Source organism: Eptatretus burgeri, chromosome 2 (assembly GCF_056783735.1).
Source record: "Eptatretus burgeri isolate ZD-2024b chromosome 2, Ebu_testis_v1, whole genome shotgun sequence".
Lineage (NCBI taxonomy): Eukaryota > Metazoa > Chordata > Myxini > Myxiniformes > Myxinidae > Eptatretus > Eptatretus burgeri.
The window spans coordinates 38222562-38366740 of NC_140962.1; the positions used below are offsets into that span (position 1 = coordinate 38222562).

The 144179-nt window shown below is 45.8% G+C and overlaps 2 protein-coding genes across 4 annotated transcripts; both read right to left on the reverse strand.

Annotated features, from left to right (window-relative positions):
* Window positions 1–20575: 20575 nt before the first annotated feature.
* LOC147031838 (olfactomedin-4-like) lies at window positions 20576–74548 on the reverse strand. 3 transcript variants are annotated; one of them, XM_085868214.1, is made up of 5 exons: window positions 74320–74548; window positions 29968–30126; window positions 27892–28098; window positions 27649–27802; window positions 20576–21580 (listed from the first exon to the last, which is right to left on the reverse strand). In XM_085868214.1, exons 3-5 carry the CDS (start codon window positions 28078–28080, stop codon window positions 20787–20789), a joined length of 1137 nt encoding a protein of 378 aa, XP_085724340.1. In that variant the 5' UTR covers window positions 28081–28098; window positions 29968–30126; window positions 74320–74548; the 3' UTR covers window positions 20576–20786. The 3 variants fall into 3 exon arrangements, with proteins under 3 accessions (XP_085724340.1, XP_085724329.1, XP_085724350.1); XM_085868203.1 differs by lacking the exon at window positions 74320–74548 and adding an exon at window positions 30298–30420; XM_085868224.1 differs by lacking the exons at window positions 29968–30126; window positions 74320–74548 and adding an exon at window positions 28493–28746.
* A 25844-nt stretch (window positions 74549–100392) lies between these two features.
* Window positions 100393–113389, reverse strand: LOC147031839 (olfactomedin-4-like). The gene is made up of 5 exons (XM_085868238.1): window positions 113290–113389; window positions 112976–113125; window positions 110132–110338; window positions 109855–110014; window positions 100393–103639 (listed from the first exon to the last, which is right to left on the reverse strand). Exons 1-5 carry the CDS (start codon window positions 113353–113355, stop codon window positions 102846–102848), a joined length of 1377 nt encoding a protein of 458 aa, XP_085724364.1. The 5' UTR covers window positions 113356–113389; the 3' UTR covers window positions 100393–102845.
* Between the last annotated feature and the right edge of the window lie 30790 nt (window positions 113390–144179).

The window sequence follows — 144179 nt, forward strand, 5'->3', positions numbered from 1 at the left end:
CAGCATTATCTTGTAAAACAAGTAATCTATAATCATGTACATTTTTGTCCTCATTGATAATCAATTAGTTCGGCGAAATGCGACCCGGAAACGATAAAAATGTTATCGGACAAAAAATTAACGGACATTATGGGACTAAAAAAAAAAATAAAAAAAAAATTTATCGAGTTATCGGAAGTTAACTGGTCCGATAACGATAAATGGAAGTTAACTTCCGATAAAAAAGTAAGCTTCGATAATTATCTGTTATCGGATTATCGCTTTTGTGCCCAACACTGGTGGCAAACACCTATACTCCGATCTCTTGTGGTAGCGCACGGTCGACGTACGGGCGACGCAGACTGCCACGGAGGCCGTACGTAGGACGCACGGAGGGCATAGGGGAACCGTGCGTCGACCCTGCGTTGCCCGCAGGTAGTCACACAGACCGCAAGGCCACCGTACGTTGAACACAGGGACACGTTAGGACTACCCTACGGTGACCGTGGAAATAGTGCGGCGCCGTAATTTTTTGGGGGTTGGCAAAATTCATTTTTCATTGATAAGAGCCTATGGCAGCCGCACGATTAACGCAAGCCCACCGTACGCCCTTCGTACGGTCGACGTGGAACACATCTACGTGATGGCTACGGCTTGTCGAATTGCTACGGCCAACCTCGAAATGAAAAAAGTTATAACTTCGCGCTATAATTCCACGGAGACCCCTACGGCCTGTAAAAGATAGCCATACGGCGTAGGGCCACCCTGAGGCCACCTCGGAAACTCTGCGGCCGCCGCGCGTTTCTGTCAATTCATACCTGCCATCCCTACCGATTTAGCGGGTAGACTACCGATTTTCGAGGCTATCTACCGGCTACCAATTTTACATGCTTAATCTACTGGTTTTTAAAATTCAGGGAAAATTTTTTTTTTTTATCCGAGTTACAGAATACGACACTGTACAGTACCTTGCAGTTTACGTTTTTTCCATCGTCTATGCGCGCGTCTACACCGTTACACGCGTCTGCTATCGTTAAGTCTGATTATCCGCCCTTAGTTTAGTGATAGCAGACGCGCGTAACCGCATGGTGTCGCTAGCGTTGCACGGTCGAGTGGACAACAACAAAGCCATTTATTTTGGAAGCTGTTACTTGTTCCACATAATAAATTTTACAAGTAGGCCAGATTTTGCTGTGGTAAATAGTTGATTTTATTGAGGCTATAAAGTGGTCTAAAATGCAGGAGAGTGCACCATTTTTTCAAAAGTTTTCCAGGGGGGCATGCCCCTGCGTCGCACAAAAATCTACCGATGTTCATTCCAAAAAGGTTGGCAGGTATGTCAATTCAGGGGAGGGGGTACGGCCGCCGTATCTTAGCCGTAGAGCAAATGTGACTGATGCTGAACGATCCTGAAGAGAGCCCTTGGCATAAAACATGAAAACAGAAAACTGCACTGCTTGATCCATGAATCGTGACCCCCTTACCAAAATGAAGGTGGACACTTTGAGCCCACCCTTGGAGGAATCCATTCTACATTCTCAAACCCACATACATCCGTAGATACCAATCAATGACACACACACGCGGATACTTCTAGACATGGGAGGGATTCGCTCCACCTTCTGAAACCTGCATATACAAAAAAAACTTCAGCTTGATCCGTGGATCGTGACTCCTTACCATAATGAAGGTGGATACTTTGAGCCTGCCCTGTGTGGACTTCATTCCACATTCTGCAACCCCATATGTAGACACACACACACACACACACACACACACACACACACACACACACACACACACACACACACACACACACACACACACACACACACACACACACACACACACACACACACACACACACACACACACACACACACACACACACACACAGAGATCTGGCATGTCTCGGTTTCACCTCCTGAAACGCACCCACATGTGTTGATAGCAGGCAACAGCAGCAACTTGCACGTAAACACACTTCTGTTATGGTATGTGGCATATCCGACGGATTGCGGGGTGAAAGGCCAGACACCACACAAGTCGAAGCTCCACGTTTATTACCCAGGGAGGCGCACACTGCGCATGCATGTGGCAGTAGCTTCATAGAAAATGACAACATTTCCCCCTAAATAATATTTTGCACAACATATTTCCCCCCAATAACACTTATACATCAGTTCTCGGTACAATCACAAAATCAATCACAAATTCAACCGCTCCGGTGCCTTGCATGTGCGAGCAGAGTGTCGCAAGATGGGTGACAGTTCTTGAGGAACACTGACAGCAGCAGCCTCAAGAGGAGATGGAGAGGAAGGAGGAGGAGCATGCAACACCACACCACTATTGGGCTCAGACTCAGTGGGCTCAGGCACTTGGCTCACAATCGGAACAGACACCAGGGAATCACCCTCAAAGGGCTGAATATAGTTTGGAGGATTGGGGTCACAATGCCTCAGGCAGAGCTGGTCAATATGTTTACGTACTGTATGTCCATTGGACAGGTCCACAACAAATAAGAGTTGCCAATTCGATTTATAACATGACCAGTGAGCCATTTAGAGCCATGGCCGGGATTCAGCACAAAAACAGGATCGAACACATTGATGGCACGTGGAGCCGAGGTCCTGTCGTGGTACCACTTCTGTTTAAACTGGTGGTCCGCAACCCTGGACGAATCATTCGGATGAATCAGGTCTAATCGTGTCTTTAGCATTCGACCAAACATCATTTCTGCGGGTGTGCATCCAGTGATTGCGTGCGGACATGTTCTATATGTAAATAACAAACGTGATAACTTGGTTTGCAGAGAAGAACCGTCATTTGCCTTTTTGAGATCATTCTTGATCACCTGGACAGCTCTTTCAGCCTGACCATTCGAAGCAGGTTTGAAGGGAGCGCTGCGATAGTGCTTGACACTATTTTGTTTCAAGAAATCCTGAAACACAGCGCTGGTGAAACATGAGCCATTATCACCAACTACATAATCTGGCAAACATGGCACGTAAACTTTCAACCGTGATTTCGCCAGTACAGGAAGATAAGGCTAAAAATTCAATCCACTTCGAATGAGCATCGATAACAACCAAAAACATCTTCCCTAAGAATGGACCAGCGTAATCGATGTGAATTCGAGACCATGGTGGTTTGGAAGGGCAGGACCACATGTGAAGCGGTGCCTCAGGTGAGTTCAGGGCAGTGGCCTGATACACGGAGCAATGGCCAACGTAGCTCTCTAGGTTTTCATCTACACCCGGCCACCAAACATGGCTCCTGGCAATTGACTTCATGGTTACAATCCCTGGATGTGATTCACGTAGCTCATTACACACTTAGGCGGTACAATGACCCTGCTGCCCCACAGCAGGCAACCAGAATGTAAAGACAACTCATTTTTACGAGCAAGGTACGGCCTCAATTTGTCGTGGAATTAATTGGGTACAGTTGACCAGATGCCACTGATAACACATTGTTTGACCATAGAAAGGGTCGGGTCCACATTTGTCCATTGTTCAATTTGTTTGGAAGTGATTGGAGCATCATGACAGTCAAACACACTCATTGCCATAAAAAAAAAATTATACCGGTACAGGTACATTACCCACGTTAACTGGTAGTGGTAATCTACTCAAAGCATCAGCACAGAAATTCTCACTGCCAGGACGATACCTTATCGAATAGACAAAGGCTGCTAACTTCTCAGCCCAAAGCTGAATGTGTACAGAGGCCTGTGGGTTAATTCCCTTTGTCTCATTGAACAGGGATTGCAATGGGGTTGTGGTCGGTTACAAGTTCAAATTGTCGACAGAAGAGATACTGATGCATCTTTGTTACACCAAAAATACATGTGAGAGCTTCTTTTTCAACAATGGAGAAGTTACGCTCCGCTGCTGACAACATGCATGATACATCGGCTGCATGCCGTAGTATACCGTCATTACGTTGCTGCAACACACAGCCAATGCCATAAGACGAGGCATCACAGCAGAGAACCAATGGTTTAGCAGTATCGTAGTTCACCAACACTCGAGATGAACACAGCAACCGCCGAACTCCACTGCGTACACCATCGCCATTCAAACCTTTAGGACGGAGTTTGTGGAGAGGCTCAAGGACGGTGCTCAGATTGGGAAGAAAGTTACAGTAATAGTTCGACATACCCAGGAAAGCTTTGAGCTCGGTCGTGTTCGCAGGAGTCGGAGCATCCTTGATAGCTTCCGTCTTGGACGTGCTGGGCCTGATGCCATCAGCACTGACAATACGACCGAGAAATTCCACTTCAGGTATCATAAATCAACATTTGTCACGTTTCACCTTAACACCGGCTTCAACAAGACGTTTGGGAACCGCCTCAAGGTTACACAAATGTTCAGCATCATTGCAGCCGGTGATAAAAACATCATCTTGAAACGCTACAACATTTGGAATTGCTTTCAGCAGATTCTCCATATTGCGTTGAAATATAGCAGCGGCTGATTTGGTTCCGAAAGGACAGCGGTTATAAACACACAACCCCTTATGAGGGTTACAACATGTATATCATCATCATCATGTGTTCCTCATCAAGCAACATCTGAGTAGAAGCAGATTCCAAATCCAGGCGGCTAAACTTCTTTCCACCAGAAAGCGAAGCGAACAAATCATCTGCCTTGGGCAGAGGATAATGGTCCTGTTTGGAATACCTGTTGATTGTTGTTTTCTAATCACCACAAATCCGAACACTACCACCTGACTTTATACAGGAACAATTGGACATACCCAATCACTGAACTCAACTGGACTGATAACACCTTCCATCTGCAGGCGGTCGAGCTCTGCCTCGATCTTTGGATGCATCATGCGAGGTACACACCTCGCTTTACAAAAAATTGGCTTAGCACTCTCATCCACATAGATTTTGGCTTTAACACCTTTAAAGGTGCCGACACCACCTTCAAACAATGAGGGGTATTTATCAAGAATGGCATTGTGATTAACATCACAAGCCATCAATTTGATCACAGGCCAATCGAGTTTGATTGAATTCAAACCAATTCCACCCAAACAATGTTGGCTCATTTCCCTGAATGATCCACAAGGTCAGTTTCCGTGACAAATCATTGTAGGTGACCCTCACCTCCGCACTACCAATCACAGGTATCAGTTCATTGGTGTAAGTTCGCAACTTGTTGTTCACCGGTCTGAGTACCGGTCTCGCTGTCTCCCGGCGAAACAGCCTATTGGAAGTTTCGGAACTCATGATCGACTGACTGGCCCCGGTGTCCATCTCCATCTCCCCAGCAATGTCATTCACCCTGACATCCACCACTATGGGTTTGCTTTTATCCGACATACTGAGCAAATCATGCTCCTTTGAAGCAGGAGGTGTTGCTTCACCACCGGTCACTGGCGTGGCCAAACCGATCACGTGGTGATTTGTAGAGTCTTGGGATGTCTGGCGACAAATCTTGCATAGATGGCCAAGCTTCCCACAGTTATAACAGTAGTGTTTGAAACGACACAGGTGGGGTAAGTGCCTCCCCCCACAACACCAACACGGTTTACCTGTTGGAGAACCAAACAATCCACTGCTCTGCTTTGGCACAGACGAGGTGATGTGTTGAGCAGATCGATGTGTATGTATGTATATGTATGTGTATACACACACACACACACACACACACACACACACACACACACACACACACACACACACACACACACACACACACACACACACACACACACACACACACACACACACACACACACACACTTGGTGTTGGCGCAGTGGTTAGGGCAGCGGCTTGGGATCCAAAAGGTCCTGAGTTCAAACCCCGTTCGGCCACTGAATTAATACACCAGGGGGTTGACTCAGCCTGTCATCCTTCCGAGGTCGGCGAAATGAGTACCAGTGTACTGGGCCGGTGCATACCCCGGTTAAAATAGGTGTACCATATCCCTGTGTCGTAAGAAGCGACCAGGGTTGCGTCAGGAAGGGCATCCGGCGTAAAACATGTGCCAAATCACTATGCGGATCATACGGATGATCCGCTGTGGCGACCCCGAACGGGAGCAGCCGAAGGAAGAAGAAGAAGATATATATATATATATATATATATATATATATATATATATATATATATATATATATATATATCGATGTCGAAGTGAGGGGTGGATTATATTCGGAGATCGCACAAATGGTTTAAAAAAAGCGATTTCCTGTAAAAACACAATTGCGCATTTTCAAAGGATGAGACACTTCCCAAGGCACCAACCGCACGGCACCGCAGGGCCCAACACAGGAGGAAACATACGTCTGTTACATCGAGAGTCAATTGAGAGCACGGATACTTTTACCAAAATGAACAACCAAGCAGCTTGGAGAGCGTTCGCCAAGTCGCTGCAGCACTCAAATGAGACGTTGTTGAGAAACGGCGAGTTTGGCACACGATTAGCATACACCGCCCGGACACCGCGAAATGTCAAACCACGAACGCTGACGTCTCCGGGTGTTTATCAGCATTGCAATGTACCCAGCGATTTGTAGCTATGATGAACAGGCATTCGATAATATCAGTGAAGAAAGTACAAACAACTTTATGGTTAAAAAAAAATCGTCGCGGCCTGTTCAAACTCACGGCGTGGTTGAGTAGGCCAAAAAAACATGGCGGCTCCGAGACCCCAGCGAGGTTACCAAGGAAACGCCTTAAGACCCCGAGAGCGAGGTGCCCGAGGATCGCCTGATAAAGGATATAATTAAATAAGGCCGTTAATTTAATTATCTTCAAAAGGGATGATTTAATTAAACCAAACACCGACTTTCAACTGTTGCACTTCCTTGGAATTTTCTTAGGATGTTTCAGGCTGCAAGGTTTAATAGTGTTGGAGTTATAGAGGACACACACACACTCGTCACTGACACACTGACACACACGCGCGCACGAACACAGACACAGACACAGACACAGACACAGACACAGACACAGACACAGACACAGATACACACAGACACAGATACACACAGACACAGACACACACACAGATACACACAGACACAGATACACACAGACACAGACACACACACAGATACACACAGACACAGATACACACAGACACAGATACACACAGACACAGACACACACACAGATACACACAGACACAGATACACACAGACACAGATACACACAGATACACACAGACACATATACACACAGACACAGATACACACAGACACACACAGACACAGACACAGACACACACAGACACAGACACACAGAAAAAGATACACACAGACACAGACACAGATAAACACATACACAGACACACACACAGACACAGATACACAGACACAGATACACACAGACACACACAGATACACAGAGACACGGATACACACAGACACACAGACACAGATGCACACGGTCCCACACACAGATACACACGGACACACGCACACACAGACACACACACACACAGATACACACAGATACAGACACACAGATACACACAGACACACACACACAGACAGACACACACAGCTACACACACACACAGACACACACAGAAACACAGACACACACAGATACACACACACACAGATACACACAGACACAGATACACACAGACACAGATACACACAGACACAGGCACACACACATACACACAGACACACAGATACACACAGGCACACACACACACAGACACACACACAGACACACACACACACAGATACACACACACAGACACACACAGACACAGATACACACAGGCACAGATACACACAGACACAGATACACACAGACACAGACACATACAGATACACACAGACACACACAGACACAGACACACACACACAGACACAGACACACAGAAAAAGATACACACAGACACAGACACAGATAAACACATACACAGACACACACACAGACACAGATACACAGACACAGATACACAGACACACACAGACACAGATACACACAGACACAGATACACACAGACACACAGACACAGATACACACAGACACAGACACAGACACAGATACACACAGACACACACACACACAGACACACACACACAGACACACACAGATACACACAGACACACAGATACACAGATACACACACACACAGACACACACACACAGATACACACACAGACAGACACACACAGACACACACAGACACACAGATACACAGATACACACAGACACAGATACACACAGACACAGATACACACAGACACAGACACACACACATACACACAGACACACAGATACACACAGACACACACACACAGACACACACACACACACAGACACACACACACACAGATACACACACACACAGACACACACAGACACAGATACACACAGACACAGATACACACAGACACACACAGATACACACAGACACACACAGACACAGACACACACACACAGACACAGACACACAGAAAAAGATACACACAGACACAGACACAGATAAACACATACACAGACACACACAGACACAGATACACAGACACACACAGACACAGATACACACAGACACATACACACAGACACACAGACACAAATACACACAGACACAGACACAGATACACACAGACACACACACACACAGACACACACACACAGACACACACACACAGACACACACACATACACACAGACACACACACAGACACAGACACACATAAAAAGATACACACAGACACAGACACAGATAAACGCGTACACAGACACACACACAGACACACACAGATACACACATAGATATACACACACAGATACACACACAGGCACACACACACACAGAGACACACACACAGACACACACACAGATACACATAGATATACACACAGATACACACACAGGCACACACACACACAGAAACACACACCACACACGCACACACACACACACAGACACACACACAGGCACACGCAGACACAGAGACAGACACACATAGACACACACAGACACACACACAGACACACACACAGACACACACACATACACACACAGACACACACAGACACACATAGACACACACACAGACACAGACACACAGAAACACACACACAGACACAGACACACAGAAACACACACACACACAGACACACACACAGACACACGCAGACACAGAGACAGACACAGAGACACATAGACACACACAGACACACACACAGACACACACAGACACAGACACACAGAAACACACACAGACACACACACAGTCACACACAGAGAGACACACACAGACACACACACAGACACACACACAGACACACACTGACATACACACACACAGACACACACAGACACACATAGACACACACACAGACACAGACACACAGAAACACACACACACACAGACACACACACACAGACACAGAGACACACACAGACACACTTAGACACACACAGACACACACAAACACACACACACAGACACAGACACACAGAAACACACACAGAGACACACACACACAGACACACACACAGACACACATAGACTCACACAGACACACACAGAGACACACACACACAGACACACAGACACACAGAAACACACACACAGACACACACACAGACACACACACAGACACACACACAGACACTCACACAGACACTCACACATACACACACACAGACACACACAGCAGACACACACACACAGACACAGACACACAGAAACACACACACACACACAGACACACACACAGACACAAAGACAGAGACAGACACACATAGACACACACAGACACACACAGACACACACACACAGACACAGACACACAGAAACACACACACAGACACACACACACAGACACACACACAGACACACACACACAGACACACACACAGACACACACACACAGACACAGACACACAGAAACACACACACACCCCTTTTATTAGAATCGATATCCAAAGCTCTGAGGTGGGGAATGTCAAGAAACCTCTTGGGCAATAAATATCCTGAAACTTCACAGACCCCATTTTGACAAGGATACCTGTGTAGGAAGATTAAAGAATGGAATGTGATGATGTGGTGCACGATTCAGGTGATCGCTTCGAGCAACTTTTCATGACTATGATAAACGAGATTTGCATCAATCATGTCACAGAGGAATTATTGTACCAATACAGAGGGTAAATATCCATGTCACAATGGAAATTTATATTCCAGTAGGTTGAATAATGGATTCTCAGAAACTACTTTGTTGGTCTATTTAACCAAAGCCACTATATTTATTTCTACCCTGTTTAATGATTAATGAGGGTAAAGCAGAATATTCATGGTTGAATACAATTTTTAAAAAGGGATTTGTTTCTGATAAAAAAAATTTAAGTTCCTCAAGGAAAGTCAGTTATTCCAACTCCAGGGTCTCACGACCATCCATGATCTTTTTGGGGCAAATCACATTTCGCAGTTGGCTTCCAAAGCCAGTCACCGACTGTACATCATGAACCATACACAGTCCGTCCTTGGCACACCTTAACTCCTATCCAGGTAAAAGGCCTTCATCCACAGCTTGATGGAGTTTTGCTCTCCCATCTGGATTTGCCTCCCTTCCTCCGACGTTGTGAAGCTTCATGTCGTGGAAACCAATCACTGTTCCTCCACTCATTTCATCATATGATCCCCCCACCCCCCGTGTCACTCCGGATTTGCACTCCGGCCACCGTAAAACCCTTCATTCCGCAAATCACAAAAACGTTAAAAAAATCTGAAAACCCACTCCGTGGGAGTACCTCCTGTGCAGCTTCCCTTTGCAGGGCAGCTCACCGGATGACGGGATTGGGGCAAAGCCTTCGGGACTCCCAATCTTTGATGATAGGAGGGAAACCACGGGGTAACATCCCTGGGTCAGATTGCGGGAGAGTGTGTCGGAGTGGTGCTGAGGTGTCGTCCACCAGACGGCGGTCTCCTTGGGTTAACCTGAGGCAGTCCCTTCGGGTGGGTGCCTGGAATGTCCTATCCCGAAGAGAGGATGATCACCTGTCTCTGTTATCATCTGAGCCCAAGCGTTGGGATATCGGGATTGCAGCTCTCTCTGAGGTTCGGAGACCGGATTGCGGCGAGATAATGGTGGGTGGTTACACCTACTATTGGTCTGGTCGCTCTGATGGTTACCATACCCAAGGAGTTGCTGTAGCTGTGTCCAATAAGCTGACCCCAATGATAATTGAGGTAACACCGTTCAACGAGCGTATTATGAGATTAAGGATTCGTCACTCCTTAGGTGTCATTTCCCTGGTCTGTTTATGCTCCGACTGAGGCGAGTGATCTCACTGTGAAGGACGCATTCTACGCCACGCTCGAGTCTGTGGTTGATCAGTGCCCCAGACGAGATACACTTCTAGTCTTGGGGGATTTCAATGCATCGACTGGAACTGATAGGGATGGTTATGAGGTGTGTGTTGGTCCCCATGGGTCAGGAACTATGAACCAGAATAGCAGTAAGTTCCTTGACTTTGCAAGAAGTCATGGACTTAGGGTGGCCGGTTCATGGTTTCAGCGCCCACAAGCTCATCGCTGGACTTGGTATTCCAACGCTGGCGGTGTGGCAAAGGAGATTGACCATGTCCTCGTTGATGGTCGCTGGAGGATGATCCAGAACTGCAGGGTCTACCGGAGTGCTCAGTTCCTCAATACTGACCACCAACTTGTTGTAGCAACTCTGAAGTTGCACCTGAAATCCGGGAAAATGGAACCATCCCAGCCTTGGCTGGATGTTGGCAAGCTCAAGGATGAGAGGGTCACTGACGAGTTTGCGAACAGGCTGAGTGGAGATTTGGGGGGGTCTGGGTGCTTTGGGAGGTCCTGAAGAGTTGTGGACTGCTTTCAAGACCACCGTCCTTGATGTTGCCGATGCATGTCTTGGAACTCACCGTAGGGCAAAGAAGAACTTTGTCTCTCAACGGACACTGGATACCATTGAACAGAGTCGCAGGGCCAGGCTGAATGGCAGAGCTGAGCTGTTCAGGGAGCTGAGGCATAAAACTGTACGTGCGCTAAGGGTGGACAAGGAGGCCGATGTGCGATGAATCTGTGAGGGGGTAGAGCATCACCTGTGGTCAGGTGATTCTCGTCCTGCTTACAGGGGAATTCGCGCATTGCGTTCATCCAAGCCCATTCCTCGGTGTACTGCAGTTAGAGCAGAGGGTGGTTGGCTCTTGACAGAGGAGTCCGAAGTGAAGGTCCGCTGTTGGTTACTTTGAGCGGTTTTTCCAGGCTGATCCACCAGCTGTCGAGTTGGACGTCAAGGGTGTTACAATCCCTGTTGCTGACCCTCCAATCACCAGTGGTCCACCTTCGCTTGTGCAAACACAGGCTGCGGTGCACCGGTTGAAATGGGGTAAACCTCCAGGGATCTGTGGCTTCCATACTGAACTTCTCAAGGCTGGTGGAAATGCTGCACTTGTGTCGTTGCATGCAGTTCTGTGCTCTGCCTGGAACACAGGCATCATCCCAACTGACTGGAAGAAGGGCTTTGTTGTCCCTCTCTGGAAAGGGAAGGGTGATCGCCAAGACTGCAACAACGACGGAGGGTGATGCTGCTCTGTGCCGGGCAAGGTCTTTGCTCGGATAATTCTTGATAGGGTTCACCACCATCTGCTTGAGCACCAGCGTCCAGAGCAGTCAGGCTTTACACCAGAGAGGTCAATGATTGACTGTATCCTTGCTCTTCGAGTCCTCACCAACACAGACGCGAGTTTTGGCAGGGGCTGCTTGCAGCCTATGTTGATCTCTGTAAAGCGTTTGATTCAGTGAATCGGGATACCCTCTGGAGGATTCTTGGTCTTCGTGGGGTGCCACCAAAACTGATCGATCTGATGTCTGAACTCTACTTTGGTACTGAGAGTGCTGTGAGATGTGGTGGTACCATCTCTGACTTATTTCCAGTTGTTACTGGAGTTCGTCAGGGATGTGTACTGGCCCCCACACTTTTTAGCACTTGTATAGACTGGATTCTAGGGAGGATGTCGGAGAGATCAATCTGCGGTGCATCGTTTGGGAATGTCAAGATCTCTGACGTTGATTTCGCAGATGATGCAGTCATCTTTGCGGAGACTTTGGAAATCCTTTTGAGGGCCCTCGAGGTGCTGAATGAGGAGTCGGAGCCGCTGGGATTATGGGTTTCCTGTGTGAAAACTAAGATCCAGGCTTTCAATGATATCTTGGATGCTGCTGTTCTGTCTGTGCCTGTTTGAGGTGAGGATGTTGAGGTCGTGAAGAGATTCACTGACCTTGGCAGTGATATTCATGTCTCTGCTGCCTGTAAGCCAGAGGTCAATAGACACCCTGGATCAGGCCTGGGGAGTCATGGATTCACTGGATAATGGGGTGTGGCGCTGCCGGTACCTGTGCGGGAGGACGAAAGTCCAAGTCTTCAGGTCCTTGGTGCTTCCAGTCCTGCTCTATGGATGTGAGACTTGGACTCTGACCAAGGATCCAAGATGGAGACTTAATTCCTTTGGTACCAGCTCTCTTTGGAGAATCCTTGGCTATAGCTGGTCGGACTTTGTGTCCAACGAGCGGTTGCTGAGAGAGACTCAAATGAGATTTGTTACCTGCATAGTCCGTGAGCGTCAGCTGCGGCTATATGGACATGTGGCTCATTTTCCTGACGCTGATCCTGCTCACCAGATTCTCTCAGCGAGGGAGTCTCGTGAGTGGAGGAGGTCAATGGGCAGACCACGTGCCTCGTGGTTGCAGCAGGTTGATCGGCATCTCAAGGAGATGGGGATGGGCCAGGCATCTGCCTGGGGGATGGCCAGACAGAGGCCCCTGGAGTACCGGCGGAAAGTGGACGCAGCGACGGACCGCTCTGGCGCATTCCACCATACCTGACCTGACCTGTGTAACCAACTTCCCCATTCACTTCAATCTTATTCTGCCCATCAAATCCTCAAGACATATGTTCATCACCATCTCAGATCATTCCCCATCCAGAACTGTGAACTCCTCTTCCCCATGAAAAAAATAGAAGCTCACCTCCTTCCAACTATCTGTTTTTTCGTCCTATTCACCAAACTATTCCAGGCTCAGAAGTGAGAAAGCCAGCTATATTTCAAAACGGATCAGGTATGGGATAGCCCAGTTTATGTCTCAGACGCTCTCATGTGGGAAAGCTGTGTTTAACCCTCAAGGGCTGAGTTGTGTGATTGCCCAGATTACTTTTCAGGGGCACAGTGTCATCCTCAACTGACCTTATATATAATTCCTTCATTGGAAGCAGATAATCTTGCCACTCTCACCTTTCACGTCTCACTCCCAAAATGCCCATTCTTACTTCCCCAAACAGACATTTTATTTCCAATTTTGCCTTTTCTTTCAAAGTCAAACCTCCTGCTCTGTGGAATATTGAAATAATTTGGAACACTGAAACCATCCCACTTCATGAAACCAAGCCATTGTCACAGCTTTCCTTGTGCACCCCTGATGACAGTGTCCCTAAGCTGTCACCTTCTCCAGAATTCCCTTGAGCTGCCGAACTGTCTCCTGATGTGTTGTCTCCATACATGGATTTCGCTGCTTCACCCGGTTAGGAAAGACATCTTGCAAAATGATTGTGGTTCAAATGCATTGTTGTCCACAAACCAGAGGCTGGAGATCTCATGTGATGTAATTATTGCAGTGAGAAATTTCTCATTTTTTTTTTTTTGCACTTTCATCGATTCAGCACCAAGTATTAATACAAAATCTGAATAACGTTCAACCAAGCCCCATTATTACAGAAATATAAAAATTGGTTGACCAATTTAAGAATTTAAAAAAATACAAACCGATGAACAAATTACATTTTGAAAGATGTACGGATGGATCCGGATGCGAAAAAGTAAAAAGAAAGATCACACACCCATCCCTCCGCAGTGCCATGTGAGATATACCTCCACATTTTTTTAATTTTAAAACTTCCCAACTGTCTTGTCATTTGAACGCAATGCAACCCTGAACACATCAGCTGGTGTGTTATCAATCCCATCACAGACTTCTTACAAATTAAAAAAATATTTGTTTGAAATGTAAGAAATATGTTACGGTGGTTTTTCTCACAAGGTGATGCTGCTTAGGTAGACATTGTAACATAAAAATGGTGTCCTGAACTTCGTTGTTTTGAAAAACAAGTCTCCACCTTTTTTAATCCACCGTTTTTAGCAAACCTGGACTTTAGTCAGGTTAGCTTATGCGATTCAGCAGTGTCTGTAGGTTAGTCAGTGACTGAAGGAGTGAGTCAGTCAGTCAATACATCAGTCATTATCACTTGAACCAAACATATTGTTGCGGTTCTAGAAACTGTATGCATACAAACATACAATTGTCCTGAAGTTAGTTATGCCATTAAGTATACTAGTGCAGGCCCGTACGTGTGTGGCCGTACATGCAAAAAAAAAACTAAAAAAAAAACTTTCAAACCGCGTGCCAGAAACAACCACACAGGCCGTTCCTTCGCTCTCGCGTGCCCGTACGTGTAAACGACGACTGTATTGAGGCATTGTTTCAATTCGATCGGACCAACCGTATCATCAATGGCCAGAACTTGGGAAACCTGGGAAACAGCTGAAACGGATGAAGAAGAACGATATCAAACCTTGAATCAAATCAAATCAATTGAATCATATCAAATGATGTCAAATCAAACGATATCAAACCCCCTCTCTCATATGATCTCATATCAAACTCTCTCTCTCTCTCTCTCTCTCTCTCTCTCTCTCTCTCTCTCTCTCTCTCTCTCTCTCTCTCTCTCTCTCTCTCTCTCTCTCTCTCTCTCTCTCTCTCTCTCTCTCTCTCTCTCTCTCTCTCTCTCTCTCTCTCTCTCTCTCTCTCTCTCTCTCTCTCTCTCTCTCTCTCTCTCTCTCTCTCTCTCTCTCTCTCTCTCTCTCTCTCTCTCTCTCTCTCTCTCTCTCTCTCTCTCTCTCGCCCCTCTGTAAATTGTGACGTCATATCAAACGAAGAAGAAGAAGAATTGTGACGCCCCTCTCTCTCGCCCCCCCTTCATCCTCCTCTCTCACCCCTCTCTCTCTCTCGCACCTCCTCTCTCCCCCTCTCTTGAATTGTGACGCCCCCCTCTCTCTTTCCCCCTCTCAAACACACAGACATTAATATCAAACCTTGAAAAGGCACATCCACGGGTCCCCAGCAATATTCCTGGCAAGTTTCAGTCAGATCGGACCGTCAATCGTGCAAAAAAAATCAATAAATAAAAAATAAACAAACATTATTTGTGACGTCATTCGTGACGTCATAGCACCGTGTCTTGTCATTGGTCGACAGATAAATGGCCGTAACTTGGGAACCGGTCGTCTGATTAATATCAAACCTTGAAAAGGCACATCCGCGTGGCCCCGGCAATATTCCTGGCAAGTTTAAATCCGATCGGACCGGCGGTCGTCGAGAAATTATGGTCGCATACAGACACACACATACAGACAGACAGACAGACAGACACACACACACACAGATTGCTGGAATTTAGATAGATGTGCAGATAGATCCCTTCCTTGTGTGTAGTGGGAAAGCAAAAGGCGTGCGCTGCAATGGTTTTTAGTTAGGTTCATAAATCTTTATATCCCCTCCATTACGATCCACGGTACCATAGCACTTGCAGCCTTCGATTAGCTGACAACAACGTTTCACTGTCCACCTGTTGTCTCCGGAGGCTCGTTTCTCGAGGCAGAATCTTCACGTCCACATTTCCTTTTCGGCTTCCCAAAACGTTCCAATTCAAACTTGGCTGTACCACCGTCCACCTTCCTCAACCACGCGTGGAGTGGGCGGGCTTTCCCGGCCTGGCCGAAATCCTACCCAGAAAGGGCGGACCCCATGAAGGACCTGTCCAATCAGGACGGACGACGACGTCGGCTTTGCCAAGGACATTCCCCGACCTTGGGGATCTATAAATTATGACACCATCCTCAGAGTTGAGTGCCTGGAGTTTGGAGAGTTCGTTGGGTTTATTGGCTTGTTGCAAAGAAAGAAGGAAGGCCGTGATCACGGAGTGCCTGCCCACGTCTCGCCTCGGCGGCCCGTCTGTTGTGCTGGTCCGAGTACACCCGGCCTTGACTGGGTCTCTCGTTGGGTCCTGTCTGCTGCCACGTTCTACCTTGGACTCCGCGCTCTCCACCCGGGCTCCTTCGCAGACATGGTCTCCACACGTGAGGCTGTGGACCGAGCTGCACGACTTCTGTCGGGTGCCGCACCATGGAGCCTCCCTTCCCTCGGAACGTTCAGGTACCGAAAGAACTGCGACCTCAGCTCCCTCCCTCCATGGCTGAAAAAGTCCTTTGCCATTCAACTGGGTTTATTTTGTCCGAGTTTGTGTCTGAGTGTGTGGCGCCTGTCTCATTAGTAGCATTGTATAAGTTGTTTGATCATTGTGAATCTTGCCTGTATTATTATCGCGACAAGTCTGCTCTGTGTCCTCTTTTGTAAGTTGCTGTAAAATTGTCGCACTACGCTTCTTTCTTTCCCCTGCATAACACACCCAATAAACCTGTTCCTCTACCACATGTATTTCCTCGCCTGAGGGTAAATAAATCATTGTAGAAATGATCCCAGTTTGTTTTCTCTTTTCCTTCATTGGTTCAGCATGGTTCGGATCTGAGTCTAGATGGGTCTTTATTCCCGAAAATCTGTTCATTCGAGCCGGTACGTCCTTGGCAGTTCCGCTCAGCTGCATCCGATCCGCAGTTAGTAGTTGGGACTCTACCGTAGTTGCTAGAGGGATCCGGTTCGGGCACGGCGTACCGAGGGCATGGTTCCCCGGTAGTCGAAATTGCGTGGTTAATTAGGTATCTTGACTCTCGAGACAAGCGGACCCTACGCCACGCGGTTGAGATATTGGCGTCCACGATCATTTAAGCGACCCGCAACCTTACAGAATTATCCGAGAGGGACGGCCTACAATTCCGGGAGTCTGGTGGGAGACGACATAACTTCCCCCACCTAGTGGTCGTTCTCGCCACCGGTCCCCCGGCCCGCAACAATATCATTTTGATTAAACTTGGCCACAAGCTGTGGCCAAACGAAGGGTTATTGACCGCATCAAAATCTGCGCTCATTCAGGGGGTCTACTGATTTTTTCTTTAACCCCCCTGAAAATAGGTATTTGCTCTCTTCTCCAAAACTACACACATGATTTCGATGAAACTTGACCACAATCATCACTGGCAATGTCCCAAAATGCATCAACCACTTGAAAATTTGACTCGTTAAGGGTGGCGAGGGGGGGGGGGGGTTTAGCACCCCAAAATAGGCATTTCCTGTCTTTTCAGATACTACACACACAATTTTGTTGAAATTTGACCAATAACTTCATCTCACTTGAGCTACCAAAGTGTGACACCGCATCAAAATCTGCACTAATGAAGGGGGTCGATGAGGTATTGTTTTTTAACACCCCGCTAAAATCGGTGTTTGCTTTCTTCTCCGAAACAACACATACAATTTCGATGAAACTTGACCACAACCTTCATCACGCATGATGTACCAAAGTGTATCGACCACATCAAAATCTGCACTCATTAAACAGAAGTGGTACCATGACAGGATCTCAGTTCCATGCGTAAGCCTGGTGTTGACTTAATGGTTAAGGTGGCTGGCTTTCGATATTAGGGTCTTGAGTTTGAGCCCCTGTCGTGCCGTTAAATAACATCTCGGGGGTTGACAGCTTGTCATCCTTCTGAGGTCGGCAAAATGAGTACTAGCTTTCTGGTAAAGGGGGTACTGCATCAGCAGCATGGCCGCACTCCAAGCAATGATGCAACAAGCAAGCAGCTTCAGGCTGCAAACAAAATAAAAACAAGTTCCATGTGTCATCCATATGTTCGATCCTGTTTTCGTGATGAATCCTGGCCGTGGACCTAAATGGCTCGCCGGTCATGTTATCGATCAAACTGGCAACTCTGTATTTGTTGTGGAACTGTCAAGTGGGCACACAGTATGCAAACAGATTGACCAACTCCGCCGAAGGCATTGTGAACCCAATCCTCCAACCCATGTTCAGCCCGTTGAAGGTGAACCCTTGCTATCTATTGCAGTTGTGAGCCAGGTACCATAACCCAATGTATCTGAACCAGTTGTGTTTGAAATTGAACTTTGAACCCAATAGTCGTGCATTGGAACCTGCATACTCTCAATGGTGAAGAATTACTTTAAAAATTCTTGGATCTGAATCCAGATATTCAGCCAAATCAAATCAATATCTTTTTGTCACACATCCAACCTTTCCACCAAGATTCGTCAGAATTTCTCAGTCACTTTTGGAGATATCGTGTTGTATATAGTTTTTGGCCTTATCACTCAATGCTGAAGAATCGCACCAAAATCTTATCACACCAAAATCTAAACAATTAGTCCTTGTCACAACACAACCTGTCCATCAAATTTCATCCAAATCTGTCCATAACCTTTTGTGATATCCTTCTCATTGACAAACAGATAGGAATGAAAATGTCATCTTCGTTCTACTTCGGTGGCGAAGACAAAAATATATTTACATCACTGGGCAAGCTACAAAATAAATTTGTATCACACCGTTAACCCATTCACTGCAATCACCTTTCATGTCCTTTCCTCATTTGTTCTTTGTTGAACAAAGAGTTCAAATTATTGTGACATCTTTATACCACATCCACATTTGGAATCCAATGGTTTGTTCCACCATAACACTGCCCATTAATTTGCAAATCGTTATCTTTGGCTCCAAATCTCATGCTTACCTGGTGTCAGCACACACCAATGAGCTGGATCGTCCAAGTAGTTTTGATGAGTGCAACGCTGTCTCCTCTCCTGGTCACACCTTCATGTCATTCATGACATGACTTCACCTTCATGTTGTTGTCATTCATGTTCCTTCAAGAAGCACAAACTCACTGTTTTTCACACATTCTCTCTCTCCTACCGTTACCTTTTCTTTCTCGTTGAAATGGAACTCATTCTCATGACAGATGTACCAAGTGGAGACCCACAAGCAACCATGTCATTCATGGTGTGGTTTCAACCTATGTCTGTGGTTATATCTGGGCAAGCCATGTGGGCAGTCACAACTCCCAGCACGTCACAACTGGTGCTCAGAGTAGGGAAGGTGCCCCCTCAGTGTGCTCCTGGCCCACAAAGTGAAATTTTATTGGTTTTATTCCCTTGTGTTTCTTGGTTATTCTATTTCAGCTAACATGGAAATTGGCAGCAATGTAACTAAATCGCTGTACACTCCCCAAATGTTGTGATCTTCTAGCACGATGACTGTGTGACCGAATAGTGCAAAAGAAGTGAACTTATCTTTGAGCTGTCTTGCCTGGTTGAGATTATTGGACAGACTATAAAGTGCTGATAATAGACTATGGAGAACAGGTAAAAAGCATCCCGTTGGGATGGGGAAATTACTGAATCATTGCCCTGCTAAGTGGGGAAAGAAAAGCGACATCACAAAGATCACATCACCTGCTCCCTTCGTGCCTTGGGAAGTGACGTCACTTTCCCCAAGGACAGTGATTGTGTTTTTCAGAAATAAAGCCCAATGTTATCTCATATTAGTAAGTGATTTGTGTTTCAGCTTCTCCACCAGCTTTAGATTATATAAAAAGTACAAATATAACCATTTATATGGGATTTTATTGAATGCAAAAGAAGACAAAAAGCATAACTGGAAGATCGAATCAAAATCATCAAATCAAATCAAAATAACATTTATCATCAAAATATTGAACCCAAAAATTTGCGACAATGATTGCAATTGTTCTCGAGCATAATCAAAAGTGGAAAGTTCAATCAATGGAGATATTTCCAAAACGAAATTGACTGAGTATCACATTTGAAAAAACACATCGTAATTGACCAAGTAGCCATTATTGTACATGTAAAGCTTGTGGTCTGCTGGGTTGTAATCCAGACTTTTCATTCCCTGAAATTTCTTTTCCAACACAATGTTCATGTTCATTGAATTGTTGGTGCGAGTGTCGTAAGCAAAAAATATTTCTTCATTGTGTGTCGTGGTTTGACGTGTCAGGTAGAGAACCCCACACACCATGAACCCCTGGGAAGCAATCGCTTTGTATAAAGGGACATTCCAAGTGTTCATCACGGCCAGTGTTTGGTTATTCAGCGAACTAAGAACAATACGCCCCTTGGCCTGATCACTGGAGTAAATGACCCAAAGACCGTTTTCATCCACAGCCAAATCGATGTCAGAATACGGATTTCCCATGTAAGAGAATTTGTTGTTGTATATAGCATTAGGAAGTTGTGCACTAGCTACATAGGAGTATCGTGTAAGATCATAGCTGTATAATGTCCGTGTACCATGCCGTTGAAAGTAAAGTCTGTTATTAAAAACAACAGCATTTAAAGAAGCATAATAACTTGGAAGTGTTCTTTGAACTAATGGGTCGCCATTTATGCGTAGTGTCTCATAACTGGAGTAGAGACGGAGATAACGAAAGTAATATGTGCTGTATATTCCTACCCAATAGAGATTCTCACTGTCTGTTACTGGATTTGAATCTTTACCCCAAACACCTGATGGATATGAACCCCCACCCCAGTTTCGCACCACCATGTAGGGATTGCTGACATTTTTTAGGCCACCATGATTGCAGGAACCTGCAGGAAATAAGGATGGGTAAATAATATTCCTGAAGTCTCTTGTTCAAACAATTTTTCGAATAAAAAAACATCTTTCAGTGAATCAAATTGTGAGAAGAATAAATGTGGTTGGTAAAGAATGATTGTGTGATTGAATGGTGGGAGATTGCAAGTTGAGAAGGGGAATTTCAGTCTCTTCATATGTCACTCATTCGTTTTTCATTCTCAATCGTCCAATTTGAAAACAGATTCAGGTTTTAAACTACATAGAATACTTTCAAGCAAAGGTGGAATTGTATTTCAATTGATTGCACCTGGAATGCTTATGCCATTCATAACACGCAGCACCAGTTATGTGTATCAAAAGTTGCAACGGTGAGCTCGCATTGATATACTAATAATAAGAAAAGATCCATCAGAGATTGCAGACCCTTACCAGGACTTCTTTTGAGTGATGTATTTTTATAGGTTATAGGGTAAATCCAATATGGCTGCAAACCATGTGACCTATGATATCATATGTTTCAACCTTTTGTTCCTCATGGACAGGTGGTCATACATGTAAAGTTTTGCCTCGATTTGTTCAGCCACTTCAGAGAAGATTTTTTAAGGTTTGGAAATAAAAATATGGCTGCTGAATCACATGACCAATGATGTTATTAATTTTTTCTTTCTGTGGACCATTTTATCCCCAGATGACCCTCAAGTTTTCATACTGATCGCATGTGGCGTTCTACATTTGCAATTATGACATCATAATGAAGGCACCTATGAAATCATAAAAAAATCACGCTCATTCCCCATGAGGAGTACTTGCTTTGTGCCAAGTTTCAATTTTTTCCATGGTGCGGTTTCAAAGATGGAGGTCAAAAGTTTTTCTGTTTTTCCAAAATGGCTGCCACATCAGGTGACATATGATGTCATAATTATCATTAAAACATTCTACAAGAGTAGTTGCACCAAGAGTGAAAATTTCTTCTCAATCAAACAAGCAGTTGTGGAGAAAAACACGAAAGTTCTGTGCAGACAAACAAACAAACAGACAAACAACCAAATGAAAAATCACTCAGAGAGTGACAACTTAGCAAAACAGCACAAAGTAGAATGGCACTCAGTGGAGCACATACCTCTGCCAGGTGGAAGAGTTTACGATTTGTATCCCACTGATGGGCTGGATGTGAACCGAAATCCAATCAGTTTGTTCTTGTCACCTATTCAACTCATCCACCTTGTTTTGTCATAATTCGTCCACAACTTTTTGAGATATAGTGATATATTTAGTTTTTGGTCCTATCTATCAATTTTAGAAATCAGGCTTGTGTTGATCTTTTGACCTTGAAATTAATTGGTAGTTGAATTCAATCACCTGACATGAAAATGCTCTTCAAATTTCAAGTTAATTTGATGAAAATTGAGGATTTTAGAAATTTGGCCAATGTTGACCTTTTGGTCTATGTTGACCTTTTTGTCTATGGTGACCACAAAAAACAGGTGGTTGAATTCGGTGACCTATTTGGTAAATCCTGTTCAAATTTCAAGTCAGTCGGATGAAAATTGATGATTTTAGAAATTCGGCCCATGTTGATGTTTTGGTCTAAGTTGACTTCAAAAAGAATAGGTGGTCGAGTTCAGCGATCTCATTTGCAAATGGTCTTCAAATTTCAAGTCAATCGGATGAAAATTGAGGATTTTAGAAAATTTGGCCCAAATTGGCCTTTCGGCCGATGTTGATCTCAAAGTTAATAGGTGGTTTAATTCAGTCACCTGATACGCAAATGGTCTTCACATTTCAAGTTAATTGGATTAAAATTAAGGATTTTCGAAATTTGGCCAATGTTGACCTTTTGGTCTATGTTGACCTTTTGGCCTATGTCTACCTTAAAATTAATAGGTGGTTGAATTCGGTGACCTGATATGCAAATTCTCTTCAAATTTCAAGTCAATCGGATGAAAATTGAGGATTTTAGAAATTTGGCCTATGCTGATGTTTTGGTCCAAGTTGACCTCAAAATTAATGTGGTTTAGTTCATCGATCTCATACGCAAATGATCTTCAAATTTCAAGTCAATCGGATGAAAATTGAGGATTTTAGAGAATGTAGCCCGATTTGGCCTTTTGGCCGATGTTGATCTCAAAGTTAATATGTGCTTGAATTCAGCGACCTGATATGCAAATTGTCTTCAAATTTCAAGTCAATCGGATGAAAATTGACAATTTTAAAATTTGGCCTATTTTCATTTGATCTTATGGCCGATGTTGACCTTTTGACCAAAGAGAACCTCAAAAGTGATAGGTGGTTGAATCACTGACCTGATATGCAAGTCCTGTTCACATTTCAAGTCAATCGGATGAAATTCTAAAATCCTCAATTTTCATCCGATTGACTTGCAATTTTATAGAGCATTTGCATAACAGGTCCCTGAATTCAACCACCTATTAATGTTGAGGTCAGCATGGGACTAAAGGTCAACAAAGACAAAAAGGTCAACACAGGCCTAATTTGTAAAGTTGATGGATTGGGCCAAAAACTAAATATATCACTATATCTCAAAAAGTTGTGGACGAGTTATGACAAAACAAGGTGGATGAGTTGAATAGGTGACAAGAACAAGCGGATTGGATTTTGGTTCGGATCCAGCCTATCATTGGGATAAAAATGTGAACTGTTCCACCTGGCAGAGGTATGTGCGCTACCAAGTGCCATTCTACTTTGTGCTGTTTTGTCAAGTTGTCACTCTATGAGTGATTTTCAATTGATACTTGCAAAATCCAAGATTTTTCAAGTATATTAATCAGTCAATTTTGTTATTGGGTAGTCGATCTATCTACCCATATTGTCAGGTTTTCCGTCGTTATGTCTGTCTGTCTGTCCAGGCCAGTACTCCGTTAATCGTAGGCCGATTTTGATGAAACTGGCGGAAGGTTCATACCATGACCTAGTTGTGCGCGTTTGAGAACCATTGCTATGGACCCCTCGGTTGCCGAGCAACGGGCCTTTGAAATAAAAATTTAAAAAAATATCGAAATTCAAAAATCAAACTATGATCGTTTGTGGGCAACACATTCAGCCTCCTTGACAAAAAAATTCAGCCCGCTCCCATGAAAACTGTCGGAGAAGATAGACTTTGAATGAACCCTGGTCGAAAAAAAATTAAAAAACGAAGTTCGTTATTTCTCAGAGACTACGAGTCAGATATACATGAAACTGGTATGGTAGGTTCGTGGAATGTCCTAGTTATGTGTGAGAAAGAACCGTTGCTATGGACGCTTTTGTTGGCTAATAACGGCTGAAAAACGACTAAATTCGACTTGATCGACCACCCATGTCCGCCTACCGGCTTGTTCTGTTTGTCTGTCTGTCGCCTACCGGTCACAATTTTAACCGATCTTGATGAAACCGCCACATCGCAGAATTTGTCGTAAGGAAGAAGCCGATTGTTTTGAGGTCAAAAGGTCAAACGGTCAGCATCGGCCAGAGGTCAACAACTGAGGTGAGATTTCTAAAATCCTCGATTTATAAAAGAAGAGGATTTATATTTCAGGTCACTGAATTCAACCAGCCAATTATTTTTGAATTCAATATGGACCAAAAGGTCAGCATAGGGCCAAGGACAACTACGAAGGTGGTATTTCTAAAATTCGCAATTTTCATCCAATTGACTTGAAATGTGAAGATGATTTATATTTCAGATCACTGAATTCAACTAGCCAATTATTTTTGAGGTCAATATCGGCAAAGAGTCAACATAGGCCAAAGATCAACAACTTCGGTGATATTTCTAAAATCCTCAATTTTCATCCGATGGACTTGAAATTTGAAGAGGATTTATATTTCCGCTCATTGAATTCAACCAGCCAATTACTTTTGAGGTCAACATCGACCAAAAGGTCAACATAGGCCCGAGGTCAACAAATTCGGTGATATTTCTGAAATCCTCAATTTTCATCTCATTGACTTGAAATTTGAAGAGGATTTGTATATCAGGTCATTGAATTCAACGACCAAATACTTTTGAGATCAACAAAGGCCAAAAGGACAACATAGGCTGAATTTCTAAAATTGTCAATTTTCATCCGATTCACTTGAAATTTAAAGAGGAGTTGCATGTTTGGTCATTTAATTCAACCACCAATTATTTTTGGTCAAATTTGTTTTATGAATTTTGCAAATATCGTGCTCTGCATGACGACGTCTTCTTGTTTGTCTGTCTGTCTGTCTCTGTCTGTCTGTTTGCACAGAACTTTTGTGTTTTTTCTCTGCAACCGCTTGTCGGATTGGAACTAAATTTTCACCATTGGTGCGACGACTCATGTAGAATGTTTTCATGATAATTATGGTCATAGGTCACATGGTGTGGCAGCCATATTGGAAATAAGGAAAAACTTTGGACCTCTATCTCTGAAAACACACCAAGGAAAAAATTGAAACTTGGCACCGAGCAAGTACTTCTCATGTGGAATGAGTGCGATTTTTTTTATGACATCATAGGTGCCCTCGTTATGACATCATAATTGCATGTGTAGAACGACATTTCCAATCGGAATGAAAATTTTGAGGGTCATCTTGGGATAAAATGGTCCACTGAAAAAAAAAAACTTAATGACGTCATTGGTCACGTAATTCGGCGTCATCGGCCCATTGTCGATTCTCATTGTTGATTCTCATTGTTGATTCCCATTGTTCATTCCAATTGTTGATTCCCATTGTGGATTCATCGTCACTACCGCTTGCTTCTTTCAAGAGAGTCGGCAATCTTACTCATTCAAATGGTGAAAGATGTGTTTGTACACATTATAAATTATAATTGAGTTCCTCATATTGAGGAATATTAAGTTTAAATTCCCTATAATTACCTCAACCACCGAAAGTGGATGGAGGGTGTGTTTTTCACCCGTCTGTTTGTTTGTCTGCAGTAAACAGGATATCTCAAAAAGTTATGGATGGATTCGGACAAAATTTGGTTGAGAGGTTGGGGGTGTGACAGGAGGAGATGATTAGATTTTGGTGAAGATCCAGATGCTTCATCCTTTAAGTGCTTATTCACAATTGAGTGATCAGGCTAAAAACATATTAAAAACACGATACCTCAAAAAGATGTGGATGATTTAGGACAAAACTAGGTGGATGATTTCGGACAAAACTAGGTGGATGAGTTGGTTAGGTGACAAGAGCAAGCCGATTTGAGTTTGATTCAGGTCCGGATTAAGATCCGGCCTATCATTGGGATACAAAACATAAACTGTTCAGCCTGGAGGATGTTTGCACTCTTCCGAGTGCCCTTCTGGGGTGTCTGCTCTGAGTCTGGGAAGCCGGTGGTTCAAACTCCGGCCAAGTCATAAAAAAAAAACATTCGAAAAATGGTACGTGCTGCTTTCTTCATTGACGCTCAACATTTAAAAGCACAGACCATGGGCAAACAATGCTAACAAGGCAATGGCAAACCACTCACGATAATCCTTGCCATGAAACTGTTTCGACAGCACCAACTCTCTGTAAAGAGTGTGGTTCATTAAAAAAAAAATTCTGCAAATCCTTTGTCCACATCATACCAAATGGGAGTGTGAGAAAGCCCCCCACACTTCATCCACTATTTAGTATATAATGATTCGGTTTATCGAATGTTTGGTTCAAAGACAGAAGAGTGCAAAATGTTGTTCTACTTCCATAGTTTTCATTTCTACAAAACTGATGTAAGGGACAATATTTGCTGAGAATGAAACATGTGTGTTGTTATTTCCTTTTTCAGAAGCATCTTGTGACACCTACTTTTGCATTGGGAATTAGTTCCCAAAATGTGGTGTTCCTCATGATTTTTTGGGGGTACCGACCTCCATCTCATGTGTTGCCCCAACCAACACCAAATTCGTTTTTATCTTTTGTTGAATTTGAAACTCTACGACGGAAGTTGTCGTGGAAGTGCAAACTATGGTCATGCTGATTTTGGTCGCAGAAGTTTGAAAATATTTTTGATTTTCCACCATTTAGTTTCATGAAACTTGAGCTTTAGAATACCAAGTGTGTTTGCATATTTAGAGCTGGTTCTTTGTGTCAGTAAGACCTGTTAGTTCCCTGACGTTTTACGTACCTGGAAGTAGATGAAATGTATCAGAACCATTGAATCGATTCTCATGGCAATCCTTCAGTTTTTTCTTCAGAGCCTCCACCTCCCGTCGCATCAAGAGTACGTTGTTTTTGTCATGTTTTTCCAGTGAGTCAACAACGGTGCTGATATTGGTGAGCTGTGAAGTATGACAGATTAGAATGACTCCAAAGATATTTTTGGGTCTGCCATTAACTTATATTTTTCAATATATGAACACAGCCATACCTCTGCAGAAATGGAGTAGACAAAGGTGGTGTTGATGTCAAGTCTGAGCACTTCTACAAGCCTCTCCAGATCCCGGATCTCAGTGCGCAGCAACTGAAACTCCAGCTCTGTGTAGGAGAGCTTTCCACTCTCAACATAATCCACACGTAAAGTCAGATGTTGTAGTTTCGATGTGTAAGTCAACAGCATCTCCTCATAGTGAGAGATCTGTCGATGGAGAAATGTAGTGAAAGATTTCATTTGAAAAAAAAAACACCAAGTTTAAATCCTCGTTCAGTGAAGGATTTAAACCTGTTCTTACAACTGAATGTTACATTTGATTAGTTTGTGGAATTGTTACGACAGAAGAAGAATAAATTTCTCAATCTACATTTGCACTTGTAGCAGTTTTTATGCAAAACTTTCTGAAACCTCAATAAAGAAAAAAATATTTATAAGAGGGTTAATTGAGTAGAACCGCTCATGCAGGAGGTTTTTCAGTGTAAAATTGACCAGGGATGCAAGATACAAAGTTGGCATCAACTGCAGTTGTCACTCGAAATGTTATTACTTGACGAAACTGGTGACGTCCAGTGACCCACACGGTCCGTCGGTGACTGACCCGCGCCTCACTTGTTGGTGACCGACCCGTGCCTCACTCGCCGTCGGAGCTGCTCACACCCACATGCGCACCACACGCTCGCTTTCTTCTCCTCTTTTGCACGCTTACACCTGCTCTTGCTCGCTTCTCTTCTCCCTCCCTGGCTTTCTTTCGCCCCGCTTTCATCCTCAGAACGGACCTCCAATTCGTTTCATATCTGTGGGCCGTCTCGGCGGGCGCAGTCCGCCCCAAGCTCAACCCCGCCCCACTTGCGCACGGTTACCATGACGACCCAGCTCTTTTTGGTGGAACGACAGCTCTTTTTGGTGCTTCATCATCATCGTCTTGTTCTTTTAGAGTTTGAGATATTTTTTTATTTTTGTCTCAATTGACACGTTTCGGTCAAATCGACATAATGGTATCAGTTCTACCGATAAATACCACAGCTGTCCCAGCAACTTTTTCACCGTTGCCTTAGATATATCAACGTTCACTTCGGAATATTTAACCATTTGCTTAAACAATGTCAGGTCTGAATTCAGTATATATTCTGAAACGACAGAATAGTTATCATTAGTTCACGAAAGGCAATTTCGCTAAATGCCTGAATGACCGGATACCAGACCTGAAATTGACGGCAGTCAGTCACTGATTGACGGACACAGTGATTCAATGGAGTAATGAGCAGACAATACAACAGATCTAAACAATAAATATCTCATACGTACAACAAGCCGTGTCCATACAAGAACAAAAGACAATTTCATGTTGAAAATGGGAAATTTTCCCATTTTTGAGCCACGTTTCGGGACATATGTAACACTTTTTTGGGATCAAAAACATTTTTTTCATGTTATTCACGTTCGAACCAACCAGTAATAAGCAAAAATTTCATGAAAAACATTTCTGACATCAAAATACAAAAAAAAACAAAAAAAAGGAACATTTTTTACAATTTTTGACAGCTGGTAGCAACCCCAAGACAATTTTTTTGGGGTTCATTTTTTTAAATATATTTTTTCTCACAAATATCAACCTAAATTCGGGTTAGCCCCTTGAAATTTCCGAAAAAAATAAAAGGACAGACCTACCCTTCACCCCCTCCCCCCCTTTTCCCCAACCCAAACTCAAGCCCACCTCTTTCCAAATTTTCAGTTTTTCCTGCCTGAGAGTTTGCTTGTGTATCCATCTTGTCCACCCTGAGCATCCTCCCCTACCCCTCATTCTTCCACACATCCAATATTTCTCCAAGTGTCACTCAATTTTGTCCCTCAACCCTCCTGTTGGGTTTTCCAACCCCTGTCCCCCTCACCCTATTACTGATGTTCTTTTGTTCTGTTGCATCCTGATCTGTTGTGTTCCAGCTCTTCCATGAGCCTTGACATTGTCTTAAAAAAAACAAGTTTGTAGCATGACATGTAGGACTTTGGGTCCCTCAAAGGAAGCTCGGTCCCATGCATGTCTGTTGTTTTGGAACACCAGCTCCTCTCACCTACCTTGACAACCTGCCGCTGCACAGTTTGCGAGAGGTCTTGGGTGACGATCTGCAGTTGCTCCACCTTGTCTGCTGGGAACGTGGTATCAGGGAGGTAAACGCTGCACACACATGCACCTCCAGCATCATAAGAACCATTCACAGAGGGGTAAAACGGGGCCTGCAAGACAGTACACAAGAAAGTCATCACTCAGTAAAAAGGGCTAAGAATCCAGAAATAATTGCTTAATTAGAATGAGAAGACAAGTGCACTTTTAGCAAGTGTCATAAAAATGTTTGTGCGTGAAGCCAAAAAGGTCTAACTTATGGATCATGAAAGGAAATTTCTTACCACCTGTGACCATGAACAATGGATCAAGAAACTCAGAAAGGCCCCGTAAACCCAAACAGAATGCATGTTTATCTTCGAGTGCTTGTTTTGCTGTGAAATTTCCTCTTTTATACAACATAGAGCCATGACATGCCTATGAATGATGCAAACAATGCATTGTTCTCAACAAAAGTTCAAAAAAAGAGTCAGTTTACCACTGTGAGAAACAATGTGAGAGATGTTTCAGGTGTTACCCTTCATTGGAGAAAAAGGGATTTCCTTACCACCTTCTTTCATCTGCTGAATGGTAATGCCTAAAACTCCAGCCTCACCTTTGTTTCTCACGGTGGTAAAATTGCACTTCATCAACTCTAGTTTTGGAAATCCATTGTTTCCCTTACATTTAACTAAATTTAAATATGATTACCATGAGGGTATTTTGTTCATATGAACCCAAAAGTGTCCATTTTGTTCTGAAGTTCTGAAATGAATGCCTTCTGTTCACAAATTTGTTAAATCACCGATTCGTAGTTTTCACAAGTGGATTGAAGTGAACACCAGTTGTCGTACATACACAGTGAAATACAGAAATTGTCCCAACACAAAAAAGTAAACAACAAACAAAATTTGGTGACAGAAGTTGTTCGGTTTTTATTTGTATGGGAAACCATAGTTAAATGGAGCAGATCTGATGTACAGCACTTTCATAAAGTATTCAGTCCCCTTGACTTTCACATTTTGTTGTGTTCGCCTGAATTTAAAATGGATTAAATTTAATTTTTTTGTCACTGATCAACACAAAATACCCCATAATGACAAAGTGAAAACATGATTTAGAAATTTTTACAAATTAATTAACAACACCCACTCCTCTGGCAAGGGTAAAAATGAAAAGCTGAAATGTCTTGCATCAATAAGTATTCAACCCCTTTGCTATGACACTCCAAATTGATCTCAGGTACATCCAATTTCCTTTGGTCATCCTTGAGATGTCTCTACAACTTAAGTGGAGTCCACCTGTGGCCAATTCAATTGATGGACATGATTTAGAAACACACACCTTTCTGTATAAGGTCCCACAGTTGACAGTGCAGTTCAGAGGAGAAACTCTACCATGAAGTCCAAGGAACTGTCCGTAAAACTCTGAGATAGAATTGTGAGGAGGCAAAGATCTGGGGAGGGGTTTCAAACAATTTCTAGAGTGTTTAAAGTTCCCAAGAGTACAGTGAGCTCCATCATTAGCAAATGGTATGAACTAGAGCTGGCCATCCAACCAAGCTGAGCAACCAAGCAAGAAGGACATTGGTCAGGGAGGTGACCAAGAACCAAATGACCATTCTGACAGAACTACAGAGTTCCTTGGCAAAGATGTGAGAATCTTCCGGAAGGACAACAGTCTCTGCAGCACTTCACCAATATCGACTTATGGGAGAGTGGCCAGACGGAAGCCACTCCTGAGAAAAAGGCGCATGACAGCATGCCTAGAGTTTGCATAAAGGCACGTGAAAGACTTTAAGAGCATGAAGCAAAATATTCTGTGGTCTGATGAGACGAAAATTGAACTCTTTGGCCTGCATGCAAAGTGCTACGTCGGGCAGAAACCAAGCACAGCTCATCATCCATCTAACATCATCCATACCCTGAAGCATGGTGGTGGCAGCATCATGCTATGGGGATTCTTTTTAGTGTCAGGGACTGGGAGACTTGCAAGAAAAGAGGGAGCAATGAATGGAGCCAAATACAGGCAAATCCTTAAGGATAACCTGCTTCAGAGTGCAAAAGACCTTAGAATATGGCGAAAATTTATGTTCCAACAGGATAATGACCCCAAGCATACTGCCAAAGCAACACTGGAATTGCTTCAGAACAAGAACCTCAAAGTCCTTGAGTGGCCCAGCCATAGCCTAGACTTGAACCCCATTGTGAATCTGTGGAGGAAAGACTTGAAAATTGCTGTTCACCAACGCTCCCTATCCAACTTGACATAACTTGAGTAAATCTGCAAGGAGTAATGGGAGAAAATCCCCAAATCCAGATGAACAAAGCTGATACAGACATACCCAAGAAGACTCGAAGGTGTAATCGCTATCAAAGGGGCTTCCACAAAGTATTGACTCAGGGGGTTGAATACTTTTTAATGCAAGACACTTCAGCTTTTCATTTTCAATTAATTTGTAATCATTTCTAAAAACATTTTTTCACTTTGTCATTATGGGGTATTTTGTGTAGATTGGTGATGAAAAATTTAAATTTAATCCATTTTAAATTCAGGCTGTAACACAACAAGATGTGACAAAAGTCAAGGGGTGTGAATACTTACTGAAGAGACTGTACATGCTACCATGAGTCTACTTCCGCAAAAAAATTAGTCTGGTGTCGTATTGCAGAGGAAATTTCCAAATTATAATTGTATAGAAATATGCACATATCATGGAGGATTATACAAGACTGTATGCATGTATCATCGAGATATACACATACATCGTATTATATATTGTAGAGGAATATATAATACTGTATACATGTATCATCGAGGAATATACTAACACTGTATTATATATTGTAGAGGAATATACAAAATGATTATGCTTATCTCTTTGCTGATGATTCCACCCTCTGCAGTGAAATCCCTCATCCTTCAGACAGGTAGGCTGCAGCCTCTTCCCTATCTGCAGACTTTGATAAAATCAGGAGCTGGTCCAATACTTAGAATATGTCTTTCAACCATGACAAATCTTTCACTCTGTCCCTCCAATAGGACCATCTGGCAAACCCTCCCATCTACTTCCTAAACAAACCACTTGAAGAGTCACTCAAATTTTTGGGCCTCAATATCAGCCATGATCTTTCTTGGGCAGAGCCATCGTTCCAAGATGACCTCCAAATGCAGCCATCAACGTTGACATCATACGCATAAATTATGCCAACACATTACCTCCAAACTAGATGGCATCTGTGTGGCACTCATGTATTTCAAGATTGAGATTTATGGTCACAATAAAATGAAAGCAGAGTGGCCAATCCAGATTTCACCCTTATTTTGGGTTCGTCAGGAAGAGGTACAAACTGACAAATTATTTATTTGTGAATTATGCTATGTCGGTTAAATAAAAATCGAACCCCCAACTTAATGAGGCAGCAAGGCACAGGTCAAGTCCCATAACAGTAAATGCTGCACAATCTGTTTGTAACAAGTGTCGTCTGAATCACGAATGTATTCTCTCTGCCCTGCTCATCACCACTTAGGAAGTGAGCTTGCAGTCAGAAGGGATAAATTAAACAAATGGAGCGACGAGCGACTCTGGCCCTAAAGGTGACCTGACGCTGGCATCATGCGCATAAATTGTGCCAGACATACACTTATGACACAAGCAATTATGAAAAAGATAATAACCTATTCTCTACAATAAAAATTAAAATAAATGCTATTGGGAAATTTAAAGATGACCTTGTTGGAGAAATTTTGAGTGAATTTGTCGGCGTAAAAACAGTCTTATGGTTAAGAACAAAAAAAAGAGTGCATACCTGTCTGTCCACGCAAGTCCAACATCATCTATCGCCATCACGGTTTTGGTTTGAACAAGAAAGATGTGCATAGCATGGTATTTCCAAAATCCAAATAAACTATGTTTCTACATTTTGATTGGTGAACCAATTCAGCGACCCAACATGAGAATTATGTTCATACTAGCAGAGTACGCAGCCTCCAGGTGGCTGGAGATAGCGCATTACTTGCTGATAAAAGTATATTCTGTGTATTGCTGGAAGAACAGTTTGCTCTCCAAATTGTCTGGCAATAGACTCCAAGGCCAACTACACTCTTGGATTACTGACTTCCTCCACTCCTGTCGCCAACATGTGGCATTAAACAGAATCCTTTCTTCTCCTCTCCCTGTCAAGGCAGTGTTATAGGTCCCATCCTATTCTTAATCTTCATCAATGATCTCTGACTCTCTGGAAATCCACTTTATCTCTTTAGTGATGACTCCACCCTCTGCCGGGATATCCCCCACCCTTTTGAAAGACAGGCAGCAGCCTCTTCCCCATCTTCAGACCTCGACAAAAATCACAAAATGGTCAAACACTTGGAATACATCTTTCAACCCTGAGAAATCCCACACACTCACTCCCTCTCTCCAAAAGCACCGCACCATAAACCCTCCCACCTACTTCCTAAACAACTGTCTCAAAGAAGTTCAGTCATTCAAACTCATGGGTCTCACTCTCTGTCATTATCTCTCTTTTAGGCAGGCCACATTTCAAAGTTGACTTTGAAAGCCAGACGCAGACGGGGCATCCTCCTTCGTGGAAACTTCTTCCTTGGCACACCTGAACTCCTATGCACTTACAAAGCTTTCATTGGCAACTTGATGCAATATTGCTCTCCCATCTGGGCTGGCACCCCTGCCTCACACCTTGCTCAGCTTGACACCATGGAAACCAAGGCCTTCAAGATCTTGGAATCTCTCTTGATGAAGTCAGGTCTATGGGTCTATCACTTCATCATCGCCGACAGGTCGGTGGTCTCCGTCTTCTTGCACCTCCTATCTGGTCTTGCACCCTCTGCTCTTTCTGTGCTTTGTCCTCCCGCAGGTTTCTGCAGGGCACACATGGTCCACCTTCAACATCCTTCTGGTGAAACTACCGAAATCCAAGATCACTGCTCACCTCCACTCATTTGTTCCTCTGTTTTCCCCCCACCTGTGTAATCAACTTTCACATGCTCTTCAATCTCATTCTTCTCTCCAGGTCTTTAAGACAGTTCTTCACCACCATCTCAAATCATCCCCAATCCAAAACCATGATCTTTTCTACACCTGTTAAACCACCCCTGACCCCCCAAAAAAATTTCTCGTTTGTGTTTTTTGTTTTTTATTTGCAAAAATCGAAGATTTTTCATGTACTGTATATTAGTTGGTCGCATGCGTTATTCTGTCTATCTGTCTGTTTGTATGTCAATCACCTACAGGTCACATTTGTAAAAACAATCTTCACAAAACTCCATGAAATGGTAGTGTTTGTCATAAGCAAGAAGTCTATTCTTTCTTAGGTCAAAAGGTCAACAACTTTGTCAAATTTCTAAAATCCTCAATTTTCATCCGATCGACTTAAAATTTGAACAGGATTTGCATATGAAGTCATTGAATTCAACCACAAGTTATTTTTAAGGTAAAATTTGATTTCGGGTTTTCGCAAGTGTCATGCTTTGCTCGATATCTTTCTTGTTTGTTTGTCGATGAGCAGGATATCTCAAAACATTGTGGACATATTCAGACGAAACTTGGTGTACAGGTTGGATGTGTGGCAAGGACGAATTGATTACATTTTGGTGAAGATCCAAATCTGATCTGGATACGAGAATTTTTTTTATTTTTCTCAGTGATTTTTCACCATTGTATTGAGAGATGGGGCCAAAAACGATGTATTGTATCGCATAATAATTCAAAAATTTGTGGACGAGTTATGACAAAACTAAGTGGATGAGTTGGATAGATGTCAAAAAAGCCATGTTTGTGTGGATGGATCGAACGTTATGCTGGGGTTGGCTTAATGGTTAAGGTGGTGGGCTTTAGATCTGAGGATCGAGTTCAAATCCAGCTCTCCCGTTGAATGAATACCAGGTGGGGTTGATTCTGCCTGTCATCCTTCTGAGGTCGGCAAAATGAGTACCAGCTTGCTGGGATGATTGAGCAATTTGAGTGTCCTGTGTCGGAGTGGTGACCCATCCAGGATTGTGCCTAATAGCCAAGGAGACTGCTTCGGCATCACCAACGCTCTGCACAGAGTATGGTCCCGATGGATGGATGGATGGATCGAATGTTCGAAAGACCTAAACATGGTTATCTACCTATGTAAAACACAAGTGTGCATTTGTGTGGTTGTCTACACCCATTCATAAGGAAGATTTAAGAAGGTTCTTAAAGGCAAATATTTTAACATGACTGTATGTTCACTACAGTCTATTTTTCAGGATAAAAAAAACTTGAAAAACATTTCAGGATTTAAAAAAACTCGGATAAAAGAACTCGAAAAACTAGCCAACAAGACATCCGAAAGCAGACGGCAGAGATAGGGACATGTTTTTTCTTAGATATGTAGTAAAAGAACATTTTTAATTGTTGTAGAGGGGCCAGAAAAATCTAACTATATTATTTAATTATGGTTGGGGGGGTGGGGGGGGGAGGGCAGAAATCATTGAAAACATTATTTAATTATTTGATTTTGGCCGAGGGGTTTAAAACCCGCATTTGCATGCTGTTGTGATAGGAGAGCAGCAAGTCCTACACTTCTGCTTCTTTGCGGAAGGAGTCAGTGATGTTGAGAACTTTCTAAAGCATCCAGGAGAGATAAGTGTGAAGCGGGGTATGGACAAGGCCTTGTAGGCTGTTACAACTTCAGATGTCGAAATGTACGACTTAGCACAAAGGAGAGCGCCGAGCTTATAGCTGCCTTTGGAAACAAGCTTTGATATATGAACTATCCAGAAGAGGTCATATATAATGGTGAGGCCGAGGAATTGAATAAACTGAACTTGCAGTGATCAATTGTGGAAATAAATATGGGGGTATGTTTGACAATTCCTATTGCACTCAAGATGGCACCAGTCCATGAGACTATCTCAGATGAGAAGTCACATGGGGTTGGTCATCTATTACCATAAGTTTCTGATCTTGTCATCCCCTACATCACCTCTTGCATAAGGATCTGAAGTGGCATTGGGGACCACAACCACAGGCCTTGAACGAATCTAATAAAACTTTGCAATATGCACAGATCTTTGTGAATTTGGGCCCCAAGCTGCCTCTCATCTCGAACTACGATGCCTTACTTATCATGGGTTGGGGACACTTGCTCGTAGCATGCCCATTGGCTGTGAACAAGCTCAAATGAGCTAACATCCTCGTCCTCTTAATGATGACATCATAAAAACGAATATGACATCATTGCGATGTATTAGGTTTGCGATACATTATCTGTGCTAATGCCCGGCTTGATTCCCGCAAACAAAATTCAAACAGCTTGCCTAGTTTCGGAGATAATGGTATGGGGGTTTGACATTAGCGGCGATATTATGACGTCAACTTTTTTTTCTAGGAAGAATTTCCAAAATCGGAGATGGTTACTGCCTGCGCGTGGGCTTTCTGCATATACATGGCAAGTTTCACGAAGATCCGATGAAAACTCTGCGTTGTGAAACCAAAAATGTCAAAAAATAGGAATCACGTCATAAAAATTGATATGACGTCATAGTGATGTGTCATATGTGCGGTAATTCATCTCTGCTAATGCCCTGTTCGATTCCCGCAAACAGAATTCAAAAAGCTTGCCGAGTTTGAGATAATTTTTTAGGCGATTTCATTAGCGTCAGTGGCGTCAATCACTCACTGTTCGTAACCAGTTTGGGTTTTCGCACCCTACTCTCGACAGCCAAATGTTGCAGTTTCGGCGCCACCCGAACCACCGCCGTCTCCGGGGTTATAACGCCGGCTGGTTCGGCACAGGCCTCGGGTCACGCGTCTCGAATCGCGATACCAATGTACACCTGGACCTTACCAGTTGGGGGAATAGACCCCGGTTACAGACTGGTTTTGTCAGATACCGAGCGAATTCTGCCAGTCTGTAACCATTTTGGTTTTTATATCCAAATCGAGCGGATCATTCCTCGGTGCGGCACGAATTAATTCAAAGCAGCAACTTCATACGAATCAGCCATATTTATTGGGGACACATCGGGGAAACACGACACAAGCAAAGCATTCACGACAATGTTATAATTAATCTTTTACCCGTTCTTAACTATATAGGGAGCTACGGATTACAGGTTTCGAAGGGAACTCGAGCGAGATAAACCTTAAACAACATGCAGACAAGACATGGACAGCATGCAGACAAGACACAGAGTACTTGGTGATGTTTCATAGACGAGAGGAAAGTGTCAAAAGCACGAATGTGGCTCGTGACAAGGCAATGTCCACGGATTCGAGCACGCAGCATGGCAAGATGGCGGCGTCGTACCCTTTCTTCTCAAGGCACCGCTTGTGCACGCCCTCCTCAGCGCGTTCTGACCCCGCGTAATGTCGATGGCACAAGACCGTCAGGTCGATGGTGGGTTTCAGCTGGTTTCTCAAAAGGTCCAGTATACACGTCCAGGCCTGGCAGGTTCACCAGACAAGGCCAAATCGAGGTGTTGGGCTCCGCAGGCTGGGTCCGTGCCCGAAGAGGCACCGCCGGCAAAAATCACTCCTCCACAAAGTCGATCGCCCGACTCAACGCTCTCAGTTTCACTTACTGCCAAAATCGCAGACTCAATGTACAGACAGTTTCTCTTACTGCCAAAAATGGCAGACTCGGCGCACTCAGGTTGTTTCGTCCCTGGCAGATCCACCACTGCCTTTCCTTCACTCGCTCGCCTCGAAGCCCACTGGCTAGTCCCTTCAGTTTCACTTCCTTCTCTAGGCCACTCCCCCTCTCAGCGCTGGGCGGGGACTATTGTCCTCAGAGAGGAAGGAAGAAGAAGAACCTCTCGGTCCACCACCAATGTACGAATAATGAACAGCCTCTTACACCTCCCGACACACATGTAGCGTCCATTTACCGAACAACCTGGCTAAACATGCATTTAATGGGGGATCTGGGCGAATTCTATATTTAATAACACACTCGGGGCCATTTCCGCAACAATATTTACATATATATGTATATATATATATATATATATATATATATATATATATATATATATATATATATATATATATATATATATATATATATATATATATATATATATATATATATATATATATATATATGAAGACCACAAGGGGAAAACCAGAGATGTCACTTTTTATAAATTTCAGGGTTATTGCACCTGCCAATAGTTGGCAACATAAGGTTTCCTCTCACAATATTACTTTAACAAATAACCAGGGGTGTCACATAATTTATATGGTATAAAGTTTAGCCGTGCAATGAAAAAACAAGTGTTGTCAAAGCTGAACAAGTAGAAACCCAGAGTTGTCAGTACTTTACTCCTGGTTATCTCCCTTTCATTCATGTTAACTGTTCCACCATAATATTCAGAGTTGAGAAACTAAAAAATTAAAGGTTGTAAAACTTTCACAGCATAAACTCTGAGCACTGCAATAGCCTATTTGGTTATATCATGGGCTCCGTAATTGATGCATATCGTGGTTCAAGCCTGGTCTAACCTTTATTGTGACTTTTATGGGACCCACGCCGTGGCTTAATGGTTAGCGCGTCTGAGTACCCATCCTCATTCGATGTACCCACCGCCCAATCAACCTACTTAGGTATATGAGGGAGTCACATGAGGTGACCGGCTATCGCGGGGGTGGTTTATCCTTGGTTTCCTCCCGGTTTTCCATCATATTAAGTAGTACGGAGTAAGAAATGGAGAATCCGTCATCATACAAGCGAAATACCCTTGAGTATGGCGTTGAACACCAATCAAACAAAAAAACAATGATCGTTTAATGTTGAAAAAAATAATCTGTGATCACCAGTCATGTAATGTATACTAAACTAATAACCAACAAGCATGAATTTGCTACACATCCTGGGTTAAAATTGCATGGCAATTATTAAACAAGGGAATAACCAGTGATGTCAGTTTGCAACATTGATTTGTTCTTTGCTCTTAAATTAAATAACACAGAAGCTTGGCAAATGCTACATGCTTAATTTGATCGGCCAATGATCACTTTTCCTTTTACTGGAAAATAAATCTATATGACAGTTATTAAACAGTCCACCAAAGTCTTGAAACTTTGTTTTTCAGTTTCTTCAAAATTGACTTATCCTGACATCTCTGGTTTTCCCCTTGTGGTCTTCATATATATATATATATATATATATATATATATATATATATATATATATATATATATATATATATATATATATATATATATATATATATATATATATATATATATATATATCCATACACATATATATTGTTGCGGTGTGGAAATTCGCAATACACCATGAAAGTTCCTTAGATTAGCTATGCCGGTGAGTGTTCAGATAGGTCCCCACCGTTGTTTAAAGGGATTTTCTTCATGTTCACCGGGCTGCGACTCTGAGATAGCCGTTTTTCTTTTTCTATTGTTATTTTGAACAAACCTCCACGCAAACAACAAGCCACGTTGAAAACCGTCGAACGCAAAAGGAAACCAGAGGAGTTCCGATGGGCGCGAGCATTTTTCCCACCTGTTTCTCCGAGGAGTGTGACGGAGGCGGGGTGGGGCGGCTCGCCCCCGATTGGTGGACGCATGGGGTGACGCGGTCGGGGTGAGGGAACGCCCCTTTTCGGGAACCTTCTTGAAAGAAGGTGGAGCCGAAAACGGGGAGGAGCGAACGGCGGAGCCCCGCGCTATACAAGGTGGACCGCACGCGGGGCACGCGGGGCACGCGGGGCACGCGGGGCTCTCTCTCTCTCTCTCTCTCTCTCTCTCTCTCTCTCTCTCTCTCTCTCTCTCTCTCTCTCTCTCTCTCTCTCTCTCTCTCTCTCTCTCTCTCTCTCTCTCTCTCTCTCTCGTGTTGGATTGTACTCACTCTCTTGGTGGACGTCATCCTCTCGCTTCATCTTCGAGCTCTCTGTTGGTGGTCGGGGTCGAGCTCCCTCTCTTAGTGGTCGAGGTCGGGCTCTCTCGTCTTGGCATTGGGCGACCTGTCGGTGAAGGCGCGGGCCGGTGGCGAGTCCGGGCGACGCCTCGGAGACGCAGACGGGAGGCGCAGCCCTGCCGGCTGTGTGGTGCGAATCTGTGCGTCTGGCGAGGGACGCCGGAGAGAACTCACCGAGCACGTCATCGCAAAGGCCCGAGAGCAGGCGCGGCTACACTAGCTGCCGTGGGAACAAGGCATTGCGACCTGCCCACCGTCACACCTCGAGGGGGCAGGTAACCAGCACGGTCTCGCGGGCCTTTTCGGTCACCAACGGCCCACGACCATAAAGGTTTACAAACCCCGTCTACCTCCCTGCCTATGGGGAGGGTTTTCCTGTTGTTTTTGTATGCATGCTGTGGCGCCGTGTCCTGTTAAGTAACGACTGTGTAAGTGACTGCGCTTGTAGATAATAATTGTAGTTGGTTGTATTGCTTTTTATTTGCCTTGCTTGTATATTGCATGACTGCCCTTGTTGCTTGTGCAATGTGTGCTTTATAATAAATGTCCTTGTGTGCAATGTATCCCGTTCGTTGCGTCCTTCCCCTCTTTTGAAAGTGCCATCTTGAATCGTGGAATGATTGATAGTGGGTTTTAAACACCCGATAAATAATCTGAACCGTCGAGGTCGGCGATAACACCGCTCGGTTATCCCTGTAGCACGGAACGAACCGCTTAAGCGGTTCGTGTCCTAAGCCGACCTGTGGCGCGGTGCAACCCCTCGGTAGGTTACCCGCGCGAGTATTTAGGTATATCGACATTCGGCGATTCACCCTATTTTGCGCGGGTAGAATGCGGACTGGGTTGTGGTGAGGATAAACCCCCACCCATGACTGGCTCCTGGCGGTAGTTCCAGGAGGGTCACGACTGAATTGTCCGTCCGGTGGGCGACGCGGCTGCCATTAGAGGTACGTGGTCCAGAATTCGTAACAATATATATATATTGTTGCGGTATTCGCGCCCGCCGGCGTGCGACGGCCACGTAACTCGAATCGCGGCACGTCGCCCACCGGACGGACAATCCAGTCGTGACCCTCTCGGACTAACGCCGGGAACCAGTCACGGGTGGACCTTTCGGTCTCACCGCGATCGAGCCAATCAGCCCCCGCGTGGGATAGGGTTGCTCGCCAAATTCGACCTACCTAAGTACCCACGCGGAGGGTAGACCGGGCGATCGCACCTCGCCGCAGGTCGACTTCGGACACGGGCCACTTAAGCGACCCGTTCCGTACTATCAGAATAACCGAGCGGTGTTATCGTCGACCTCGACGGTTCGATTAATTATCGGGCGTACTCAGCCCACTACCAACCCTTTACGTGAAGCAAGATGAGGATTCAATGGGAGAAATGACGAAGCGAAGCGGGAAACAGTTCAACACAAAGCACATTTATTCGCGGCACACGGGAAGCACACACATTCAATTCCACCAAAAGCACACAGAAAAGACACAATGCAATTTACACAAAAAGCAAATATAAAAGCGAAAACACAATGCAGAGCTAATACCGACTACCGAGCACACGGCAACACTTATACAATTCTACTTCACAGACGGCGCCGACAACACATACCCAAAACCAAGGAAAAGAAATACCCTCAAGGATGAGGCGGGCCTGAGGCCGAGACCGGGTCGCGCCTACCCGTCTGGTGATGAGACGCGGAGCGGCGATGGCGCCCCAACTCCGCGGACCTCGCGGACAGTGTCTGGCAGGGGGTGGGAAAGGGGCCCCCTTGGTCGCACTATCTCAGCGCGGGGGGAAACAGGAGGGGGTTGCTGATGCTCGGGGTATAGAGGATCTTTATTATCCCTGGTGTGCGTCTCCACCTCGGCCAGGTCGCGCTGTCGGCCTCCCTCGGGTGCAGCTCCCTGCACGACGCGAGCACCCCCTCGTCTGGTGTCGCCGCCTTTCCACAGCTCGTCCCCTCCGTTCCGACTCCAACGCACACGACGAGCAGCTCCACCGCCCGCGAAGTCTTGACCCTCTGCTTCCGACTCTCCTACTCTCCGCCTCTGGACTCTCCGACTCTCCTCTCTCTCCCCTCTGGACTCTTCTGACTCTCGACTCTCCGACTCTCTTGCCTCACGAACACGGTCCTTTTATCCCCCCGTAGCTTCGCCTTTGACCCCCTCCCTTTGACCTTTCACCTCGCTCCCCATTGGCCCGAGAAAAAGTGGGCGTGAAGGCTTTTTGATCCACAAATTTGCATATATCGATCGTCCTGGAGGCGGGGCCAAATCGCCCCTCGCTCACCGATTGGACGGCAAAAAGTGGGCGTGTGTCGTTTTTGATCCGTTTTTGAAGCACAAAATCCGTGATTTTGTACACGCTGTTCGACGCGCGCCCTGCACGAGTCCAACACCGGTACCCACAGCGGGGCAAGAACGGTGGCGATGCTACGGTTGCGAGGTGTGACGTGAAGGTCGTGGCGGTTGTGGTGAAGCGGTGGTTGTGGTTGTAATCATGGCGGTTGGTCCAAAATAAAGATAGTAAAAGAAAAACGGCTATCCTGAAGAGTCGCAGCTCGCATAAATGACATGTATTCCCACTAGACAACAGGTTTGGGCCTAACTACACATGCACTTACCGAGATACCTCACCTAAGGGACCTGAATGGTGGTTTGCGAATTTGGTAACCACAACACTATATATATATATATATATATATATATATATATATATATATATATATATATATATATATATATATATATATATATGTACATACATACGTATAAAGTCTACGAGGCATGTGATGGCCCCCTTGGTCTCCTCCACTCACGAGGCTCTCTCACTGAGAGAATCTGGTGAGTAGGATCAGCATCAGGAAAATGAGCCACATGTCCATACAACCGCAGCTGACACTCACGGACCATGCAGGTAACAGATCTCATTTGAGTCTTTCTCAGCAACCACTCGTTGGACACAAAGTCTGACCAGTGATAGCCAAGAATTCTCAAAAGAGACCTGGTACAAAAGTAATTAAGTCTCTGTTTCAGATCCCTGGTCAGAGTCAAAGTCTCACATCCATAGAGCAAGACTGGAAGCACCAAGGACCTGAAGACTCAGACTTTCATCCTCCTTCACAGGTACCGACAGTGCCACATCCCATGATCCAGTGAATCCATGACTCCCCAGGCCCAACCCAGACGTCTATTGACTTCTGACTCACATCCAGCAGAGACATGAATATCACTGCCAAGGTAGGTGAATCTCTCCATGACCTCAACATCCTCATCACAAACAGACACAGACAAGACAGCGGCATCCAAAATGTCATTGAAAGCTTGGATCTTAGTTTTTATCCAGGAAACCTATAATCCCAGCGGCTCCGACTCCTCATTCAGCACCTCGAGGGCCCCCAAAAGGATCTCCAGTCTCCGCAAAGATGACTGCATCATCTGCGAAATCAAGGACAGAGATCTTGACATTCCCAAATGATGCAACTCAGCTTGATCTCTCCAGAATCCAGTCCATACAAGTGCTGAAAAGTGTGGGGACCTGTACACACCCCTGACAAACTCCAGTTACAACTGGAAATAAGTCAGAGACAGTATCACCACATCTCACACCACTCTCAGTACCAGAGTATAGTTCAGACAACAGATTGATCAGTTTTGGTGGCACCCCATGAATCCTGGACTTCCCCATTCCTGGACCCAATCTATCCCTGGCAAGTTAAAATCCCCCACAATGCTCTTCTCTGACCACATGCCCTTCTGAATTCTTAGAATGTTGAGATTAAATAATTAAACTCATGTTACCAAGATGTACAGGTTCTCAAGGGTCTCACATGGTCTATCTCAAAAGGGTGGAATGATGTTGTACATTTATCAAGTCCTGTTCTGTGTGGACAAACCAAAAAGTAGACAAAAGCGATTCCCTCTCCTCTGGCGAGGATAAAAAGTATTCCTCACAAAAAAGATGATGCAATCATGGAAGATATTTGATTTTTATTTTATATGTATTTTTTTAACTGTTTCAAACAGAATCAAGGTCAACTCGAAATAAAAAAATAAAGCAAATAATCTGGTTAAATGCACATAAAACTCAGGCCACTCAAAAATACAAAAAAACAATTAATCACCTGCACAAAATGTAATATCCCACAACAACCCTTGCACACAACATGAGCGACTCCAGAAAGGCATCAAGGGGCTTCTCAACAGAATGTTTTGCTTCTTTAAATGTTGAGAAATGAACAAAACCCTTAAAATACATTACTTGTATGGATTGTCATGGTGATAAATTTTTTGTGTGTATAAACCAGATGGTTGAGGAAAAGCCTTCAAACACAAGGAACACTTGTACGACTTCTCCACCAAGTGAATTAGTTTGTATGTATTTAAGGATTGATGAACGACTAAAAATCTGTGAACACACAGAACAATTTTTACGGCTTCTCCATTGGTTGTTATCTCCATTTGCGGGTTGCAGGACGTGGGAGGAAGTTTTCCCAGAACTCAAAATCTCCACCTCCTTTTTCAGTAAAGGATTGTGATTCATGAACCGAACTATGAAACTTCGTTCTCATAGTGTCGTTCCAATGACTCATTTCAAAATCTTCACTGAACTTCGGACAGCCTCTACTTGTAGCTCGTTTGGAGTGATATTCCGCAGAATGATTTTTAAATGCTCAGTAATGGTTTTCCTTATCATTCTGTGGCTCCAACAATCACTGGTATAATTTCACCTTTCTTCAATTTCCAAGTCCTCTTGACCTCATTTTTCAGATCCTAGTATTTTGTAATTTTCCTGATTTCTGCAACATTTATTCCAACATCACGGGAACTGAAACCTCGATCAACAATGCTGAATTTTTCTTCTTGTGTTTGAGCACTCTGAACGTAATGCTTTGTTTGCAATGTCCACAATTGATGGTATTGTTACGGATTTGGAAGCCTCTTGCACACAAACAGCCAGAGTCCCTGCAGTTCAGTTATTTTGATAAGTATGTGTTTATAGTTAGGGTCCTGTCCTTCTGTCTAATGGGTTAATTTCATGTGTGCGCTGCGGGTTTCTTTTTTCATCAGGTTTTTTTACATCTTTAAATCTTCCTCTCCAACAAATCAATCCTCCACCTCTTTGCACCATTGCCCACGTGCGTTCGACCACGGACGTGAGCGGAGGTTTCCTCACCTCAGAGCTCTGGCTCTGCCCAGGAAAGGAGGGGGTTTCCCCCTGTCCAATCAAGGCAAAGATCACCTCAGCACTAACCCCGCCCCAGCGAGATGGAATGTTCCCCCCTGACCAATCCAGAGGCAAGTTCCCTGAGAGTGGTTCCCTCCACCCACGTGGGGGGGGGGGGATAAGAAGAGAGCGAGCGGCGAGGAAACGTTGGTCTGGTCTTGTCTTGTCGGTCTTTTTGGGTGTGTGAGCCTCTTGGAGTTGGTCTGGTCTTGTCGGTCCTTTGAGTGTGTGAGCCTCTTGGAGTCGGGCTGGAGTCGGACTTTTCCGGGGTTCCTTTGTCGTGTCGGTGCTCGTGGTAGTCGATCGTCGTTCGAGGCTGGCCGGGTCGTTCGTGGATCCTGGCTGCACTCATTTGGATTCTGGACCGTGGGTTTGAGTCCCACCGTGGTGGGTTGTGTTGGAGCGCTCGAGTTAGGGATCCCCGTTCCCCTCCACGGACCCCAAGCCCCACAAGTGCGGGCCAAAGAAACCGCACGAGACGGACAGGTACCGGGTGAGACTCTGACTCCCCAGCTGACCTGTCCTCCTGACCTATTGGAGAGTCCAATAAAGACCCGACGGGTTCCATTTCTTTTTGGGTGTGTGTGTGGTGCCAGTCTGTTAAGTAGAATTGTTAAGTGCTTTTCGCTCACTGTACATTGCCTATTATATTCGTGGTTAAGTCTGCTCTGTGTCTCCCTCCCTTATGAATAAACCCTCTTGTTAAATGTTCTAGTTCGTTGCCTGTCATTTCTACCACTGACCCAGCACGGTGTGGGCTTGAGAAATAGTGAGGCCCTCTGTGCCGTAAGTGTTCATTTGGTCCGGCACGGCTCTGGTAACTCCCACTCGGTTACACTGGACCAGAGTCGGTACATGCGACTATGTTCGGACAGAGTCGGCTGAGGGTGTGGCTTCACCGGTCGCTAGATGGCGTGAGTACTTAAGTAAATTGGAATAGACAAGTGGACCCTACCTCACGCCGTCGAAATATTGGCGACCACGGTCCTTTAAGTTACCCATCGACTCCAGAGTTATCCGGGGTGACGACCTCTCAATTCTGGTGTTCGGTAGGAGACGGCCCGACTGCTCCGTCGAGCGGTCGTCCTCACCACTGAACCCGGCACCACAACAGTATCATCTTGTCATGTGTGAGCACTATATGTTCATCTTCAATGATCGGATTTGGTTTGTGTTTCCATAATTGTTCTGGAACTGGAATGATGAAATGTTTACAGATGTGCCAGTGGATTACTCATGTGGATGAAATGCTGGTGGGATGAGAGTATTTTTTGCATCTCGAAAGAAGTTGACTTGTACTTGTATCGAGTGTTGATCTCCAATTTTGGCCAGTTTATAATTGCACAGCGATATTGGAATAGCGGCACCGGAAGTTGATTTATCACTTTGGTTTTGTTCTTTGGGAAGAGGGATGACTTGAGAATTTATATATTTCTGTGTCGGTACTCTTTGCTCCTTATGGAGGCATTTTTTTTTTGCGTTGTACCTGGTGGCCTTATTCGATTCCGAGCTACTTGTAGTCGGATGAATCGTTACTTACAGGATATTACTTCATACTTGAAAAATGATTCTTATTTTTATTTTTCTCCCCCGTATGAATTAGTTTGTGTGCAAATAGACCCGATGGCCGAAGAAAAACGTTAGAACACAAAGAACACTTGTACGGCTTCTCCCCCATGTGAATTAGTTTGTGTCTGTTTAAGGTTGATGAATGACCAAAAACGTTAGAACACACAGAACATTTGTATGGTTTCTCCCCCATGTGAATTAGTTTGTGTATGTTTAAGGTTGATGAATGACGAAAAACCTTAGAACACAGAACATTTGTATGGTTTCTGTAGTGTCGTGGCAGAGGTGCGAGCAGGCAGCCACGAGCCGGAGGATAGCACAACTCCGCTTTATTGCCTCGAGCGAGAGGGTGGGCGTACGATGCCCGTAACTCCCGCTTTATTATGTACTCGATGCACCGTACAGGCACATGACCTACAGGACACTGCTCATGACAGCACATGCTGCTACGGGTGCTACAAGTCCCTAGTGGGCGAGCCGTGACATATGAAGCCACAACCACGTGACCACCACCAACCGTGACTCGGGCTCCGCCCATACAATACACGCTCCGCCCATACATGACACTCCTCCCTCCTAAAAGCACGATTATAAAATGACAATCATAATGACAAGCATAATTGGCAAAGCATGCTACGACACAAAAAGCAAAGAGTAACAAAACGACATCAATCATGTAAAATCCCACCAGTACCACGTCATTCGATCCAACCCCTGGGTGATGGTCGGCCGTGAATCAAACCCAGACGAGACGGCCCAAAAGAAAAAACGTGCTTCATCCGCACGACCTGTCACAATAATGCCGTTGTTTTAACCTGGCACATAACACACCCGTCTATCCCCATCACATCATATACTGCGCCGGTGCAAGTGAGTTGCACTCCAAATGCAGTGGACTGTAGAAGCGCCCCTGGGCGGCCCATGGTTACACGCCTCCCGGCGAGGCCGAGGTGACACCCCCAAGCGAACCTCCCCCGGCACCATCAAATGCCCCCGGTCGACAAGTTGGCACACCTCCCCCAGACAGGACCGAATCAGGTAAACACCCTGAGTCTGCAAGCCCCGCAGGCGCCAGCGCGGCTGACCTTGGCGATATCAGGGGTGGGGGTGACGCTGAACAGCGAACCGGCTCCGGCTCCCCGCCACCGACTCGAACCAGGCAATTAGCCGGCTCTATTACCAGCCGTCCTACACCAAAACTGCGCATCAGCCCCGGGCGCAACAACGCCCCTGCCACCGACCCCTTTGGTCACAGTAACTCCAGCCGAGACCTCAACGCACGTCCATACAGACGAACAGCGTTGACTGGATACATATCAGGGTCATACAACAGCAAAAACATCGTCTGCGCAGAGGCAAACTTCTCTTTACGTACAGCGCGTTCCCACAGTATAATGTTAACACGAGGTTGCAGCGAACTGCGGACTGTCATCGAAGATCGGGATTGGGAAGACCTCTTTATTCACAACGATAGTCCGCAAGTTCTTCACATCAAAGAAAGCATTGATCCCAATCAAACACATTTTGCTCACACGAGGACTGTCGGCATTTGCGTTTATAACACCAAGCTGAATCACTTGTGCCGCGAGAATCAAACACACAACAATTAACAATTTATGAACCACGCTGCGCGCAAGCCTCTTGGTTGTCACGACGTTGAGGCGACTTGCGTGCAGGTCCCCATCTGAACATCGAAGAGGACACCGTCGATGGTCGCGTTCCGCGAACTTCTTGAATGCGGCCGGTTCGCTCCAATCCCCCGTTGAAATCGCCTGAACGACACCGGTGTGCACTGTATCATGAGCGCAGCGCAGCGCAAGCGCGAGAGCCCATCGCAGCTGGCATGCTCCCCGTTGCTCCGGAACCATATATCGTAGTTGCAGGAAGCAATGAACAGAAACCCATGTTGTATCGCCGCGGCTCCTGCCGCCGGGACCTCGCCCTTGGGTCTCGAGGGAGGCCTAGGCCCAAACGGAGGTACGGGGCCCGAGGGAGACACAGGTGCACCTGGAGGTACGAACTCCGAAACAGGAACCTCCTCCCCGCGACACTCTAATCGGCTCGGCACGGGACGTCCAAGGCCACTGGCTGGTGCCGTCCAGTCCTGGCCCAAAAGGGTGAGCCCCTCCCCTTGCACCACGAACAGCGAGAGCGCAACCCGCTGACCTTGATGGGCGACCAAGATGTGTGCCCTGCCAACCGCTGGTAGCGCTTCACCAGTGTACGTGTGCAATGCGAGGGAAGACCTGAAAAGGCGTAGACCGGGGAGTGCACGAGCGGTGCGCTCGCTTATGATCGACACCGCCGCTCCGGTACCAACTTGAAACACAATAGGCGTTCCATCCACAAAACCTCGCATATGCTGCAGGTCTCGCCCCGGGACGTAAACGCGTACGTCATGCACAACACCTCGCACCGGTCGAAGGTCTCGCCCCGTGTCGCTGGGGTTGCCTCGTATCGGCTGCAGATGTCCCTGAGTGGTCAGATCGCCGTCCGACTGGCCGCGCTGCAACGTTTGGCCACGACCCGCACCGAAGACTGTGCGTGCGGCCATGGGCGCTTGGTACACCGCGCGGACCTCCGGATCACCTGTCATGCTCTGGCCATCGAGAGCCGGGACATCCTTCAGAGTCTGTGCAACGGCCGACGCCGCTTCTGAGTTGAATGTAATGTCCTCGTCCTTTAGCCGTGGCATTGCAACGATTGGTATTGCAGAAACCATTCCCGAGGCTTGCAAACCAGAAATAAAACGATCTCCGAGCCTGGCTGCCGTTCACTCGACGTGAATTCGCAGGCGACGGCGAGATGTCTCACCCGTGCGGCGAAACTCGCGATGCGCTTCCCTGGGCTCCTCGCCAGGTGATCGAATTCGTTCCGTGCAAGCTGCGCTGATTTTCCCGGTGCTCCGTGCGCCCTACAATCCAATTGCTCCGGCAATGACTCAAAGTCAATACCGAGGAAAACAGGCACTCTGCACGCGTCGATCCGAAACAACCTCGTCGCCAAACTGCAGTGTCGTGGCAAAGGTGCGAGCAGGCAGACACGAGCCGGAGGATAGCACAACTCCACTTTATTTCCTCGAGCGAGAGGGTGGGCGTATGATGCCCGTGACTCCCGCTTTATTACGTACTCGATGCACCGTACAGGCATATGACCGACAGGACACTGCTAATGACAGCACATGCTGCTACTGATCAGTGCTGGATTAACCATTAGGCAGACAAGGCACGTGCCTTAGGGCCCGCCAAAAATTATTTTCACATTAAATATTTGTCATTTTTTGTATTAAATATTTTGTTCTTGAATCAGTTCATCTTTTGTTTGGGGTCCATTTCCATGAGCCAGAGTTCTAATTTAAAATTTTCAGGCTATTCTCTAAAATTTCAATATGTGCCTTAGGGCCAGCCGAGGCTTAATCCGGCACTGCTACTGATGCTACTGGTCCTAAAAGTCCCTAGTGTGCGAGCAGTAACATATGAAACCACAACCACGTGACCACCACCAACCGTGACTCGGGCTCCGCCCATACAATACATGCTCCGCCCATACAATACACGCTCCGCCCATACACGACAGTTTCTCCCCCATGCGAATTAGTTTGTGTATGTTTAAGGTTGATGACTGACGAAAAACCTGATAACACACAGAACACTTGAACGGTTTCTCCTCTGTGTGAATTAATTTGTGTGTATTTAGAGTTGATGAATGACGAAAAACCTGAGAACACAGAACAGTTGTATGGTTTCTCCCCTATGTGAATTAGTTTGTGTCTATTTAAGGCTGATAAACGACGAAAAACCTGAGAACACACAAAACACTTGAACGGTTTCTCCCCCGTGTGAATTACTTTGTCTTCATTTAAACCCGATAGCTGACGAAAAACCTGAGAACACACAGAACATTTGAACGGCTTCTCCCCCGTGTGAATTAGTTTATTTAAGTTTGATGAATGACGAAAAACCTTAGAACACACAGAACACTTGTATGGTTTCTCCCCCGTGTGAATTCGTTTGTGTGTATTTAAACCCGATAGCTAACGAAAAACCTGAGAACACACAGAACACTTATACAGCTTCTCCCATTGGTTATTATCTCCATTTGCGGGTGTCACTAAGTGCACCAAGGTCCTTCCCTGACTTGAAGTGTCCAACTCCATTACATTTTCACTTAATTCTGACCAACACGCAAAATCATTCCAACGCTTGTATGTGGTCTTCCCCTTGTTATTTTCTTTCGGTCTCAATGTTGATTGTGCAAAATGCTTGGGACACAATGAGTGTGCATTTGACTTCTTGCCAGTTTGTCCTTTATGATGATGAACTAAAGCTGAAGAAGAACAAAGAAAAACAGCAGAGATCAGACAAATTGTGCATTAAAAATAAAGTACGAAAAATGAATTCATTAAACGAGTGAGAAATCAAATCCCTCCCCCCCGCCCCACCTTAACACCCCATGACAATAATTCATCACTTTGTGAATAACTTTTGAAAAAAACATCATTAAGTTTGTGGAGGGGGGTGGGGGGGGGGTTAGATATCACCAGGGTCGGTACGAATGTATGGAGTGGCGTGGTGAGTTTGCGAGTAGTTCGCCATGTCGATGTACAAGTAGGGAAACGTTAGCTTAGGAATTGTCCTGTTTGAATGTGCACCATACAGGGGGTGACACATGATCATAGTTAGTCAGGGATTATGGATAAGGAAATTGTGCTTATAACCTCAATGTCAACCTCTACGGGGGGCGGGGGGGGGGGGTGCCGGGAAACTCGGCAGTGCTTGGAAGGCCTCGAGAGCGAGGGGAGGAAAGGGTCATGGCCTCCCAATGGGGGCGGAGCATTGCCCAAGGAGAGGGAGAGCCTGATCGTAGAGTTAGAGGTCTGAGGAATTACGTGGCTGTGAGTTTTTGGTGTGTGCCTGACTGAGGATAAAGCGTGAACGAGGTCCTCCTGCCTGCCTGCCTGCGCCTCTCTTCGACCTGTACCCATTTAGTCTGCGCACGTGCTTCATCTCCTCATTGTCCTGCTCGTTTGCTGCCAACAGAGCTAAGTCACCTAGTTTTTCTTCCCTCTTCCCTTCAGTGACAATCTGTGTGTGTAGCACCATAGGGTTTATTCACATTGTACCTAATTACCTGCTGTCGTCTCCTCACAATCCAGTCATCCCTGTTTTTTTATTTTATTGTTTGTGGTTCTGGAAATAAACCCGTTGGTTTTAAAAGTTGGAAAGTTTTTGCATCTCTCCTCGTGACCCACATGTGTGTTGTCCACCATAATATGGAGCGTCTGGTCAGGTCAGGTCAGATCTGTGACCTGCTACAGGTACCATGTAAACCTGTTCCATGGTCGGGTTGTCGGCGACTAAACCGTCTCCCCCACCAGGTTTTCTGGTGAGGAGGGTGTTTGGATATGGACACCCAGCAGGATTAAAAACAAAACCTGTCAAAGGGCGGAGGAGCTCCTTGTGAGCCAACGGCCATCCATATCTAGTGCCCAACTGTGTCTGCGGACGTCCTCCTGCAGTTGGGTTACTTTTTTATTAGGAGGTTGGTGGCAGGATTTGCACTCCGGCCACCGTAAAACCCTTCATTCCGCAAAAAAAAATCTGAAAACCCACCAAGTGGAAGTACCTCCTGTGCAGCTTCCCTTCACATGGCAGCTCACCGGATGACAGGATTGGGGCAAAGCCTTCGGACCCCCAAACTTTGATGATAGGAGGGAAACCACGGGGTGACATCCCTGGGTCAGATTGCAGGAGAGTGTGTCGGAGTGGTGCTGAGGTGTCGTCCACCAGACAGCGGTTTCCTTGGGTTAACCTGAGGCGGTCCCTTCGGGTGGGTGCCTGGAATGTCCTATCCCTAAGAGAGGATGATCACCTGTCTCTGTTATCATCTGAGCTCAAGCGTTTGGACATCGGGATTGCAGCTCTCTCTGAGGTTCGGAGACCGGATTGCGGCGAGATAATGGTGGGTGATTCCACCTACTATTGGTCTGGTCGCTCTGATGGTTACCATACCCAAGGAGTTGCTGTAGCTGTGTCCAATAAGCTGACCCCAATGATAATTGAGATAACACCGGCCAACGAGCGTATTATGAGATTAAGGATTCGTCACTCCTTAGGTATCATTTCCCTGGTCTCTGTTTATGCTCCGACTGAGGCGAGTGATCTCACTGTGAAGGATGCATTCTACGCCACGCTCGAGTCTGTGGTTGATCAGTGCCCCTGACGAGATACACTTCTAGTCTTGGGGGATTTCAATGCATCGACTGGAACTGATAGGGATGGTTATGAGATGTGTGTTGGTCCCCATGGGTCAGGAACTATGAACCAGAATAGCACTGAGTTCCTTGACTTTGCAAGAAGTAATGGACTTAGGGTGGCTGGTTCATGGTTTCAGCACCCACAAGCTCATCGCTGGACTTGGTATTCCAACGCTGGCGGTGCGGCAAAGGAGATTGACCATGTCCTCATTGACGGTCGCTGGAGGATGATCCAGAACTGCAGGGTCTACCGGAGTACTCAGTTCCTCAATACTGAACACAGGCTTGTTGTAGCAACTCTAAAGCTGCACCTTAAATCCTGGAGAATGGTACCATCCCAGCCTAGGCTGGATGTTGGCAAGCTCAGGGATGAGAGAGTAGCTGAGGAGTTTGCGTTTAGGCTGAGTGGACACTGGGGGGGTCTGGGTGCTTTGGGGGGGGGGTCTGGGTGCTTTGGGGGGGGGTCCTGAAGAGTGAAGAGTGCCTTCAAGACCACCATCCTTGATGTTGCTGGTGGATGTCTTGGAACTCACCGCAGGGCAAAGAAGAATTTTGTCTCTCAAGGGACACTGGATACCATTAACCAGAGTCGCAGGGCCAGGCTGAATGGCAGAGCTGAGCTGAGTCGTAAAACTGTACGTGCACTGAGGGTGGACAAGGAGGCCTATGTGCGAGGAATCTGTGAGGGGGTAGAGCATCACCTGTGGACAGGTGATTCTCGTCCCGCTTACAGGGGAATTCGTGCATTGCGTTCATCCAAGCCCATCCCTCGGAGCACTGCAGTTAGAGCAGAGAGTGGAAGCTCTTGACAGAGGAGTCTGAAGTGAAGGCCCGCTGGGCCGGTTACTTTGAGCGGTTGTACCAGGCTGATCCCCCAGCTATCGAGTTGGACGTCAAGGGTGTTACAATCCCTGTTGCTGACCCTCAAATCAACTGTGGTGCACCTTCACTTGTGGAAACACGGGCTGCGGTGAACCGGTTGAAACGGGGCAAAGCTCCAGGGATCTGTGGCATCCATGCTGAACTTCTCCTGGCTGGTGGAAATGCCGCACTCGTGTCGTTGCATGCAGTTTTGTGCTCTGCCTGGAACACAGGCATCATCCCAACTGATTGGAAGAGGGGCCTTGTTGTCCCTCTCTGGAAAGGGAAGGGTGATCGCCAAGACTGCAACAACTACCGAGGGGTGACGCTGCTCTCAGTGCCGGGCAAGGTCTTTGCTCGGATAATTCTTGATAGGGTTCGCCACCATCTGCTTGAGCACCAGCGTCCAGAGCAGTCAGGCTTTACACCAAAGAGGTCAACGATTGACCGTATCCTTACTCTTCGTGTCCTCACCGAATGCAGACGAGAGTTTCGGCAGGGGCTGCTTGCAGCCTATGTTGATCTCTGTAAAGCTTTCGATTCAGTGAATCGGGATGTCCTCTGGAGGATTCTTGGTCTTCGTGGGGTGTCACCAAAACTGATCGATCTGATGTCTGAACTCTACTCTGGTACTGAGAGTGCTGTGAAGTGTGGTGGTACCATCTCTGACTTATTTCCAGTTGTTACTGAAGTTCGTCAGGGGTGTGTACTGGCCCCCACACTTTTCAGCACTTATATGGACTGGATTTTAGATAGGATGTCGGAGAGATCAAGCTGCGTTGCATAGTTTGGGAATGTCAAGATCTCGGACCTTGATTTTGCAGATGATGCAGTCATCTTTGCAGAGACTTTAGACATCCTTTTGGGGGCCCTCAAGGTGCTGAATGAGGAGTCGGAGCTGCTGGGATTACGGGTTTCTTGGGTCAAAACTAAGATCCAGGCTTTCGGTGACATCTTGGATGCTGCTGTCCTGTCTGTGTCTGTTTGTGGTGAGGATGTTGAGGTCGTGGAGAGATTCACCTACCTTGGTAGTGATATTCATGTCTCTGCTGGATGTGAGTCAGAGGTCAATAGACGTCTGGGTTGGGCCTGGGGAGTCATGGATTCACTGGATCATGGGGTGTGGCGCTGCCGGTACCTGTGCGGGAGGACGAAAGTCCGAGTCTTCAGGTCCTTGGTACATCCAGTCTTGATCTATGGATGCGAGACTTGGACTCTGACCAAGGATCTGAGACGGAGACTTAATTCCTTTGGTACCAGGTCTCCGGAGAATCCTTGGCTAATCGGATTTTTTGTGGTCGGATTTTTTGTGCAACGAGCGGTTGCTGAGAGAGACTCGGATGAGATTTGTTACTTGCATAGTCCGTGAGCGTTAGTTGCGGCTGTATGGACATGTGGCTTGTTTTCCTGACGCTGATCTTGCTCACCAGATTCTCTCAGCGGGGGAGTCTCGTGAGTGGAGGAGGCCAGTGGGCCGACCACGTGCCTCGTGGTTGCAGCAGGTTGACCATCATCTCAAGGAGATGGGGATGGGCCTGGCATCTGCCTGGGGGATGGCCAGACGGAGGCCACTGGAGTACCGGTGGAAAGTGGACGCAGCGACGTGCTGTTCTGGCACATGCTCCCATACCTGACCTGACCTGATTTATCCCCGTTATGAATACTTGATACATTTTCATTAAAACCCCGTATTTATTTAAGTTGCTCGTGTTGTCCATTTGTCGTGGGTTCGAGGGTAAAACCCATGTGTCTCAGTCCTTGCCGCCCTATAATCTCCAAGGATCACGTGTTCGCCTCCAAGGGAGAAAAACATTTGGTTATCCGTCCAGATCGGTTAAACCTCCTCGACACGCCAAGTGAATTTTTTACGTCATAGGTGCCTTTGTTATGATGTCATAAATGCATATGTAGAACACCACATCCGATCAGTATGAACATTTTTGAGGGTCATCTCGGGATAAAATGCTCCACAGAAAAAACAAAATTGATGATGTCATAGGTCACACGATTTGGCAGCCAAAATAGGTCATAGGTCACAAAAAAAAATAATAAAAAGAAAAAACCCAAAAGTCTTCTCCCAAATGGCTGAACAGATCGAGGCAAAACCTAAAAACGTATGACCACCTATCCATAAGAAACAAAATGTTAATACATTAGTCATAGGTCACATGATTTGGCAGCCATACTGCATTTACCCAAAAACCACAACAAAAAAAAAATCTTCTCCAAAACAGCTGGACAGATCAAAGGGAAACTTCATACAAATTCTCCTCAAGCGATGGGTATACAAGTTTAAGGAATAATTGATAGGTCACATGTTTTGGCAGCCATAATAGATTGAAGAAAATGATAAATGTTTTCTCTGGCACCACTTAATCAATTAAAGTGAAACTTCACAATTATGATCTCGTAGTGATGGGGAAGTCATGTTTTAAATTTCAACTTGACCGGCCACATGGTCTCGCAAGCAGGATTATTTATTTTTTTGATCTGGGGGTTTTTTTTGTACAAGGCTCACTTGGCTGTACCTGGACAGGTTTGTGGGTAGAGGAGTAGCAGCTGAAAACCGAATCCCATCCATGTTCGTCCTGATAACTTCATCTTTACTTTTTACTTGTTCGGATTCCTTCTGGTGACTCCAATGCAGGACTGTACCTATTTGGTCTTCCATTTGAATGGAATTTATTTTAATCTATTCAAATGCAAGTTCAATTGCATAATGATTAATAATAAAAAACGTCTTGGGTCAGAGTCAGGTGTCCGATCAAAGTCGGACGTCTTTCTACCTGGTCATCACTGCCAGCAATTATAAAGTGGCAGTTCTCGTAATGTTTCACAAATTACATAACACACGAGTACACAAATACCACACAAAACAAGTCCTGGCAAGGGTCTGCGATCTCAGATTGCTCATTTTCTTGTTTATATCATTTTTGTCCCACCACTCAATGGTGAAGAATCACTGAAAAATATTATAGGATTCTGATCTTCACCAGAATCATAATATAATGGGCGTAAGCCTGGAACTTCTAACACACTTTTCTCCGAACATATTCTCTTCATACTTCCGAAATCTTCACGTTATGTGTTCCATGTATTTGCGCAGGTGATAGCGGATTCAAAAAATTTGAATATACATCGAATTTTCAGAGGGAATCGATGACGTCACAATCAGCAGCGTTCGCCGGCAAACCAATGGCTGGATCCCAGACGACATGCTTTACTTAACCAAGTCCATGAGTTCAGGACGTCTGTTCAACTCAGCATTTGCGACTTTTATTCTGCCATGTTATTCATCGTTTCTATATTACCTCCATCAACAGATTAACATGTCAAATCGTTTGTGTTACTCATCCGGCACTATGTGTCAAGGCCAACAATCGAAAGCGACCAATCTCAAACGCTACCATGGGCACCCACACACGCCACCAATCTGAACTGAGCTGTTGAATGCGGCGCAAAACATCCAAAGAAACTTCCGTAACCGAGTATTGTGATCCGTCCTTTCCCCCGTACCCGTCGTAGAAGTGTATCTGCTAGTTAAATCAATTCCTCACACACCCAATGTGTCCACCAAGTTTCGTCTGAATCTGTCCACAACTTTTTAAGATATCGTGTTATAAATCGTGTTTGGCCAATCTCTTAATGTTGAAGAATCACTTAAAAAAAAAAAATCTATTTGCCGGATTCGGATCTTCACCAAAATCTAAATAGTTAGTTCTTGTCACACACCCAACCTCCTGACCAAATTTCATCCGAATCCGTCCACAACTTTTTGAGATATCCTGTACACAAACAAACAAACAAACAAACAAACAAACAAAGACAAAGCGGTGAAAACATAACCATCTTCCATCTTTGGTGGCATTAGTAACTCGGAGAGATATAGCTGGAAACTAGGAGATGAAGGAAGAGGAAAGGGGGGGGGGGGTTCTATGTACAATTTATGTACAAGCACTTATGCAGTTTTACTTAATGGACTGGCACCACACACACACGCACGCACGCATGCACGCACGCACGCGCGCGCGTCAGGTCTTTATTGGAGGCCTCCAGCTCGAGGTCAGAGCCTATTCTTCGACCTTTCCGCCTCGAGCGGTCTTCGACGATCCGGTGTGTCAGCACTCGAACCCGCCACACAATGCCGCCCCAAGCCCAGGCAGGCGATCCTCACGGGACAGGTTTGCAGGCACACAGGCCACAAGAGAAGACGCTCTGTTGGCGGGACCCCAGGAAGGCAACGACTGGCTTCAGAAGACCACCAGACGTCCGAAGACCGAAGACCAGAAGACAATTCCTCCGAAGACCAGAAGACAACCACTCAACTCTCCCTCATGTTTGGCCCACGCACACTTCTCTTATCCCATGCTCGCACTCCCTCATTGGGAAGAGAGGGAACGCTCTATATCCATATTTGCAGTCAAGCCAGAACGAAACGCTTGTGCCCATATTTGGGGCGAAGCCAGAGCGCAACGCTTGTGCCCATATTTGGGGCGAAGCCAGAGCGCAACGCTTGTGCCCATATTTGGGGCGAAGCCAGAGCGCAACGCTTGTGCCCATATTTGGGGCGAAGCCAGAGCGCAACGCTTGTGCCCATATTTGGGGCGAAGCCAGAGCGCAACGCTTGTGTCCATATTTGGGGCGAAGCCAGAGCGCAACGCTTGTGCCCATATTTGGGGCGAAGCCAGAGCGCAACGCTTGTGCCCGTATTTGGGGCGAAGCCAGCACACCAACGTCCAGAGATACCCCGCCGAGCACACTGGACTCCGCCCAGGTACGTGCTGACACGCACGCGTGCAAAGGTGCTGGTGGATGATGGTGGACAGACGCGAGGGCAGGTGTTGTTGTTGTTAATTTAAATCCTATATCAAAATAACTCACAGCGCACGTACAATTAATCACCCATTAAACATAGGAAGGGCCCCTAACTAGAAACACATACTTACTGATATGGCCGATCTGTAGGACCTGGCTGTTGTGTGCAGTAAGCTTCCAACTTCGCAACAATATCACCAACAAATCGAATAAATGCGTTTACAATGTTTAAATACCGTACGTGATTTTAAAATCTTTGATACACTCGGCATCTCGACTAAACATGGAAAGGAACAGTGGAACGTATGACGTCAAGACGACGAGGAGGTCAGTTCAGCAGGTTTCAACTTTTAAACCTCAGTATCCAAGCTCATCAGCTCCGGACAGGCAATCATATTTGTACTTACCCTCGTGGCTGGTTTTAAAATCAATTGGTTGTTCATTTGAATCGGGAGTGCATTAGAAACTATTTGCCGAGAAATCCTCCATCTATCAATCAATCCCTCCATCCTTCGTCACTCCATCTTTCAATCCCTCCATCCTTCGTCACTCCATCTTTCAATCCCTCCATCCTTCGTCACTCCATCTTTCATCAATCCATCTTTGAATCCCTCCATCCTTCGTCAATCCATCTTTGAATCCCTCCATCCTTCGTCAATCCATCTTTCAATCCCTCCATCCTTCATCAATCCATCTTTCAATCCCTCGTCTATCAATCCATCTTCCAATCCCTCCATCCTTCGTCTATCAATCCATCTTTCAGGCCTTCTTTAACTGCAGCTACCCATCCATCGCCGGTCCCTCCCTCTTTCACCTCCAAAATATATCTCAATGCAAAATCTAAAATCTCAAACCCCTCTCTTGGTCCTTGCACCTTCCAACCCCCACTTCACATCATCCCCTTCAACCCTCCCCCACATCCAAAAATATTCCTCCCTGACCCCCTCCCCCCGCAATCACCATCACCACATCTGGGGTGGCCCGGGCGTTCCCCCCACAGGGTTTTTGAAGACACATTGGGAAACGTGGGGTATCCCAGCATCCCAGGGGCTGCTCCATGCTTCCTGAAGTAGTGGGGGAGGGGCGACTCTGCGGGCACGTGGGTGAGGGAAATACCGCACTCATCTCCTCCCCGTGTAATCTCACAGCGACCTCGTGCTCCTCCCTGGGTTCCCCACCCGCCATTTTATTTTGTTGATCCGCCATCGTGTTCATTTCCTCGGAGGATTAAAATTAACAAAAACCTTTTTAAATAAAACAACCAACCGAAGCGCGCTGTGCACACAAATGATTAATTGTCCTTTGACGAGTGAAGTTCGAATCCGGCTCCTGAACACCGAGGGATGTTTGTACTGTACGTGACCCTGACCACCGAGGGATGTTTGTACTGTACGTGACCCTGAACACCGAGGGATGTTTGTACTGTACGTGACCCTGACCACCGAGGGATGTTTGTACTGTACGTGACCCTGAACACCGAGGGATGTTTGTACTGTACGTGACCCTGAACACCGAGGGATGTTTGTACTGTACGTGACCCTGAACACCGAGGGATGTTTGTACTGTACGTGACCCTGAACACCGAGGGATGTTTGTACTGTACGTGACCCTGAACACCGAGGGATGTTTGTACTGTACGTGACCCTGAACACCGAGGGATGTTTGTACTGTCCGTGACCCTGAACACCGAGGGATGTTTGTACTGTACGTGACCCTGAACACCGAGGGATGTTTGTACTGTCCGTGACCCTGAACACCGAGGGATGTTTGTACTGGACGTGACCCTGAACACCGAGGGATGTTTGTACTGTCCGTGACCCTGAACACCGAGGGATGTTTGTACTGTCCGTGACCCTGAACACCGAGGGATGTTTGTACTGGACGTGACCCTGAACACCGAGGGATGTTTGTACTGGACGTGACCCTGAACACCGAGGGATGTTTGTACTGTCCGTGACCCTGAACACCGAGGGATGTTTGTACTGTCCGTGACCCTGAACACCGAGGGATGTTTGTACTGTACGTGACCCTGAACACCGAGGGATGTTTGTACTGTACGTGACCCTGAACACCGAGGGATGTTTGTACTGTACGTGACCCTGAACACCGAGGGATGTTTGTACTGTACGTGACCCTGAACACCGAGGGATGTTTGTACTGTACGTGACCCTGAACACCGAGGGATGTTTGTACTGTACGTGACCCTGAACACCGAGGGATGTTTGTACTGTACGTGACCCTGAACACCGAGGGATGTTTGTACTGTACGTGACCCTGAACACCGAGGGATGTTTGTACTGTCCGTGACCCTGAACACCGAGGGATGTTTGTACTGTCCGTGACCCTGAACACCGAGGGATGTTTGTACTGTCCGTGACCCTGAACACCGAGGGATGTTTGTACTGTCCGTGACCCTGAACACCGAGGGATGTTTGTACTGGACGTGACCCTGAACACCGAGGGATGTTTGTACTGTCCGTGACCCTGAACACCGAGGGATGTTTGTACTGTCCGTGACCCTGAACACCGAGGGATGTTTGTACTGTCCGTGACCCTGAACACCGAGGGATGTTTGTACTGTCCGTGACCCTGAACACCGAGGGATGTTTGTACTGTACGTGACCCTGAACACCGAGGGATGTTTGTACTGTACGTGACCCTGAACACCGAGGGATGTTTGTACTGTACGTGACCCTGAGCACCGAGGGATGTTTGTACTGTACGTGACCCTGAGCACCGAGGGATGTTTGTACTGTACGTGACCCTGAGCACCGAGGGATGTTTGCACTGTACGTGACCCTGAGCACCGAGGGATGTTTGCACTGTACGTGACCCTGAGCACCGAGGGATGTTTGCACTGTACGTGACCCTGAGCACCGAGGGATGTTTGCACTGTACGTGACCCTGAGCACCGAGGGATGTTTGCACTGTACGTGACCCTGAGCACCGAGGGATGTTTGCACTGTACGTGACCCTGAGCACCGAGGGATGTTTGCACTGTACGTGACCCTGAGCACCGAGGGATGTTTGCACTGTACGTGACCCTGAGCACCGAGGGATGTTTGCACTGTCCGTGACCCTGAGCACCGAGGGATGTTTGCACTGTACGTGACCCTGAGCACCGAGGGATGTTTGCACTGTCCGTGACCCTGAGCACCGAGGGATGTTTGCACTGTCCGTGACCCTGAGCACCGAGGGATGTTTGCACTGTCCGTGACCCTGAGCACCGAGGGATGTTTGCACTGTCCGTGACCCTGAGCACCGAGGGATGTTTGCACTGTCCGTGACCCTGAGCACCGAGGGATGTTTGCACTGTCCGTGACCCTGAGCACCGAGGGATGTTTGCACTGTCCGTGACCCTGAGCACCGAGGGATGTTTGCACTGTCCGTGACCCTGAGCACCGAGGGATGTTTGCACTGTCCGTGACCCTGAGCACCGAGGGATGTTTGCACTGTCCGTGACCCTGAGCACCGAGCGATGTTTGCACTGTCCGTGACCCTGAGCACCGAGGGATGTTTGCACTGTACGTGACCCTGAGCACCGAGGGATGTTTGCACTGTACGTGACCCTGAGCACCGAGGGATGTTTGCACTGTACGTGACCCTGAGCACCGAGGGATGTTTGCACTGTACGTGACCCTGAGCACCGAGGGATGTTTGCACTGTCCGTGACCCTGAGCACCGAGGGATGTTTGCACTGTCCGTGACCCTGAGCACCGAGGGATGTTTGCACTGTCCGTGACCCTGAGCACCGAGGGATGTTTGTACTGTCCGTGACCCTGAACACCGAGGGATGTTTGTACTGGACGTGACCCTGAACACCGAGGGATGTTTGTACTGTCCGTGACCCTGAACACCGAGGGATGTTTGTACTGTCCGTGACCCTGAACACCGAGGGATGTTTGTACTGGACGTGACCCTGAACACCGAGGGATGTTTGTACTGGACGTGACCCTGAACACCGAGGGATGTTTGTACTGTCCGTGACCCTGAACACCGAGGGATGTTTGTACTGTCCGTGACCCTGAACACCGAGGGATGTTTGTACTGTACGTGAACCTGAACACCGAGGGATGTTTGTACTGTACGTGACCCTGAACACCGAGGGATGTTTGTACTGTACGTGACCCTGAACACCGAGGGATGTTTGTACTGTACGTGACCCTGAACACCGAGGGATGTTTGTACTGTACGTGACCCTGAACACCGAGGGATGTTTGTACTGTACGTGACCCTGAACACCGAGGGATGTTTGTACTGTCCGTGACCCTGAACACCGAGGGATGTTTGTACTGTCCGTGACCCTGAACACCGAGGGATGTTTGTACTGTCCGTGACCCTGAACACCGAGGGATGTTTGTACTGTCCGTGACCCTGAACACCGAGGGATGTTTGTACTGTCCGTGACCCTGAACACCGAGGGATGTTTGTACTGTCCGTGACCCTGAACACCGAGGGGATGTTTGTACTGGACGTGACCCTGAACACCGAGGGATGTTTGTACTGGACGTGACCCTGAACACCGAGGGATGTTTGTACTGTCCGTGACCCTGAACACCGAGGGATGTTTGTACTGTCCGTGACCCTGAACACCGAGGGATGTTTGTACTGTACGTGACCCTGAACACCGAGGGATGTTTGTACTGTACGTGACCCTGAACACCGAGGGATGTTTGTACTGTACGTGACCCTGAACACCGAGGGATGTTTGTACTGTACGTGACCCTGAACACCGAGGGATGTTTGTACTGTACGTGACCCTGAGCACCGAGGATGTTTGTACTGTACGTGACCCTGAGCACCGAGGGATGTTTGCACTGTACGTGACCCTGAGCACCGAGGGATGTTTGCACTGTACGTGACCCTGAGCACCGAGGGATGTTTGCACTGTACGTGACCCTGAGCACCGAGGGATGTTTGCACTGTACGTGACCCTGAGCACCGAGGGATGTTTGCACTGTACGTGACCCTGAGCACCGAGGGATGTTTGCACTGTACGTGACCCTGAGCACCGAGGGATGTTTGCACTGTACGTGACCCTGAGCACCGAGGGATGTTTGCACTGTCCGTGACCCTGAGCACCGAGGGATGTTTGCACTGTCCGTGACCCTGAGCACCGAGGGATGTTTGCACTGTACGTGACCCTGAGCACCGAGGGATGTTTGCACTGTCCGTGACCCTGAGCACCGAGGGATGTTTGCACTGTCCGTGACCCTGAGCACCGAGGGATGTTTGCACTGTCCGTGACCCTGAACACCGAGGGATGTTTGTACTGGACGTGACCCTGAGCACCGAGGGATGTTTGCACTGTCCGTGACCCTGAGCACCGAGGGATGTTTGTACTGTACGTGAACCTGAACACCGAGGGATGTTTGTACTGTACGTGACCCTGAACACCGAGGGATGTTTGTACTGTACGTGACCCTGAACACCGAGGGATGTTTGTACTGTACGTGACCCTGAACACCGAGGGATGTTTGTACTGTACGTGACCCTGAACACCGAGGGATGTTTGTACTGTCCGTGACCCTGAACACCGAGGGATGTTTGTACTGGACGTGACCCTGAACACCGAGGGATGTTTGTACTGGACGTGACCCTGAACACCGAGGGATGTTTGTACTGTCCGTGACCCTGAACACCGAGGGATGTTTGTACTGTCCGTGACCCTGAACACCGAGGGATGTTTGTACTGTCCGTGACCCTGAACACCGAGGGATGTTTGTACTGTCCGTGACCCTGAACACCGAGGGATGTTTGTACTGTCCGTGACCCTGAACACCGAGGGATGTTTGTACTGTCCGTGACCCTGAACACCGAGGGATGTTTGTACTGTCCGTGACCCTGAACACCGAGGGATGTTTGTACTGGACGTGACCCTGAACACCGAGGGATGTTTGTACTGGACGTGACCCTGAACACCGAGGGATGTTTGTACTGTCCGTGACCCTGAACACCGAGGGATGTTTGTACTGTCCGTGACCCTGAACACCGAGGGATGTTTGTACTGTACGTGACCCTGAACACCGAGGGATGTTTGTACTGTACGTGACCCTGAACACCGAGGGATGTTTGTACTGTACGTGACCCTGAACACCGAGGGATGTTTGTACTGTACGTGACCCTGAACACCGAGGGATGTTTGTACTGTACGTGACCCTGAGCACCGAGGGATGTTTGTACTGTACGTGACCCTGAGCACCGAGGGATGTTTGCACTGTACGTGACCCTGAGCACCGAGGGATGTTTGCACTGTACGTGACCCTGAGCACCGAGGGATGTTTGCACTGTACGTGACCCTGAGCACCGAGGGATGTTTGCACTGTACGTGACCCTGAGCACCGAGGGATGTTTGCACTGTACGTGACCCTGAGCACCGAGGATGTTTGCACTGTGTACGTGACCCTGAGCACCGAGGGATGTTTGCACTGTACGTGACCCTGAGCACCGAGGGATGTTTGCACTGTCCGTGACCCTGAGCACCGAGGGATGTTTGCACTGTCCGTGACCCTGAGCACCGAGGGATGTTTGCACTGTACGTGACCCTGAGCACCGAGGGATGTTTGCACTGTCCGTGACCCTGAGCACCGAGGGATGTTTGCACTGTCCGTGACCCTGAGCACCGAGGGATGTTTGCACTGTCCGTGACCCTGAACACCGAGGGATGTTTGTACTGGACGTGACCCTGAGCACCGAGGGATGTTTGCACTGTCCGTGACCCTGAGCACCGAGGGATGTTTGTACTGTACGTGAACCTGAACACCGAGGGATGTTTGTACTGTACGTGACCCTGAACACCGAGGGATGTTTGTACTGTACGTGACCCTGAACACCGAGGGATGTTTGTACTGTACGTGACCCTGAACACCGAGGGATGTTTGTACTGTACGTGACCCTGAACACCGAGGGATGTTTGTACTGTCCGTGACCCTGAACACCGAGGGATGTTTGTACTGGACGTGACCCTGAACACCGAGGGATGTTTGTACTGGACGTGACCCTGAACACCGAGGGATGTTTGTACTGTCCGTGACCCTGAACACCGAGGGATGTTTGTACTGTCCGTGACCCTGAACACCGAGGGATGTTTGTACTGTACGTGAACCTGAACACCGAGGGATGTTTGTACTGTACGTGACCCTGAACACCGAGGGATGTTTGTACTGTACGTGACCCTGAACACCGAGGGATGTTTGTACTGTACGTGACCCTGAACACCGAGGGATGTTTGTACTGTACGTGACCCTGAACACCGAGGGATGTTTGTACTGTACGTGACCCTGAACACCGAGGGATGTTTGTACTGTCCGTGACCCTGAACACCGAGGGATGTTTGTACTGTCCGTGACCCTGAACACCGAGGGATGTTTGTACTGTCCGTGACCCTGAACACCGAGGGATGTTTGTACTGTCCGTGACCCTGAACACCGAGGGATGTTTGTACTGTCCGTGACCCTGAACACCGAGGGATGTTTGTACTGTCCGTGACCCTGAACACCGAGGGATGTTTGTACTGGGCGTGACCCTGAACACCGAGGGATGTTTGTACTGGACGTGACCCTGAACACCGAGGGATGTTTGTACTGTCCGTGACCCTGAACACCGAGGGATGTTTGTACTGTCCGTGACCCTGAACACCGAGGGATGTTTGTACTGTACGTGACCCTGAACACCGAGGGATGTTTGTACTGTACGTGACCCTGAACACCGAGGGATGTTTGTACTGTACGTGACCCTGAACACCGAGGGATGTTTGTACTGTACGTGACCCTGAACACCGAGGGATGTTTGTACTGTACGTGACCCTGAGCACCGAGGGATGTTTGTACTGTACGTGACCCTGAGCACCGAGGGATGTTTGCACTGTACGTGACCCTGAGCACCGAGGGATGTTTGCACTGTACGTGACCCTGAGCACCGAGGGATGTTTGCACTGTACGTGACCCTGAGCACCGAGGGATGTTTGCACTGTACGTGACCCTGAGCACCGAGGGATGTTTGCACTGTACGTGACCCTGAGCACCGAGGGATGTTTGCACTGTACGTGACCCTGAGCACCGAGGGATGTTTGCACTGTACGTGACCCTGAGCACCGAGGGATGTTTGCACTGTCCGTGACCCTGAGCACCGAGGGATGTTTGCACTGTCCGTGACCCTGAGCACCGAGGGATGTTTGCACTGTACGTGACCCTGAGCACCGAGGGATGTTTGCACTGTCCGTGACCCTGAGCACCGAGGGATGTTTGCACTGTCCGTGACCCTGAGCACCGAGGGATGTTTGCACTGTACGTGACCCTGAACACCGAGGGATGTTTGTACTGGACGTGACCCTGAACACCGAGGGATGTTTGTACTGGACGTGACCCTGAACACCGAGGGATGTTTGTACTGTCCGTGACCCTGAACACCGAGGGATGTTTGTACTGTACGTGAACCTGAACACCGAGGGATGTTTGTACTGTACGTGACCCTGAACACCGAGGGATGTTTGTACTGTACGTGACCCTGAACACCGAGGGATGTTTGTACTGTACGTGACCCTGAACACCGAGGGATGTTTGTACTGTACGTGACCCTGAACACCGAGGGATGTTTGTACTGTACGTGACCCTGAACACCGAGGGATGTTTGTACTGTCCGTGACCCTGAACACCGAGGGATGTTTGTACTGTCCGTGACCCTGAACACCGAGGGATGTTTGTACTGTCCGTGACCCTGAACACCGAGGGATGTTTGTACTGTCCGTGACCCTGAACACCGAGGGATGTTTGTACTGTCCGTGACCCTGAACACCGAGGGATGTTTGTACTGTACGTGAACCTGAACACCGAGGGATGTTTGTACTGTACGTGACCCTGAACACCGAGGGATGTTTGTACTGTACGTGACCCTGAACACCGAGGGATGTTTGTACTGTACGTGACCCTGAACACCGAGGGATGTTTGTACTGTACGTGACCCTGAACACCGAGGGATGTTTGTACTGTCCGTGACCCTGAACACCGAGGGATGTTTGTACTGGACGTGACCCTGAACACCGAGGGATGTTTGTACTGGACGTGACCCTGAACACCGAGGGATGTTTGTACTGTCCGTGACCCTGAACACCGAGGGATGTTTGTACTGTCCGTGACCCTGAACACCGAGGGATGTTTGTACTGTACGTGAACCTGAACACCGAGGGATGTTTGTACTGTACGTGACCCTGAACACCGAGGGATGTTTGTACTGTACGTGACCCTGAACACCGAGGGGATGTTTGTACTGTACGTGACCCTGAACACCGAGGGATGTTTGTACTGTACGTGACCCTGAACACCGAGGGATGTTTGTACTGTACGTGACCCTGAACACCGAGGGATGTTTGTACTGTCCGTGACCCTGAACACCGAGGGATGTTTGTACTGTCCGTGACCCTGAACACCGAGGGATGTTTGTACTGTCCGTGACCCTGAACACCGAGGGATGTTTGTACTGTCCGTGACCCTGAACACCGAGGGATGTTTGTACTGTCCGTGACCCTGAACACCGAGGGATGTTTGTACTGTCCGTGACCCTGAACACCGAGGGATGTTTGTACTGGACGTGACCCTGAACACCGAGGGATGTTTGTACTGGACGTGACCCTGAACACCGAGGGATGTTTGTACTGTCCGTGACCCTGAACACCGAGGGATGTTTGTACTGTCCGTGACCCTGAACACCGAGGGATGTTTGTACTGTACGTGACCCTGAACACCGAGGGATGTTTGTACTGTACGTGACCCTGAACACCGAGGGATGTTTGTACTGTACGTGACCCTGAACACCGAGGGATGTTTGTACTGTACGTGACCCTGAACACCGAGGGATGTTTGTACTGTACGTGACCCTGAGCACCGAGGGGATGTTTGTACTGTACGTGACCCTGAGCACCGAGGGATGTTTGCACTGTACGTGACCCTGAGCACCGAGGGATGTTTGCACTGTACGTGACCCTGAGCACCGAGGGATGTTTGCACTGTACGTGACCCTGAGCACCGAGGGATGTTTGCACTGTACGTGACCCTGAGCACCGAGGGATGTTTGCACTGTACGTGACCCTGAGCACCGAGGGATGTTTGCACTGTACGTGACCCTGAGCACCGAGGGATGTTTGCACTGTACGTGACCCTGAGCACCGAGGGATGTTTGCACTGTCCGTGACCCTGAGCACCGAGGGATGTTTGCACTGTCCGTGACCCTGAGCACCGAGGGATGTTTGCACTGTACGTGACCCTGAGCACCGAGGGATGTTTGCACTGTCCGTGACCCTGAGCACCGAGGGATGTTTGCACTGTCCGTGACCCTGAGCACCGAGGGATGTTTGCACTGTCCGTGACCCTGAACACCGAGGGATGTTTGCACTGGACGTGACCCTGAACACCGAGGGATGTTTGCACTGGACGTGACCCTGAACACCGAGGGATGTTTGTACTGTCCGTGACCCTGAACACCGAGGGATGTTTGTACTGTCCGTGACCCTGAACACCGAGGGATGTTTGTACTGTACGTGAACCTGAACACCGAGGGATGTTTGTACTGTACGTGACCCTGAACACCGAGGGATGTTTGTACTGTACGTGACCCTGAACACCGAGGGATGTTTGTACTGTACGTGACCCTGAACACCGAGGGATGTTTGTACTGTACGTGACCCTGAACACCGAGGGATGTTTGTACTGTACGTGACCCTGAACACCGAGGGATGTTTGTACTGTCCGTGACCCTGAACACCGAGGGATGTTTGTACTGTCCGTGACCCTGAACACCGAGGGATGTTTGTACTGTCCGTGACCCTGAACACCGAGGGATGTTTGTACTGTCCGTGACCCTGAACACCGAGGGATGTTTGTACTGTCCGTGACCCTGAACACCGAGGGATGTTTGTACTGTCCGTGACCCTGAACACCGAGGGATGTTTGTACTGGACGTGACCCTGAACACCGAGGGATGTTTGTACTGGACGTGACCCTGAACACCGAGGGATGTTTGTACTGTCCGTGACCCTGAACACCGAGGGATGTTTGTACTGTCCGTGACCCTGAACACCGAGGGATGTTTGTACTGTACGTGACCCTGAACACCGAGGGATGTTTGTACTGTACGTGACCCTGAACACCGAGGGATGTTTGTACTGTACGTGACCCTGAACACCGAGGGATGTTTGTACTGTACGTGACCCTGAACACCGAGGGATGTTTGTACTGTACGTGACCCTGAGCACCGAGGATGTTTGTACTGTACGTGACCCTGAGCACCGAGGGATGTTTGCACTGTACGTGACCCTGAGCACCGAGGGGATGTTTGCACTGTACGTGACCCTGAGCACCGAGGGATGTTTGCACTGTACGTGACCCTGAGCACCGAGGGATGTTTGCACTGTACGTGACCCTGAGCACCGAGGGATGTTTGCACTGTACGTGACCCTGAGCACCGAGGGATGTTTGCACTGTACGTGACCCTGAGCACCGAGGGATGTTTGCACTGTACGTGACCCTGAGCACCGAGGGATGTTTGCACTGTACGTGACCCTGAGCACCGAGGGATGTTTGCACTGTCCGTGACCCTGAGCACCGAGGGATGTTTGCACTGTCCGTGACCCTGAGCACCGAGGGATGTTTGCACTGTCCGTGACCCTGAGCACCGAGGGATGTTTGCACTGTCCGTGACCCTGAGCACCGAGGGATGTTTGCACTGTCCGTGACCCTGAGCACCGAGGGATGTTTGCACTGTCCGTGACCCTGAGCACCGAGGGATGTTTGCACTGTCCGTGACCCTGAGCACCGAGGGATGTTTGCACTGTCCGTGACCCTGAGCACCGAGGGATGTTTGCACTGTCCGTGACCCTGAGCACCGAGCGATGTTTGCACTGTACGTGACCCTGAGCACCGAGGGATGTTTGCACTGTACGTGACCCTGAGCACCGAGGGATGTTTGCACTGTACGTGACCCTGAGCACCGAGGGATGTTTGCACTGTACGTGACCCTGAGCACCGAGGGATGTTTGCACTGTCCGTGACCCTGAGCACCGAGGGATGTTTGCACTGTCCGTGACCCTGAGCACCGAGGGATGTTTGCACTGTCCGTGACCCTGAGCACCGAGGGATGTTTGCACTGTCCGTGACCCTGAACACCGAGGGATGTTTGCACTGTCCGTGACCCTGAACACCGAGGGATGTTTGCACTGTCCGTGACCCTGAACACCGAGGGATGTTTGCACTGTCCGTGACCCTGAACACCGAGGGATGTTTGCACTGTCCGTGACCCTGAACACCGAGGGATGTTTGCACTGTACGTGACCCTGAACACCGAGGGATGTTTGCACTGTACGTGACCCTGAACACCGAGGGATGTTTGCACTGTACGTGACCCTGAACACCGAGGGATGTTTGCACTGTACGTGACCCTGAACACCGAGGGATGTTTGCACTGTACGTGACCCTGAACACCGAGGGATGTTTGCACTGTCCGTGACCCTGAACACCGAGGGATGTTTGCACTGTCCGTGACCCTGAACACCGAGGGATGTTTGCACTGTCCGTGACCCTGAACACCGAGGGATGTTTGCACTGTCCGTGACCCTGAACACCGAGGGATGTTTGCACTGTCCGTGACCCTGAACACCGAGGGATGTTTGCACTGTCCGTGACCCTGAACACCGAGGGATGTTTGCACTGTCCGTGACCCTGAACACCGAGGGATGTTTGCACTGTCCGTGACCCTGAACACCGAGGGATGTTTGCACTGTCCGTGACCCTGAACACCGAGGGATGTTTGCACTGTCCGTGACCCTGAACACCGAGGGATGTTTGCACTGTCCGTGACCCTGAACACCGAGGGATGTTTGCACTGTCCGTGACCCTGAACACCGAGGGATGTTTGCACTGTCCGTGACCCTGAACACCGAGGGATGTTTGCACTGTCCGTGACCCTGAACACCGAGGGATGTTTGCACTGTCCGTGACCCTGAACACCGAGGGATGTTTGCACTGTCCGTGACCCTGAACACCGAGGGATGTTTGCACTGTCCGTGACCCTGAACACCGAGGGATGTTTGCACTGTCCGTGACCCTGAACACCGAGGGATGTTTGCACTGTCCGTGACCCTGAACACCGAGGGATGTTTGCACTGTCCGTGACCCTGAACACCGAGGGATGTTTGCACTGTCCGTGACCCTGAACACCGAGGGATGTTTGCACTGTACGTGACCCTGAACACCGAGGGATGTTTGCACTGTACGTGACCCTGAACACCGAGGGATGTTTGCACTGTACGTGACCCTGAACACCGAGGGATGTTTGCACTGTACGTGACCCTGAACACCGAGGGATGTTTGCACTGTACGTGACCCTGAACACCGAGGGATGTTTGCACTGTACGTGACCCTGAACACCGAGGGATGTTTGCACTGTACGTGACCCTGAACACCGAGGGATGTTTGCACTGTACGTGACCCTGAACACCGAGGGATGTTTGCACTGTACGTGACCCTGAACACCGAGGGATGTTTGCACTGTACGTGACCCTGAACACCGAGGGATGTTTGCACTGTACGTGACCCTGAACACCGAGGGATGTTTGCACTGTACGTGACCCTGAACACCGAGGGATGTTTGCACTGTACGTGACCCTGAACACCGAGGGATGTTTGCACTGTACGTGACCCTGAACACCGAGGGATGTTTGCACTGTACGTGACCCTGAACACCGAGGGATGTTTGCACTGTACGTGACCCTGAACACCGAGGGATGTTTGCACTGTACGTGACCCTGAACACCGAGGGATGTTTGCACTGTACGTGACCCTGAACACCGAGGGATGTTTGCACTGTACGTGACCCTGAACACCGAGGGATGTTTGCACTGTACGTGACCCTGAACACCGAGGGATGTTTGCACTGTACGTGACCCTGAACACCGAGGGATGTTTGCACTGTACGTGACCCTGAACACCGAGGGATGTTTGCACTGTACGTGACCCTGAACACCGAGGGATGTTTGCACTGTACGTGACCCTGAACACCGAGGGATGTTTGCACTGTACGTGACCCTGAACACCGAGGGATGTTTGCACTGTCCGTGACCCTGAACACCGAGGGATGTTTGCACTGTCCGTGACCCTGAACACCGAGGGATGTTTGCACTGTCCGTGACCCTGAACACCGAGGGATGTTTGCACTGTCCGTGACCCTGAACACCGAGGGATGTTTGCACTGTACGTGACCCTGAACACCGAGGGATGTTTGCACTGTACGTGACCCTGAACACCGAGGGATGTTTGCACTGTACGTGACCCTGAACACCGAGGGATGTTTGCACTGTACGTGACCCTGAACACCGAGGGATGTTTGCACTGTACGTGACCCTGAACACCGAGGGATGTTTGCACTGTACGTGACCCTGAACACCGAGGGATGTTTGCACTGTACGTGACCCTGAACACCGAGGGATGTTTGTACTGTACGTGACCCTGAACACCGAGGGATGTTTGTACTGTACGTGACCCTGAACACCGAGGGATGTTTGTACTGTACGTGACCCATCAATATGGATTTATTAAATAAAAATCACACGGACATGAGACGTGAAGGAACAGATGTGGCGGGACGAAGAGAGACGATGATAATCACTAAACACTTACCAACGGGGAAACCAACCGAGGGGGTTCAATTTACTTTGGACCCACAGGGTGCGGTGTGGGTGCGGTCCACGGTCCACTGTACACGGTGCACGGTCCAGAAAGAAGAGTCGGTCCCGGCAAAAGAGAGAACAGTTGCTGAGGATCGAATGGTGACGAAACAAAGAACGAGACGTTCACGGAGCAACACAAAGGGAAGTTTTGTGCGAGTCGTTCATCCCCCCTCTCATCTCCCCCTCACGGGTCTCGTGCGATCAATGAGGAGATACGCCCACGTGGTTCGACTGGCCAATAACAGCGCTTCGTCTTACCAACAACGAGGTCCAATGGCGATCCAAATTCCGCCTCCGTCAATGCAGGAGTCCCGCTCCAAGTGATGACGTACACACCACGAGTGATGTCACGATATCGAACCCTCGGAGTAAGGGAAAGGGGTCGATAGTACAAAGCACGCTGTGCGTGGTGACGACCTCCGAAAGATGATCCAGTCAGGGGTCTCCTCACTGTACCTCACCAAGAACCAGTAATCCACGAGCAAGAGGGTGTAAGACCACCAAACAGACACACGACGTCAGTATGAAAGATTCATGACCTCGGGAATCGGCCGCTTGGTTGTACAGTACAACCACATCACGACGCGGTACAGCCGCAGCCCGATTATCTAAAACTGCTCGTTTTTCTGCCTCATGTGTTGCCATAGTGATCGCTTTGCCACCTCGTGCCGGGTGATTGTGTCTGTCTTTCACCGGAGGAGACATCTGATTGGCTAATTGCTATTTCCGCATCACGAGCCGCCATTTGCAAAGTTTGGTTAAACTTGTGAACTTTCAGCTGTTTCTGAGTGTTGCAGACAATCCGCTTTAATCTGCAGAAGACTTCAGCTTTTTTTAGTTAAAATTATCTTCCGCTGTGATCATTTTTGGTAAGTATAATATTAATATGGAATAGGCAAAGCCGAGAAGCGAACGTAGAATTCTTCTTACATATATCACATTAAAGTCTTTTTGCTATGAAAAAATAAATATTACCTCAACATTACCTTCACAACAACAATTACACCGCCTAGAACAGGATCTCATCTGGAAAAAAATTAATCCTCAACATTACCTTCACAACGACAACTACACCGCCTAGAACAGGATCTTGTAATGTCGTGGGAAAGGTGCTCCAAGGCAGACACGAGCGGGGGAACAGCACAACCCTGCTTTATTGCCACGAGCGAGAGCGTGAGCGTACGTTGCCCGTAACTCCACTTTATTACGTACTCGATGCACTCTAGAAACCACACGACCTACAGGCTCCGCAGGCCACAACGGCTCAGGCGGCGCGCACTCATATATCCCGTGCAAGCACGTGACCACTCCTCCACCACACTCCCCACATCACGCCCTGCCCCCGCAGGCCCACTACACCACACTCCTCCCTCCTAAAACTATGATTATAAAATGACCATCATCATAATAAGCATAACCAGCACAGAATACCATGATATAAAAGCAGAGAGGTTCAAAAACGATAATAACCAAAAAGCATAGGCACATCACACCATATAACGTGTCAATGCGAGCGAGTGGAACTGCAATGGACAGGTTCCGAAGACTGAGTTGCAAGACGAACCCACAAAAACCCTGACCGCGTCACAGATATCAAGAAGCAAGGCGGGAAGCACAGCCTCACTACGCAGCAGAAGCGCCCCCAGGCGGCTCATGCTCACACGCCCTCCGGCGAGGTCGCGGCGACCTCCCGAGCAAACCTCCCCAGGCACCATCAAACGCCCCCGGCCGACAAGGCGGCACATCTCCCCCAGACAGACCCGAACCAGATAAACATCCCGAGCCCGGAAGCCCGTAGTCTGGAAGCCCCGTGGCGCCAGCGCAGCCGACCTTGTCGAGAACAGAGGTTTGTGCCGCCCGGCGCCAAGCCCGTCCGGCCTTGGGCGATGACGTGAACAGCGCCGTCGGCTGGGCGCACCATCAGTCCCATAACAAACCCACGCATTACAATCAGCCGAGACTCCAACGTACGTCCAAACGGCATCGGGCGAGAACAGAGAGTTGCGCCCCGGCGCCAGGCACGTCTGACCTTGCCGAAACCAGGGGTGGGGGTAACGCTGAACAGCGAACCAGCCCCAGCTCCGAGTCGATCTCTGAGACCCACACGGCAATTAGTCGGCAGCAATCCCAGCAATTCCATACAAAACCACACATCAAATCCGGTCATGTCATAAAGCAACAAGAACATCGTTTGCGCAGATGCAAACTCCCCTTTTCGTACAGCGCGTTCTCTCAATATAATCCCCACATATGACAGGGTAACGAACCGTGGGCTGCCCTCGCAGCTGGAGGCCAGTAAAACCTCTTTATTTTCCACGATCGCCCCCAAAGCCTTCATATCACATCGGTCATATCGAACATCCCATCGATTGATCCCAGCCAAACATATTCTCCCACATGAACTGTCGGCATTTATTTTAACAACGTTAAACTGCATCACTCGAGCAATGAAAATCAAATACGCAACAAACAGCAACCCATGAATCACATCACGTGTCCGTCTCTCGGTTGTCGTCGCGACGTAGCGATGACCTGCTTGTCGTCGACGGTCGCAATCCGCGAACTGCTTGAACGCGACTGGCCCGCTCCAATTCCCCGCTGAAATCGCCTGAACGACACGGGCGCGCATTGTATCATGAGTGCAGCCGAAGCGCGAGAGCTCCTCGCAGCTGGCATGGCTCCCGTTGCTCCAGAACCGTACATCATCGTCGCAGGAAGCAATGAACGGCAGCTCCCGTTGCATCGTCGCGGCTCCTGCCACCAGAGCCTCACCCTCGGGTCTCAAAGGAGGCCCGGGCCCACACGGAGGTACGTGCCCCAAAGGAGGCACAGGTGCACCTGGAGGTACGAACTCCGAAACAGGAACTGCGAGCCCCTCCCCTCGCACCACGAACCGCGGGAGCGCAACCCGCTGACCCTGATGGGCAACCAAGATGTGTGCCCAACCAACCGCCGGCAGCGCTTCACCGGCATACGCGTGCAATGCGAGGGTAGCACGAGTGGACTCAACTCGACACCCGATCAGTGCCCCGAACATCTCGACCTCCACTGGCATTGGTCCTGTCACCTCCAGACCAATTGAAACCAGGCCCAACACTGGCAGCATCAGTTCCCCGATCATCTCAACCTCCACTGTCATTGATCTTGTCACCTCCGGACCAATTGAAGACAAGTTCAACATCGGCAGCATCTCCCGCTCCGGGTCGCCGGGATCTCCATACCCAGGCTGCAAGACTCGACCCGGGGCGTTAAAGTGTACGCCATGCACCGAACACCGTACCGGCAGTAGGTCTTGACCCGGGACATAAGGGTCGCTTCGCACACCGCCATCCATGACCATTATGATGGGCAATGACTCTCGGTACACACACCGTAGACGTCCTCGAGTGCTCAGACCGCCGTCCGATCGACTGCATTGCAACGCTCGGCCACGACCCGCGCCGAAGACCGTGCGCGCGGCCGTGCGAGCCTGGAACCCCGCGCTGACCTTCGGACCATCTGCTGCGCACCGACCATCGAGACCCCGGACATTCCTCAGAGCTTGTGCGACGTCCGACGCCGCGTCTGAGCTGAACACCATGCCCTCATCCTTTAGCCGTGACCCCGCAGAAACCATTCCCGAGGTCTGCAAAGTAGAAATAAAATGAACTCCGAGCGCGGCCATCGTCCACTCAACGTGACCGTGCGCGCGATAATGAAGTGATACCAAATCACTCAGCAGCCGGTAATGCTCCGTTGATAGCGAGGCGAGCAAGATAGACTTGCGTTTGCTTTCATCGTCCACATCATTCGCATGGAAATAGCAGCCCAACTGTTCAGAAAACAATTCGAATTCGTCTCCGATGAAGACGGGCACGCGTCCGTGCACCGTGCCCCGACCTTCTGCCATGCTTGAGCCCTCCGTGACGGCGAGATGCCTGGCCCCGAAGCCTGTGCGTGCGGCGCGCGAAACTCGCGATGCGCTCCTCAGGGACCCCGCCCGTGTAGACCTCGAACCGCACGGAATGCGCTGAGTTACTAGCTGCCGCGATCCAATAACCCAACCACTTTGCACACGCCGATCCGTACAGACTCGTCGCCAAATGTAATGTCGTGGGAAAGGTGCTCCAAGGCAGACACGAGCGGGGGAACAGCACAACCCTGCTTTATTGCCACGAGCGAGAGCGTGAGCGTACGTTGCCCGTAACTCCACTTTATTACGTACTCGATGCACTCTACAAACCACACGACCTACAGGCTCCGCAGGCCACAACGGCTACAGCAACTACAACCACGCCTCAGGCGGCGCGCACTAATATATCCCGTGCAAGCACGTGACCACTCCTCCACCACGCTCCCCACATCACGCCCTGCCCCCGCAGGCCCACTACACCACAGATCTCATCTAAAAAAATAAATATTACCTCAACATTACCTTCACAACGACAACTACACCGCCTAGAACATGATCTCATCTAAAAAAATTAATATTACCTCAACATTACCTTCACAACGACAACTACGCTGCCGAGAACAGGATCTCATCTAAAAAAATTAATATTACCTCAACATTACCTTCACAACGACAACTGCACTGCCTAGAACATGATCTCATCTAAAAAAATTAATATTACCTTCACAACGACAACTACACCGCCTAGAACATGATCTCATCTAAAAAAATTAATATTACCTTCACAACGACAACTACACCGCCTAGAACATGATCTCATCTAAAAAAATTAATATTACCTCAACATTACCTTCACAACGCCAACTACACTGCCTAGAATATGATCTCATCTAAAAAAAATTAATATTACCTTCACAACGACAACTACACCGCCTAGAACAGGATCTCATCTAAAAAAATTAATATTACCTCAACATTACCTTCACAACAACAACTACGCCGCCTAGAACAGGATCTCATCTAAAAACATTAATATTTCCTCAACATTACCTTCACAACGACAACTACACCGCCTAGAACAGGATCTCATCTAAAAAAATTAATATTACCTCAACATTACCTTCACAACAACTACACCGCCTAGAACAGGATCTCATCTGTAAAAAAAAAATCCTCAACATTACCTTCACAACGACAACTATACTGCCTAGAACATGATCTCATCTAAAAAAATTAATATTACCTTCACAACGACAACTACACCGCCTAGAACATGATCTCCTCTAAAAAAATTAATATTACCTTCACAACGACAACTACACCGCCTAGAACATGATCTCATCTAAAAAATTAATATTACCTCAACATTACCTTCACAACAACAACTACACCGCCTATAACAGGATCTCATGTGGAAAAAAAAATCCTCAACATTACCTTCACAACGACAACTACACCGCCTCGAACAGGATCTCATCTAAAAAATTAATATTACCTCAACATTACCTTCACAACAACAACTACACCGCCTAGAACAGGATCTCATGTGGAAAAAAAAAATCCTCAACATTTCCTTCACAACAACAACTACACCGCCAAGAACAGGATCTCATCTAAAAAAAAAAATATATATATATTGTTGTGGTTACCAGATTCGCAAACCACCATTCAGGTCCCTTAGGTGAGGTATCTCGGTAAGTGCATGTGTAGTTAGGCCCAAACCCGTTGTCTAGTGGGAATACATGTCATTTATACGTGCTGCGACTCTTCAGGATAGCCGTTTTTCTTTTACTATCTTTATTTTGGACCAATCGCCACCATCACAACCACAACAACAACCACCAACCACCAACCACAACGCCGCTTCACCACAACCGCCATGACCTTTACCGTCGCAACTCGCCACCATCGCATCACCGTCATCTCGCGCCACTCATGGGCACCGATGCTGGACTCGTGTAGGGCGCACGTTGAACAGCGTGTACAAAATCACGGATTTTCTGCTTCAAAAACGGATCCAAAACGACACACGCCCACTTTTTGCCGTCCAATCGGTGAGCGAGGGGCGAATTGGCCCCGCCCCCAGGGCGATCGATATATGCAAATTTGTGGATCAAAAAGCCTTCACGCCCACTTTTTCTCGGGCCAATGGGGAGCGAGTTGAAAGGTCAAAGGGAGGGGGTCAAAGGCGAAGTTACGGGGGGATAAAAGGACGGTGTTAGTCAGTCAAAGGAGTCGTAAAAGTCGGAGCGAAAGAGTCAGCAGAACGAGAACGAGAACGAGGGGTCGGAGAGTCGCAAGAGAGAACGAGGGAGAGTCAGCAGAACGAGAACGGAGAGTCAAGAAGAGGAGAGTCGGAAACAGAGAGTCAAGACTTCGCGGGCGGTGGAGCTGCTCGTCGTGTGCGTTGGAGTCGGAACGGAGGGGACGGAGCTGTGGAGAGGCGGCGAGGGCGGACGAGGGGGTGCTCGCGTCGTGCAGGAAGCTGCACCCGAGGGAGGCCGACAGCGCGACCTGGCCGAGGTGGAGACGCTCGTCGCATATAATAAAGATCCTCTATACCCCGAGCATCAGCAACCCCCTCCTGTTTCCCCCCGCGCTGAGATAGTGCGACCACAGGGGCCCCGTTCCCACCCCCTGCCAGGCACTGTCCACGAGGCCCGCGGGTTGCGGGGCCATCGCCGCTCCGCGTCTCATCACCAGACGGGTAGGCCCGACCCGGTCTCGGCCTCAGGCCTACCCCATTCGTGGGGGATTTCTTTTCCTTGGTTTTGGGTATGTGTTGTCGGCGCCGTCTGTGAAGTAGAATTGTGTAAGTGTTGCCGTGTGCTCGGTAGTCGGTATTAGCTCTGCACTGTGTTTTCACTTTTATGTTTGCTTTTTGTGTAAATGGAATTGTGTTTTCTATTTTTGTGCATTTGGTGGAATTGTATTTGTGTGCTTCCCGTGTGTCGCGAATAAATGTGCTTTATTGTTGAACTGTTCTCCCGCTTCGCTTCGTCTTTTCCTCCATTGAGTCCCCATCTTGCTTCACGTAAAGGGTTGGTAGTGGGCTGAATACGCCCGATAATTAATCGAACCGTCGAGGTCGACGATAACACCGCTCGGTTATTCTGATAGTACGGAACGGGTCGCTTAAGTGGCCCGTGTCCGAAGTCGACCTGCGGCGAGGTGCGATCGCCCGGTCTACCCTCCGCGTGGGTACTTAGGTAGTTCGAATTTGGCGAGCAACCCTATCCCACGCGGGGGCTGATTGGCTCGATCGCGGTGAGACCGAAAGGTCCACCCGTGACTGGTTCCCGGCGTTAGTCCGAGAGGGTCACGACTGGATTGTCCGTCCGGTGGGCGACGTGCCGCGATTCGAGTTACGTGGCCGTTCGCACGCCGGCGGGCGCGAAGACCGCAACACTGGTGTCAGGAGTGGGATACAAATTCCTCGCCCTCCTCGCGGCACTGGTATCGGAGAACAGGAAAACGGGCTGTCCTGTCTCCGGCTAAATTCACGGGAATCGGTCCAGGGGTGAGAGAAGCGACCCCCGATTCCCTCCAAATTACGAGCGAGCAAATTAACCCTTCACGAGAAGCAAGATGGCGTCTCAAGGCGAGCGGGAGCCGGGGGTATTAGAAATGGATGTAGAATGTGTAGAATCCATGGTCCAGGATGGAATCCCCGAGCAGGAAATGTTGATTGTGCAGGAACACGGACTCGCCCAACTGAACCCAGGGCCCGAGGTGGGTGCGGCAGCGGCCGCGGTGTATGACACCTCCCCCCCCCCTCTCCACCAAGACCCTTCCCCAACCCTTGCCGAAACGGCTCAGCTGAGTGCATCCAACATGGCCCAGCTATGCGCCATGCTGGCGGCAATGAACGAAAAGATGAATGCGAAAATGATCGAAAAAATGGATGCGAATATGAAGAACGAAATGAAAGGCATGAACGAAAAGATGGATGCGAATACACAAAAAATGGATGAAAAGATGGATGCGAATACACAAAAAATGGATGAAAAGATGGATACAAATACAAATGAAGTGAAAACGACGATGGATGCGAATGCACAGCAAATGAGGGAAGAAATGAAAGAGCTGCGGGGTGAGACGCAGAACATGGGCCGATGCCTGCAGGCGGGCATGAAGGCCGTGACCAGGGAGCTGGGAATGGCGACTTCACGTGTGGGAGCAAACGAGCTGGGTGGGGGTGCAACGGCTGACAGGCCCGCGGTGGAGGCGGGTGAAAAAAGAATTCGTGGAACGTGTTGGGCGAGGGTCGTGACGATGACCGAAAGGGAAAAATTAAATGGGGAGACCAAAACGTGTGAGACGAGACACGAGGTGACGACAAAGGAAAAAATAATAGTTGAGACAAGGGAGGTAAAGGGTGAAGAGTTGGCAGAGACACGGGAGATGGGAACGATAGAGGGAAGACTACACGATGAAGACGGGGTAAGTGACGCACACACACACACGGAGGTAGTGGAGGATAATGGGGGTGAGCTCGCGGAGCGTGTAGGGACCCGGTGCGAGCAGCGGGATGGCCTCCTCCAGGAACGAGGGGAGGGAGTATGCCCCCTTGAGGCGAGTCACGACCAGGTGAGTTCGGTCGTGCTTTGCGAGGTTGAGGGGACGAGTGCTGTGGACGGGTGCACGGAGAGCTTGGGGGGTATAGAGGCCCCGGAGACCCTTGTGGGGACACGAATCCCCAGTGTGGTTGTCCCTGTGTGTGTGGTGCAAGGTGTGAGTGCGGCACCGTGTGTGGAAGCGACCCCGTGTGTGAGTGGTGTGGTGGCGATGGTGCCGGAGTACGTGCTTCCCAGCACGCCGTGTGTGGATGAGGCACGGAGTGTGAGTGAGGCACCGCGGGTTAGTGCCCCCCCGTGTGTGGATGAGGCACCGTGTGTGGTAGAGGCCGTGGGTGTGAGTGAAACGGCCTGTATGAATGAGGAACCGTGTGTGAGTGAGGCCGTGTGTGTGGATGAAACGGCCAGTGTGGATGAGGCACCGCGGGTGAGTGCCCCCGCGTGTGTGGATGAGGCACCGCGGGTTAGTGCCCCCGCGTGTATGAGTGAGGCACGGTGTGTGGATGAGGTACCGCGGGTGAGTGCCCCCGCGTGTGTGGATGAGGCACGGAGTGCGAGTGAGGAACCGCGGGTGAGTGCCCCCGCACGCGTGAGTGAACGGCCGTGTGCAAGGTCGCTGTGTGCCAGGGAGACCGTGTGTGTGAGAGAGCGGTATGAGAGGGAGATGTCGGTTGGCATGCGGGAGCACGCAGCCGCGTCTCCCCGTGTGAATGTGATGGAGTGGACTGTGTGCGTCGTAACACGCAGGTATGCGTGTGTGGAATGGAGACGGAGACGGCGACATGGGAGAAACGAAAGCCGAGTAGCGGCTGTGGTTGTTTCGAGGACCGTGCCGGGTTCACCCAGCAGTGAGCACGCGGTTCGTGCTGTGCAACGCACGAGACCACCACGTGCTCGCTTGCGAGAGTGAAGTCCCGGTCCGGAAACGCACGCGGTGGATTTGCCGATCCCGCGGACGGACAAAGTTGAGGCAGGTAAATGGATTTGGACCGGACGGGTTCTCCACGCGATCGTGTGTGTTAAGCTCCAACGGGCAAAGCACATGTGTTCGCGTGGGGAACCCCTCGAAACGTGGGGCTTGTGGTTTTTTTTTATGCGCACGGTGACGTCATGGCTGCACGTGGGGTTGGAATTCGGCAGGAGGGGTATCTCTGCCGGATGGTCCCGTCCAAAGAGGGACGAGGAACACGTGCAGCTGCATGACGTCACGGGCAGGTGCAAAGTGCGCGAGCTCTGAGTTGCCGCGCAGGTGCTGCGCATGGAAAAAAAAAAAAAGCAAGCCTCACTTTCGGGTGTACAGGATTCCTGGGCAAGGGGTGAAAGACCCCCTTACCTGGGCACAGGATGAAAACTAGTTAGGGGGAAGGGTTAGCTTAGTTAGACCGACTTCATGGGGCAGGGGTAAGTCCTCATGGAGTCCGTGGAATGGATTAGGTAGAGGGATTTAGTGAGATTTAGGTTGGGAAATAAAATGATTTATTTGAGGACATGGACAGACTTGTGAATGTGTAGAGGGGACGTAGTTTAGCTACGTAGTGTTAAAAGGAACGTGCTACTAGTTTAAGGGACGACGTGGGAGCACGAGTTAGTTAGGGGATGTAGTTAGAAGAATGGTAGAGTTCAGTGGTGTGTGTGTTGAAGAGTTGGTGAGTTATGAGGTGAAGACATGTTGAGTGAGGTGGAAGCATGTGCTTGGTGAGTGAGTGAGGCCAGCGGGTCTGTGTGTGTGGAGTGAATGGGGAATGCATGGTGCGATGAGTGATTGGGGGGAGGAGTGACTCCCGCCCAAGGGACCCCGGGGTCAGTATAAAGTGAGTTAGGGGGTTAGTCAAATTTACAAAAATGGAGGTCGTTTTGTTGTTGGTGGGAAAGTAGGCTCGAGACCCATTTGGAGGGGTGCAGGAGCCCTGTTGACGGGCTTGGGAGCGTGGCTGCGAAAGGTGAGTATCGCTGAGTGGGTACCCCGGGCACCAGGCTAGTCGGCCGCGGTAGGCCATGGGCCCATGGGGGGCCGGGATAGAGTAGTGGGCACGGGTGCGCCTGCTTGGTGCGGGGGCCCGGGGCGCCATTAGCCGCGTGGGCAGTGTTGTGGGCACGGGTGACCCTCGGAAAGGGGCCCGGGAGGCCGGCCTGCCACGTGTGCGTTTCAGGGGAGGTGCCATGGGGGGCACTCCCTGGTGTTAGGGAGCTGGTAGGCTCGGAGGCAGTGTAGTGCCCGGGGGTGCCATAGCGGGAGAATCGGCAGAGGGTCGTGCCTGCCAAAGGGAGCCACGTGTCCCAGCCAGGAGACCGTGTGAGGGCACGGAGAGAAAATTGGGGGGCGAGGCCCGAAATTGTAAGGACACCAACACAGGCGACGGGAATCTGGGTTTATAGAACCAATAGTTTAAGCAAGAGGCGCTTGTTGAAAGCCCCGGGGTAGTTTAACAGTTAAATGGATAGGGTAGATTAGGAAGTGTACCCCTCCGCACCATCCATCCCCTCGCTGTCGTTGTGGGCCGCTGGACCCACTTTGGGTTAAGATCGCCGAACTCTGGGGAGGCCATTCTGAGGCTTCGTTGGGCCTCGACACAGGACGTTAGCTCTCCCTTATTCCCCTCCGGGAAGGGAACGTAGGGGTTGGGAGTAGGCTAGGTGACAGAATAGGTTAGCCGAACAAGGACGATAAAGGGGGTTAGGGGACGATTTATAGTGGGGAAGTAAAAATAAAAACAACAAAAAAAATAAGTTGGGGCTAAATTGGGGTTTGACAAATTAAGGGAGTGGGTATGTACAGTGACAGGCAAAGGCGATAGGTTGGGAGGGAGACAGGTAGGTAGGTCCGAGCCCGCCTTCCAAGTGGCCAGCACCACCGCACTCCCTCCACCAACCTCCACTGAACGGAAAAGGCTGGCCAGCTTCATCTGCTGGCTGTGTTACTGCAAGGCCTGTGCCGGCCCACTTCATCTGCCGGCTGGCTGTTTTTCTTCAAGGCCTGTGCCGGCCAGTTCATCTGCTGGCTGTGGTTGCCTGCAGCGGCCTTCTTCTGCGGGCTGTGATTGCCTGCTCACCTTTGCCATGCCATGCCCACTGCCCATGTTCACCAGCCCCGTTCAATTTTTGCTTTGCCCCCCCCCCTGTTCATTGCCATGTGCGCCAGGATCGTAAAAGCAACAGTTTGCAAGCTGCAAGAACTGCCCTGTTGGCAGCTACAACACGGGCCTGCAGTGGCGGCCCGTGCACCGTGTTTGTGTCCATGCATCCATTCGTTGTGTTCATTGCGTGTGCCACTTGAGCTGGCACGGAGACTGCGTTTGTGCAGCCCATGCACCGTTGTGGTTCACTGCATTCAGTTCAAACCGTTCATGCATCCATTCGTTGTGCTCATTGCGTGTGCCACTTGAGCTGGCACGGAGACTGCGTTGTGCAGCCCAAGCACCGTTGTGGTTCACTGAGTTCAGTTCAAAAAGGAAGGCCTTGGACTGCGTGTGAGCAGCCAGCCACGTTCCCTGTCACCTGCATTGTTTGAGTCAGAGACTGCATGTGGGCAGCCTGGCTCCCTGCTAACTGCTTTCTTTTGCAGAGTTCAATGATCCTGGGCCATGGTTTAGTGTAAAATTTGTAAGTTAAGGTAAGATGTACTGTAAATATGAGTGCGCCCCCCCGGCATGTATGTCTTAGCGCCGGCAATTTTATTTAAGTCGTCCGTGTGAGTGAGTTTGTTTAGATAGTTACGCAGCCGTCAGGTTATTTATTTTGGGGACACGAATACCATGAATGTCGCACTCAGGGATCCGTAGGTAAAATGTACTAGGGGAAAACTACACATGATGGCACACGAAAATTGGACGACTCGGGACGAGTCTGTAAAAAGGGAAGGGGGTAGTGTTGTGGTTACCAGATTCGCAAACCACCATTCAGGTCCCTTAGGTGAGGTATCTCGGTAAGTGCATGTGTAGTTAGGCCCAAACCCGTTGTCTAGTGGGAATACATGTCATTTATACGTGCTGCGACTCTTCAGGATAGCCGTTTTTCTTTTACTATCTTTATTTTGGACCAATCGCCACCATCACAACCACAACAACAACCACCAACCACAACGCCGCTTCACCACAACCGCCATGACCTTTACCGTCGCAACTCGCCACCATCGCATCACCGTCATCTCGCGCCACTCATGGGCACCGATGCTGGACTCGTGTAGGGCGCACGTTGAACAGCGTGTACAAAATCACGGATTTTCTGCTTCAAAAACGGATCCAAAACGACACACGCCCACTTTTTGCCGTCCAATCGGTGAGCGAGGGGCGACTGGCCCGCCCCAGGGCGATCGATATATGCAAATTTGTGGATCAAAAAGCCTTCACGCCCACTTTTTCTCGGGCCAATGGGGAGCGAGTTGAAAGGTCAAAGGGAGGGGGTCAAAGGCGAAGTTACGGGGGGATAAAAGGACGGTGTTAGTCAGTCAAAGGAGTCGTAAAAGTCTGAGCGAAAGAGTCAGCAGAACGAGAACGAGGGGTCGGAGAGTCGCAAGAGAGAACGAGGGAGAGTCAGCAGAACGAGAACGGAGAGTCAAGAAGAGGAGAGTCGGAAACAGAGAGTCAAGACTTCGCGGGCGGTGGAGCTGCTCGTCGTGTGCGTTGGAGTCGGAACGGAGGGGACGGAGCTGTGGAGAGGCGGCGAGGGCGGACGAGGGGGTGCTCGCGTCGTGCAGGAAGCTGCACCCGAGGGAGGCCGACAGCGCGACCTGGCCGAGGTGGAGACGCTCGTCGCATATAATAAAGATCCTCTATACCCCGAGCATCAGCAACCCCCTCCTGTTTCCCCCCGCGCTGAGATAGTGCGACCAAGGGGGCCCCGTTCCCACCCCCTGCCAGGCACTGTCCACGAGGCCCGCGGGTTGCGGGGCCATCGCCGCTCCGCGTCTCATCACCAGACGGGTAGGCCCGACCCGGTCTCGGCCTCAGGCCTACCCCATTCGTGGGGGATTTCTTTTCCTTGGTTTTGGGTATGTGTTGTCGGCGCCGTCTGTGAAGTAGAATTGTGTAAGTGTTGCCGTGTGCTCGGTAGTCGGTATTAGCTCTGCACTGTGTTTTCACTTTTATGTTTGCTTTTTGTGTAAATGGAATTGTGTTTTCTTTTTTGTGTGCATTTGGTGGAATTGTATTTGTGTGCTTCCCGTGTGTCGCGAATAAATGTGCTTTATTGTTGAACTGTTCTCCCGCTTCGCTTCGTCTTTTCCTCCATTGAGTCCCCATCTTGCTTCACGTAAAGGGTTGGTAGTGGGCTGAATACGCCCGATAATTAATCGAACCGTCGAGGTCGACGATAACACCGCTCGGTTATTCTGATAGTACGGAACGGGTCGCTTAAGTGGCCCGTGTCCGAAGTCGACCTGCGGCGAGGTGCGATCGCCCGGTCTACCCTCCGCGTGGGTACTTAGGTAGTTCGAATTTGGCGAGCAACCCTATCCCACGCGGGGGCTGATTGGCTCGATCGCGGTGAGACCGAAAGGTCCACCCGTGACTGGTTCCCGGCGTTAGTCCGAGAGGGTCACGACTGGATTGTCCGTCCGGTGGGCGACGTGCCGCGATTCGAGTTACGTGGCCGTTCGCACGCCGGCGGGCGCGAAGACCGCAACAATATATATATATATATATATATATATATATATATATATATATATATATATATATATATATATATATATATATATATATATATATATATATTACCTCAACATTACCTTCACAACAACGACACCGCCTAGAACAGGATCTCATCTGAAAAAAAAAAATCCTCAACATTACCTTCACAACAACAACTACACCGCCTAGAACAGGATCTCATCTAAAATATATATATATATATATATATATATATATATATATATATATATATATATATTACCTCAACATAACCTTCACAACAACTACACCGCCTAGAACAGGATCTCATCTGAAAAAAAAAATCCTCAACATTACCTTCACAACGACAACTACACCGCCTAGAACAGGATCACATCTAAAAAAATAAATACTAGAAGTGAACGTAGTATTCTTCTTACATTCGCTTCTGACTTTACCTATAACTTGTTCACAACTGTATACGCAATTTCCGGTTACTTCGGCCTGGATTCGGGATCAGCGATCAAATAACGTAAATCACGATTAAAAATTATTTTTTGATGATGCGGGAGTTATCTTTATTAAAATCAGTGGAGGAAATATACACCATGTCTGATATTTGGGTCTTTCATGTCTCCGACGATGCCTTTATCTCCCGGCATGCATCATTCCCCATGACAAAAACCAGAAACAAAAAAAAAACCAGAAGCAAAAAAAAAAACGGAAGCAAAAGGGTCATAGCCAACAACACGGATTCCAAATTGCCAGGGTATTGTGTTGTTGTTGTTGTTGTTTCGTATTCTCTCATGTGCACGTGTTAAGTAATATTCACAAGATAAAATAAAACCCAATCGTGTTTAAACACTGCACATCATTTAAAAACAACTGGAAGCAAAAGGTCATAGCCAACGACACGGATTCCAAATTGCCATGGTATTGTGTTGTTTTTGTTGTTTCCTATTCTCTCATGTGCACGCGTTAAGTAATATTCACAAGATAGAAATAAAACCCAATCGTGTTTATACACCGCACAGCGTTTTAAAAAAACCGGAAGCAAAAGGGTCATAGCCAACGACACGGATTCCAAATTGCCAGGGGTATTCCTGGATTCCAAATTGTGTTGTTGTTGTTTCCTATTCTCTCATGTGCACGCGTTAAGTATGAAGCTCACTGCGTTCTCTATAAATCGATTTTATGTCTTAGCTTTTGTTTTTGGACGTTTTTTTAAGATCACAGAATCCATGATGTGTTCCTGTTACTGGTGTGCTGGAATCAAATGTAGTTACATTCAATGGAAACTCTCCGGGGCCCGAGCCCTTCGGTGCACTCGAGTATTTAGAGCGTTAGACTCGGGAACGTGCATCTGACGATCGAATCCTCCGGCAGCCGATGTCATCATTCGTTTATCACGTTTAGCTGTCGCTGACATGGCCCTGATCGTGTGTATAAGTCGACGGTAAATAATCAATTCATTTTTCCGTGGGCCTGGAGAAAAAAAAACACCGGTCTGTGGCAAAAAGGGACTGCAAAAATTACTTTGGACGAGTTTGATTGGTTCAGAACCTTTTAAAATATTTTTTTCTGGTGTGGATAATGCTTCAGCCGTTCGGGTCCGACGAATTACCGCATTGTTCCGCAATGTAACAAATTTAAAATTCCACTGCCCTTAAAAAAGAAGCCTCAATTAATATTATTTTTAATAATAGATTATTTTTTATAATATATTATTTTTTTATGTTCCCTTTTAACGAGTTAAGGCCCGGTCACACCTTGACGTTTTCGCCAACGTATGCCGATTTTTGAATTTTTTTTCTAAAACGCTGGCACACGTTGAATACGTCATGAGTAAGTTTTGATAACATTGAGAGCACGCTGAAAAACACTGCCATACGTCGTTGTACGCTGGCTTTAAACGTTGTACTTTTTGGTTGTCCTCAAATTTTTTCATGCTTGAAATTTCACGACGTATGCCGGCGTATGACTCACACGTTCTGCTACGCTGGCCACAAGTTGTATGCACGGTCTGCGATCGTTGACAGACGTCAACACATGCTACTTGTAAGTTAATCATAAGTTGAGACACGCCGAGGTAATGTTTAGCGTACCCGAAATTATTTCTAACCTATGATTAACGTGTTGTTGGCACGTTACGCGATCGTTGCCACACATCGACAGACGTTACTTTTAAGTTATTCATAGGCTGAAAGACGTCGGTATAATTGATCGTCCTTGCGTCAGCGTCCATGGCCACGGCCAGGACACTTACTTGCAGCATTCTTCAAACTTTTCTTCGGCATGACGAGGATGTTCACACTTCGATGTCTAGCTTGGCTATGATTCCAATTGTCCATCGGCAGCGTCTATTTAAAATAGTCGAGTTTGAGCGTTTTAACTCAAAAAGGACTCGAACACTGTTGGGTTCCCCTTTTATGAGCAGCATTTTTATATACCAATTCCCAAAACCGCTGGGAACACGTCTTTATATGGCAGTTGTAAGCTAGAAACACGTTCATTTATTTTTTTTTGTCGACCGGAAGACGTCATTGGAATACGTCTACATACGTCGATGTGCGTTGGGACTACGTAAATAATTGGTTCAAAGCATGTCAAACATAAGTTAGAAATAAGTTTCGCGTAAAAAAGACATTACCGCGACGTGTTTCGACTTATGAGTAGCTTATAAGTAGCCTTTGTGGACGTGTGTAAGCGTCCGCATATCGTGTGTAAAACTTATCCCCATCGCATGCGGAACGTGTGTCATATGCAGAGTACGTCCAAAAATTTTGAACATGTTTAAAATTTCTTGACGTACTCTACTTACTACGACGTATGATAGCGTACTTTAGCGTTCTACTCACGTATACCAAACTTACTCATCCCGTATTTGACGTGCCCCAACGTTTTAGACATTTTTCTTAGGTCGGCATACGCTGGCAAGATCGCCAAGGTGTGACCGCGATGTTGTCACTTCCATTTCTACGGCAGCTATGATTCGAATCGTTGTGCGTCAGCCTTTTAATAGGCTACGTCACGACATCGTCGGCGATGCGTGCAACGCGCTATGCCTAAGTTAGACTATCGTTGGGCATCGGTTGTGTAGGCCGACAACAGGTTCAGCATTCGTTGGTATAAGTTATCTATAACACAACAAAACGTTCTGTGTCCGTTACCAATGCGTTATACATAAGACCAAGTCGCTATGAATACGTCCGAATCTTTAAAAAAAAACATCAAAAGTTCAACGTAAGCCAGCGTTTTACATACATTTTAATACGTTGCCATCGCTGGCTAAAACGTCAAGGTGTGACCGGGCCTTTAGGCCTAACCAAAGGCAAAAGAAAAACAATTTTCAGTTATTGTTCGCCGAAAAATGTGAAGTTTTGTCATTAAAAAATATTAACCCTTTGGCCGCCGACAAACTGCCGCTTGTAACAATGAAGCCTTCATTGCGGTAGTTTGTCACTATAGGGGAATTGTTCAAGTTTTTCGGTGCACAATTGTTTTCCTTTGGTAAAATGGTTATCAAAAGACATGAAAATAACTTCATATTATACAGAATAATTTTAATTGAGGCTTTTTAAGGGCAGTGGAACTTAAAATTTGTTACAAGCTGCTTTGAACACTGGTGTACTAAATTGTTTTTATTTTCTAAAATAAGGGTGATGTCCAATGCTGTGATGTCCACATACAATTTGTGCGGAAAGAATGGGAAGAGACCTTTCCGGAACCTGAATTTTTATAAAGTTGTCAGAGGTAATGAATTCTGCTAAATGACAGTTTATAATGTGCATGACTTGAGCGTAATTCACATTGCAAGTCTTGTTTGATGATCATAAAGCACAATATATACGAAGTGGAAATTCTTATTATTTTTCAGACAGTACCAGTCAGCCAACAGCAACACAGGCAGCTGTGGACACTGCCATATCACAACATTTGAAATATGCCCCTGATCGGCGTGGAGGTGCGGGCAGGAACAAGCCCTCATCTATCTATAATTCCAGCAGTGTGTGTGTGTGTGTGTGTGTGTGTGTGTGTGTGTGTGTGTGTGTGTGTGTGTGTGTGTGTGTGTGTGTGTGTGTGTGTGTGTGTGTGTGTGTGTGTGTGTGTGTGTGTGTGTGTGTGTGTGTGTGTGTGTGTGTGTGTGTGTGTGTCGCCGCTGTTTGTCGACAACCACTGGTCCTATCTAATTGAAACTTGCCAGGTATATTGCTTGGTACCTGAATGTGTGCCTTTTCAAGGTTTGATATTAATTGGACAAGTGCTTCCCAAGTTATGGCCATTTATTTTCCAAACCAACTGCGTAGGCATGGCCGATGGGGAAGAGATCCTCAGCCGCGTTCCCCATTACGGGTTACAATGTCGAACTTCCGGATTGTGATGACTTACTGTATTCTCATAATTTCTCGATTTCTTATGCGCATTTACAGATAAACACAATGCCCCAATCCAGTCGTCGTTTATGAGAACGAAGGAACGGCCTGTGTAGTTGTTTGAAAGTTGTTATTTTTATTTTTTTTTGCACCTACATCCACACACGTACTAGTGTAATAATGAGTAACAGCAACACGCTGTGCCAGCCGTCCACGTCCTTGATTATTAAGAATTTGCAGCATAGTTAATTGTAATGTTGTATGTTGGAAACCCAGCCTAAGTTTACATTGTGAAAATATTTACATGTAATTTTATGCATAATGAAGTTATTTTGTTTTCTTGAGAAATTAAGATTGAAAACACCCAACAAATTAATTTTTTTGTGCTTTGGAATTATTTATGTGAGATGCATTCAAAATTGTGTTTTCATACTTAATGATGTTAGATTTATATTTTTTCTTTGTATGAATATACACACATAGATATAGATTTGATCTCATTGATTTGCCCGATTGTAATTCAGTTTTATATAATTTTATGCACTGTTCATATCATGTCAAGTATCATCTGTTTTAAGTCTTTTTTGCACCTCATTCTATTGATGCCCGCTGTGGGACATAACAAGTAAAAATATTTCTAAGTTATATATATCATGGAGAAATTCTATCAGAAAGGTGTTTGACTTCCCAAGTAGGACCCATATTGTACTCTTTTACCAGTTATTGCTGAATTTCTACCTATTGAGTGTCAACTATAATGTCGTATAGCAAAATTTATATGTGGTTCTTCGTCTTCTCATAATTCTTACCTGAAGTTGCTTCATTATGAATCTTGTAACAATGAGTAGTATGTCATCAGTAGCTAAAACTTTTAATTACATTTTATATAAATGTAAGTTATCGGTCAATACCTTTTATGCTCCTAATGCCCATTTAATGTATGCAAGCATAGAATTATCAGCAGTTTTACTAACACTGCATAATGATGTTGTACTTAAAGGTGCCTTTGTGCAGTCAATTATATTTGAGAGAGAAGCTCCACAGTTCCTCTCTGGAGCAGAACTTTCTGAATTTGAATTGTTAACTGTGCTTTGCACAAAGTGAATTTCTCAAAAAGGTATTTACGACTTTTATCCACGTGGTATTTCTTTTTATTCCCCATTTTTAGTATATGTTTCTCAATTGCAATGGTATCTACTTTTATTTATTGTACGTTTGTATTTGAGTGTGCTTTTTTGGTACGAATAAAGATATTATTATTGTTAATACTGCTTGTATATTTTTGCCGCAATCATGCTCTGCATGATACGTGATAATAAATGATTATGAATTACAGTTGTTTTCAAGTTGTGGTCATTATGTCTTACTGTGCAACGTATAATGATGTTGCAATACAACTTCAATGTTTTGATAATGGCACCGGTGGAACAGCGGTGCTCCGCTGGCCCCAGACCTACGGGTCGAGGGCTCCATCAAGCTGGAAGCTGAAGGGTGTTATGCACTGCAATGTTCGTTTATTTGGCGTGCAAAGAAAAGGGTAAAAACAAAAACTCCATTTTATGAACGTTGTGATAAAGTTGAAAAATAACGTCATGCTTCAATGTTGTGACAACGTTGAAATCTGACGTCATGGGTGTTGCAAATACAACTTCCCACTGACCCAATTCTGACATCAGGATAGAACCGGCAAACGACGTTGCAACAACGTTGTGTGCCTGCTGGGCAGGGTCCGAAGGGAATGACCCCATTGCAGCCTCCTCAGAAGAGGATTGTGAGGAGGGGGGAGGAGGAGTTGAAGCATGTGTTGATCAGCAGTGACGAGATGGCAATGAAGACACCCACAGAAATGGAGATTTGGTATTGAAGAGCATGTTTCAGTGCCAGTATGGCTTCTTGTTGTTTTATTTCTTTGGACGTGACATCATCTGCTGCCATCCCACGCATGCTCTTCTTCTTCTTCTTATTATTATTATTGAATTTTCATGGCGTTTTCAGAGCCGGTCGGCTCTAAACATGACACACCCCTGAACGCGATCAAAATTGTTTATTATCCCATCAAGTGTAAGGAAATTTAAGTGGATTTCCCACACTCTTTCAGGAATTTTAGCACCAGCTAACAGAGTTGAGGGTGCTTCTGGTTCATCAGCCTCAACACTCCTGGGAGATCCAACACCTTGATCCCCATTACTCCTACTTTCTGCACAAGATGCCACCTGGGTCCCTCAGAAAGAGGGAAATTTAGGAATAAATGATTTAGATCTTCGGGTTTCCTGCACATCTCACAAAACCCCCTAGGGTGGCACCCAATTTTATACAGGTATGAATTTTAGGCAGCAGTGCCCGAATCTTAGCCCTCCAAGAGCCACCTGGTCTCTCCAGGAAAGCATGGGAAGTTTAACTGCAGGTATCACATCCAGATGCACCGTGTCACAGAATCTTCCCTTCGTGCTGGAGTCCCACTGAAATTGCCTTTTTTTCTCGATCTAGTCCTTGGCCAGACGAATGATTTACGATGGTCCCAGGGGTGATTTATATGATATTTTCCAGTTTAAGGGCATGCTCGCCGCAAGATCACAGGCCTAATTTCCACCAATGCCGACATGAGCAGGGATCCAGCACAGGTCGACCACCAGACCCCTCCACTTCATGATATTAACCAAATGCCAAACTTCCAGCACTAAGTCATTCCTACAGCTATCCTGTAAGGATTCCAACACTTTTAACGCGGAAAGTGAATCAGAGAGGATGGTGGTGGTGTGGTGGTGGTCGTATGGCAGCTTAGCTGCCGGGGTAGCAATCATTTATTGCGGCGCGACTGTGTCGCTGATGCAGTGCCCCTCTACCAGTACACACACTGGAACTGGTACTCATTTCACCGACCTCGGAAGGATGACAGGCTGAGTCAACCCCCTGGTCCTGGTGTATTAATTCAGCGGCCGACAAGGCTTGAACTTAGGGCCTCTGCCTTGTCTATATTTGAACAAAAGGTTTTGTTCTGTAAGATAATCCCTGGAATAGACTTCCATCCAGATTTAACACCCTGCATACTTTTAACTCTTTTCCATATGGTTTTAAGTGGGGGTCCGGATTCATCGAAGAACAGAATAATTTCCAAGATGGAGTCATTGTTTGTTTAATAGTCCTTTGAGCATACGCCCTTTTCCTTTTGTATTCCATGGCATCCTCCAACCTAAGGGTTTTCCTTAATCTTTTAAGAGCTGTCCTTTTCTGGATCGCTTGTTTGCCACCCTCATCCCACCAAGGGACTTTGATTTTCTTACCCAATGAGCTTCTGTAAGTTGGGATTGTCTCACCAGCTATGCCATTCACAGTTCGGACAATATTCCTGTTGAGGCTGTCAATATCGCTATTGACAAACCCTTCCTTCACTTCATTGGAACATCGACATGAGAAAAGACCCCATTCCACCTTGGAAAAGTTCCAAGAAGCCAGTCCCTGAGGGTCCTCAGGATCTCTTTGTGGCTTAAAATTTGTGATCACTGGAAAGTGATCACTTCCTAAGTTGTCATCATGGACCTTCCAATCACATCTCGCTGCTTCACCTGTTGAAATGAGAGTAAGATCCAGAGGGGACATCTTCCCTGTAGACGGATTAATATATGTTCTTGTTCCATCATTTAATACCACCATATCAAATTCATCAATCAAACCCTCGATACACTCCCCATTTCTATCCGTGATTTTAAAGCCCCAAAGAATGTTATGACTGTTGAAATCCCCACATACAAGGACCACCCCATCCCCCCTTCTGAAAGCCTCCTGGAGCCTCTTGTGCACCAATGGCTGATCGGGATTGTAGAAACTTACAACAGAAACCAATCCCCTTGAGCCGTGTATCTTGATAAGGTTACACTCCAATTCTGCAATGCCTTCCATTACCAAGAAGGGAATACCAAATTTGACAAGAATCCCACAGCCACGCCCATTCCCACTTGCTCTACCCCCACATATAAGAGTATACCCTGCAATATAGAATCGATTATGTTTCTTGAGCCTTGTTTCTGGTAAACATATTATATCCGGTTTAGTTACCAAATCAGAGATTTTTTTTAAAATTCAGATCCATGGGCCACTCGACTTTTCGCGTTCCATTGGATTATCAACATTAATCCATCGAGTCCTGAGACTGTTTGGCATCAGAACTGGTCTCTCTCTCTCTCTCTCATTTTTACCACCTGCCTTGTTAAATATATTGTTGATATCCTTGGAGGAAATGCCCGCCCAACCCAGATGTTTACAGGCTGTGGAAGAGAGTATGTTAAACTTCTCCGATCTCCTTTTCACAAAAGCTGTTCAATTGACCACCTCAGTAATGAAACCAATGAGCCCCATTCTGGAAATGTTTGAAACCACCATGCCACTTGTATGCTGGTTTGGCATTCCTGGTCTATGGACTCGGTCTGACAACCAACCGAACTCCACGCATGCTCTGTTGTGCTCTTGGTTGTAAATATGAACTTCTTCCTCTTCACTCAGATGGCCTTGAGCTCGGTGTGCTTTGTTTGAGCTACCAGTAAAGTTCGATCTATTCACAGAAACGGCATGCTGTGTGTGATCCGATGGATTGAGGACATGATAAGGTTCATCTCAGTTAACTGGCAGAGGCTGAGGTCCATGAATACAGATACCCTGACGAACAAATGAGTGCAATTGGATTCCTGGTGAGGATGTTGGAGCCAGACTTGATGATGATCAGTGAGCTGACACCGAAGAACGGCACAACAATGACCACAACAACATCCTCGACACTTCCAGGATTTAACATGTTCACCAACGTGGATATGGACACCAGCAATGGTGGAGGAGTGGGAGTGCTGATAGATGTTGCTGGTCTCATCTGCAGGTGGTAGAAGTAGATGTGAAAACAAACTACAAGGATTCACGACGGTGCTCTCTGTCTCTTCGGAGAAAGGACAGCCTTCTTATTGGTTGCACGTATTGTAGTCCATCAGGCGGCTGTGAGAACGAATTGCTGAATGAGCTGAGAAACAAACGAGTGATGGACAAGATAGCTGTGGAAGAAATAAAATTAATTGTTTTCATATATTTTCATTTGCTACTTGTGGTTGTTTAACTTGCTATTGACAGTGTAACTCAGGTGTTACTTTTGGGCTGGAATCAAATTGACTGTCAGTAAAATCTCTTTTTACAGTCTTTTGATCTTCATGGTGTTGTAGAGAAATGTGCTTTATCTCATTGAAATATATATATATATGTTGTTGTTCGTCTTTCGGCTGCTCCCGTTAGGGGTCGCCACAGCAGATCATCCGTTATGATCCGCATACTGATTTGGCATAGGGTTTACGCCGGATGCCCTTCCTGACGCAACCCTGGTCGCCTCTTACTACACAGGGATAAGGATTGGGTTTCGCCATGATTCCGGGCTGCCCTACACCCTCTCATAGCACGGCCCAGTGCAGACCGCCCGTCCTCAAGCAATCCTCCAACCCAAGCTTTCGCGTAGCTGGATTACAGGCGCACGCCACTACACCCGGTATCTCATTGAAATATATATATATATATATATATATATATATATATATATATATATATATATATATATATATATATATATATATATATATATATATATATATACATACACACGAGTATATTTTAATGTTTAAATGATCCTGCTCAACTGCTCAAGAGAAGGACGCTTTGTTGCTGGCGCCTAGTGGCTGATGGTAATGAAATAACTCCCGGAAGGCAATTGCAACAGATGCCTTGTTGTCCAAGAACAATTATATGACAATATAAAATGGAATGTAGTGTTTTGAGAATCTGGTTACTCAATGGTGAACGGAAGGTGTGATCAAAGTAAGAGGCTTGTGTTTCCATTCACACGGCCTCTTCATATTTTGTCCGAACCCTGTTATCACCCTCTCCTCAAAGCTGAACTGGTGTTCACATGACTTCATGTCTCGCCCTCCCCTGTCATTTTCTGTCCAAAGTAGTACAAAGAGGATTGCTCTGTGCATTTTAAGCAGAAAGAGGATCATGTTTGTTATTGCTTGTCTTATTATCCTTTTTCTCATGCGCATGTTTGTTGTTATTTTGTATTTGATGTGTGCAGTTAATAATTGCTTTCAGTCTCCGAAAGAGAAGAACTTAATTTCTTCCACAATAGCGATGTGCTTATTGCTGGGGACTTCAATTATCCAGTGTTGATTGGGGACCATTGCACGTCAGTGGATCGCTTGACCAACCATCCCGGCTTTTCATTGAACCCCGACCAGCAGAGACGGATTAAGGGTGCCTTGGGCCCGCGCGGTAAACCAACCATGAACCCTCCTACTCCTTACCTTCCTGCAGTTATAGACATCAGTAAGCTAATCACAGTGCACTGTGTTAAGTATCAATAAGCTCAGTCAGGTCAGGTATTCATCTCAGGATATGTTCTTATCGATACGATGCCGAGGCTCATTTAATATTTCATTATGTTTCAAAAAACGAAACCCTGTGAAATAAACAAGAATATTTAAATGAAAAAAATCGTTACATTTAAAAAGTAAATCGACAATGACATCAATTTCTGACAAGACAGTGAAATTTACTTGATAGACCATCATTTGTTATTTACACCAGAGTGGATCAACTCGCTTCGCGTGCCTCACTACACGTGGTGACAGAGGAAAAGACATCTTTGACCATGTCTGCTTTCTCTGGGAGTGAGGGAAGGGGAGGAATGGTAGGTGTGGGTTCGTTGGGTTGATGGTGGATTGAGTGTTGTGAAAGGATGGGGGAATGGGGTGGATGGTGTTGGGGGGGGGGATGGTGGGGAAGGTCAGCCAAATATATTTTGTGCTCTGACTGAATATGTGCTGTAAATTAGAAGTCAGAACCCAACACGTATAGATAAAAAGGAACTCAACACAAATTTATATTTATTTTAACTTATCAGTTAGACCTGGAAGGGAAAGTCAACACAAATCAAAATCTGGATGGCAAAGTCGAACTGCCAGCCTTGCTGAGCAGACGTGCCCCCAATACACTATAAGGGCAGGAACTTGGAATCTGGCCATGGTGCCGGTGATAGCTCACCTGCTCTTCCCGAAGGACAAAGTGGGACCTTTGACATCCACCAACTAATGCCAGCAGACGGGACATCCAGTTTAATGTCCCGTCCGAGGAACGGCACACACAAGGATGACAGTTTATAGCTGGGTCAATATTTCAATCCAGACTGGACAACTTAGATGTGTGTGCATACTTCTAAGCCACTCTTCCTGCCCTTAAAATCATTATATCATGAAATCATTTAGTATTTTTTGGTGTTATTTTGCTATCTGCCTCATAAATACTGTACTCCATTTTATAAAACAAACAAACAACGTGCCTGCTTTTGTTGTGAATTACATCGTTAAGTTCTTCATTGACATTTTGGTTTTCTGCACAGCTCCGAATGAAACATTTGGTTTATGAAACTGTTTAAACACTTCCAGCACCGAATTGAAATAATGTCTACCTCATCCCTTCTAAGCACCATGGGTGTAGAGAAGTAAGATTACGTTTGAATTCGGATGCATTTGGGGATTAAATAAGAGAGTGAGATAACTGTTAAATTAAGATTTATTTTCACATAATAGTCATTGTGGCATTACAATCAGAGTCTGGGAGGTCAGCTGTTCATCTGATTCCTGACTTGCTGCTCAGCATTCCGAGGATAGAGCATGGGCAAACACCGTGAGCTGGCATCCCATAGATGGTGAGTGGGGGAGGGGGCAGGGGTGGCGAGATGGATATTTATCCTTTAAAATATTCTCCCATCTGTTGTGTAGAGGAAAGCGCCACCACGGGATGGTGTCACTGGCACCCAGTGTGCTACCGCATGTGAGACCGCCACCGGCAATAAGAGCTGTGCTTGTTTCAAGTCATGTCCAGGTGTGTGTGTGTGTGTGTGTGTGTGTGTGTGTGTGTGTGTGTGTGTGTGTGTGTGTGTGTGTGTGTGTGTGTGTGTGTGTGTGTGTGTGTGTGCATAATATCATGAGCTTTAGAAAATTATTTATTCTTTGGGTTTTTTTAAACCCTTTCATAAAAGGGTCCACAAGTGGCCCTGAGATTTGGGTGTAGTTTCTGCTTTTTATTGTGGTCTCATCCTGAATTCATGACAATACTTTATTGGGAACTTTTGAATGTACAGTCCAAAATAAGTTTTACAGATTTTGCACAATATTGTTGGACCCTGACATTCGCGGGGGATACGTTCCTGCAAAATTCTGTGAATGTCGAATCTGTGAATGTTGCGGCATTGTTTCAATGAGAAAAACGGTGATAGGTTTCCGGCGGTTCGTGATTCATAAGGGAAAATAAAAAACATCCAGTAAAAAAAAAACAAGAAAAAAACGCGAATACGCCCACGAAAAACCGCGAATACGCCCACGAAAAACCGCGAATACGCCCACGAAAAACCGCGAATACGCCCACGAAAAACCGCGAATACGCCCACGAAAAACCGCGAATACGCCCACGAAAAACCGCGAATACACCCACAATAAACCGTGAATACGCCAACGAAAAACCGCGAATACACCCACGAAAAACCGCGAATACACCCACAATAAACCGTGAATACGCCAACGGAAAACCGTGAATACGCCAACGAAAAACCGCGAATACGCCAACGGAAAACTGTGAATACACCCACAATAAACCGTGAATATGCCCACGAAAAACCGCGAATACGCCAACGGAAAACCGTGAATACGCCAACGAAAAACCATGAAACTCCTACGAAAAACCGCGAATACACCCACAATAAACTGCGAATACGCCGACGAAAAACCGTGAATACGCCAACGAAAAACCGCGAAAACGCCTACGAACAACCGCGAATACACCCACAATAAACCGCGAATATGCCCACCAAAAACCGTGAAAACGCATACGAAAAACCACGAATACACCCACAATAAACCGCGAATATGCTCACGAAAAACCGCGATAACGCTTATGAAAAACCGCGAATACACCCACGAAAAACCGTGAATACGCCAACGAAAAACCATGAAAACTCCTACGAAAAACCGCGAATACACCCACAATAAACCGCGAATATGCCCACGAAAAAGCCTACAAAAAACTGTGAATACACCCACAATAAACCGCGAATATGCCCACGAAAAACCGTAAAAACGCATACGAAAAACCGTGAGTACACCCACAAAAAGCCACGAATATGCCCACGAAAAACCGTGAAAACGCCTACGAAAAACCGCGAATACACCCACGAAAAACCGTGAATACGCCAACGAAAAACCATGAAAACTCCTACGAAAAACCGCGAATGCACCCACAATAAACCGCGAATATGCCCACGAAAAAGCCTACAAAAAACTGTGAATACACCCACAATAAACCGTGAATATGCCCACGAAAAACCGCGAAAACGCCTACGAAAAACCGCGAATACACCCACAAAAAACCGGGAATATGCCAACAAAAATCCGCAAAAACGCCTACAAAAAGACAATGAAAACACCAACGAAAAACCGCGAATACGCCAACAAAAAAACCGCGAATATGTCAATGAAAAACCGCAAAAATGCCTACAAAAAATAATGAAAACACCAACGAAAAACCGCGAAAACGCCAACGAAAAACAACGAATAGGCCAACGAAAAACCGCGAATACGCCTATGAAAACCGCGAATACGCCTATGAAAACCGCGAAAAACCACGAATACATCCGCAAAAAACCTCGAATCTGCTTAGCACAGGGCTGCAAATGTAGAAGCTGGTAACATTTTATGTACCGCCAATATGCGGGGTCCACGAATAGCGGAACCACAAATGTCGGGGCTACACAGTATAAAACCAATTATATGGGGTTTCTTTTTAGTTAAATGTATAAACAGACAAAAAGCAGAAGTCAGAAGAAGAAATCGACATAATCAAAATATTTTCCCCCAAAATGTGTCAACACAATTGCAAATGTTGTTAATGGTAATGAAAAGTGGAAAGTTTAATCAATATATGTCTTTCCAAAGCTAAATAGATTTTAAGTATCACATTTGAAAAGTCAGATCGTAAGTGATCAGGTAGCCATCATTGTACATGTAAAGCTTGTGGTCTGCTGGGTTGTAATCCAGACTTCTCATTCCCTCCATTTTCTTTTCCAGCACAATGTTCATGTAATTTGAACTGTTGGTGCGAGTGTTGAAAGCAAAAAATATTTCTTCATCGTGCATCGTGATTGGACGCGTAAGGTAAAGAACCCCACACACCATGAATCCCTGGGTAGCAGTCGGTTTGTAGAATGGGACATTCCAAGTGTTCATCACGGCCAGTGTTTGGTTATTCAACAAACTCAGAACGATGCGCCCCATAGACTGCTCAGTGGAGTAAATGGCCCAAAGACCGTTTTCATCTACAGCTAAATCAATGTCAGAATACGCATTTCCCGTGTAAGAAAATTTGTTGTTGTGCACAGCATGAGGAAGTTGTGCAGTAGTTATATATGATTTGCTTGTAAGATTATACATAGCTAATTTTTGTGTGTTATACTGTTGGAAGTAAAGTTTGTTATTTAAAACAACAGCATTTAAAGAAGCAAGATAAATTGGAAGGCTTATTTGAGCAAGCGGTACACGATCAGTGCGTACTTTCTGGTAACTGGAGTAGAGACGTAAAGTGCTAAAGTAATTCAAGTTATCTGTTCCCACCCAGTACAGATTCTCCCTGCCTGGTTTTGGATTTGAATCTTTACCCCAAACACCTAATTTATATTTGCTCCCCCTCCAGTTTCGAGCCACCATGAAGGGTTTGCTGACGTCCTTTAGGCCACCATGATTGCAGGAACCTGGAGAGAATAGCAAGGCAGGTTAAATGAAGCAAATAAAACCGAATGTTCAACCTTTTTTTATTCAAATAAAAGAGATTTTCCTTTTAATAAACTTGTGAGAAGAATAAATGTGGTTGGTAAATAATGATGAGGTGAATGAATGGTCAGAATGCTTGAGGAGATGGGGTATTTGAGTACAGCATATCTCTCTTCGCAGGTCATTTGTTACGACAGTTTGATTTGTGATACAAGATTTCTTAGGAAATCGTTGCCGAATATGAAAGCGTGATGGAAATTATTTTGATTCGTTTTGTAATGCTAACACCATGATAAAATGGAAATGAAAAACAAGTTTGTGTTGTTAATATTCTCATTTTCAGTCCATTTTTCAATTCTCAGTTTATTCTTATTTAACCCTACATTTGAGAAAACATTAATGTTTTCAAATATAACAAATATTTTTAAGCGATGCTCGAAGTCTATTCCATGGGGCTTATGCCATTGTGAGTTGTCGAGAATAAGCTTCTACAAAACCGATTGTGGGATTTCAGGAAAAAAAAAAAGAAGTAATAAACCTCCCAAAAGGTGTTCACTTTAAAGTTTTCTTAAGCTATCCCCCAACTTTTAATTTAGATGGATCAATGATGGGTCTTTTTTTTGGAAATGTTAACAAAGCCTTTTCAGATATTAATCAAATATACTAAGCATGGGATTTAGATTTAAGTTGGGCATTAACTTTTTTTCCAGACAATATTGAAGAAACATGAACTTGTTTAAGTTCAAGTATGCCTCGATGTTGTGAAGTCGATTCCGTTGATGTTGGCTGTAACGTCAAGAATGAACTTTGTGTGGACTTCAGTTATTTGAAAAATAGATTTTAATTTAACTATCCTATCGTATTTCGTATTTCCTCTACTTGCTTCAAAAAAAATCAGAACAAACAAAACAAACAAATAAAAAACTATATTACACTCTATGACGATGATAATTTCTATTGAATTTATGTCTGCTCTTAGTTCTGCATACCCCCTCTTTTATCCAAAATGAATCTACATTAAATATAAATGCTGCTTCTTAAAAAAAAAAAAAAAATTTAAGAGATAATTTTAAGAATAAATTTCAACCATTATATCTATTTCACAAATGCTGCATATATTCTTCTTCTCCACCACGATATAGAGTTGACTGCAAAATTATCCACCCCCCCTCCAAAGGTTTCACATTTTGATGCCACCTGAGCCTATTTGATGATGCTTTCAAATCAAACATAATCTATTGAGTCTTCACAAACTACTCCAAAGTGATAAAGCGAAAAAATTCACACAAAATGTGAATAAGTTAGATTAACAGCGAAAACCAGATGATTCTCAGTTGCATAAGTTTTCAAACCCTTTGCCTAATTAACCCTAAATAACTTCAGGAGGTAATTATTTGTTTCAAAGATTACAAAATAAGTGTAATAGGTTTCACGTGTCTGTAATCAGTGGTTTAACATAAAAATTAAACTCCCCCACTTATCGAAGGACTTTCAAAGTGAAACTCACTTGGTCAACCAACAAGGCGGTAGCCTCGTGACAGCTTCATGTTAAGGTGGCTGGTTTAAGATCCTAGGGTCTTGAGTTCAAGTCGCTGTCGGCTGTTGAATTAACACCAGCAGGTTGACTCAGCCTGTCATCCTTGCAGGGTCGGCAAAATGAGTACCAGCTTACTGGTGACGAGGGCACTGTATCAGTGGAACAGCTGCGCCCCCAGAAAATTATGCAGCCAAGCCGCCACAGGCTGCTTACGAAAAAAAAATTATTAACCAACAAGGCAAGCATGAAGACCAAGGAACTTTCCAAAGAAGTCAGACATAAAGTGGTAGAGAAGCACCATTCAGGAGATGGTTATAAGAAGATTTCAAAGTCACTCATTATTCCTTTGAGTACGGTGAAATCCATCACTAAGACATGGAAGACTTATCATACCACCCAGATCAGGTCGCCCATCCAAACTCAGCAGCCAGGTAAGCAGGAAACTGGTTTGGCATGTCACTGTAAATCCAACAATGATTTTGAAAGATCTGTAAGGCTTTATGTCCAAGATGGGGGTCAGTGTTCATCAATCAACAATATCCTGTTCCCTTTACAAGCTAGCCTCTATGGACAGATGGTAAGAACGAAGCCATTACTGAAAAAGACGCATCTAAATGCTCATATGAAGTTTGCGAAAAACCATCTTAAGGATACTGCAGGTATGTGGAGAAAAGTTTTGAGGTCAAACGAGACAATTATTGAACTTTTTGGTCTAAATTCAAAGCCTTACGTCTGGCGTAAGCCCAACACTGCACATTACTCAATCAACACCATCCCGACTGTCAAACATGGTGGTGTCAGCATCATATTATGGGGCTGTTTTTCATCAGCAGGGACTGGCAAGCTTGTCAGGATAGAAGGGACAATGGACGGTATAAAGTACAGGAGAATCCTTGATGAAAACCTGCTTGAGTCAGCCATGAACCTACAACCATGTGGGAGATTCACATTTCAGCAGGATAATGATCCGAAGCACAAAACTAAAGCTGCACTGGATTGGTTGAATAAGAAGAAAATAAATGTTCTTGAGTGGCCCAAAGTCCTGACTTGAACCCAATTGAACATTTATGATGAGACTTGAAGATTGCAGTCCATCGACGATACCCATCACACTTGGCAGAACTAGAGTAATTTTCACGTGAATAATGGGCAAAGATTTCACCATGTCACTGTGCAAAGCTAGTAGAGATCTACCCACAAAGACTCGTAGCAGTCATTAATGCAAAAGGTGATTCCACCAAATACTGACCTCGGGAGTTGAATACTTTTACAACCAGTGAAGTTTGATTTGTACATGTTTTTGCAGGTATTCCTGACATCTAACCTCCTTCAACTATAAGTGTTTAGTTTGATCTCTTCAGTTATGAATAAAAAAAGTTCATTTGGAAAAATTGTTTCTACATACTTTGTGATTCATCTAAATGTGGCATTGGTCGGGGGGTAAATACTATGTCTCTTTTTCTTCTTCAAAAATATTATTTTTTGAGGTGTTTGTCTGCTATGCTCCTCGTCCATAAACCTCTCCACCTCCTCCTCCCCTCTCACCGTTTCACTCATATAGTGCAGCGTTTCTCCATGAGTTTAACAACTGTTCTAATCTCCCATCCCACGATCTTTATCTCCATTTATCAAAGTTGGGAATCTGGAATCGAGAAAAGCATCCAACCCCACCACACCCTCTCATAGCTTCATATCCCTCCTCACCCCACCCTCTCAATGCTTCCCCTCACCACAACCCCTAAATACTTCCCCGCAATTTTATTTTTATAGGCTTTTATTGAAGGCGACGCAAATGATCTTTGTAAATGTGTACCATGTTGTGCTGCTCCTGGTGGCTGTGAGAGGGGGTATTACGAGTTATGTTTTAGAACTCTCAATTGCATTACGAGCAAGAGAACTCTGTGTTATTCTTGCACTCACTCAGCCAAAGTTACTTTTCACTTGACTGCAAATATTCCAGAGAAATTCCCATGTGCTATTGCCTTTAGCCCTTTTGGGGGGGGGGGGGGATGGCATATCAGGTGTATATAAAGTGGCTTGAGCATCATTCCACCTTATCGTGGCATTTTTCCAAGACCGCTTCAAATGACAAAAATAACTAGAACGGAGAACGCATCTGAAAATGCAAAGCCCATCCGCGTCCACTTTGTATTCTGACTTCTTCCTTCGTATACTAAACATGACGAAAACAGCTAAAAAAAAAAAATCCAAAAATATTGATGATTTTAGGCAACCTTGACCTTTTGACCTCAAAAGCAATAGGCTTCATTGACCCAATATGCAAACCCAACTCAAATTTCAAGTCAATCAGATGGAAAGTGATTTTGTGACCTTAACCTTTGCCCTTTTGATCAAAAAAAAAACAGAAAAAACAATCAGCTTCTAGCTGTTGATTGGTGAACCAATTCAGTAACCCAATATGCAAATTCTTAATTTCAAATCAATTGGATAAAAATTGACGATTGTAAGTGACGACCTTTGGCCTTTTGACCAAATTATTTGTCTTCTGCATATTGTCATAATAAGGCTTTGTTGAAAATTTGCTGACAAAAGCTCAAATGGTAAAAAGGTATGGCCCGGACAGAGATAGACAGACACAGACACATACACACACGTGATTGCAACACCCCATTTTCAGGACGGGCTAATGATAACAATAATAATAGCCCATTAATAATATTAACATGATTTCAAAATAAGAATATTATTAATAATAATAACAGTACAATCATTGGCAACAAAAAGCCTGGTGTTGGCGCAGTGGTTAGGGCAGTGGCTTGGGACCCAAAAGGTCCTGAGTTCAAGCCCCGTTGGGATGTATATATATATATGTATATATATATATATATATATATATATATATATATATATATATATATATATATATATATATACATCCATATATATATATATATATATATATATATATATATATATATATATATATATATATATATATATATATATATATACACACACCAAGTCGAAAACACCAGGGGGTTGACTCAGCCTGCCATCCTTCCGAGGTCGGCGAAATGAGTATCAGTTGTACTGGGCCCGGTCTATGCGCCGGTTAGAATAGGTGTACCATGTCCCTGTGTGTCGTAAGAGGCAACCAGGGTTGCGTCAGGAAGGGCATCCGGTGTAAAAACCATGCCAAATCATTATGCGGACAACAAAAAAAACGAATTTCCACACCGGATCGGTCGAGGCCCGGGTTACCAACGACCGCCACCGGTAAATGGAGACGGTTGATCCGCTGTGGCGACGCCTAACGGGAGCTAGCCGAAAGAAGAAGAAGAAGAATTGGCAACAATAAAAAGGATAATAACATGATACCCCTGTTCACTCCCGTAGAAAAATTTAAAATTATTTTATGCGATTAGAATAACGGCAACACCCTAATCTCACCGCCAGCTGTAAACACAAACTGATCCAAAAAAGCTGATCCAGGGGTGTATCTTGTCCATTGCCAATTATCTTGCCAAGCCAGCCGTTCCTTGTCAACTGTTTTGTTGGAATGTTTGCTTGAGTACTTAAGCCACTTAGTGAGAATTACTTTCTTAACAATCGTCTTGAGGAAGTTCAGTCATTCAAACTCCCGAGTCTCACTATCAGCCATTATCTTTCTTAGGCAAACCACATTTCAAAGTTGGCCTCTAAAGCCAGCTGCTGACTGGGCATCTTCCATTGTAAAAAAAATCCTTCTTTGGCACATCTGAATCATTTTTGAACCATTTATCTTTGGCACACATGAACCTATTCTAGCAACAAGGCTTTCATCCACAACTTGATGGAGTTACTGCTCTCCCCTCTGGGCTGGCTACCCTGCCTCAAATCTTACTCAGCTGATACCATGGAAAACAAGGCTTTCAAGATCATTGGAACCTCCCACGCTGAAGCTGGGTTTATGGGCTTATCACGACTGTGTTATGCCCCCCCCCCCACTCACAATCCCTACAACCCCCTCCAAGCTTCTGCAGAGTTCACACGGTCCACGGTCCTCCATCAATCCCCCTTCTGGTGAAACTACCTAAATCCAGAATCACTGCTCACCTCCACTCATTTGTTCCTCTTTTTTGTGCCTGTGGATCCAACTTCCACATCCTCTTCAAACTCATTCTTCCCTCGAGGTCTTCAAAATAGCTGTTCACCCACATCTCAGATCGTCCCCAATCCAAAACCATGATATTTTCTACCCTTGTTAACCCCATCCAAGTCCCTCCTCCTTCCAAATTTACACTTTTCCCTCCTTTAGCTTCCTTCTGTATACATCTTGTCCGACCCATGCGCATCCTCTGTGTCATCTTTTCAACTCCATGCATGCGTATTTCACATCCTGTTTTTGTCTATTACGTCCTGATTTGTTCATTGTGCTAGCTCTTCCACAAGCCTTGACTATGTATACAAAAAAACAAACATTTGTTTTGACTCTTGCTGATTGGTTAATGACACTTGTCCCACATCTCAAGGATAATCTCATTAGCAATTTAGAAAATAACCATCAGCTTATTCCGGCAATAGAGGTCATTAAGAAGAGGAAACTCTTGTCTCATCCTTGTGACCAGTTGTGTTTCTATATCTATATGATTCAAGGCAAGGGGTTCGGGTTCTTCCTTTGGGTCAGCAGAGCTGCAAGATCCCTGATGTTTCACGCACCTGGTAGTGGATGAAAATTCGATGAATTTGAAGCATTGATTCGATTCTCACGACAACTCTCCAGTTTTTTCTTCAGAGCCTCCACCTCCCGTCGCATTGCCAGTACATTGTTTTTGTCATGTTTTTCCAGTGAGTCAACAATGGTGCTGACATTGGTGAGCTGTGAAGTATGACAGAGTAGAATCACTCCAAAGATATTTTGGAGACAATAATTAACTTATACTTTTGCTGGAGCAGCTAAAAACATATATTTTGCAATCTATGAACACAGTCATACCTCTGCAGAAAGGGACAGGATAAGGGTGCTATTGATCTCAAGCCTGAGCTCTGCTACAAGCTTCTCCATATCTCGGATCTCATTGCGCAACAACTGAAACTCCAGCTGTGTGTAGTAGATCTGTCCACTCTCTACACCTTCCACTCGTTTTATCAGATGTTGTAGTTGAGATGTGTAAGTCAACAGCACCTCTTCAAAGCGAGCAATCTGCAGATGGAGCAATAAATTAGAATTCAGCAGTTGATAAAACAAGCTCATAATTATAGAATGTGTAATTTTAACCTTTTCTTCCAACTCACGGTCTGTGATTCTTACAGCTCAATGACCATTCTAATTCTCTGGAAAATCCTCAAGTTTTCGTGGATGATGGCAGCCTGTTGCCGTAACATCTCATATCCTTCGGAAAGGCAGCCAGCACCCTCTACCCTCTCTGCAGAACAAGTCTACCCTGGGAAATCCCACACTCTCACTCTGCATCTCTAAAATGACCTTGTGGAAAACCTTTCAAAGAGGTTCACTCCCTCAAATGTATGGGCCTCAGCAACAGGCACAATGAATATTGATATCAGCCACATATCCAAGTTGGCATCCAAAGCCAGCCACCAAACGGGCATCCTCCATAGTGCCAAGTCCTTCCTTGGCCAATCGACCTTCTAACAACCTACCTCAGATCTTTCATTTCTTTGTGCATTGGGGTCTAAGGCTGTCAAAATCAATACAATCTCCTGTGACAAAACTTCATCTCAGGATCTGTTTCTCCTGCATCGAAGACAAGTTTGTGGTCTATCTTTCACTGCCTCCTTTCTGGTCGAGCACACTTTCACCTTTCCTTCTCTGTACCCCACCTCGTTTCTCCAGGTTGAAAATATTCTACCAGAACCCCACTTTCATTGCAACTCCTAAAATCCAGGCTCATTGCTTACTTACACTCATCGTTCCTCTTTTCTCCCACCTATGGAACCAATTTCCTCAGTGTGGTAAATCTTATCCCTCCCTGCAAGATTTCAAGGTGGCTTATTCACTCGAGTGTTCCAAAAAAATGAAAGTTTGATTTTTGCTGCTCCCTGATTTTGCCTTTGTTCCAATACCCCATAAGAACTTGTAGGTCAAAAATGAACAAAATTCCATGATATTTAGGGGTTCCTCAAGTTGGCACAATTTTGGTTCATATTTACAAAATACACGTAATTTGCACAATGTAATATACTATTGTAAAAAAAATGCTTGATCTTTTAAACATGAAATAATCAAAATACAGTGACAATGTCTTCACTTAAATATATCATGTCAAGAGTTCAATGTTCAGTTAATTCAAATGTCACTTATATTGTTAAAGTGGCCTTAGTAGGCTTTGGAATGGCCTTTCGGTGGGCACTGGGCAGCCACAACCTGAAGCAGGTATTGAACCTGCTCCTCATCATGGGTCAAACTGACATTATACGCTGTCATGAGTGCTATGCCGTGCTCAGCAGTGTCATTCACCACTTTGAGTCTTTGAACAGCCTCTTTAAACTTCACATAGACTGGATATTCTGGCCACAATAGTGGTTGCTTGACCAGGAAGTTGTGTTCCTCCTCTTGCGCATCCATTAGCAGCAAATCGAAGATTTTTAGAGAACGTTGCATTGTGCACATTCGACGGCAAGTTGTCAGTTACAGTTTGGCAAATTTCAACAATATTGTGCCAACTTGAGGAATCCCTAAACATCCTCCAATCTGCTTCATATTTGGTGTGTATGTTGCCACTGTCAAATGCAACACAGGCACACCCAGGGAGCATGAATATTCATACTTTTATTTTTTACCCCCTATTATGAAGCACCCTACTATTCATCTTCTCAGGTCCCAACTCAGGTCCCCCATCCCAACTCATGATTTCTCTATCCTGATTCACCCTCCCCAAGTTCACCCCTTCCTTTCCAGATTATTGTTTTTTCTCTCCTCTCCCTCCACCCACCTTTCTATCTTATTGTTCCCTTACTGTTTTCATCCCCAGTTTTCTGTTCCTGTTCTTTCAGCCCCCTCCTTGATACTGTTCTTTGAGTCTTATTCTCCCATCTCTTCCCTCATTTTTACTCTCACCCAATCTTCTTCCAATTGTGTCCCCCTGTTGAGTCCCAACTGCTGTTGGCATGGCTTTGCACTGTGTTCTCGCCGTTCTCTTCTGTTATTTTCTGTGTTCTCGCTCTTCCAACACGAACCCTTGGCTTTTCAAACAACAAAAAAATACAATAAAGCTATCATCGATTCGTTTGCTGAATTTTGATAATGACAGAAGAAGAGTTTAAAGTCATTATCTGTGTTTGCACTTTTGCCAGAAGTGTTCATGCAAAAATTTCTGAGATTTGAGAAATGGGAAATAAATCTTAACAAGGTTGATATTTGAACAAAGCCACTCATATCGTAGATTTTTCAATTAACATCAACCAGAGGTCACCGAGGGACTGAAGACACAAAGTTGGCATCAACTACAGTGGCCCCTCTCAAACATCATTTTGATTCTGCCTAACCCAGAGAGAAATGTTTAAAAAAAAAGAAAAAAACAAGACAAACATACAGAGGTATTGAACACAATGTGACACAGTTGGGGTTTTGTGCCAATAATTAATTTAATCTTCATGACCTTTGTTGTTGTGTCCTCACTTATGTTTATTTCATTTTTACAACATGCAAGGCAGGCTGATCGTTTATTTTTTTTATTGGGGAACATGGTGTAGCTCCAATGTGATCAAGTGTGCGAAAATCTGTCGATGAACCTGTAAGACTGCAGATCCTTCAAAGGAAACTCAGCCCCATGCTTGTCTGCGGTGTGTAATATTAGCTAATTCCACTAACTTTGCTGACCTGTTGATGCACCCTTTGCGAGAGGTCTTTGGTGACAATCTGAAGCTGCTCCACCTTGTCTGCTGGGAATGTGGTATTAGGGAGGTGAACGTTGCACACACATGCACCTCCAGCATCATAAGAACCATGCACATTGGAGTCAAGCAGAGTCTGCAAGGCAGTAGGCAAGATAGTCACTCGGTAAGAAGAGTTGAGAATCGAGCAAAAATTGCCTTGAATATTAAAACAAGTGCACTTTTAACAAATATCATTAAAGATGTTAATATGTGTGAAAGAAATAGATCGAAGATGGATCAGGAATGGAAATTTCTTACCATCTTTGACCATGAACAATGGATCAAGACACTCAGAAAGGCCCCATAAACCCAAAGATAATGCATATTTGTCCTGGAGTGCTGGTTCTGCTGTGAAATTTCCTCTTTTATACAAATTAGAGCCCTGACGTGACGATGAATGATGCAATCTCATATCATAACGTGCACTGGTCTGGTCTTTTTTTTGGTCACTTTTGTGGTTTCATATTGCTAAAGTTGGAATTTGTGAACTTTCAAGGCAAGCGTTATCAAAAGACTTCTGTTGATGCCTTCAGATCCCAGACTGGAGGTGTAAATTAAATTTATAAAAATCAACATGCAGAAAATGTTCTTGGAATTCACACAGAGTGGTCTCTACATGTTGTTACAATGATGGTGACGATGACAGACACGAACTCGAGAAGTCATCAAACATCTTACCCCATGCAGTGGTCAAGTATATAATTCAATTGAAAAAAAAGATTTTAAATGCAGTAGAAAAAAAATTCCATAAGTTTACAGCCATTGATGAATTCTGATACACCACCTCATTTATCTTGTCCAAATACTGCAAAACTGGAGGATTTTGGAAGCACTAAGAAGGTGATTTGTGTTCTGTAGTGTTCAAGTATATCATTCAATTGAAATAAAATAAATAATTTTAAAGGTCGTATTAAAAAATAAATAAATGCTGGAAGGTTACCGCCATTAATGCAGTGTCTATTACACCACCCTGTTTAACACGTTACATTAGTTCTTCATGCCTGTTGTTTGTGTCCTTTATGACGTCCTTAAAAACAGTAAGTTTCCTGTTTGGAATGATTTTCAATTTTGTTTGATAACCAGACAGGCAAATAGAGTAGTAAAATTATCTCACTGCTCTCTATGCATGTGCGGTTGGGACAAATTCAGAGCCAAAGTACTGCTAAACTACAGGTTCATTTTCCGATTCATGTTCTGATTTGTGTTCATAACATAACATTAAATTTCAATTAAGTTGTTCCTCGATCAAAAACTGACGTTTGTAGATGGATGGACAAACAGAAGTGAACCCATTTGCTTAACCTCACTTTTCGCTTCACATGTGCGGAGCAAGAACATTGTGATATAAGTGTATTGCAACATACACTTTCATGCAAAAGTCTTACATATGTTGCATTTTTCTATTCTGATACATAAAGAAGCTAAAACTTTGTGTTCAATGCAAATACGCCTTTATGGAAATGGAAATCTTAATCAAATAAACCGAATATATACACAATACACCTTTATATAAAACACTAGCGAGGATGTCCACCCTTTTCCTTCAAAACCATTGAAATTCTTCTCGGGACACTTTCAAATAATTTTGTGATAAACTCTTGTGGAATGGTGTTCCAAACTTCTTCCAAGACATTCCAAAGATCATCTAAGTTTGTGGGATTCCTTTTTAATTTATATTTTTCCAAATAGTTCCATACAGTTTCAATAATATTTAGCTCTGGGCTTTGAGGGTAGTCGGCTATGCATTGAAAAAACTCCGGATTCCTCTTCGGTCCTTTAACAAATAAGTTATAATTATCCCACTGAATGTTTTGCATCACTATCTTGCTGTAAGATGAGGTTTGGACGAATATCTTGCATGATTGGGGATAGCATTGTGGATTAAAATTTGTTTGTGCCTTGCTGCAATTAGCATACCATCATTTTTCACCAATATTCAGCACCACTTGAGATTATGCACCTCCAAACGGGGGGAAGACCCTCTCGTGAACAGGCACTCGCTGCTCCTATGGTTGGCAGCGAGTGCCCCGGAAGCAGTGGGAGAAAGAGAGTGGCATTTCTGTATGTGGAGGAATTGCGTTGCTCAGCCAGTGGGTTGCCCAGATAGCTCAGATGACAGAGCACTGGTACAGTTTGCCAGAAGGACCTGGGTTTGATTCCTGGTCTGCGCCCATAATTTTTCCAGATATATATATATATATATATATATATATATATATATATATATATATATATATATATATATATATATTTAATTATAGACATAACTAGAACTGCCACTTTATAACTGCTGGCAGTGATGACCGGGTACCAAGACGTCCCGCTTTGATCGGACACCTGACCCTGACCCATGACGTTTATTGTTATTCAATTGAATTTAGAATGGGATAAAAATAAATTCAATTCAAATCAAATTGAAGACCAAATAGGTACAGTCATGCATTGGAGTAATCAAAACAAGCAAAAAGCAAGGATGCAGTCACCCGGAGGAACCTGGATAGGATTCAGGTTTCAGCTGCTACTCCGCTACCCTCAAACACATCCAGATGCAGCCAAGCGAGCCTTATTCAAAAAAAAAAAACATCAAAAGAACCCAGATTCAAAAAATTTAATAATCCTGGCTGCCACACCATGCACCTGATCAGATTGAAATTTAAAACATATATTCCCCTTGAGTACTAGATCATAATTGTGAAGTTTCACTTTGATTGATTAAGCGGTTCAAGATAAATATTTTTTAAAGATTTTCTCTCAATCCAATATGGCTGCCAGACCATGTGACAACAATTATTTATGAATACCCTGGTATCCCCAACGCTTGGGGAACATTTGTGTGAAGTTTCCACTCAATCTGTCTAGTCATTCTGGAGAAGATTTTTTACAGGTTTTTAGGGTAAATCCAATATGGCTGCCAAACCATGTGACCTATGACATCATATGTGTGAACCTTTTTTTCCTCATGGATAGGTGGTCATATGTGTAAAGTTTCACCTCGATCTTTTCAGCCATTTCAGAGAAGAAGATTTTGGAGTTTTTTTATTTATTAAACAATACGGCTGCCAAATCATATGACCGATGATGTCATCAATTATTTTTCTGTGGACCATTTTATCCCGAGATGACCCTCAAAAATTTTCATTCTGATGAGATATGCAATCATGATGTCATAATGAAGGCACCTACGTATCATGTCATAAAAAAAAATCACACATTCCCCATGCGGAGTACTCACCATGTGCCAAGTTTCAATTTTTTCCCTTTGTGCGGTTTCAGAGATACAGAAGTCTATTTTATTTCAGTTTTTCAACATGGCTGCCACACCACGTGACTTATGACTTCATAATTATCAATGAAACATTCTACATGAATAGTCGTTCCGATGGTGAAAATTTCATCTCAATCCACAAAGCAGTTGCAGAGAAAAACACCAAAGTTTTGTGCGGGCAAACGATCAAACGGACCCAAATGCAATACCCTCTCCTCTGGCAAGGGTAATAACTAAAACCTTGATATGTCTGTCCAAAGCACCTTTGACAATTGTTCCATAGTCCAATTTCTGTGTTCTTATGCATATTTTGGATTGGCAAGATGGACCAGAGGAATGCACACTTGCCTCGAAGCTGTATAGCTGGTGTTTGAATCCCAACACAGCTATAAACTGTCATCCCAGTGTTTCACAGGCAGGGTGATTCATCAATGTGTGTGTGTGTGTGTGTGTGTGTGTGTGTGTGTGTGTGTGTGTGTGTGTGTGTGTGTGTGTGTGTGTGTGTGTGTGTGTGTGTGTGTGTGTGTGTGCCGTCCTTCGAAGGGATGTCAAACTGGGTGTCCCATCAGCCGGTATTAGTTGGTGAACATTAAAAATCCCAGTGTCTTTCGCCGGCACCCTGAACAAATTCCAAAATCCTGCTGCAACTACTGCTGGGAAGAAATGGCAAACCACACAGTATAACCTTTGTCCATAAACTGCAACGATGCTCTGCAATAGAGAATGGTACATCAGAATCAGAATGCATATTTTAGCTTTTTACTCAATGGAAGTTGGAGAAGTGCTGTGCAATTTTCCAACACACTGCCAGCTGCAGACTGTGGGACATAACGTACAGTATCATGAACTCCTTGTGGCAAGGCTTCGACTCAAATGGAGAAAGGTGAAAACAAAAATCAGAAAAAGTCCAACCAGATATATGACCTTGAAAACTTATCGAAACAACATGCAACTAGAGAGTTCATCGAACAACTTACCCCATGCAGTCTTGAGAAAATGGACATGGGAAGGGTCTTTTCAACTCTTGCTTTGCATTTCCAAGCACGATCTATATTTCCTACAAGCCACAATTTTGTATGAATCTTGATATTTCCCAACAGTGAGCAAGCGAACGGTAAATTTGATTGGTCGAGATGGTGTATTTGGTTCAAATATTGCTAAACTGGAGGATATTGAAAGTGCCAACAAGATGATTTGTGTTCCACAGTGTTCAAATATATAATTCAATTGAAATAAAATAAAAGTTTAAAAGAGGAGAAAAACACAAAGTAAAGGTTTTTCCAGAATTTACCACTGTTGATGCACCGTCTTTTGCACTACCTTATTCCCTCCGCCATTGAAGGTGGAAGGAGGTTATGTTTTCATCCCTGTCTGTGTCTGTTACTTGCAAAATCCAAGATATTTCAAGTATATTGGTCAGTCCATTTTGTTATTCTGTTTGTTTGTTTGTTTGTTTGTTTGTCAATCACCTACAGATCACAATTTTAAACCGATCTTCACGAAGCTTCGCCAAGTTGTAGAGGTAGTCTCAACTGAGAAGCCAATTTATTTTGAGGTCAAAGGTCATCTTGAGGTCAAATTTCAAAAATCGTAATTTTTTCATCTGATTGACTTGAAATTTAAACAATATTTGCATATTGCATCACTGAATTGGGAAACCAACTATTTTTGAGGTCAAAAGGCCAAAGGTCAATTCACGGTCAAACTTCTGAAATCATCAATTTCAATCTGACAAATAATCAATTTTCAACTGATTAATATTATCAATTTTAATCTTAATGAAATGGACAATTTTATGTATCCATGGAAACCTTTGGAGAGGGGGGTGGATTTTGCCAGTGTCATGCTCTGCACGACATCTTTTTCTTGTTTATTATCTTGCCAAAACGAAGTTTTTACAAGATATGTTAGTCAGCTTGTATGTTTTTTTTTTGTCTGTAATCATGTATAAAAAAATTCTGCAGAGCACAGTTATCATTGGAAATTTTTGTAACTTCACAAATCAGAGGCATATAGAGGTCCCTTTCAGCGCATAAATTTTTGAAGGTCAAGGTCAAAGGTCAAGGTCACTTTGTCACAAATCAGGGGAGTCGACGAAACCCTTATTTTTTTTTTTTGAGTAATTTTGATCGGATCGTCTTCAAACTTCATGGGAATATAGTTCATGTTCTGGCGCTCAGCTGATTAATTTTTGGTGGCGATTGGCCTTGACCTTCATGGCTAGCACCTCAGGTCAAACATATTTGACCCCAAGGTCAAATTTTCAAGTTTCAGGAACCATATCGTGTAGTACCTCAAATTGAACACCTCGATGAGTGCTTTCTAGATATGTCAAGCTTGAGACATTATGACGTCATTTGGTGACGTTATGAGGCAAACGCATATTTTTCATGGTTACTCTGTAGAACGATTCTCATCGGAATCTCTCGTAGGCAGATATTCCTCAAGGAGTCGCTCCTGGTGAATAGCAGCTCTGTTCACCACAGTGTGACCTTAAAGAAATCACACGTGGTCACCTTTTGGCAAGATACGGGTCACCCTGCGGGTGACATTGGTTTATTTGTCTGTTTTTTGTCAATCGCCTTCAGGTCACAATTTTAAACCAATCTTCATGAAACTTCACCACATGGCAGACTTTGACATAAACAAGAAGCCTTTTGTTTTTGAGGTCAAAAGGTCAACAAAGTTGTCTGATTTATAAAGTTCTCAATTTTCATCCGATTGACTAGAAATTTGAATAGGATTTTCATATCAGCTTACTAATTTCAACCACCAATTCTTTTTGTCGTCAACATTCACCAAAAGGTCAAATTGGCCAAAGGTCAACAACTTAGGTAAGATTTCTGAAATCCTCAATTTTCACCCGGTTGACTTGAAATTTGAAGAGGATTTATATTTCAGGTCACTAAATTCAACTGGCCAATTATTTTTGAGGTCAACATCAGTCAAAAGGTCACCATAGGTCTAATTTATAAAATTGTCAATTTTCATCTGATTGGCTTGAAATTTGAAGAGGATTTGCATATTTGGTCATTTAATTCAACCACCAATTATTGTAAATGTCAAATTTGTTTTATTCATTTTGCAAGTCGCATGCTCTGCATGACATCTTTTTCTTGTTTGTTTGCTTGTTTGTGTGCATGATATATCAAGAAGTTGTGGATGGATTCGGATTAACTTTGGTGGATAGGTTGGGTGTTGGACAAGAACGAACTGACTAGATTTTGGTGAAGATCCAGATCCGGATCCAGCAACTAGCATTTTTAAGTGATTCTTCACCATTGAGAGGTAGGGCCAAAAACGACATGTAGCACGATATCTCAAAAAGTTGTGGACGGATTCTGAAAGTTGAAAGAAAGAAAAAAAAAGTTGAGATGAAACTTGGTGGACATGTTGGGGTGTATCACAAAGATGAATTGATTTGATCACAATTTGTGGATCACAAGGAATGAGTTTGTTAAGTTATTCCTCAATCATAGACTGATGTCTGCAGACAGACAGACAGACAGACAGACAGACTGAACCAATTGCTTAACCCCACTTTGCGCTTTGCACGCAGGGTAATAAATGTAAAAACTTGTTTTGCAGAGCTGGTCTTGGTTGACAGAATGCCAGATTAATTTTGGCAAGAGGATGAAGACATTGTAAAAGAAGAGGCCAAAAACAACACCCCAAAAGCAAGCAAAAAGAAGGAGGATAATGGCTGTCAGAAGAAGCAATAAATATTGCAGACAGAAGAAGAGAGACGAAAAACAAAGGCGCGTCATGCCAAAATGCCGACTTCGAATGACAAGCTCGGAAAGACAAATAAACATTTCAAAGAGGCATGCACAGAGATGGAAAGTGACAACAGCGCGGGGAAAACAAGAGATCTTTTTTTAAAAGATCAGAAGATCACAGGGACGTTTAGGTCTCGGCTTGGGGTCCTCAGGAGGAGAACGTGAAAATATCTGACAGAAAAACACAGGTAAAAGAAAGATGGATGAACGAATCAAAACTCTACACAAATGAGACAGCAATGTGATGGCAACCATCGGAGAAAGAGAATATGAGCAAGAGCCAATAATGATATAATGTGGGTAGGCAGAACCATGGAAAAGCACCAGACACTGATGAAAATCCAATCTAACTCGTTAAAGTAGTTTTGGAGTTGGCAATCAACATTTTAACAGCAATTAGTACACAGATCTGGAAAAGGACTGTATGGTCCAAAATGTGGAAGCAGTCAGTCTACATTCCATTGCCAAAGAAAGGGGATTAAGAGAATGTTCAAATTACCGAACCTTTGTCTTGATTTTACATGCCAGCAAGATATTACGAAGGATCGTTCAACACAGAATATATGACTTCATTAAGTGAGAAATTCCCATTGAGCAAGCAAGTTTCAGAAGAGGAAGATGGAAGCACTGGAGATCAAATCACAAATCTGAGGTGGATCATGAAAAAAGCAGGGGAATATCAAAGGAAGGTGTATCTCTGTTTTACAGATTATTTGCAAAGCCTTCAATGGTGTTGATCATTAATTGATGTGGATTATGCTGAGAGAAATGGGGATGTCGGAGTACCCAGTATATCTGATATAAAGCCTGTACACTAAACAAGAAGTTACAGTAAGAACAGAGTATGGAGAGACAGAATGGTTTGGAATTGGAAAAGGGGTCAGACAGGGGTGTATTCTCCCCTTCAGTTGTTCAACCTGTGTAGTGAGTACATAATGAGGAAATCTAACTTTGATGACATCGAGGCTGGAGTCAGGATTGGAGGGACATGTATCAACAATCTATGGTATGTTGATGATACCAATCTTTTGGCAGAAAGTAAAGAGAAGTGGATGAAACTGCTGCAGACAGTGAAGAAGGAAAAAATGAAGAAACTGGTTTTTATTTAAACTTAAAAAAGATTAAAACCTTGTCAACCGAGAAGATCGACTTGTTCAGATTGGGAGACAATCATGAGGAAGTTGTGGAAAGTTTAATCTTCCTGGTTTCTAAGTTTGAAGTGAGTGGAGAATGTGGAGGAGAAATTAATAGAAGGTTTGTATTCGGGTGAACAACAATGTCAGGATTGACAAAGATCTGGAAAGACAAAGATGTGACAATACAGCCAGGAGGAGGCTGGTGAATGCTCGGGTATTTCCAGTTACAATGTATGGATGTGAGTGATGGACAGTGAATAAGACAGAAAGGAAGAAGATTGACAGTTTTAAAATGTGGTGGAGGAGACGAATGTTAAAAATTCCATGGACTGCAAGTAGAACAAACAAATCAGTGATTGAATAAATTAGGACACCATGCACATTAGAACAACTGATGCAAAAACAGAAACTGTCATACTTTGGACACATGATGCGTGCAGAAAACGAGTCTGCAGAAGTCAACCATGCTGGGTATTGTTGAGAGAAGAAGAGAAAGAGGTAGACATCACGTGTGCTGGATGGATGGAGTGTATAGGATGCAACCAAGCTGTCTCTGCAGCATTTTGGGTAGCAGTGCAGGGAAGGGATGTTTGGAGAAATCTGATCATGAATGTCACCAGAAGTCGGCCACGGCTTGACAGAAATGGATAACTACTCTTGTTCCCCTTTCTGAGCAGAGCTTTTCTTACTGCAACACTTCTTTTAACTCATGATTGCAAAAGTGACCTTTGTACTATTGATGGATTGATAATAACACCTGACCCTTCTGTCAGTTCTGTTGTCAATTCAATGTTTGTCTTCTTTCTATTGCTTTGGGATATTATCTTCAATTATCACTCGTCTTCGTCAGACAGATTTTTCGGTCTTCCAGTCCTGGGTTGTCAATTACAGATGATATATTGCAAACAATGGTTGGTGTGGAATTGAAAAAAAAAGAGAAGATAAGGATATTTTGAGGGTGGGGGAGGGTGGGGTGGGGTGTTGGTCAGAGGGATAGGAGTGGGGGTGGTGGGGGTGTCAAGTGACAAAGGATTTGTGTGGGTACAAGGGCAAAAAGGGGGAGAATGGAAAGAGTGTGAAAGAGGAGGGGGGGGACGATGTGGAAAGAGTTGGGTGAGGTGTGATATGGAATGTGTGAAGGTACATGCAATGACACAGCCCACAACATATGCAACACTAAAATCAACAACAGCTGCAGTCATTACGACGTCACAGTGAATTGTGACATCCGAAACCAACCCCATAAAGAGCTGTTAGCCACGCGAACACACAAAACCAACTCGTTGCAACACGCCAAACCAAGCAACCAACGGACATGAAACATATACCGCAGTCGCCGCAATCCCCACAAACACCAGAAGTTCTATGCAACAATGGCTGCTTGTGGAATAGTGTTCACTGCAACCATTTGCCTTAAAAATCTTAACATTCCATTACAGGCTTCATGAAATAGGTCGACAAAATTACGATATTGACCATTTTCATTAACCCAATAAAAACATGATTATGTCGTCATCCCTTTGTCCGGTTTATTAACACATCTTGAGGTTGATATACCATACACGTTGTTAATACATGTAAAAGTTGTTTTTAGCCCCCAAACGGGTATTGGCCTGAACGGAGCTTGTAATTTGGGAATTATGGTGTCGAAGGAGGTCATTCGGTCCATCATGCTGCACGGTACCAACCCCGGTATCATTACACATCCACACACAACCCTTTTACACCCACACCCCTCTCTCTCTCTCAAATACAATTTACCAGCACCGCTTCCTACGTACCACCTTGGACGATTACTTGCAAAAATCTTAAGATTTTTGAAGTATATTGGTTAGTTCACGTGCATAATTACCTCTGCCACTGAAGATGAAGGAGGTTATGTTTTCACCCCTCTCTGTTTGCTTGTTACTTGCAAAATATAAGATTTTTCAAGTATATTGGTAAGTCGATTGTTATTCTGTCTGTCTGTTTGTTATCTTTCCAAAACGAAGTTTTTGCAAGATATGTTAGTCAGCTTGTATGTTATTTTTTTGTTTGTCTGTAATCACGTATAAAAAATTCTGCAGAGCACAGTTATCATTGGAAATTTTTGTAACTTCGCATATCAGAGGCCTATAGAGGTCCCTTTCAGCGCATAAAATTTTGAAGGTCAAGGTCAAAGGTCAAGGTCACTGTCGCAAATCAGGGGAGTCGACGAAACCCTTATTTTTTGAGTAATTTTGATCGGATCGTCTTCAAACTTCATGGGAATATAGTTCATGGTCTGGCGCTCAGCTGATTAATTTTTGGTGGCGATTGGCCTTGACCTTCATGGTTAGCGCCTAAGGTCAAATTTTCAAGTTTAAGAAACCATATCGTGTAGTACCTCAAATTGAACACCTCAATGAGTGCTTTCTAGATATGTCAAGCTTAACACATTATGACGTCATTTGGTGACGTTTTGAGGCAAAAGCATATTTTTCATGGTTACTCTGTAGAACGATTCTCATCGGAATCTCTCGTAGGCAGATATTCCTCAAGGAGTCGCTCCTGGTAGATAGCAGCTCTGTTCACCTCAGTGTGACCTTAAAGAAGTCACACGTGGTCACCTTTTGGCAAGATACGGGTCACCCTGCGGGTGACATTGGTTTATTTGTCTGTTTGTCTGTCTGTTTATTGCCTATTGGTCACAATTCTAAACCAATCGTCATGAAACTTCTAAATCGTTGTAGAGGTGGTCTCAACTGAGAAGCTAATTGATTTTAAGGTCAAAGGTCATCTTCAGGTCAAATTTATAAAATCGTCAATTTTCTTCCGATTGACTTGAAATTTAAACAAGATTTGCATATATATATATATATATATATATATATATATATATATATATATATATATATATATACACATATACACTAGCAAATACAACCTGTCACTTCGCTGACAGGTCAATTAAGTGTGGGGGGGAGAAAGAGGGAGGGAGGGAGAGAGAGAGAGGAGGTAGGTGTAGGGTGAGAGGGAGAAGGGGAGGCAGAGAGGATGAAGGAAGGGGAGTTGGGGGGGGGAGAGAGAACGACACCTCACCAAACATTGCTGTTCACTGTGGGAGGAAGGGGTGCGTGAGACACACACACACACACACACACACACACACACACACACACACACACACACACACACACACACACACACACACACACCCACACACACACACAACGAGAGAGCGACAGAGGTGTAGGAGGAGACTGTTGCATTTTATTGGAAGGGGGGAGCGAGGATGGGACAAAGTGAAAGAAAAGGGTGAGGGAGAAGACGAAAAAAAAACAGATAGGTGAGGGGTGGAGGTGGGGGTCGCAGAGAGAATGATATGTGATGCGTAATGACCGAACACGAAAAAAAAAGTGTCACAACAGCTGTACACACAACGACACAACAGAGTTTGCAAAGTAATCCGCTGGCACATCTGCAAAACTTTGATATTCCAATTCCAGAAAAATTGTGGGAAAATGAACCAAAACATTGGACTGAAAACATTGAAGTACCGCTCACGTACGACCTAATGATCCCATCGGGCATGAACATCAAAAGCAAAGCATTGTGACCAGATATCATACTTTGGTGCAAAAAACAGAGAAGGCATTGCTGATCGAGTTGTGAACACCGGTGATTTTGGATCAACAATACTGAAATCAAGAAAATGACCAAAAAGCAAGACCTCAAGAATGAAGTGAAAAGATCCTGGAAGCTGAAGAAAGCCAAAGTTGTACCTGTGATAGTTGGAGCTTTGGGAATGATGACAAAGAACCTCACAGGCATATTAAAAATCATCCCTGGGAATATAATAACAAACAAACTACAGTTGGAAGCTGTCCGGGGCTCAGCGACGAACCTGAAGAGAGCCCTCGGCACAAAACGTGAAAACAAAACTTCACAGCTTGGTCCATGAATCGTGACCCCTTACCATAATGAAGGTGGATGCTTTGAGCCTGCCCTGGGAGGACTCCATTCCACATTCTGCAACCCCATATGTAGATGCACACGTGCGCACGCACACACATCTGGGAGGGCTCCATTCCACTTTCTGGAACCCATATATAGAGATACCACACACACACACACACACACACACACACACACACACACACACACACACACACACACACACACACACACACACACACACACACACCATTCCACTTTCTGGAACCCATATATGGAGATACCAACCACACACACTCCATTCCACTTTCTGGAACCCATATATGGAGATACCACACACACACACACACACACACACACACACACACACACACACACACACACACACACACACACACACACACACACCCGAGGAAATTAGAGGTAGCCCAGGAAGAGAAGCAGTTGAGGTGCAGGCGGTCTCATTGTACCTGGTACGGTCGAAGGACCTACGCAACCCAATCGCTTAGGAAGGGGGAGGAGGGAATAAAACTGGTGGTATTTATGATCCGTGAGTGGGAGCTGCAAAAATGTAGTGCTTAAGTGATGCAAAAGGAAGGTGTGAAAGGTGCAAATCAGTAATGCTCTTTCAGTGGACGAGGCACAGATGGAGAAAAGATGCATGGGAGAAAGCTTAACGGGGCCGTGTGAGAAAGTCTGTTCGTGGAAATGAATATTGGTTGTGGAACACAGCCGAAGCCAAGCACGGATGACCTGCGGATGACCCGGAAATGACCTCGGCACATCTTGATAACTGCTCCCTCCGCCCAGCTCACCTCGCTCAGTTGCCTGCCCCGCCCACCCCAGCTTGGATGACACTTGGCTCTGTGAAGGCTTCAAAAAGATTCTACTTGGAGGCTGGACAAAAGAGAGATTGATCCTGATTTGCTCTCTTTTATAGAGCCCGGCGTGTAGGAGCGGCCAGAAAGCGGATCAAAAGACCTTGAAGGAGTTTTTGAGCTCCCCCATTGGCGCATCGCCGTCACCCCGTGCCGTAGTCATGCCCCACCAGGCTCCAGAGCTGAAAATGGCCTCAGTTGCCTCCAAGCCCGGCCATGTGACACATCTCAACAATTAACATTGGCCGAGGGTTTTGTGAACGTTCTCCGGCCCTGAAATCCGTTTGAGCGTTGTTATTTAGCGGAATACCAGGGACATCTGGATGCCATTGTACGAGCCCCAACACATATTTGCGCTTCAAGTTACAGGCCAAAACGTCCCGGATTGCAATGCCCTTCCTTCCCTTGGCATCCTCAGAGACTGCGGTGAGCGTCCAGGGAGCTAACTGTGGTTGGGGCAGTTTGTCGTGGTTGTTGGGTGGTAGAAGAAGTGCTGTGGTGAAGGCGTTGAAACGTTGGGAGTGGTTGAGACGATTGTGTTGATGAGATTGAAGTGGTTTGTCGCTGTTGTAGCGTTTTTTGGTGAAGAAGTCGGGCATAGATTGTTGTGGGGAATTTTAGGAGGTGTTTGTAGTTATCATGGTGAGTGTTTGTGGTGAGCATGGTGAGGGTCTGAGGAAATGGCGGAAATGGCGCACGTATGTCAATGAGCTGGGTTGCTTCGTTGCACGACGCTCCTCGAGTAACCTGATCCTGTGTGAGATAAAAGGAAGTAAAGACCGAACTAGAATCCCTACATCATGCATCTTGTCCCATGTACCCACGAGACTATGGAAAGGGCTAAGTAAACGAATATCAATGAGATAACTGTCTCAGGAGCGCTATATGTTGGGTGCCATTGCCTCGGAGTAGTGCCGGCTTTGCAGACACAGTTTGTGGATTTGTAGTTGGGAATATAAACAAAGAATGCATATTAAGTTCTCCAACCTGATTTTATTGAAACACTTGATTTCTCTGTTACCGATTCACAGAACCTCCCAGGCCATGTGAGCTAACCTTCTGCAGTGTGGAATCCCTTGGTCCACATCGACCAATAACCACAGTGCAGCGAACATGGAGGGTGTGTGCGTAAGTCTAACAACTATTGAACAAGCTGTGTTACATACCACGAACCATATGTGAAGATTAAACGACGGTTACACTTCAAAACACTATTCCTTGCAACTCAATTACTACAACACCACCAACAAAAACATATAAACTCTACCATAATCGAAAGAACACATACATAAGCTATCCAAGGACATCACTGTTCAAGTATCTATGGTAATAAGGTAATGCAAAAAAAGAAAAAAAAAAGACCAACTACATTGCAAACAAGGGTAGTGGTGGAATTGAAGAGAAAAGGAGAAGATAATGTTAATTGTGGGGGTGTTGGTCATGTGGACAGGGAGTGGGGGTGACAAATGGCAAAGGAGGATTTGTGTGGGTACAAGAGAGGACAAAAAGGGGGAGAAAGGAAAGAGTGTGAAAGAGGAGGGGGGACGACGTGGAAAGAGTTGGGTGAGGTCTGATATGGTATGTGTGAAGGTACATGCAATGACACAGCCCACAACATGTGCAACACCGAAATCAACAACAGCTGCGATTATTACGACGTCATTCGGGTCTTCCAAGATCAGGGTGTGTGTGCATCGATGGTGCAATTTTGTCAAATTATTAGTTTGAGTTTGTTGCTTTTTATCAACAGGACACATGATTTCCTTTCTGGCACTCTTTGAAATGTTCGATAAGGATACTCGATGCCAAAATTACAGCGTTCCAAAGTGTGCCTGTCAAAATCCGAATTTATCGGTATACGGATGCTACAGTCATTAACACAATAACAAATCACATGAAAATGGAATTATTTATTTTTCAGTTGTACCCTCGGTCTCCAATTCTGTGTATTGCGCACCGCCAACGTCTTCTTCAGACAGATTAGACCTTCCTTCTTTTTTCGATTCCGTCTTTCTTCCCTCTTTCTTTCTCGCTCCAGTTGCTTTCTCCTGCGTTCTTTCGCAGCAATGGATCGTCCCGACTCTCATGGCGAATCCAGCTTTTCCCGAGTCACTGCCTGTTCTTTCTTCTTTTGTCTGTATGCTCTCATCTCTCTTCTTTTCTTTTCTCTGATATCGTCTAGCTGCAGCGGGTCCTTCCTCGCCTTTGCTCTGGCTGCTTGCTTTCGTTCTCGGTCACATCTTTTCATTGTTCTCCTTGCATTTGGCTCTATATCGTTTGACAATAACAGTTCTCTTGTTTTCTGGTTTGTCAACATGGTCAGGATGGTTAATTTCAGTTTTTTTCTTGCGAGTATCCATGATTCTTGTGTTACACCGGAGTAAAATCTGCGATGAGAGAAATCGGTGAATTTTGGGATCTTGTGTAGTGTGCGTATACAACCACATGATTGTATGCACTGGATAATCGCATGTTAGGTTTCTTTATGTCAACAGGATTTGTGGTCATGTAAAGCTATTTGATACTGCTTACAAATCAGATTCGTACACACCATTATTTGTGCTGAATGAATCACATTAGTTATTATATGATGTATGCATCTTCAACTACATGCCTGTTGTGGACTTACATTTGCCTTGATTTGGGATCTGCTCATAATATAGTTACTTCTAATATAGGTCAATAACATTAAAAGGCATATTTACAAATGAACCAGAGTATAAAATCCAAATCATATTGATAATTTAGTTTCAATGCCCAATTTTACACAGGAAAACGCATGGTATACGGACACTACACACAATATATATTTACTTGGCACAGCCAGTTATCGATACATTGATAAATTAATTATGAACCACTCCATTAGTGGTTAAATAGGAGCAACAATAGGAAACTTTCTCGATATCATAGCCAAAAATATTCAGCCATCTATACTGGAAAACGGACACTACACAATTTTTCGGACAGACTGAAATGTTTTGATCAGGCTGTCTCGTTTCATTCAAGGTATTGCTTTTGAACTAAAATCAGTTTAATTTTTGTTTGTATGTATTATATGAGCAAACTGGACAAAATATATCAGTTTTACTTGTACATTTATCCATACAGAGAGGATAAGAATTATATTATTGAAATTGTACATTTTATAACATTCTATTATTTATATATAAAATGCTGTAAAATGAAGACGCCTTCATCAATCCGCATCTGGTTTTTTGTAAAGAGAAGGGAAGACAAGCTGTTAGATTATGCTAGATATATGTTTCAAGTTATGTGGAATAGTTTGCAAAGAAATACACTGGAATATGAGCTATTTTTGATATTGCTCTCATATAACATGCATTTCAGCATATATTTGGTATGCGTAATGTAACGTTACAAGCCATATTTTCTCACAAAGTCACCAATAAAACCAATTATAGTTGTTAGACAAACCGTATCCTGTGGGATACCAGAAAAAGGGGCTGTGATGATTGTATACATTTATGAATAACAACTAGAACAACAAGTACTATATGGCCACCCTGATCTTGGAAGACCCGATTGTGAATTGTGACATCCGAAACCAACTCTGTAAAGAGCTTTTTGCGACGCGGACACACAAAACCAACTTGTTGCAACACGCAAAATCAAGCAACCAACGGACGTTATAACATAAACCACAGTCGCCACAACCCCCACAAACACCAGAGCTTCTGTGCAACGTTGGCTACTTGTGGAATCGTGTTCACTGCGACCATTTGCCTTAAAAAATCTTAACATTCCATTACAGGCTTCATGAAATGGGTCGAGGAAATTCTGATATCGACCATTTTCATTAACCCAATAAAAACATGATTATGTCGTCATCCATTTGTCTGGTTTATTAACACATCTTGAGGTTGATACACCATACACGTTGGTAATACATGGTTGTTTTTAGCCCCCAAATGGGTATTGGCCTGAACGGAGCTTGTAATTTGGGAATGATGGTGTCGGAGGAGGCCATTCGGTCCATCATGCTGCACGGTACCAACCCCAGTATCATCACACATCCACACACAACCCTATAATACCCACACCCCTTGCTCTCAAATACAATTTACCAGCACCGCTTCCTACGTACCACCTTGGAATATTTATTTGTTTATTTATAAGCAGTTTACCATCTCCACTACCAACATATTACATTGAATGACATTTATTTATATACCTTTCACCATTCGACTACCTCCATGAAACCTTGAACCTCTGGTGACAACAATAGTAAAGTTTCTTTACATTTCCAAAGCTAGATTTCAAGTGTTCAATGAGCATTCTTTGGAAGAGGTGGACTGAGACAACGTCGTGAGTATGGCATTCTGATATAATCGTGAACGAATCGTGGTTTAATTTGTCATCGTCCGATTTGAAATAGTAAACCCAGGGGTGAATTGTCGCTTGAGAGCAGTTCCAATGGAATCCTTGGGCCGCATCCTGTACAACAAATGAATAGTTCTCTGAGAAGTCTCCAATAATGACAAATTCTCCTTCACCGATTTCGTCTTTCTTATTTTTCAGAAACTGAGATTGGGCCTTGGCAATGAAGTAGTGTCTCACTAATATCACCGCGCGTTCACAGAATTGATTAATGAATTCTTCCAAAGACAGGACCATGGAGTTCAGTTCAGATCTGTCGGTCGATGTCCACCGTTTAAACTGAATTTCATCAATATACTCTAGTTCATAAGCACTCAGTAGTTCGGTTTTGAATTCTTCAATTGATGGGCAACTTTCACAAGTTCTGAAATAACATGCTGGTTGTGCTGGGTTACGAACGATGCATGCTATCACATGATGATAGCTAGGAAGTTCGGCTATCTGTGGCATTTTGGAACCAAACATCATGAGTTTCACATTTTGATGTATCGTACATACACATACACTGTGTGTACCGCCTGAACCGGCCAGGACACACTCCGAGGGACAGAGCATGTCGAACTTTGCAAATCCAACTTTCAAGCCAGGGTTCTTCTCTTTGAATTTCTGAAACAGTTCCTTGAAATTGTTTAGTACCAGGCGCTTTTGAATTTTGTCTTTTCCATGTTCATTCCTGACCACCACACAGTCCTTTTCCACCGGCATTATTCGGCTGACTTCATCACTTCGGTAAAATTCAGTTACGGCGGATTTCACTTCGTCAGGCAACATTTTACCCTGTTTGGGATTTGGAGACGATAACATACCATTTTCTTTCTCGAAATTTTTGCCTTGCACAGCCATTCTTTGGGAGCAACTGAATTCACTCATCATCCCACTGATGCTCATATTCCAAGCAAATATTGTCAGTATACGTATTTGCTCTGAACGGCTCGAAACAACGTATTTTTCTTTCAGGCTTTTGATCACCTCTGGCATGCAGTTTTCATCACATTTTGACGCTGTATTTTGTGTTTTCTCCGCAGTGCTTGGTCCAGCAACTAGTTCTAATTTCTTTCGCACAGAATCTTCCACTTTACTTCGCTTTTCAGGAACGTACCCTGGGTTCCTTTCCGCCTTTCGTTTGTCGAATGGGCTTTCGCCTATCATCGATAACGACTGGTTTAATAGGTCAACTTCTGCTTCTCGCAAAAAAACCTCCTCGTCCTCATCTGTCGAAATAGATTCTGCAATGCCTTCGATAGTACCTTCTGATGATAATTTCGAACTGGTTGAAGATGATTCGTCAATACGCTCTGGTGACAACTGAGAGTTTTTTTCTGCATGAAGTACAAAGTCTGTCATCTTTTTTCACCTTTGAAAAAAATTTCATCAACATACCATTTGAAACATTGTGAAGATCTTTTCGTTGTTTCGTTTTATGGCAGCTGAACGGATCGCAACAGTATTTTCGGAACTCCTTTTGATCTTCAGTTGCCATGCTTACTGCAAAATATGCAAAAACTGAGATTATCCCATTTATAACTTGATTTGATGATGGTTATACAAAAAATGTACACTTAAAAATCAATAGGCAGAATAATTTTTTGCAAATGATGCTATATATATATATATATATATATATATATATATATATATATATATATATATATATATATATATATATATACATATATATATATATATATATATATATATATATATATATATATATATATATATATATATATATATATATATATACATATATATATATATATATTGTGACGTCCACGGGACTTGAACAGTCCCGCCAACGTAGAATGAGCCGAAACGATGGAGGCGATTTATTTGTTTAGAACCCAAGCATGGCGGTTCTAATCGCTCTACCGCAAACGGGACGAGGAAGGTGGCACGAGTCGCTTTTCACTGAGTTGATGATGTTTATTCCTTTTTTATTATTACTAGAAATAACAAGACTCGGCAAGAAGAGGGATCCGGGGCGATTCGACGGGATGGTGTGGGATCGGGCGTGGGGAAAAACACAGACAATACCAATGAATATACAGTTCTCAATCCCTCTAAGGCGCCAAACACACACACACACACACACACACACACACACACACACACACACACACACACACACACAAAACGTAGCTATCTCTGGTGGTCAGGCTGGACCATGGTGTGGACGCAACTGTCCCTGGATCGGCGTCGGACGAGCCGACCTTGCTCTCGTCAGGGGGGCAGGAGAAACCGCGGTGCTGTCGACCTCCTGGTCCTGGCCCAAGTCCGCCCACAGCCGCCAGGGAACCAGCTCCGGTGCCAAGCCGCGAGCAGGAGAGGGAGGCAGGTCCGCCCGCCGCCCGACCCCGCACTCCGAGTCAGCAGAACCCCAGAGCCAACGAAAGCGAGGCACGAGGCTCGGCAAGGCTCCCAGACACGATCAAGAGCACGATCGACTCAGCACAGCAGCCAGGACACTCTCTGCCGCCACACGTTCCACACCAAAAAACCACGATCTTTTGGTTGTAATCTTCTTCTTCTTCTTCCTTTTCGACCCCGAACAGAACCTTTTTATCCTTCGTCCTCGTCACTCCCAATCGAGCCGTTTATTGGCCCACCGCCATCGCCTTCCGCCAATCGTGATCACGGGGCGGAGCCATCCGCTGCACTGTCCTGTGACGTCACGGCCAGTCTCCAGAGAATACCAAAAGGGGTTTACGCAGACAGACTTACCCTATCCCGTGTCCCTATCTAATTACGTGACATTTATCATTTCCCCCTTGAAGAAATGAACATTTACTAGACAACTTATCACCACTGAATTACGACTTATTACATCGAGATCCTGGTAAACTCGAACAGCATGGCATACCTAATTAAACATCCTAATTACGCTTTGAATGCATACCCCCCCCCCCCCGTCAAACGTAACAATATATATATATATATATATATATATATATATATATATATAATAGTCCAGAGATGATGATTGTCAATTTCAGACATAAAGTCGCCTGCCAACAGGTGACGTCATTGGAACGATGACGGCAAACGTCACCCGATGTCGAATCAAGAATTAGTGATATGTGGACCCCGAACAATAAAACCATCATCACACTTGAACCCATTGAGATCCCATTTTCATTTATGCTGAGGTGTTGGAGTATATGAAGGGGTATTCTCACACGAAAAAAATTCGGGATCATCGGTTTGGCTGGGGAGCAGGGGCCCAAGGTCAAAAGGCGCCCCAAACTATAACTTTTTGAATTACTGTTTCGGAGCGATTTTACTTCACGCAATTCGAAAGATCTCGCTTTTACCAGCTTTTTGATCCCAAGATCTTCCAAATCGGACAACTACAACCTGTGATATGGCCACTGGAAGATTGTGGGTCAACCGGGGGCGCCCAAATTTGGGGGGGGGGGGCTAAAATGGGCCCCCAGGTCTGAAAATTGACACAATGTTTTACCGTGGATACAAACACATGCACAAAAAAAAAGAGTGAAATCTGAGACGGTGTCAAAATTTCGCTGAAAAATGTATACACTTGACATGGAACGCCCCACATACCAATTCCCCAACTCACCTGCATACGCCCAAAAGCAAAGCATGTCGAGTCCTGACAATGGGGAATGGGGTCATTCCATGTCAAATCATCAAAGAATCTGCCGTCATCTCTCAGATTTTTGTAAAACTTTGGGAACCAATTGGGACCCATGAAAAACGGCAAGAACTCAAATATCTTTGCTAACAGCCTCTTAATTAGTGAGATACAGACTAACGAACTTTGGACTAATTAGCACGACGTCGCGAATTCAAATGGCCATATCTCTAAAAGTATAACACCTAGATGGTTTTGGTGTCATTTTAAAGGTATTTTCATGCCCTATGAAGTTGTCTGGGCAACATTTTCCTACCTCCAACCACAAAAAAGTTATCACAAAATATAAACTTCAATCGTGAATCCCCAAAAAATGTATCCTTCAAATTTCCTCAAATTCATCCCAGAGGTACCTTATGATGTCAAGAAGCTTCCACATAAGTTTTGTGATGGGCACTCCAATAGTTTCTCAGATATGAGCAATAATGTACATGTACGTATGGCATATAGGTTCGAAAATCAGCATTTGTAATGTATTATACAATCAATAAGTGAGTTCAAGTACACAGTGTTCACTAACCTGACTTAGGCTTTCAATTTCCTCTTCAATGCAGCAACAGCAGCACTTGTTTCTTCCCCTCAGGCCCAGTTGAAAATGAAAGCATATGATACTTCAAAGCAATTGATGGTCGTTCCCTGTGTTCCCTGTCATGGCGAGGTGAGAATGATTGTATAATACATTACAAATGCTGATTTTCGAACCTATATGCCATACGTACATGTACATTTTTGCTCATATCTCAGAAACTATTGGAGTGCCCATCACAAAACTTATGTGGAAGCTTCTTGACATCATAAGGTACCTCTGGGATGAATTTGAGGAAATTTGAAGGATACATTTTTTGGGGATTCACGATTGAAGTTTATATTTTGTGATAACTTTTTTTGTGGTTGGAGGTAGGAAAATGTTGCCCGGACAACTTCATAGGGCATGAAAATACCTTTAAAATGACACCAAAACCAGCTCTCTAGGTGTTATACTTTTAGAGATATGGCCATTTGAATTCGCAACATCGTGCTAATTAGTCCAAAGTTCGTTAGTCTGTATCTCACTAATTAAGAGGCTGTTAGCAAAAATATTTGAGTTCTTGCCGTTTTTCATGGGTCCCAATTGGTTCCCAAAGTTTTACAAAAATCTGAGAGATGACGGCAGATTCTTTGATGATTTGACATGGAATGACCCAATGGTAAATTTAACTATCAAATTACCCCTGGGGGGCCTGTTGAACACCAGCAATTCCTGCTGCAGATAATGTTCTCATTGTAACCCATGTCAATTAAACCCAGGGCTCTCTTCCCAAACTGAGAGTCCATTAACCACAGCAGACTATCTGTGGAAGGTTATGGTGCCTCTCCAGGCCTTCCATGTCATTCCAATGTAATGCTGAATGTTCTACCGATTCCAATGTGTTCTACAGATGCTCCAGTGATTGTTTGGTGGGCAGTACTCAAACCCTGGTCCATGTGGCTTGAGATCCACATCCACAGACCAGCCCAACATGGCAGGTCTCCATATGATGGTTGTCCCAGAGCCTCAGAGAGAGGTTGCTAGACAGCATGCCTGGGCAGTCACCAACTCAGGTCCTTACTGGCCCTCAGTGATGCTGCCACCAAGGCACAGCCCGCAACACCTCCTAGTGGTCCTCATTGTGCACGTTCAGTTGGATGTCACCCAGATGGACAGGGGAACCTCCATACCACCACATTCCCCGTGGGGGCCGGGTTGTGCCACACCACTAGTGGATGGACCCCATGCCCAAATTCTTGCAGTGCAACTCCCCAGCTGCCTGACACGTATAAATCTCCCAGGGGAAAGTTGCACAAGGTGGACCCTTGTCCAAATCCTGCAGCCATTGAACCAACTCCCTCCAAGGCTGCTGCAATTTCTATTTAAAATCTCCGGCCTTACGTTTCCAAATGCGGCTACGTATAACCATGTTGTTCATGGGCATGCTTGCCAGAGGTGTAGTGGTGCTGAAGTGCACCGGAGTGCTGCTCCGGCACCTCACTCCATCCGAGGCGGAGCTTAGTTCCACAACAGTTTAAAAAAAACAAAAACAAAAAAAAACATCCACTTCACGATCGGTTAAGTTATTATACTTTGTGTGCTTTCATGTCCAAATTATCAGGATAAAAGCTTGTCCTAAAGCTTGGATATATCAATACGTTAGACACTGCCTTAGGAGCGATATTGCAACAATACAGGTTATCGGCAACAAAGACCTGCATGAATTGCCGAATACGGCAAGGTCCAGAAGATAGACTAACCTTTCAATGATTTTACATCCAGATTTAGTGAATTATCTTGCGTTTACAAAAAAAATAATAATAACTTTATACCCTGGGAGACGTGAAGACATGGAAAACTTTGGATGCTGACAACTAGTTAAATTCTGGGTGGATCAGTTATGTAGCTGTCTTTGTGAAGAATGGCTGTCGTGTTGTACAAGCAAAGGTAAGCCTAGAATAAATCAATGACGAACTCATGTTGGGAGAGCAGAGAAGCATGTCAACCGCATGCTTATCTGCTCTGCCATCTCATTCATTACTCTTGGATGTTTATCTGGCCCAAAGCTTTATATTATTTCAACTTCAAGAAAGACACCAACTCATGTGAAAGACAACAACAAAATAACTAATGCCAGGAGACAGAATGCCCAGTTTAATGTGTGATTAAACCACTCCACCACCAGGTTTTCCGTTGAGGAGGGTGTATGGATATAGACATCCAGCAGCATTGAAAAGAAAACCTCTCAAAGGGTGGAGAAACTCCTCATAAGCCAAAGACCACCCATATCTGGTGCCTAACTGTGTCTGCGAACATCCTCCTGCAGCTGGGTTACCTCTTTCTAGGAGGTTGGTGGTGGGATTTGCACTCCGACCACCGTAAAACACTTCATTCTGCAACATACACCAAAAATACAAATAAAACTAAGAAAAAATAAGACTACTGGACCTGTAGCTTATATGGGCCCTGGGCTAATGTTGTAACCCAAATTTGGTAGCATTCTGACTGGTGGGCCTGGAGAAGAATATTTTTGAAGGAATTTACGTCATTTTCCTAAAAATTTACTAAGGCTGCCATTTTGACACACTTCCGGTCACATGATCGATTCGATTTGATGTCCATACTCTACAGAACTTTGGTGCTGCCAAAGAAGTTTCTTGGCAAGGGTTATATTGGACGGTAATTATGGGCATCTCGAAAGGAAGCAGCACATACCACTTTTTAAATGTCTTTGATATAACTTAGACGGGGTTTGAACCACCAACCTCACAGAACTGGTTCATGGTTGTCTGTCTGCACGCCGAGGTAGATACAGAATTAAAGAAACACTACATTTTTTTATGTAGAGCTGCCAGAGGGATGACCCTGGCTGAATACACCGAAGGAGAGGGTGAGTACGCAACTTCCTCAACATCAACTTTTCACACTGATTTTGGAGAATAAAAGCGATAAATCACCTCATTTGTTTAATCAATCATTGCGTAACACTTGGTTCCATCAGAAAACGATAGAAGCTGCAGGTATGACTCTCCGATTAGTGATTGCAATCTGGAATGAATCACTGTACCATTTTCACAAAGCGACGGCACCAATATTGTACGATTGGTGCAGAACTGGGCCAGGCATTGTCGTCACGCTTGAGAGCTCCATTGTGGTTGTATGTTTTTTTTTTTTTAACTCCGATTAAAAATATGTTTTACGGCACAGGTGCATTCCCCAAGAGATAATGTCGCTTCCTTCTGTTGGAATCATTGTAATTGCTTCAGCCATTATTTTGCTGGGCAGGATGACATTTATCAACATTTCGGTGGATTAACAAATCGGAGATTTTGCGGAAAACAATGGAAAGGCAATGTCCAAAGAGAACGATCAGGTTTAACGAAACGAAGAGAACGTCCCTTCAACAAAAAAAAAACATTGCACCCATCCCATGATCTTTCATAGTGCTTATAAAGAACCCTTCCTTACAGACGGGTTAATTCCCCCACTTTTAGGACGTCTCTGCCGAATTGGAATTCCAGATAAGGTATTGTCGTCATCATCACCATCCATCCGTCCGTCCGTCCGTCCGTCTCCTATTTCGACTTCTCCGGCCAAGCCGTTGAGCCGATCCACCTGATATTTGGCAGCAACATTCCACTCCTGTCTGGTAACAGGGATTGCTAAGCTCATTCCGGTCAAGTAACTCCAAGTAGGTCAAAATGGCGAACCGAGTAAATTCCTTCAAAGGTCTTCTTCTCCAGATACACCAGTCAGAATGATACCAAATTTGGGTTCCAACATTAGGTCAGGAATTAGGACATTTAAATTGCGGAGGTCGTGTCGATCACATGACCGGAAGTTTGTCAAAATGGCCGACGGTCAATTTTTGGGAAAATCTTGTAAATTCCTTCAAAAATCTTTTTCTCCAGACCCACCAGTCAGAATGTTACCAATTTGGGTGATAACATTAGGCCAGGGCCCAGATAAGCCTCAGGTCTAGTGGTCCTACAATTATATTTGTAATACCAACTTCCACTAGATGGTATGCTTGATGATGCACATTTACATAGAATCTTGAAAGACTTCCGGTTCACAGAATATATGAATAACTTCCGGTTGCAGTTTTTGAGGCAACAGTTGGTTCTCTCCAGGGGTCTCTGCCGACTCTCTCAAAGATAAGTTTCCAGTCGTTGTTTGTCGCATTTTAACTGTTAATTTTGTTTCCTCCATGTTTACTGTGTGTTCCTAGTTCGGTTTTGTTCCAAAACTTGTGCTATTTGGTGAGTTTTCGTCGGTCTTGCCATGTCAGGTTTCCCTGAGGCCGACTCATCTTCCAGTCTATGTGCACGGTCGTGTTTATTTGTATTTTCTCCTTATTACTATCAGTTTTTATTTTCACCACTTTTCCCTACACCCTCCTCATATTCCTCCCAACTATACCCTCGGTTTCATGTCTTAAAATTAAAAAAATGGCAACAAAAAAAAACACCTTTTCCCTTCTCACTTGATGCTCCACGTAACCACGTGACTTCCTGTACCGACTCTTCTTCTTCCCTTTCAATCCCACTCCGATCGTGAAGGTTTTCACCACATACCATCACAAACTTTTTTTTTCAAACTATTTCTTGACTCTACCCCCCCCCCCTTCCCTATTCCCTAATCTTCAAATAAAATTTAAAATAAACGCTCTCTTACAATGTTTCAACCTCCCCTCTGCGGCCAATTCTTCTTCTTCTTCTTATCAAAATCGAGTGTTCAATTCGACCTTTCTTTCATCCCGTGTCTAACAATTCCATCTGTTAAACGCTTCCTTTCTCCACTCTGTCAATTCTTCTGCACTTCATCCATCCTCCAAGGAATTTACATGAATCTCTGACCGACAAATTTTTAAAATCCCATTTTGCAATACTTGTTCGTTTTCCATTCTTAATCGTTCCTTTTTTCCAACTTCAGTGCAAATTCATCCTACCTCCTTAAATCTACCTCCTTCTAACTCCTTCCCTGTTATATCCTCTCCTTTCCTCCCCATCTTGTTCCCCCCCCCATCCGAGCATCTCTCCTTACCCTTCTCCCCTTCAAATCTCTCCCCTCACCCCTCCCCTTCAAATCTCTCTCCTCACGTCTCCCCTTCAAATCTCTCCCCTCTCCCCTCCCCTTCAAATCTCTCCCCTCACCCCTCCCTTCAAATTTCTCCCCTCCCCTTCAAATCTCTCCCCTCACCCCTCCCCTTCAAATTTCTCCCCTCCCCTTCAAATCTCTCCCCTCTCCCTCCCCTTCAAATCTCTCCCCTCCCCTTCAAATCTCTTCCCTCACGTCTCCACTTCAAATCTCTCCCCTCACGCCTCCCCTTCAAATCTCTCCCCTCTCCCCTCCCCTTCAAATCTCTCCCCTCACCCCTCCCCTTCAAATCTCTCCCCTCCCCTTCAAATCTCTCCCTCTCCTTCAAATCTCTCCCCTCACGTCTCCCCTTCAAATCTCTCCCCTCCCCTTCAAATCTCTCCCCTCCCCTTCAAATCTCTCCCTCCCCTTCAAATCTCTCCCCTCTCCTTCAAATCTCTCCCCTCACGTCTCCCCTTCAAATCTCTCCCCTCCCCTTCAAATCTCTCCCCTCCCCTTCAAATCTCTCTCCTCACGTCTCCCCTTCAAATCTCTCCCCTCCCCTCCCCTTCAAATCTCTCCCCTCTCCCCTCCCCTTCAAATCTCTCCCCTCCCCTCCCCTTCAAATCTCTCCCCTCCCCTCCTTCAAATCTCTCTCCTCACGCCTCCCCTTCAAATCTCTCCCCTCTCCCCTCCCCTTCAAATCTCTCCCCTCACCCCTCCCCTTCAAATCTCTCCCCTCACGTCTCCCCTTCAAATCTCTCCCCTCACCCCTCCCCTTCAAATCTCTCCCCTCACCCCTCCCCTTCAAATCTCTCCCCTCACGTCTCCCCTTCAAATCTCTCCCCTCTCCCCTCCCCTTCAAATCTCTCCCCTCACCCCTCACCTTCAAATCTCTCTCCTCACGTCTCCCCTTCAAATCTCTCCCCTCACGCCTCCCCTTCAAATCTCTCCCCTCACCCCTCCCCTTCAAATCTCTCCCCTCACGTCTCCCCTTCAAATCTCTCCCCTCACGCCTCCCCTTCAAATCTCTCCCCTCTCCCCTCCCCTTCAAATCTCTCCCCTCACCCCTCCCCTTCAAATCTCTCTCCTCACGTCTCCCCTTCAAATCTCTCCCCTCACCCCTCCCCTTCAAATCTCTCCCCTCTCCCCTCCCCTTCAAATCTCTCCCCTCTCCCTCCCCTTCAAATCTCTCCCCTCACGTCTCCCCTTCAAATCTCTCCCCTCACCCCTCCCCTTCAAATCTCTCCTCACGTCTCCCCTTCAAATCTCTCCCCTCACCCCTCCCCTTCAAATCTCTCTCCTCACGTCTCCCCTTCAAATCTCTCCCCTCACCCCTCCCCTTCAAATCTCTCTCCTCACGTCTCCCCTTCAAATCTCTCCCCTCTCCCCTCCCCTTCAAATCTCTCCCCTCACGTCTCCCCTTCAAATCTCTCCCCTCACCCCTCCCCTTCAAATCTCTCTCCTCACGTCTCCCCTTCAAATCTCTCCCCTCACGCCTCCCCTTCAAATCTCTCCCCTCACCCCTCCCCTTCAAATCTCTCCCCTCACCCCTCCCCTTCAAATCTCTCCCCTCTCGTCTCCCCTTCAAATCTCTCCCCTCTCCCTCCCCTTCAAATCTCTCCCCTCACCCCTCCCCTTCAAATCTCTCCCCTCACCCCTCCCCTTCAAATCTCTCCCCTCTCCCCTCCCCTTCAAATCTCTCCCCTCACCCCTCACCTTCAAATCTCTCCCCTCACCCCTCCCCTTCAAATCTCTCCCCTCTCGTCTCCCCTTCAAATCTCTCCCCTCCTCCCCTTCAAATCTCTCTCCTCACGTCTCCCCTTCAAATCTCTCCCCTCTCCCCTCCCCTTCAAATCTCTCCCCTCACCCCTCACCTTCAAATCTCTCTCCTCACGTCTCCCCTTCAAATCTCTCCCCTCCCCTTCAAATCTCTCCCCTCCCCTTCAAATCTCTCTCCTCACGTCTCCCCTTCAAATCTCTCCCCTCTCCCCTCCCCTTCAAATCTCTCCCCTCACGTCTCCCCTTCAAATCTCTCCCCTCACGCCTCCCCTTCAAATCTCTCCCCTCACCCCTCCCCTTCAAATCTCTCCCCTCTCCCCTCCCCTTCAAATCTCTCCCCTCACGCCTCCCCTTCAAATCTCTCCCCTCACTCCTCACCTTCAAATCTCTCCCCTCTCCCCTCCACCTTCAAATCTCTCCCCTCACCCCTCCCCTTCAAATCTCTCCCCTCACGCCTCCCCTTCAAATCTCTCCCCTCACGTCTCCCCTTCAAATCTCTCCCCTCACCTCCCCTTCAAATCTCTCCCCTCCCCTTCAAATCTCTCTCCCTCCCCTTCAAATCTCTCCCCTCTCCCCTCCACCTTCAAATCTCTCCCCTCACGTCTCCCCTTCAAATCTCTCCCCTCTCCCCTCCACCTTCAAATCTCTCCCCTCACCCTCCCCTTCAAATCTCTCCCCTCCCCTTCAAATCTCTCCCCTCACGTCTCCCCTTCAAATCTCTCCCCTCCCCTTCAAATCTCTCCCCTCCCCTTCAAATCTCTCCCCTCCCCTTCAAATCTCTCCCCTCCCTCCCCTTCAAATCTCTCCCCTCCCCTTCAAATCTCTCCCCTCTCCCCTCACCTTCAAATCTCTGCCCTCTCCCCTCACCTTCAAATCTCTCCCCTCTCCCTCTCCCCTCCCCTTCAAATCTCTCCCTCTCCCCTCACACTACCCTCCCCATCCCCTCCCCTGCAAACAAAGCCTCCTCCACTCCCTCTTCCTCAAGAGTGTGGACTTCAAACATCCAGGGCCTTCGCTCCAACCTGACTGAACTCTCCATACAGGTCGCCACTGATAAGCCAGACATAATCTGCTTAACAGAAACTTTCCTCCTTCAAGACGTCTCTCACTCATGAGTTTCTCTCCCTGGTTACTCCCTCCTCTGGTATGATAGACCCCAGCCTCGTCCTGGTGGTGGAGTTGCTTTCTTCATCAAAGACTCTATTCCTCACTCTCCATGCACTGCCCTCACTCCCCCACACCCCCAGGAATACCTCTGGCTACGGCTTCCCCTCCAGTCCCACCTCATGTTTTTATATGTGGACTGGACCATCCACCAAACAGTGATGGCTCCATTTACACCTCAGTATCCGAAAACATGGACCAACTTCTATCTTCTCATCCAAATTCTCTCTTCCTCATATGTGGCGACTTCAATTGTCATCTTGCCAGTTGGCTATGTGTGGGTATCTCTCTCACCTGTCATGGCACCTCAGCAAAATACTTCTGTGACTCATTGGGACTGACTCAATCGGTCAACTTCCCAACCCGGATCTCAACCAATGGTACTCCATCTCTTCTGGATCTGATTTTTACAAATTTCCATGAAAATATCTGCTGTTCTTCTGACCATGTCCTTGTCAAAGTGGACATCTCTCTGGCTGTTATCAGAGAACCAGCTCAGCGCCGTCGAGTCTGGCATTTCACTCAAGCCAATTGGCAGGGTCTCCGAGCAGCCATCAAACTTATAGACTGGTCTCCTATCACTACTTTCTCAAACATCAACTCATTCTGGGAATTCGTTCAAAGAAACTTGCTCTCCCTCATGCACAGATTTATCCCCTCTCCTCTTCAGTTGTCGTACCCTTCCTCCCACCCTTGGTTTACTGAAGCTTGTGGTGAGGCAAAGTCCTGAAACAACTTGCCTTTGCCTCATGGAAAGCAAACCCAACTGAGGGCAATCTCAGTTCCTTCCATAAAGCTCGGAACAAGTGTGTATCTACCCTCAGGAGAGCCAGAAAACAACATCTTTCGAAGCTCAAGTCTGAACTCTCAAACCTCTCTCCCTCCTCAAAATCATGGTGGCGTTTAATCAAATCTGTTTCTGGTGTATGTTCCCCTTCCATCCCCTCCCTAACCTCAAATGGCCGCACTGCTGATACCGCACATGAAAAAGCTGAATGCCTAAACTCGGTGTTTGCATCAAAATCTTGTGTCCAAAACCCATCACTTTCTCTACCCACCTTACCCAGTCACACCCAACTGTCCCTGGACTCTGTGTCCTCTTCTCCTGACAAGGTGGAGAGCTTGCTGTCAAAGCACGTCTCAGATTTTGCAACCAGTCCAGATGGCATCAGCCCACGTGTCCTAAAAACCTGCTCCTCTGCTCTTGCTCACCCTCTCTCTCTGTTCTATTCACCCTCATTTGCTCAAGGTCATCTGCCATCTGCTTGGAAATCAGCAAACATCACTGCCCTGCATAAAAAAGGTGCAAAAACAGATCGCTGCAACTACAGACCAACCAGCCTTCTCCCAATCATCAGTAAGGTTATGGAATCCATCATCACTTCAGACATGAAATCCTTCCTCTTCTCCAATTGCTTCATTTCCGATCATCAATTTGATTTCAGACCAGGTCACTCTACCCTGGATATGCTGCTTCTACTCTCCCAACAATGGATGGAAGCCCTCAATGCCAGACATGAAATCAGAGCCATATCCCAAGACATATCGTGTGCTTTTGACACAGTCTGGCACCCTGCCCTGCTCACCAA

Bases quoted from the DNA above. Each gene is read 5' to 3' on its own strand.
- LOC147031838 (XM_085868203.1), bottom strand. From the start codon at position 30,363: ATGCATTCTGTTTGGGTTTACGGGGCCTTTCTGAGTTTCTTGATCCAT. The intron at 30,127-30,297 runs GTAAGAAATTTC...ACTGTCTTGCAG, and splicing joins ATTGTTCATGGTCACAGGTG to GCCCCGTTTTACCCCTCTGT. The intron at 28,099-29,967 runs GTAGGTGAGAGG...CTCCATCGACAG, and splicing joins TGCAGCGGCAGGTTGTCAAG to ATCTCTCACTATGAGGAGAT.
- LOC147031839 (XM_085868238.1), bottom strand. From the start codon at position 113,355: ATGCATTATCTTTGGGTTTATGGGGCCTTTCTGAGTGTCTTGATCCAT. The intron at 113,126-113,289 runs GTAAGAAATTTC...ACTGCCTTGCAG, and splicing joins ATTGTTCATGGTCAAAGATG to ACTCTGCTTGACTCCAATGT. The intron at 103,640-109,854 runs GTGCGTGAAACA...TATTCTCTCCAG, and splicing joins GAATTTTCATCCACTACCAG to GTTCCTGCAATCATGGTGGC.